The sequence below is a fragment of the Acartia tonsa genome, chromosome 4 (assembly GCF_053477335.1).
Source record: "Acartia tonsa isolate MP-2025a chromosome 4, ASM5347733v1, whole genome shotgun sequence".
NCBI lineage: Eukaryota > Metazoa > Arthropoda > Copepoda > Calanoida > Acartiidae > Acartia > Acartia tonsa.
Window position 1 is genome coordinate 10225166 of NC_137263.1, and position 121896 is coordinate 10347061.

A 121896-nucleotide genomic window follows, 5' to 3' on the forward strand; every position below is an offset into this window, starting at 1 on the left:
GCCTCACTGATTTTAGTGGGGCAAAAGTTTTTTAAGAATTCACCTCTGATTTTTAAAAATAATGGACTCTACGAAGAAGTAAAGCTAATAAATATATTATTTCTAAGTTTGGTGCATTGACCAAAATGTTTCTACCGGAGCTACTCTAGAATTGAAAAAAATAAAAGACATGCTGGAAAGTGACATGTGTGACGTCCTAAAAATACGTCTAAATCCATCTCTATTTTTTAGAGGTTTCCTTTCCCACTTCTCCTCTCATCGATCCTTTTGACGTATTTTAATGACGTCACACATGACACTTTCCTACGCTTCTAAGCAAGCATACTTCATAGCTAATTATAGAGAAAACATATATGAAAGTATATTAATTAATCGCTCAATCTTAGCATTGTATGGAAGGTAATGCTTATAGTGATTCTATGTCACTGATAGGAAGAAAGATAAAGCTGATAAATAAAATGGACAGCTACAGGAGTGGGGGCTTTCACAGGAGTATAGTTTAATAGAGTGGTTAATCTCAGTTGTAACCCAAAACATAATTTATTTGAAAAATATTTCAGCTGATTTTTTCGTGTTTTTTGGGGGGAAACGATTCTTAGTAACGATGAACTTTTTATTTGCTTCACCCTAAGTATTATTTTATATTTATTTTACTTGTTGGCTATACCTTATTCCTGGGTTATGTTACTTTGCTCGACAATGACAAAAAAAACATAATTTTAGGTTAGGTTAGTGTAAATATACCTTAAGTTCGTATGGTTTTGTCGCTGTAGCATTTGTATAATTGCTTTATTGTAATCACAATCTCATTGTATTGTTAAGAAACTGTAATTCAAAGCTGTTTTAATTTCTAGTGATTTTCTTTTCTTAAGATATGATCCATAAAAAATAATAGCTTAAAATGCGCTCTGCACATGCATACTCAATTCAAATTGGTCACTATGGAAGGATGGAAGGATCTAACTGGAAGTTCTACATGAGCACTTGAACAAATTATGCATTCACTCACTCACTAGAAAAAAAGGGAATTGGTGTATTCATGTATTACTTCATATATATACATTATCACGTGGTGGACTACAAAAGGACACATAGCAAGCTTTTACTTTTAAATGGTGTTTAATATTAGGGCTTGATTGCTGAAAAGAGGCAGGCATGGAATATGCTAAGCCGGCCTGCGAAAATAAAAGATATTGGGTAACAAGTGAATTTTCTGTTTAATTTTAACAAAAAGATCCTATTTTAAACCAGTGGCAAAAGAAACACCTTTTGTATTACCTTTTAGGAGAATAGGTTATGTTTGAAAATTAATTTATGCCAGAGAGAAAAAAGTAAAAACTAATAATTTTTGTAACCATCCTACATTAACATTATGCATATATGTTAATTATTGTATACTATATTATATCCCCCACCATGTCTTGAATAGAAATAAGGTGTTTGTTACAATTATTGAGAATTGGGCACATTAACTGTATGTTCTATATTATATAATATAATATCAATTTATACTTTTGGTTGGGGGAATATTGTTTGGAAACAAATAGCTCATTGTTTCGGTGCTTAGTTTTTACATTAATCATATGTTCATTGTACAATACTTATCAATGATTAAATCATCATTATTTCACTTTTAAAAATAATAAATAACAATTTTATGATTTATTAAAGAAGATAAATGAAATAATTATGGTTTTCAATAAAAAAATGAGTTTGAAAAAAATCTATTGCATAGGAATAAAACCTACTCACAAGGAAGTTTTATATAGTTTGGAAACTAACACGCACAATTCATTAATAATGATACTCATTATTTTAATTTATTTAAGTGTAGCTATACGTACAGACAGAAAGAGATTACTTATAGAACAGCTTTGCTACACCATCGTTTGTTGTATTGAGCCACTAAATGAACCCATTATAGAATTACACTTTTCACTTTGTTTTCATGCAACAACAAATTGATTAAGCTAAGAAAAAGAACATTAAACACCCAAGCAGTGGCGTGCTTAGTTTTTTTTTGTCAGGGGAAAGGAGTGTATACTTTAACGGGTTGAGAAAAAAAGAAAGGAGGCCTTCTCAATTTCAATTATAGGGTGGGTGTTAGTACCTCCTTTCCGCACGCTTAAGATTCCAAAAGTATAGCGAAGCTTTTTATATATAAAACTAGCGGCTTCGCTCCTTTCCTCTTGCCCCAAGATTTAATGAAAAAAAAAGAATTAAGTACCTCTGGTGTTGCAAACACTACATTTGAAATTAACTGCCTAAAAAATGGGAGGATATTTTTGTTTTTGGGGGGGTTGTGGGTGTCCCATCTCCCAAGAAAATAGCCTAACACCACCACAGGACCAGTAGGAATATTCCCTGAAGAGTAGAATCCAATTGGTTCAGTGGTTACCGAGATCTAAAGGGACGGACGGACAGACATGAAGCTACTTTGTATTATAGATAATAGAGTGGACAAATAGAAAAATGTCAAAGTAGGGATATAAGGAATAAATTGATAAACACCCCAAAAGATGGTAAACAAAATTAGCCCTTCTGTAAATTAAAATTATTGATTGAAAAGTTTGAACACTGCTAGTTGGAAACAACATAAAATGATTTAATAATAAAGTATTAAGCCACAAAATACTAGAACGTGTTTAAAAACTTTGGGTACTAGTATAATTTACTAAATATTGCCCCTTCTCTTCTTAATATATAATAAGAATCTAATTCTAAAAGAAAATTTTTAGTTCGATTGCAATAGCATTTGCTTAACATGTTTAATGTTTATTGATTTTACTTAATGAAAACATTATAAAAATATTTTGCCTGAATGAGATTAATGAAAGTGTTTGTTTCAGATAAAGCGGAGTAGAGTTGCCTGCAATTTCCCTCCAACTGTTAGTGGACCACGAATATACTTCTCAAACCAATAATTTAAATCTACACAAGGGGTAATTTTGTATATGGTTATTGGTGGTGTACTTTAATTTATTGCCTTTTTTTCAAATCCTTTAGGATTCTTGATTTTTATTGTAAAATAAATTATTTTTCATCTTAAAAATTGAAAATTTAAGGAATGGGGGGGGGGGTATGTGTGGTCTAATAATTTATAGGAGGGATTGTACAGAGTTTCACTATTCTTTACACTCAAATCATTAGTGGGCAAATACACATACCCATGTAAAATGGTCAGTTTTCTTACTTTTTAGTATAAGAGTTGCTATACAATTCCAGTTTTTCCGTCACTTGCGTCAAAGGAGAAACATTATCATCTCGGTTGCTGTTTTTGCTAAAATTTCCAATACTAAGAAGCTTTTAAAAACAACTTTTAATTCGAGAAATTAAAATTTAATAGGATAAATGTAATTTTTACGGCTACATGCAACAACTCACTTTGTCTCTATGTGTACTTGGTTGTAATTTTAACTTCGCTACTTCTTGATGCTGTGATCTTTGTATAAAGAAAATACTAAAGATAAAGAAAAATATGTAAATAGTAGGGTATACACCGACATTTTCCAGCCCATCAAAAGAAATTAATCAAAGACATTAAATCAATTCTTAAGCATTAAAACTTTTAAAACCATCTGTTTGAAAATTAAGATGAATTTTAAAACAATTGTTATCTACCATTTTAGTGCTATGCCCATAGTTTGAGGAGCTTATAGTGATTAATAAAGATCACGTCATAAAATACAAGTGACCACTGATAGGCCAGTATATATTGTAATTGACTAATGGCAAAAAGTTTACTGGCCTAGTCATTTGTATTATATGACGTAATTTTTATTAGGCACTATTATCACATAGTTTGTTTTAGCGATCATCAGAGACGTCCAAGATAGGGGGTAAAGGAGTGATTATCCCTCCCCCCTCCCAAATGAATTTGGAGATACCGTAGGTCCCCCTAAAATTGTTGTAAATTTTAAAGTCCCCCCCCCCCCAAAAAAAAAAAAGCTTGGACGTCCTTGATATTATAGATATATGATTACCTAAAAATAAGAATTACCTTCATTGCAAACATAAGATGAAAAAGAAACGTCTCATTTGTATGATAAATGTTGATAGTTTTCTCTCAAAATCAAGCAAACCCTTTACCAAAATCCCTTTGTTGTTTTGTGGACCACCCAAATCATTTATTTTCATATTTTCAATATAAAACAATTGTTACTTACATCCATACAGACAGACATACGAATTGAGGGTAGCTAAGCATTATAGAATACACTTAGCGTGTTTAAAATGTTTTCTTCTATATATGGTTAGGTTTACTAAGGTCCCGAAAAGCCCTGCAAGTCTAGGATTAAAGGCTCCATCTAAGGACTGCCGCCATGTAATTTCAATAAAAGGTGGAGAGGGGGGGGGGGAGGGATGGTTCACTGGCTGAATAAATTATTTAACGTCTTGTAACACACGATATACAGCACCATATCACTTGCTTGCTATATGATTATGCAGCATTGATCATATATTTATTTATCAAAACATTCATGCTTTTTATGCATAAGTCTAACTAGAAATAATACCTACTGCTGTTATATGTGGTGTGTAATATAAATTACAAGCAATCTTCCTACCTACAAACAAATGACATGCAATCATATATGCAACAGTGAAAGACAAAGGTCAAAATCATCTTCAATTTCTAAGGCTATCAAAGGTTTTTCTTAGTGTTTTATCTATGAGAGACTTAGGAAACCCTAACATCTAGGCTAGTCTAAAAGAAATTACAGTATTTGTCCCAAAAATTATTATCTTTTTAAATATTTAAACAAAGAAAACATTATAAAGGAATTGTTTTAGAGAATGAAAACATTTCCCTGACGGATACTTAACTAAAGTTTTGAAAGATCAGAATTCCTTAAATAGTAGACTGACACGGGTTCATACTTAACATCAGGGTGCGGCAGCCGCATCAAACTTTAATTAATTATAAACCTTTGTCGCTAAAACAGCCGCACGTCTATTGACATAAATTTGCTAAATTTTCTATTAAATTTAATATCTGTTAAAGAAATTTTACTGTTCTTTTTTCTAACAATTCGCAACTTGTCTCCTGTTTAAAGTGCGGTTGTCGATCCCTATCATACAATACATACTCAATTCGTCAAGTTCAAATTTTGTAAACAAAACATTTTCAAGGTAATTAGGGTCTCAGTTTTGCTTTTTTAATATAATTTCAGACATAATTATTTAATTATTGTCTAAGGACATATGAAACATCAATATACCTCGGATAGATTTTATTATGCCGAAATTAAGTATGAAAAGCTTTTAATAAACATGTTTCAAAAATTATACAAATGTTAAGGCAAACCAAATGTAGAAAGAAACGCTTCGCTTTTATTTAAAGTCTCATTTTAACTTCTTAATTGAAACCTACGCCCCTAGAAGCCACTTGGGAACACTTGAGGTGAGGGGCTAAGTTGACGCTCGAATTTTTATTTTATTTTGAAAATAGAAAAGTAAAAAAATGGGGGATTTCAGTTGGGAGGGTAGAGGTACACACACACGTACCCATAGATTTATATAAACGATAGGTCAAATATTTTTTATGAAGAAATAAAGTTAATTGATTACCCTTTTCAACAAAAATTAGTAGTACATTGGGACAAATTTAAAAAAATTAAAATGCTTTGATAAATACCTTATTTTTAAACAAAATTTCAGGAATCTGTCCCAAAGTGAAAATGTCAAAAGAGAAAGAAATTCAGTAAATTGAACAAAGAATTCATCGTGAAATTGTTAAAACTAAAAATAAACAATGTCTAACATGTACAGTGATCTAGATTATGAAGCACATGCCAGTGATAACAGTATTTATGCAAGTGATGGAGGAGGTGACAACTCCTATGATAGTTATGACCTGGAGCTGTCCAGCAACGACACCTGCTTCAACATGTACAGCGTGCTGCTCAATGACAGCTCCGCTAATCAATATGTTTGGACAGATTTTCTCAACTGCAAATCTTGTGAATCTGAAGAGAATAAATGGTATGAGGAGATTAATGACACCAAGTTTTGTCCGCCAAAGTGGGACAGGTAAATTAATCTCTTATTTGATCCTTGTAATCTGCTTGTGGACTGGTAGGGGGGTGGAGGGTGGTTTAATGCTCCATTTGTAATCACAGGTACATCCCCACTTTTAAATTTATCTTTAAAAATACTTAGTTTTCCAATTTCAGTTTAACAGATGCACTATAAGTTTAGAAACACCTTAACCAATAGCATCAAGGGGCTTTTTAAATTATACCTAACTCTTTTAGGAATCATCATGCAAAGTTTAATAGGAAAATTCTAAAATTTATAGACTAACAAAATAGCTGACCGTTACAGACGGTCCGACCCCAATTATATAAAAGTCTCGCTTTCAAAAATTCTAGATTATTTTGATTGGTTTATATTGATACGGTACATTGGCTGCAACTAATATAAAAAGTAAATGATTTTTATATTTGTATATATTATGTATTTATATTGGGTTGATGAGAATCTATCACATGTTAGTATTATAAGGACACTCATCTATTTACATATTAATAATACTTAATTAATTTTGCTTTGACTCCAGACTCGAGGGGTTATTCCTAAATATGGGAGTGGTTGCCGACTTATTTATCATTAAAATCAGGAAGAGATAAGATCTTCTAGGAAAAAAAACTTCTATATAAACTGTTCTCTAAACATACTGAAACCTACCCAGGGCTAATACCAAACATTGTTGGTGCGACTCAAGTATAGCTGATTCTCCGATTCTATCCTTATATAAAAGTTCTCCTTTACAGTGCAGTTCCTTGGAAGGTTTATAACTATTTTTGGGGAGGGTACCTCAAACATTCCAAGAGAAATCGTCTCTGGAACAAATATCCTCCCGATTTTTTTTGTTTACCCATTGCACATAGGGGCAACAAGGGGCAACAATTCACCACCCCCAAATCAAGTTTCAAACATTCTATGAGTATTAGCATACCCAATGTACATCAGATTTCAAAGGAATCGTAAAAATACGCTTTTTAAGTAAATATTCTAATGCATGGAAGTCAAGAAATGCAAAAATTTTCTTACAGAAAAAGGCATACTTTTTGTGTTTCACCAACAATTTTAAAAGTATTATAAAATCTCTTAGAATTAACGTAATTAGACAAAATAACTTCTGATGAGTCATGCATTACATATATTTTGACAGTATAAAAGAAAAAAACACAAATTGAAGAAATTAGTCCTAAATAATTATAGTTGAAGTCAAGATTTTAGTTTATTTTTGTTTGTTTTTTAATCAACATTTTAGAAGACAGTAAGAGGAAACATGTTTTCGCCGGGTGTCGCCGGCTAAAAAAACGATATTTGATTACCCAAAGACATATTTTAATCGCCAGTACTGGTTTCTTTTACCCCCCCGCGCCCCCGTAGGTGTTTTTAGCGCGTTTTCTGAGGCTGGGTGCACGAAAACTTTGTTAGGAAAATCTTTTAAATGCGCTTTTAAAGTCAAAATGAAAGATGTAATACATATAGATAAAAGACGCAAAAACATAGTTATAAGAAATATTTATTTGATTAGACTTTGAATTAAAGTTGATAATGAATATTTTCAAGTTCTATTGCATTAAATGATGGAGACGGGAGGAAGGGGGGGGAAGGCTAAACCTAAATCTAAACCTTTTTATGTTTGATGTTTTAATGTAACTGAATAATCGTTTCTATAGATTATTACAAATATCAGGGATCTAAAGGGATAAGACAAAGGCCAATAAATTGTTGTACATCCCCAATGATAATACACAAAATTACCCCTTGTGTAGATTAAAGTTAGTAGTTAAAACGTTTGAATACACAACTGTAAAACTTTGGGGACTAGTGTTATAAACAGCCCAATGACCCCTACCTCACTGCGGAAACGTAAAGTTAATATGCAAATAACGTGAGGTTCTTATAATCATTCTAAATTGGAATTAGCAAGTAGTCTATCTGTCTGTCTATTGGTAATGCTTTGATTTTAAATTATGTAGTTACATGGTATTCATGTTTAACATCAGCAGTTTTATTTAGAAAGGGAGGGGACTGTTAATTACACTAGTCCCCAAACTTCAAAGTTTTATAATAACGTTTTTATATTCGTTAGCATAAGAACTTCAGGAAATTTAATTGATTTTTTATTGGTTGGTTCATTAAGATGAGTGTCAAAACTTTTCAACCACTAATTCTCATCTACAGACAAATAATTTTGTAATATAATTAATTAAATATGTATTTATTAAATATGTATCAATATTGGGGATGTACATATTAATCGGTTATTGTTTTGTTCCTTAGATCCCTAGGTGTTAATATATAATACAAAGTAGCTTGATGTCTGTTTGTCTGTCCGCCCATCCGTTAAGATCTCGCTAACCACTAAATCGATTGAATTCTACTCTTCAGGGAATATATCTACTGGTCCTGTAGTTGTTTAAAGCTCTTTTTCAAAAATAAAAAACCCCAATTTTTTTTTTATATTTCTATAATTAGGGTCGGTCCGTCCGTACGTCTAGTACAGTTAGATCTTTTACTTAACTTAAACAGGCTAGAATTGTCCTATCGATCTCAAACTTTTCATGCTGATTTCTACAACAGTTGGGTACGACTTAGAAAGCACAGCAACTCTATAATCGTTACCAGAAAGTCCGTACATCCATTTATAACAAGCTGATTTTTACTTTTTTGACAACAAATAATGGTTTTGAATGTTAAAAATATCCTATTCATCTGATTTTTTGAATACTGATTCCTTTTTCAATAAGGTGTAATGTTATAAGCGAAGCATCTCTATAATTTAAACTTCAGTATGTCCTCAAACAGTAACATGTATTTAATCAGTTTTAATTACAATTTTGTATAGACATGCATTAATATTCAGTTCTGACACTTCACAAGTGTTAATGTTCGTTTGTCCTTCCATTTCAGAGCTTCGCTTCTTTCATGGATGTTGTCATCCTTGTTTAATTACCTCTTGGGGCAAATCCCCTAGAGGCTAGGGGCGAAGCCGCTAGTATACATATAAACAGTAAACAAGAATCATAATATCATTATAAATATAGATATTAGTTAATAAAAATTTATGTTAATCATGCCCACATTTATAATGGATTTATTAAACATAAAAATAAAGTGAAACTTGTAGCTTGCTAAAATAAGGATCCCCATCCACCCCCATTTACACCATCCCCTCCCCTCCTACTGAAATGAATTCCATGACCCCAAATTTGACACTTTAAACACTAAAATCGGACTACAATTGACATAGTTACACTTTAAAGGGCCCAAAAAGCTAGTGATAGGGTAGCTGCGCTACTAAAAAATTCTCATATTGCTCTGATAACCAAAACCTCTAATTAGACATTTTAAACACGAAATTCAAGATAGTTGATGGATAGATAGATGGATAGATATTTAGATGAATAGATAGATGATTAGATATATGGATAGATAGATGGACAAGTAAATGGATGATCAGATGGATAGATGGATGGATAGATAGAGGGATAGATTGATGGATGGATAAATTGATAGTTAATGGATAAAGAGATGAATAGTTGATGAATAGATAGATGGATCGATATATAGATGGATAGACAGATGGTTAGATAGATGGATAGATAGATGGATAGATAGATGGATAGATAGATGGATAGATAGATGGATAGATAGATGGATAGATAGATGGATAGATAGATGGATTGATAGATGGATAGATAGATGGATAGATATATGGATAGATAGATGTATAGATCGATGGATAGATAGAAAGGGTAAGGGGGGGCTATTTTCGGGAGGGGATAATCTGGTAATTTTCTATCTACCTTCATAAAATGACCTTTATCTCCATGTTCCTTTCAAATGACAGAAAAAAACATAAAAGCAAATTTGTTTGTTGTTAAATTACCTACAAAAAAGTATGAAATGAAATTTTTGTGAGATGAATTTTAAGGGTACTAAATAATTAAATCCCCTTTTTGGTTGATTTGCCCCAATGTGCATTGTAAAAGTATATTGTAAAGTCCCTATTCATCAAGTGCCCCTTGGAGGCTAATGTTGATATAGCACCTAAGGACTGTCCTTTTTAATAGGTAAGCCAACTGGTGAGCTAGTGAGTTGTGTCCCTGTATAAACACATTAATATTATTTCTAGTAGCGCAGCATCTCAATATTAAAGTACGTCTGTACTATTCGCTCTGTGCACGAATTTTGTTACTTTACGGGAGAAAAACAAGCTGAGAATATACTAAAAGATTAATTTAATCAAATTCGCCTTTTAAAAATATACATTTATGATAATGTTTTATTTTAAAGTTAAATTAGAATTATAAACACATATAAAACAAATACAACTGACAGTTTGCCATTACTACTATTTTATTATAGAGTTCTTTTAAATCTAGAGTATTGTTTGGCTGCGCAATTTAAAGACATGAATATCCTTGTTATTTCTATATTTATCCTTCACAGCTTACAAAAAAAAGCTGAAGAACATTTGTATGTCCTCATTTGTACTTTTACCATACTTGTTACTGATAATTGATTGCTAAGGATATTGTCTCTGATTTAGTCAACATTTTCTACAATTAAGGTTTTCCTATCGGATTTAAGTAAGGTGGGAAAATTAACTGTAAATTACACTGGTACCCAAAGTTTTAATCAATTTTAGCCAGGCGTTAGCTGATCATAATATTCCAACAGAAAGTGAGTGCCCAAAAATTTCATTCAAAAGACGGATTGCGAAGACGAAGAAAGTCGCTCAAAAAATATCTGACGTCATAAAAATGAGCTATGAGGAGAGGAGAAATGGGAAAGAAAACCCCTAAAAAAGAGATGGATAATCCCTCATTTTTATGACGTCACATGCTGATTTTTTTAAGGACTTTCATCGTCTTACGGATTGGAGTTCTGGTAACATGTTTATACATCCAGCTGATTTGTAAAGTTAAATAAGGGTCCATTTCACTAAGGCATTGCATAAAGAAGATCTGTAAATTTATCCTTTTATTTGTTATCTACATTAGTAACTAAGTAATACTACAAATTTTCTTTCCTATCTTCAAGTTGTTTCTAATAATTATATCCTTGTTTTAGAAGCCCAGCTCTCATGAAGAAATAATTCTTTATATGTTTAACTAACGGCTTCGCCCCTAGCCTCTAGGGGCTTTGACCCAAGAGGTGATAAAAAAATTTTTTTTGGCGAAATTCGTAAAAGGACCAAGGAAATCTTAAGCAAAACAAAAATTGGGGGAATTTTTTGTTTTTTTGGGGGGGTTGGGGGTGTCCCACCCCCCAAGAAAATAGCCTAAAACCACCACAGGACCAGTAGGTATATTCCCTGAAGAGTAGAATCCAATCGGTTCAGTGGTTACCGAGATCTTAAGGGACGGACAGACAGACCGACAGACAGACAGACAGACGGACGGACAGACATCATTCTACTTTGTATTATAGATAATAAGCTTTAAGGCTCTTTTGTTTTTACTTTTTCTATTCAATGTAATAGTAACTTGAGTTATATATGTAGTATGTTTAGCAATGCAATGGTATGTCCATAAGACATTAATTCAGAAATAAAGCAAAAGAACGCGATTGTTTAGGTTCCATGGTATTTACACAAATAGACTAAAACCTTACTACTTTATATAAAAGGATTACAAGATGGGGGCGTTACTTATCAACTCTTCCCTCCTACCAATACTTCTCTCTAGGGGCTAAGCCATGCAATGTACAAAAACAAGGATGACAACATCAATAAAAGCAAAGCTCTGAAACGGTAATACAAACGGACATTAACACTTGTAAAGTGTCAGAACTGAATAATCAGAATATAAATGAATAAGAGTCAATGCAAAATTGTGAGTAAATTTGTTGAAAAACTTCTTGATACAGGATAATGTTTATGGAAATACTTACATTTTAGAACTTGATTATAGAGTTAGCTCGCTTATAATATTGTACTCTGTTGTCCCAAGAATCAGTATACCAAAAACTAAATCAAACGGATAATTAGTTCATATAAAAATTTGTTGTTAAAAAAGTGAAAAAATCAACTTGTTGAAAATGGACGTAAGGACATTTTGGTAACGATTATAGAGTTGCTACGCTTTCTAAATCGATAGAACAATTCTAACGTACCTAAATTAACGAAAAATGCTATCCGTCACGGACGTACGGACCGACCCTAATTATAGAAAAGCTTCGCAATTAAAAATGAGGAAAGTGTTTACAATAATGTAAAAACACATTTGTCGATATTAATTTGTACAATAACAAAGTAAATAACATGCAGATATAAAAACACAAATATAGGTTAACTTAATTCTTTGTCTTTAAGCATTAATATATATTTATCGTATGACAAAATAACTAAATTACATTTCCAGTATGGATTCGAAACCGATTAATATCCGATGGATTAGAACCGGTTCTAAGCCATATTAAAAAATCATGTATTATATCGTATTATATCCAGTTTTCTACGAAAATGAAAATGTACAATCATGATATCAAAACCAGTTTTTTTAGCCCGTGCCCTCGGCATTTCAGGACTAACAAAACTGGTTTTGATCTCTTAATTGTACTTTTTTATATCCGCGGAAAGCTGTTAATAACACGATGCGATAAATAACCATTATTGATTTTTGAAGGGGTAATCTGTATTTATATAGATGAGGATAATCTTAATTGGAATGAAGAATGTATTTACCACAAACTAATTATATTATAATAATATATTACACAAATGCACATTATATCTATATATTCTACGTGCATATTTTGAACTGCAATCAAATATGATAGAAGTCTGTTGAGCTTTACTTTTTTGGATGTTGAAAGTCATGTTTTTCTACAAAGTTAATGGGTATCATTGGGCAATTAAAATGTATACTGACCTGCCATTGGTAATTTAGTCTGTGTATTGGCCTATCATTTGTCGTTTTTTATAGGCACTATGAACAGCTTCGGTTTAAGGCAATTCTTGTGCACCAACAGTTTAAAGAGATATTGGCCTTGGAAAAAACTAAAAGTAAAAGTTTTTCACAAAAAATGAAAATTTTAATCATTGAGCAGTTAGTTTCATAAATTTGAAGCTCCTGTCAAAAATATATCTTACACTTTGAAAAACATTTCCCCAAGTCATTCTACAGACGTAAAATCATGGGATACGATTCATAACTGCATTTTTTAGAAGCACAGCTAATTCATAATTTGTGTAAGCCTGCAAATTGAATGTAGCTTGTTTGTTGATGGTCCCCTAATCGTCCTAGGAATCACATTTTAAAAGTCAATGCAATAGAATGTTCAACATGTTCAATTGGACTTTTTAGAGATGTTACCATTCCAAAATTATACCTCAATTTTACTAGAATCCTAATATAAAGTTTAGAAACATGAGGACGACTTTAACAAGCCATAAATTTATATCAAAGCTATTAATTCGGATAAATGGATTCCTGAATATAGACAAGCTTCGCTTATAAAAAAGCGTTCTACTAAATGAGAACTAAATAATTAATCTGCTTCGCACCAGAATATTGGCATTTTTGCACGTGGAGATATGCTTCTACTTTTTATCCCGACATCCATCTCAAACTTTAGCCCAGTATTGTATCAACAAACAATTAGAGTCATAGTGGCATGGAATATGTAGTTGTCTTGTTGCTATAAGATTTAGTTATATATTTTGTTATAAGTAAATCATTAAGCATTTTTATAATGTTAGCTATGAATGGTTTTAAAAATGTAATTATGCTAGGGAGGCAGAGGATATTGGACTAAAAATTATTATGGTACACAAAGCTATTCAAGCACACTGTCTCATTTCCTTGCTTTAAAACTTTGGGTACTTTTGTTAAATTTTGATAGGTCAGTTCAACATATTATTGCACAGAAGTGGTGATTTTGTTCAACTACTAGGACAACACATTAAAATACTGATGAGCTGAATTTGAATTTCCGAATGTGTACACAGTTTCCTCGGTGTTTCCTCATCCTATCTCAATATTTACTACTAGCTAAAAAAATTTAAACTTCCAAAAAAATTAAAATTTGAATGTATAAACGATTTATACATTATACATAATTATTAGTACCAAGTATTTTGATAAGCTGAATTTGAATTTCCGAATGTGTACACAGTTTCTTCGGTGTTTCCTCATCCTATCTCAATATTTACTACTAGCTAAAAATGTTAAACTTCCAAAAAAATCAATATTTGAATGTATAATCGATTTATACACTATACATTCAAAATTTTAATTTTTTTATATTTGGATTTTTTTTGAAGTTTGAAGCTTTTTTAGCTAGTACTAAATATTGAAATAGGGTGAAGAAACACCGAGGAAACTGTGTACACATTCGGAAATTCAAATTCAGATCATCAAAATACTTGGTTCTAATCTTATCTGTCGCAAACCAAGTCCAAACTAAAAATTACTTTTTATCTAAACGAAATTAATTAGGTATACTTTCTAGATTGCTCGATGACTTGGCAAAAGACATTTTAGATTTGCTCATGAAAATTACTAAATTATTCTAAATAAACTAAAGTTCACTTTACTCTTTTTAATTTAATCAATCTGCAAAAAAAATCAAAAGAATCGAATTTTTAATTAGATTCAAGTTATTGTGGTATGCCTTTGCGTCCGCAAATTACTATATCTGCAAATTGTTTCATATTCGCAAAATAATAATAGCATATAAGAACATAGGGAGTTTAATCATGACAATAAAGTACTTATGATGTTCATTTTAGTTTAGCTCATATTAAGTCAGGGTTAGAAGAGCCCCACAATCTGTGAACCCCTTAGAGAAAGGGCTCAGCAGAGTTTCAAACATGCTTTTTTTTCAAAATTGTTATAAGTTGATTGAAGGTTTTCGGTGGTCCTTTTATGGGTTTATTTAAATGAAAGTTCCTGTTTATAAGATATATTTAGCGGAAGTGAGGGTATACCATTATCAAAATCGTTAAATCTGGCTCTGACTAGATTTTGACACTTACACGTCTACTCAATTTAAATATCTATATTTGATTGAAACATAATCATACACAGATAAAAGATTGACACTACACAATGAACACAGAATAAGTTGTCATTTATCATGTAAATTCAATCTTTTGCGGTTTTCCTCAAAGTTCCTAGTCGAGTACAGAACCCCTCTCCCCTTATTTTGAAAAAAAATTGTGCTGTTTGTGTTTACTTTAGGTCATTTTAGGTTAGGTTATATTGGGTACAAGTGAGTCCCGCCGCGTCAGAGCACCACAACCAGCAGGGTTAGGCCCTCTCGCAGGAAGTAGGCAAAAAGATCCCCCTCCCTTTTTATCCTAATTTATTTCAAAATAATTCGTGGGTGTGCTGCTTATGTACTTCGTGGGAAAGTACCAAAATTCTTGAAAAATTGCACGCATGAACTTGAGATGCACTGCTTCCCTATACGTACTTTAATCTGTCAGTCTTAATACTTTTTTATGTGTATAAGCTTATCAATAATTAAGCATAAAAGAGAAATATAAACATAAGGCAAATTCAAATTGCCCCTTTTTTATTTACACACAGACTTAAAAGTTAAAAAATTGATAAAAAATCATTAATTCTATAAAACAAAAAAAATGAATTTATACGGTTTCTTTTTTCCTGATTTTATCAAGCCAATTATCAAATTCATGCCACAAAAGTTGTTTGAGTTTTTAATTAGTGAAACTTGACCAATGGGTAGTAAGAGTGGGGAGCTAGAGGGAAAATCCTTATTATTTTTGGTCGTTTCGATTGGTAATGTCTGCGCACTAGAGGCGACATGTTGTTAAAATGAAACCATGTCAATAATGTCAGCAATGGCAACTTTCATTGAATGCCATAAAGTCGACATAGAAATTGTATTTTATATTATTACTTGGATTTTACTCCAGATTTTTGTGTTCTCTTTTACAGTGAACCACGTAGCGGGCTGAAATAAAAAATCTTCACCCCCTTAACCCCATTCCCTCTTATTGGATTAACGAACTGACCAATAAATGACATGGGATATAGCAACCCAAATTGAAGACAATTTTACACATGTCATAATATCTACGTATAGTCTACATCCATTCATTAAACTTTAGAGCATTTTAAATTATTTTTATAAAATTCAAATGATTATGATTTTAATTTAAGTAATGAAATAAAATTTATATTTAGTATAAATTTTGCAACATTATGTATATTTGTTTCTATGCAGTTGCAGTGACTAACAGGCTGAGCTAAACAAGGCTTCTACATGCACAACAATTGCTCACTCTCTGCTCTTGCTCAAAGAAAGTTGGAAGTGCTACATAAGCAAATTAACTATATTGATATTGTATTTTGGTTTCTTGTATTTCATAAATAAGTTTGTAAATATACGAGCGGCTGTACCCCTAGTTGCATCTAGGGACTCTGTAGTTGTATGGTTGTGAAGTGGGCATAACTGTAGACTAAAACCATAAGAAGACTTATTTTTCAAAAAAGCTCAAAACTGTATCCGGACTAATGTAAGTCTTCCCTAGAAAGGAGAACTCAATCGGTTCTGCATTTCAGGACTTTCATATTTCAATTTGAAAAGGGATGTTATCGAAAGCCGAAAATGGAATATTACTTTGCTTTATTTGAGAAATTTTAACTTTCAACTTATTCACAAGCTGTGTCTGTATCTGTACTGTATTTGAATACAAGATTTACTTGATAATATGCAATTCAATGAGGGGAGGAACAATCTTATTTTAGTTTCTACAATGTGTATCACATTCTTTATACAGGGTGCCTGGCAAATGTTACCCTAATAGATAAAAAAAACATTGATTTTGACTTCTTGAATACTTCAGAAATGCACAAATAACAACTTTAAAAAATTTTTGCTCTTTAAACAATTTATCATATTCTGAATAGAATTAGAAATGGCTAAAAATAATAAAGTTTCAAAATATTTTAGGCTAAGGGGTAAAGATATCCACTTGTTATATTAATCAGAATTAATCAATACTTTAAGGACATCCTGTATAGAATGCATTTACTTTTACAATGCCTATTTTTTGCACAAGGTTGAAATTAAGGAAAAAGTTGCATAAATATTATTCTTACTGCAAGCTTAGTACAACTTCTTGATAACAGATTTAAGTGCAGAGAAATAGGATCATTTTTCTAAGAATTGTTTACCAAAACAAAAATGACATTTTTTTTTACTTTTAACACTTTCTGTTTAGTTTTAAATTTGATGAACGCAACATGATTTTAATGTAATTCAAAAAAATAAAATTATAAAAATAAACAATAAACAATAAGCTTATGAGACTTATTGGCGGCTGAAAGTTTTCGAAACAGCCGCAGAATAATTATAGATTTTTAAAAGTCGATTTTGTTTAATGGCAGCTGCATTTGAATTCATTAGTATCCTCTTACATTAGCTACAATGTTTGCGTCTGCTGCTGAGGGTATAAATTCTGGCAGCTTCAACTCTTGCCTAGCAAGGGAGGATTTAAAGGAAAAATACCCTCAAACCACTCCAAAACCCAAAGGAATCTTTTTTCACTTTATTTATGTTACTACTTTTATTGAAAAAGAATTTTTGTCGGCTTATACATGTTTAAGCCAGGGGGAAGGGGACAATGGGATGTTTATTACACTAGTCCCCATAGTTTTATACTAATGTTTACCTATTCGTTGTCTTGATAACTTTGGGTACTTTTATTGAATTTTGTTTGGTTGGTTTATTACTAATTGTAATCCATAGAAGGGGTAATTTTGTGTATTTGGGGATGTACATCAATTATCAGCCATTATCTTTTCCCTTTAATCCCTGTGTTTTAGCGCTTATTTTTGCTGTAGCATACCGTCCAAACTGGGCTGCAGCTAAAATCTTAAAATGAATTAAAATATTTATTTCAAACTAAATAATTTATTATTCATTTGAATAATTATATGTTTAAGTTGAATAGTTGATTCTAAAAGAGATATGAATTATGTTCTGGTTTTACTTGATTTCAAAGACTAGAGTTGGCTCGATATAATTATCTCCCTATTGGCTAGTTTTCTATATGCATATCTATTTCTCAATAAATCTATTTTCCTCACCCGGCATTACTATCTAAAAGAAAGTAAATATTTAATAATCTAAATGATTTTAAAAAGATTTTTTAAATTATATTTTTTTCTTTACATTACCATCACCAAAGGGTTAATGATGATGATTACAATTTTAGTTTAATATTTGAACACACAAAGTGTCGCCACAATCGAATTCTTTTAAAATAGAGTTTTCTTAAATTTATTATATTATAAATCTAAATTTTATTTTTTATGATTAGAAATTAAATACATTGATATAAGGTAAATAGCAACATGAAATTAAAAAAAGGAATTTATTTTTAATAAAGTAAAATAATGGGTCTTATCGTTCTGGGCAATGAGAGTTTATTATGGATTATTGGAGCACTATGAGTTTTAAACAAATATTCCTTGGAAAACTTGAGCTCGTTTATAGACATTTATTTCCTATATAGATCTGACATGGATCTTGAAGCAATTAAGCAGGCCGTTTTGTACATGTTAAAAATTGGAAGATTTCATTAAATAAAAGTTATCGCAAATATACCTAGTAAATAATATGCCATTCCAAGTTGAATGTATTAAATAAATAGTTACAAATAGCGCATCTACTTATTATCTATGTAGATATATCGTCCGTACTACCGACAGCATTAGACATATATTTGAATAGCCTTAAAACATCCTAGAAACTAAGTTAATCTTTCCTAAGATAGAGAACTTAATCAGTTTAGAGATTAACGAGACTTAAAGCCCTTACCATAAATTATAATATTATGTCAAAGAGGAAAGGTTTTAATGAAATAATGGCCCCACAGAAAAGTGTTGGATTATTACCAAATTTCCCAACAAATGCTCATGTTATCATCTAAAGATATAAAAGAACGGAAAAGGAAAATTTTGTCTAAATAGGAAGAATTTTCCTACTCTTCGATATTTTGCTTTTATTTTTTTATAATTATAATTCGAATAATGAATTTATAATTTTATGAAAAGAAATGTTAAAAATTTATCTTATTATATAAAGTAGTAAGCTTTTTTGTCCTGTGGCGAAGGATCTTTGATGCGATATGGTTCTCCCTTACAGTGAAGCTTCTTACAGGTCCAGGGAATGTTTATAATTATTTTGGGGGAGGGTTTCTCCACTCTCCAAAGAAAAAATAACACATTTTTTTTACTTTATGTTTTTAAAATTCCCCTTTTCCCACCATAGGTATCCCTAGATGCTTCTAGGGAAGTAGTCGCTAGTTAAAAAACTTAGAGTTTATTGTTATTTTTTTTCTTTGGAAAAGATCTGTAAAATCAAATGTTAAACTTATGACAATTTTGAAGCATTTGAAAACAAAAACTACGCAAAACTAAATATTTCTCAACGTCATTTCAGTATTTGCAACTGTCTATATATGAGAATATATCGTTTTTTAATCTTTTCAAAAATTTAGCTAAGAAAAATTTGTCTGAAACTTTGAAGTTTGAGCTTTTAAACCACAAAATGTGACGCAAGAAAAAAGAATTTGTCACTGTGGTTAAAAGTTATAAAACAAGAATGACAACATTCCAAAAGGCGAAGCTCTAAAATCAGACAATAGGAAAAAAATAACACTTGTAAAGTGTCAGTTAAATAATAAGTGTAAGGACAATTGTATATAAATATAATGTAAAATTGTTGCAAAGTTGCTTAAATACTGGACTTACTTATATTTTTAGGCTTTGATTGGATAACATTTATACAAATAGCAAAGCTTCGCTTTTAACAAGAATCAATAATATGTATACTAATAAAGCGAAGCTAGATTTTTCTATATTTCTCACAACTAATAAACAATAGATAACCTATCAAAGACTTCACTATAAAGAGAAGCAGGATCTTAATGGACAGACATAAAAGTAGTAAAAATGTTTTTAAAATAATTGTAATTTTAAATTAATAAAATATATAATATGAGGATAGATTAACATTATTGATAATTAGGTTTCGTGAATATGAGATTATATTATTTCATTATTAGTTTTCATTCTCGTATGGGTTTTCATAAAGTTCAATAATGTAATTTTACCATTAATATTTAAAACTTGCGTGCTAGGATGCGGGAGAGGGGGCATCAAAACCTTATTAGAATAATAAATTGGTAACACTTGCTTGTTTTATTTCTACCCCTTACAGGACCACACCCACTGTAAAAATTCCTGTACACGCCACTACTGTTATCTCTGAAGAAGATAATGTTCATAAGCCACAATATTTATAATCTAATAAAGTTTATAAACCAACGTACTTACGTAACGTAATAACAGAGTAGCTATGCTATCAATAAGACAGCTACCTATACATTTTCAAAATATATTAACATCTTTCCTTTCATTTCTTTTGATGGATAAAAAAAGATGGATATATGAAATATTTGCATGCACAGCTTCCAGTCTAATATATGTATACTAGCGGCTACGCCCCCTAGAAGCCTCTGGGGGCACTTAAGGTAGGAGGGGGAAAAGTCGACCTCATCCGATTTTAAATTTGTGTTCAAAAGAGTAAAAAGATATTATTTTTTTAAGGGGGGGGGTTGAACACACCCTCTCCGAAAATAGTTTAAAACCTTTCCAGGACCTATAAGAAGCTTCCCTGTAAAGGAGAACAATATCGGTTCAGCGGTTAGCGAGATCCTTCGGGACAGACAAAAACCACTTACTAATTTATATAATAGGATTATAGCAGGGGCAATGGAAATATTGGAAATAAATAGAGAGTCTGTATTATAGACTTCTGATTGTATATTTAAGCATTTGCAAAATTACATTTATAACAGTAGTTTAATTGCGTATTTTAAAATACACCTTTCTTTTTAAGTAATAAATTATAATTTAAGGATATATTTAAAATTAACTATTAAAAGTCAAGATTAGATTTATATCCTTATATAAAAAAAAAATAAAAGAGAAAAAAAGTTCTTGAAAACACTTCTTTTTTTCTCTAATAATTTCAATCCTTTTGATATTTTTCCCTTTAAAAAATATGAAGAAAACTTTTGGTGGTAGTTTTTTTATTTTAAATTTATAATTTGTAATTATTTAAAAATGTGTTTAAAAAAAGAATTTTGTTTGGCAGCCCTGATCTTTATTTGAATATTGTTCAAGGAAAATTGAACAAATTTGAAGTGTAAAGCTAAGGGCAAAGACTGAATGCATATAATGCAATGAAATGGAATGCATATCTGTATGTGTGTGTATGTGTAGATGTGTGTGTGTGTATGTGTAGATGTGTGTGTGTATGTGTAGATGTGTGTGTGTGTATGTGTGAAGATGTGTCGGTAAATGTGTACGTGTGTGTTAACATGGTGTATTCAAAACTTGTAAATCATTTTAAAAAAACGAATTTTGCATAAATTTTTGGTCACCTTTTCAAGCAAAATTAGGATTTTATATTTTTAAAATAAAATAGCATCTTTATACTTTTCACGGGCCACCCCGTAGTACAGCATACATACAAGTATATGTGCAGATATTTAGGAATTTCATTTTATATTTTTTGTTTCACCCTGTACAGCAAATATATGTGCAGATATTCTGAATGGTTGGAATATGGATCTTCAGGATAAACTGTAAAACTGGACATGGTTAGGTCAGGTTAGGTCAGTTCAAGTCGTATAACAATAGTTTTCATTCATCACTCTGATGATTTCAATTTGGTGCATGAAAGGAAAGTCCTTTACTTCATACTTTTAACTTTAAACCATTTAAAATCAACAAAACTAATTAAAGCAGTCTAAATCGCCCTAAGGGGCACTCCTTAAAAATTTATTTCATAATTGGCTATATAAAATTAGATCATGATGCACTTAGTTAATGTTATTCTTTCCGAGATGTTACCATTTCTTCAATAGTGACTATATGCTAGTGCATACGCTTCAAGGGGGGGGGGGGGGCGGGGAGATATTGCATTAGGGAGTTAGACGGACCCTCACCCAAAATAGTTATGAACTTTTTGACCTTCACTGCAAATGAGAACCATTTCGGTCCTGTAGCTTGCGATATCTTAAGCTATAGATAGACAGACATCCTGTTAATTTTTCACATGGAATAATAATTAAGATGTTTTCAAAGTAAAGCAATGAAAATGAGCAAATTTTAGTTTAGAACCATTTAAACCAATTTAACAACATAAAACATATTTAACTCATTTTCCCTTAAAGATGCATTGTGTAAGAATTCTTTTTGTTAATCCGTAATTCTTAATCCATAGCATTCACAAATACTTGCAGAAGTTGTAGTAGTAGGTGGTGTGCAATTACTTCCCCATATCTTATAAAATCAAAACAAATATCTTTATATTAAATGAAACAGGATGTCTATCTGTGGCTTAAAATCTTGCTATCCACTGACCTACTTGGTTTTTTTTTGCAGAAAAGCTATTATAGATCAAGGGCAGGTTTATAACTATTTTATGGCAGAGTAACTCCACTCTTCAGAAGAAATCGCCCCTGCAAAAAAATACCTGTCAATAGAAATTTTGTGTTTTTTTTAAATATGAAAATTAAAGCTCTTTTTAAAAACATATCTAATACATGAGACAAACCCATAATATGTACAAAATATGTCCTGTTCAAAATCAAACCCTGTACTAGCCTACCATCGTTTGATTTAGTAATGATATGCGGTTCTGATTTAATGTATATGCGGAAGTGAAAGCACACTGTCACCGTATCTACCGAGAAAAAAGGAGAAATTATCTGCATTATAAATCATTCAATTCATTTTCTTATCAAATAATTGAAGGGGACACAAATAAAGAATTTTTCTTTTAGCTTTTTGCTTTAATTTTTTTATTTTTTTGACGGATTTTTACTAACTATTTTAAAATGCTACAATAATTGTTGATTTAATAGTGCATAATTGTAATAGGGTAAATTTTACTTTTTAACAATTAATTTTACCTTGCTGTCTTTTTCCCTCTTTACTAAAATTTAATTGAAAACTCTAATACCTTTTTTCCGTGAACTTTTGTTGTGGCTGGTTAATATTAGATCCATGTCTGCATTAATAGATGAATACACATTACACAACACAGCACAAGAAAATGAATAAATAGAAGTTGTCCTGTACTCTTTCTATTACAGTATTTGTATTTACTATGCATTTTCTATTTATAAGCGTAGCTTTTCTATAATTAGGATCGGTCCGTCCGTATGTTCGTTACGGATATCTTGGACAGATAAAGGACAGTAATATTTTTTCTTATTTCAAAAAGGCATCAGTTTTTATGAAAACTATTCTTGTTTAAAAGATATTTTATGAAAATATTTTCGTCTCAAAATTTTCCCCGGAAAAATTATAATGTTATCATAAATTTCATGTGAAGATTCTCAAAAGAAATATGCAACTACACCATAATCTGTCTGTTCTTATCCATTAAATTTCAAGAGGGAGGTGGTATTTACCTGGTTGCTATGTGAGATAAAAATATAACAATGAAGATATCTCTAATTATTTATGGACATTGCTATACTTGTTAAGTACAATATTACTTTTCTATTTAGCAATGTATTTGTGATAAATATAGTGTTTTTTCAAACTTTTTCTTTGTTTTTGTATGCCAACGATAAGATAAGTACTTTTGATACTTTAGGCAGCAAAATGGCGGTTAAATTTTGGTTAAATCGAATTGGCAAAAAAAATTTAAAATATCATTTATATCAACCCCCTTAAGTATAAGTTCTTTGAAATGAGCAATTTGTGTAAATATCGAAATTTTTATAAAATCAACACTCTAAGCTAATTCTCATTTGTTTAGAAAAACTAAAAACAATTATTTCTTCTGCCGTACTTTGGGCTCACTGAGTTTTAAATTTACTCCAGGGTTGCTGTGGGTTATTATAAGTAGTAGTGCGCCTATTCTAGAAATAAGGCCTGTCTAACAGCACAACCGTTCAGAAGATTGTTTTCTTGTGTTGTATTTTTAAAATAGAAAATGTAATCTTTTTTTTTTAATTTTTCCATATGTAATATGGCAAGCTGATCGTACTTAGTTTTTGTGATTATTTTACAACCAATTTCTTCTTAGTTTGAATTTTTTGTTCATTTTAGATACTACTTTAAAATAAGTTTCTATATTTCATAAAAGATTTATTGTTATTTGTATAGCTTGTGTTATTTTAAATCTTTGTTTCTTTATAATCATTTTATTTTGATAGAAAAATTAATTAGTATTAAATGATGGTTCATTTAGAATGTAATTTTCACATAAATTACTCTGATGTACCCTATCTAACAAACAATTTATTTTACTTTTCCATTATCTATTTTTTAAAGTAATTTTTCCTAAATTTGTGCTTGCGAAAAATAAGCAAAGAAATATTCCTGTTAAACTTGTGTTTGTTATTATGTCAACATAAGACTGTCATAATGTCATTAAAATTTTATGTCAGCTTGTTTATTTCAATACCACATGGCTGACATAATTATTGATTACTGCAGAGCTCAGCAGCCGCGACTAAGCCTCAAATCTAAACCTGTTTGAATGCCTTGAAAAAAATTTTAATAGATGGTTTACCATGTTTTGGTCAGGTTTAGACTTTTAGTTGATTTCTAAAATTGTTATATTCCCTGTGGAGATGCGATCCTCAATTTTCAAATTCTTTGAACGTACATATGAGACTTTTACAGAAATGCTTCGCATCCACGACTATCTATCTATGCTTGATATAAAGTTAACACTTTATAGATCATATTATGAACCTTTGATTGACACGTGCCCTGCAATTAACTAGTAGCACTCAGGGGCAAGACACAATTACTTTAGCTAGGCCCAAGGCATTATTTGTATCAATTTATGCATTCATAGGCCTATCCTTACCTATATGACACCATATATGGGTAACGCTAGCCTATTCGTGGTAATCTGTATGTGATTTGCTAATAGTATATGTTTATTAAAGATATTATGTTTATAGTTAATGTAATCTTATAAACAACCAGTTCAAATATGTATGCCTACAACCATGCCTGATTTACGTCACATATTAACACACAGATATTTAATTGCACAGACAAACACTAAAATCCTGGTCCAGAGCTAATGTTATAGCATGTACCTCTTGAATTTATTCAGTTATTTACTAACTCTCCTACCATCAACTTCTCTTTCTGGCTTTAAAAGGTAATGACTTAGTTGTTTGGCATGCATTGTAGTTTAAATTTAGGCCCCTTAGTACTTAGCATGAATTGAGCTCAGGCCTTATGTTAGAACTCTAACACTTAGCACAATTCACTGCTTGGGACTTAGGGCACATTTCTGTCCTACTCTACTTATAATTTTAACACTTATCCTGTAAATATTTCCATACTTAACTTATGCACTTGTGATATAAATACACTTTATAAAAACATTTTCCTTCCTTAATACTTAATATACTTATATGATTCTGATCGAATATCAAAACCAACCATTTATTCTTAGGTTAAAGCAACATAATACTTCGCGTGGGTCTTTTGTTGAGCTTCCACCAGCTCAACCAAATTCGTATTATACTTGTGGGAATAGAGGGTTAAGCATTCTAAACAAGCGAACCGACGATGAGAATGTCTATGTGTATTGCATTAAAATTAGGTTTTAGTAGTACTCATAGAAGAGCGGTCTCCATACCTAAATATGGACAAACGCCCCATTCGCACACACAATGGTGCAACTTACCGGTTGTATCTTGGAAAAATTTTACTTCATAAATTTTTTTTCTTTTTTTTCCTTACCATACCCGAACCGCCTAAGGCAGGTATTTTTACCAAAATCGAATAATTGTAGTTATGGCAAAATCGGATTTACCAAAACCTGTGATACTATTTGAGAGCAAGGTTAGGACTATGAGGCGTTTGAAGAGATAGGGACTGAAAGGCACGACACAAATGCAATTGAGAGCCTCGTGTACGAGCAGTTGCACTAGCTGACACTCTAGAGGCCCTAGAGAATGCTAGCATATTTGTGGCCATTGGTCGCCGCCCTATAAGGACACTCGCACTGGTTGACACTCTAGAGGCCCTAGAGAATACCAGCACACCGGCACCTCCATGTCCGCCTCTCTTTAGTAAAACACTTGATTTGGAATAATCTATGATTGAGCTATGTGCAAAATTTTGATTTCTGGACTTAGTCAGAATTTTGAAATTTAGGAGTTGTGCTAGGTGGCGGAGTATATATATATATAAATCTTCGGACTTAGTATGATTTTTACTTATTCGAGAATTCTCTAAGTGTTGAAATACTTGAATCTTTGATACTTAAACCAGAACTTATTAAGAATCAAGCATGGAGTAACTTTTCATTTATAAGCTATCAAAATACTATTTGTAAAGGACCATTTTGAACTGCCTTATTAAATGAAAACTTAGGAGCAAATCCTATAGAACACGGGAAACGCTGTTAGTTGGGATACATATTGTCTTTGGAGCCATGTTTCTGAAACAATATGCCGAAAGCAGTTAGTACTCTTGAGTCGTAGTAAAGGGCCAAAAGATTATTACAAACTTGTAGCATTTATACTCAAGTTAAACTGTACTAATACTTTGGTGCCGTTAGAACCGATTTTCTGAGATTTGCACTTACTTATACATGCCTAGGACTTATATTCTTAATGCAATTCTGATTTATACGCGGATGTATCAAAATAACTATTGCCTCCAAAAATTTTGAGTTAAACAAAATATTTCAAAGTCTCAAAGATATTCTCAACATCGATCGGTTGGAATGATATAAGTGTAGACAAATTGCTGTATGCAATCAGAGAAATAACTCCAGAGACTTCCTGAGACTCTGAGCAAAATATTCCACTTTTGGACTTAGCACCGTTTCTATTTCTTTTGTTACAGAGAGAATCTCGAATTTCTGGACTTATAGTAATTTCTATGAAATTGTGAACTTGGTTGGAAATTTACCAAAATTTGGACTTGTAATAATTACGATTTTTCCAACTAGATTAACAAATTTCACTTTCCACACTTAAAAGAAAATTTTGTCTTAGAGTATTTTTGTCTTAGCCAAAATATTCCAATCATGGACTTAGAGAGATTCTATTTCTTTTGGTGAAGGATAATTCTAACACTCTAATACTTTATAATTTAAAATCCTTAACTTAGCGAGATTTGCATTTAGTCAAAATATTCCAATAGTGGACTTAGAGTGATTCTATTTCTTTTGACTTATAGGCAGTCTCTAAAGTAGCTTTGTGAATGAACTGTTAGGAAATTTCATCTTGGACAAAATATTCCACGTCTGGACTTAGAGTAATTCTATTTCTTTTGTCTCAAGAAAACTTCACTAATTTTGTACTTAGCATAATTTCATTGAAAGGTTTTGGACTTAGTCAAAATTCACTAATTTTGTACTTAGCATAATTTCATTGAAAAATTTTGGACTTAGTCAAAATTCACTAATTTTGTACTTGGTATAATTTCAATAAGAAAATTTTTTTTTGACTTAGTCAAAATTTGCTAATTCTTGTACTTAAGATATTTTTAGATTTTTTTTCCTAAGCCAAAATTTATTGATTTTGTACTTAGAATAATTTCATTAGAAACTTTTTGGACTTAGTCAAAATTTTCCAACTTTGGACTTAGAGTGATTCTATTTTATTTTGACTTAGAAAGTTTTTAATTCAATCTTAACTTAGAAAATTTTTTTGTATGATTCCTTACAAACACGTACATAAATACAATAAACAGTTCACTCAACAATAAGTAGGACATGAAAACTAAATTTTTACTTGCTTTGTTAATGCTAAAATTTCTATTTCATGTGCCGCCAGAATTCAACAGACAACTTGAGAAGAGTTATAAACCATCAATCATTAGTGATAGTGAATATTAGTGATTTAAAAGTATAGTCAACAACCTAAGCCCTATATGTAATTTAAAAGCACACTTATAAGAGACAAAGTTCTAGTAACCAAACGCAGCAAAAGGTTGCAGCAGCCTATCTTGGGAGTCTTGGGACGTCTCTAAAAGAAGTAGCAAGTAATATTGGAAGTACTCTACTGTCTTTATAAAAATCCGGATTAAAACAAAGAAAGAACATTTTCTTTTTATACCATTGAGAAAATTTAATTTTACTTAGGATTATTAGTATAAAATCTATAACCAAGTAAAATAAAGTGTGTACATATAGTTCATAATCGTTATAATCTAAAATTGTTACCTTTTTTAGAAAAAAAAAGTGCACTAATTCAGCTAATTTGATTTTCAATAATATTTGACCAAGCAATAACACCAACCTTGTAGTCTACTTTAAAGAGTTTGATTGACAACTTCCAGCGTATAGATTGATCACCTTGCGTAGGATATCACACTTCAGTAAGACACATAGAATATTGTGTTCTCACTAATTAAGTGGAGCACATCCGGTCTATAATAACCTTGAAAACAAACTGATTATATTCATATATATATAGGACAATCTAAATTGAGTCTCAATAATATAGTTATAAGGATTGAAATCACAAGTGAAGCCCCATAATAATTCGCGAATAATACTTAGTAGGATTGGTAGGCATACCCTAATACAACTATAAGTATTGGGTGCGAGATCTTTGATATTCAGGCAAAACCGTTGCAATACTATTAGAATATAGACGATCCTTTGGGAGTGAACCTTAGTAAGTTATATTCATAAAGCCTTACAGGAATAAGCAGATTGTAAGCTACATATCCTTAGAGTGGAGTAAGAATTCAACAAGGATTATAAATTGCTGTTTTTCTCAACAATAACATTTGCTAGGAAAAGTCGACGCCTAAGCAAATAACAGTTAATTTGTGATAGTATATTAGCATACCCAAATTAACTTCGCTGCAAACCTTAACATTCTATTTAACTTTATAGCTAATTTGTACAGCTAAACAACCCACATTAGCTTTATAGGCAAATATAGAATAAGTCTAAGTAAAAGTGTTTCTACAGTTGAGCTTAATTAAGGATAAGAGTGCATTAGCGCACACTCCAGAATAAGATTCAAAGCTCACACGCAAGCATTCACGACGTAGAAACAACTGTAGGTGAAGTAGACAATACATACTCATCTATATTTAACAACTTTAAAAGAAAAATTTGTTATTGTAAACAATTCTTGATTGTTTTAACGTTAAGCGCATTAAGCAGTTTCTTCTTGTACCTCTGCTATTTAAATCCTAAAATAGTACAACATCTCATAAGCTTCTTTAAAGAACTCATAGAAAGTTTAAAAGCTTTAAGCTAGCTGTAATGCCATTATTTAATAAAAGTAAGAAAGATGACAACGCTGAAAAGGCGAACACTCCACGTCGAGGACGCTCGACGACGCCTGGAAGAAGAACTCCGTCAGCTGATGCAGCTTCTGCAGGAGATGATACACGAAGAGAGGAACCAATGCCCAACCAGGAGGAACCAGAACAGAATGGTGAGAGAACCAAGACGCCAGAACCCGACACGGAATCTGTAAGGTCCATACCCATGCGCGAGGACTCACCAGATGCACTGATCAGAGATCGATATGTTAGAGCAACACTATCAGATCCTCTGGGAAATTTCCTGTTCCCACAATTCCTGGATACAATAAGACTTTGTAACCCCAACCTACGTGTGGACTCAGAAATGATGAGGAACTTCTGTACCAACTACACACAGAGTATGAGGGAATACAAAGAGGAACAAAGACGTGAAGTTGAGTTAGAAGCCCAGCGGGGTACATGGCGTTCCTGCAACTGGCAGAATTACAGCTGGATGTATTTTTGTCAAAATGTAAAAACCTCTGCCAAAAATACAGTCATACTTAAAGTAACCGCCAGAAATACATCTAACACAGGCATTTATACATCCAAAATTGTCAATTTTACATCTATTTCTAGCCAATTTTACATCTAAACTTTTTTATATGTCATAAATACATCCTATACATTTTAATATACATCCATTATAGAAAAATTGCTGCTCAAATTGATTTTACATTGCCTCGCAGGACCACTGAAATTTTAAGAGTCAATAGAGGACAATGAAAGAATTTTATATTTGATATTAAAGTGTACAATGTTTTAATCACTATATCGAAATTTATTTATCTTTTCATGTACTAATTGCTGGAAAATAAATTTACCATTTTAAAAGTCGGGGATAAGATAATGGAAGAAAATTTAAATATAATATTGGAGTGCAAAAGGTTGCAGACAAGGGTTAGGGTTAGGGAAAAGACAATGGAAGAAAAGGGTTAATGATCAGGGATAAAACAATGATTTAATAATTTAAAATTTAAATTTAATAAAATTTAAAGTGTGGGAATATTATTTCTCCAAAAAATATCATTTCATAGATAAAAATTTTATTGTGATATTTATGTAATAAAAATTCTAAGAACCCCTAAATTTATAGTGGCATATAAACCTTAGGAATTTGGGTTGAACGAGTTTCATATAGATTTTTCTAGTAATTGATTACAGAATGGTTACGTCAGTCTGATCAATTAATCTAATTTTCAAATGAATGCTTTTTTTTCTTGAAACTTGTTTTCTTATTTTATAGTTTTCTAAATTTATCAACAACCCCTTTAGAATTTGCTTAAAATTTTTCGGATAAATCTGGATTTTATAGCCTTTCAAGGAAACTCTTAAATTGATTTAATTGCCCATTGTCCCCTCCCTTACTCCCTGAAATAAAACTATCATGATTTTAAGTATATATACATTTACAATTTCACCACCAATAGAGTTTAAACATTTAGCCATAATCTAATATATTAATTATGTATATTCTTGTAGTATAGATATCTACTATACAGTTTACTATTGTTTATTATTGATAAAAATGTACAAGATGTATTTTTGACATATAAAAAAATTTAGATGTGAAATTGGCAAGAAATAGATGTATAATTGACAATTTTGGATGTTTAAATGCCTGTGTTAGATGTATATTTGTCAGGGTACTTACGATATATGGCATATTACTGTCGAATTTACATCCAGACAAACAATTTTGACAAAAATACATCCACTGTATTTCTGCCAGTTGCAGGAACGGCAACGTCCCGCCCAGCGTATTGTACAAGAGGAGAATGACAAACGCACTCAACGACACTTCAGTAACTTCACCAACCAAACTGGAATTAAACCACCAAGCAGCTATGCAAGTAAGAGCACCCTAAGCAACGATCAAAAGCTTAAGTTAGCCAATGGAACCTTCCCTCTCAAGCATTGCTTCAAAGGAGACGGTAAACCACCCTACATTACTGATTACCTATCAGAGATGAACACTGCTCAGGAGTTATGTAACCTCTCAAGAACAGAATTTGAAACCTTTATGCTTAGAAACACAACTGGCGAAGCATATACTACTATCCAGCAGAGTTTCAATCTTGGACTATCTATTGAAAGTGTCTACAATAGCTTACTGCTACAGTATGATATACTCATCAGCCCACAGGAAGCTCAAGCTAAGCTGATAGCCTTTAAGGGAACCAAAGCCATGTCATTCCCTAAGCTTGTCAGTACAATTCAGAATCTTGCCAGCAGAGCCGCTGTTCATTATACAGACAAGAAGGAAAGACAGAATGTATTCAACATAACTGCAGTGGAGGCACTCAAACGTAGCTTACCAACAAATAGCCGCAATATAGCATCTGAAAACCATCACAATCTCACACATGATCTTGGAAGATCCCCTACATATCATGAGTTGACCGCTTCCATGTATCCTAGAACTGAAGACCTAGATCTGGACCTACAGCAGAATGGTGTATCAGCCAGTTACAATGGAGATTTATCGCTTCATAAAAAGACAAACAACACCAACTACTCACATGACAGGGATACAAGAATGAATAGAGACAAACAGCCTGCTAAAGTTGCCGCTACGTCGAGCTATTATAAAAGGCCAACAGTTAGAGAAGTTACTGCTAAACCAGCCTATCCTAAAACCTACAGCAGAGAAAACAGGGATAATAGAGATAGACAACCACAAAAGAACACCAAACAAGATTATCATATCTCCTATGGAACATCCAATAAGCGCTACTGCGGTGCATGTGGTCAAAATTCACACAAAATATCAGATGGATGCAGACTACTGTGCGATGACCAAGGACGACAATATCAAACAGCACTAACATCCGGATACTGCCCAAACTGTCACAAGAAGTATGGCAAAGACCTATACCACGCTCAACACCTATGCCCTGGACGACCAGCAATGATGGAACTGTACCATAGTGGTAAAGTAAGACCTGGTGGTGTGTTTAAACAGGCATATGAAGAATGGGTTGAGGCCAAAGCCAATGGACAATCCAAAGAGCGTGGCAGAACAGGTAGGGTTAACGCTATCACCGTTCGAATGGATCCAAACGACCCCAAGATTTTAGCGGTAGATAGTTCTGCAGCTATCATGGATGAAAATAGGAAAATGTACCTGAACTGTTCCAGCTGTATGTCAAATGGAAACTACGATGTATACATGACAGCTTTATTTGACTCGGCAGCAGACAGAAATATCATGTCAACCAGCTATTTTGGTATGCTATTTGGAGTACAACAAAATGAGGTTAAGAACCATCTGGAAAAGAGTGACATGGTTCTTGTCAGCTATTCTGGACACAAAATCCCAGTAGCTGGAGAAATAACTCTCATGATTCGTCTCACACAATTCTCAGGCATCTATAGACCAGTACCATTTATGATTGTACCTGAGGAACACAAGAATGTCACACCTATGATCATCGGAATGAATGGCATTAGAGATCTCCAATTAGGGTTGACTTTCGTTGCGGATAACCACCCGCCAGCACCATATCTATACTCTATGTTCCATCCTGGGAGAGTACTAGATAGCCTGTTCTGTTCTGATTATGAGTTACAACTCTGCACAGGGACAATAGACAAAATTGACCCTAATGAAACTCAGACTATAGAAATGAACATCAACCATTTCTTCAACTTGGCTCCTGGAACAAAAGTCATTCTCAGCGATGACCACATTGCCAATGATAGAAATGGAGGAATTAAAATTCAACCTGGACAAACGCAACTGACTGTCAACAACCGAGGACAACTTAGTGGAAGAGCAATGATAACAAATGTCACTGAACATACAATCACTAACACTGTTATCACCGGATACTTGGAACCAAGCAACCAATTTGTAGTCAAGGAGATCACCACAGACTTTGATTTTACGCAATCATTCCTACACAATGTATCTGTGACAACTGAGCTAGATGAGATTGTACAAGCCCTGGAGCAACACGCAGAGAAAGCTACGGCTCCAGCCATCAATCAGATCTCACTAGACACCAGAAACAACTCAGTTCAACTCTTATAGCTACCAAAATACAGCGCCATCAATCTGGTAGAACGATCTTTTCCTTTAGCTGATGGATATATACCGAATCCTACAGCTATAAACAATGACACTCCAATACCAGGAGTAGCCTTATCTGATTACCGTTCTAATATTGATGAAATTCTAACTACACCAGATCCTGAAAAGAATAAACTTTTTGAAAATAGTGATGACGTTATTGAACTTGGCTTAAAACATATAGCTGAATCTGATAACCTCATGGACTATGTAACAGAACCTACTGGCTACAGTGTGCCTAAGGACCAGTTTGTTAAACCAGAGGATCTTGTGGTGCTGTCAGACTATCCACCAGAGGTAAGACATTATATAGAAGACATATTCCTAAAATCTTACCCTGATATCATATCTACACATTCTACTGATAGAGGTAACATGAGTAAATATCTGGGCAATTATACAATTAGACTAAAACCTGGTCAAACTTTACCCCAGCATAAGAAATTATATTATTTATCACCCGTAGAGAAAATGCAAATGCAATCTATCTTAGAGTTTCTGTTAAAGAACGGGACCATTGAAAGAGCTAATTTGGATGGGGATTCCTATAACAACTATGCAAGCCCAGCTTATCTGATTCCAAAGTCGGATCAGGGGAGCTGTCCTCGTTTAATTGTAAATTTTCAACAATTGAATCCTTGTCTGCAATCTGAACCTGCACTGCTACCCACAGCAGAAAATTTGATTCAGTCACTAAGGGATAAATTTGTGCATAGTAGTAGTGACATGGCTAACGCCTTTCATAGTATAACGCTAGAACCTTCTTGCAGAGACCTAACATTGTTTGCAACCCCATTAGGAGCTTTTAGACACGCATCCTTACCAACCGGCATTAAGACTTCACCTGAAAGTCTATCACGCTTTATGGAAAAGATATTACACTGGGAATTGGTTTATGATGATAATGGTAATGTTGAAATGGACGGTGATTTAGCCAAGATGGTATACTCACCTATCCCAGAAGTCCAACACATTTACGATGATTTCATTGTCTCAACTGAACTAGCTAAAACTAGATCAGAATCATTGAATATACATTTTAAGATTTTGAAGAAAGTTATGGGGAGAATACACACGCATAAAGGAAAGATTAGTTTAAAGAAATCACAACTTTTTAAAAGTAGGGTAAATTTCTTTGGGTTCTTCATTTCACATAATTATTGCTGTGTAGATCAAAGGCGAGTACAAAAACTTCTAAATATTCCCATGCCTACTGATATTACTATAATGAGATCTTTTATGGGAGTACTACAAAGTATGCATAAACATTTAAGATTTGATATTATGGCTCCTACACATATTCTAACTTCACTTACATCTACTAGAATAGGTAAAACTTTTGTCCCAACTCCAGAACAAAGACAAGCATTCGAAGACATTAAGAAAGCCTTAGCCTCAGGACCAATTTTTAGCAAATTAGTTAACTTATCAGCACCTAAGATTATCTTATCAGACGCAGCCGGCACCTCAACTGGCTCATATTCGGCAGTCTTAGCGCAAATAGTGACACCAGAATTACAGGCTAAAACCCTACCCCCTGGGCTAAACTTCGATGACCCTGTACACCATGTTATTTATGATAATAGGTTACCAATTTTACCCCTACCTTTGCAGAACGAAGGTGAAAACATTAAGGATTATGCTAAGCGTATGTCTGAAGATGGACCACCCGAGTTTGAATATTTGGCTAGTAAAACTTTGGGCTATCCTGAAGACACTGTACACAATAGTCTCGGGATATCTTTACAATTGCTTCTAGAACTAAATAAAGTTCAAACACCTTTGACCACTATCCTGCAAAGAGCATCAAAAATTATACGTTCTACGATGTTGAGACAAAAGTATATTCAATTTGTATTTAATAATGATAGGGATAAATTCTTAGAATTTATTCGCAAACTAGAGCATGGATATGTATATCTAGATCCGCAACAACTCATATTTGAAGCTCTTAGTGTAGCTATGTACCGTCCTGTGATAGTTATCACAAATATAGAGGGTGCCAAACCTGTCACTCAACACTGTTCAGACAAAACAAAACCCCCTTTTGTATTTTTACTATATGGACACAAAGAGCAACACATAGTAAGACCCGCAATGGTCTCATCAACCAATAGCTTTAATTTAAAATCTTTAGCATCTATGTTTGAAATTATCGCATATACCTCAAAGAAAATTACCGTTGCTGAGTCAAGATTACATATCATAAACATTGAAATCCTAGGAATTATTTATGCAGCAAACTCGTTTAGAACTCTAATAGGTCCAAGCTGTGAATGTACTTTGTTAACAGACGCAAAGTGTGCTTACTATCTCTTCAATCCTAAAGCATTAACAGCCGTTAATAAGTTGAAAAGGTGGAATACCACTCTGTTAACTCTAATACCAAAGCTAACAATGTCTTTCTTAAGAGGAGAAGACAATTTGGCAGATTTCTTAACAAGGGCATATAAGGCTACTTTACCAAGCATTAAAAAGGTAGCCCTACCTAAATTTGTTAAATCTGGGTTTGAAGATAACTTACCCCAATATAAAGTTTGGACTATTGAAGAATGGACACAGTTCATTATGGATAACCCCGACTATTTGGGTTATGATGAACAACCCCCACAGCCAAAGCAACAAAAACCCAAAATTACCATAAATTCACTTGCCGCTGAACATAGAGTTATAGGCAAAGTACTAAGACCTTTGGAAATCCTAAAAGAAAGGATTAGCATAGAAAATATAATTGCAAACCAAAAAGAGGAATACTCTAACATTTACACACGTTGTCTAACCTCTAAATCAAACACCTACACTTATAAAAGACAGAACTACGAACTTAAAGACACGATTCTGTTTACAAAAATAAAAGGAGATTTAAAAGTTTATCTCCCAACCAAACTACTACCAGTATTAGTATGCTATACTCATCTTTTGTTAGTACATAGTGGAGAAATTAAAATGCTTTTGAATATGCAAAATTTCTTCCACCCTAACCTTAAGAAATATGTTAGAAATTACACTAGATCTTGTTTAAATTGTCAACTTCAAAATTCATCTACAAAACTAGAACAAGTAGGAACTTATAGTACAATTTCAAGACCTTTTGAATGTGTAAGTATTGACTATATACAATCCTTGCCCCCATATCGTAGTTATAATCATATCCTTACTATAGTCTGCCAACTAACAGGAATGATTCTTGCATATCCCATGAAATCACTCACATCCCGTGAATTTATAAACAAATTCATGTTTTATTTCTATCCTAATTTCTCCCCCAGACAAATATTGTGCGACAATGCAAAATCATTTTTAGAAAAGCAAAATTTGATATTCTTTGCTTCTATTGGCATCCGAGTTTTGTATTCTACTGCGTACTTCTCACCCTCTAAAGGATTGGTGGAAGCTAGCAACAAAGTAATAAAATGGCCAATCATTAAAATTTTGGCGCAAGACTCAAAAACCTCATGGGTATATCTACTACCGTTAATAGTCCGACAATATAATTGCACTAAAATACCAAAAACTGGATTTTCACCCATGGAATTATTATTCGGGACACGTAGCTCCCTGTCTAAATTGTTCTTTGGAGCAATAAAACCGGATGAATATCACCCTGATATAGCTCGCACAGAAGCCTATGTGCAAGACCTCTCGGACGGTATACAAGAAAACTTGGACATTTCAGCAAAAGCTATTGAAAAGGGAAGGGAGGCAAGACTAAAGTATATTAACAAAACCCGCATACACAAACAATTTGATATAGGAGATCTTGTCTTGGTTAGAAATAACACTATTACACCTGGTGTTAACCCCAATCTTAGACCTATCTATCATATTTCACCCTATAGAGTTTTGGATGTAAGCCCTAACAGTTGCAAACTTGAAAGAATTTCAGACAAAAGAACTGAAATATTTAAATACTCTTTCAACGAAATCAAAAAGTTCAAGCCTATGGACGAACATTTTGACACCCTCCCAGAGGAAATAAGGGATATTATCACAAAGCCTTATAATAAACTCACAAATCAAGAGATAGCCACATTAGTTAAAAACGACACACTTCCGCTTATATTTCCGGTTAATTCAAAAGATCCACAACCAGGAATACGCGCACACTCACCCTTAGAAACACGAAAAGAAGCGTCACAAAATAAGAAACCATTAGACTCTGATTCGGACATAGAGGACTCAAGTGCCGACGAGGACATGACACTCGATTCCGTATTTATTACCGGAGGTCGACGACTTAGGAAAATAAATGATAGACATGTCAGATTTCGGAATGGCACAAGTTCACAACCATAATTTACATTTCCATTTACCCTGTAAACTTGTGAACAATATGATAATATGTTATTCTAATCTGATAACTAAGTTATCATATTCATGTAAATTTTCCCACTCAAGGTTATATATCCAGTGGTAAAATATACATCTTTTCTCTTCAGCAGGGGAGACCAACTATATGCAATATACGTCGACTAAAGAGTCGATCCCTTCAAAAACACTTACATAAAAAAAATTTGCATATAGAGAGTTTTGATTCTGTATAGGCAAACAGAGTCAAACGATTGATACAGATTGTACAAAAATACGAATGTTACAAATGTTAAATATGCACCCTGACATATACACAAAAACTATTTAAAACATTTAATACAAGTTGTATAAAGTGTACAAACAATAACAGTACTAATAGGCAACCTATATATATACGCCTTGAATTGTGATGAGTTGATTAGTTATTAGAAACTATAACCACTCTACATACAAAAAATATGTCAAAAACTTTAATTATAACTTCGGACAGGAAACGCCCACTCAGAATTTTAGTAGTAGTAAACAATAACGATAACTTAAATTTTATCCTGAAATTGAGTCAGTTTACTATAACATATCCACAAGTGAGGAAATCACCAACCTTGTGAAGTACTACAGTTATCACATAACACGTAAGTCTTAACAGAATATTTTACAAAAGTTATAAAATGCAAACTAGATTCCGAAAGCCAATGCCTAGATCACAACGAATTCTACATGAGACCTTCGCAAACCTAGTAGAATATTGTTATAACTTGCTTACGATGATTAAAGAAATGTTAGCGTTTAAAATTAGTTGTGGAATCAGCCAACCTAGTCGTATTGTACGATACTTGCATTGTCGTATACTTAGAAACACTTATAGAGACGCATACAACCGTTTGGTTATACGGTATAGACAGCAAGAGTATAGAAACCGACAGACTATAACAGACGAATTACGGGCAGTAGCACGCCAAATAGAGAATCTGAGAGACACAGTCCTTCTTATTTCTGGACATTGTACTCTCCCCACTATCCACGAAGAGTAAACTAGATTACAACTGATTCTTATAATCTGAGTTCTAAACAATGACGTACGGACGTATCCTAACGATATAAAAGTTTTGCATATGATAAAACCTCTTGTACATATGTGTATTGATGTAAAATACTTATATTCTCATATATCTCTATGTAATTATTGAAAACGATAGGAAATTAGTCGCATAAATCATAGTAGAGATATCAAAAAGAACATAACAAGAAATTTTGTTATTTATAAAAATTATCATAAACCAAGTGAATGTAAGCTAGTCTAAGCACCTTGCAAAAATAAACTTTAATTATGTATCTAACTAAATTAAGGAACAGACAATAATATTTATAGAGTAGCTACGTAAACGGGAGTTGTACACAACAAATACTAAATCAGTAAATAACAGTGTATATGCTACTTAAAATCTCTATATTTATTTTAACAAAAGTAAAAATCTTTAGAAAAGGTATAAAATTTTGACAAATATTTTTCATTGGTGAAAACTTAAAATTAAATCAATTCTGAAAACAGAACATAAACTTTTATTTTTACAGTATTTGAAAAACATTATGATAGTAAGAAGTTTTCTGACAATTTAACATCTTAGTTAATATAATTTGGACATAAGCTGTATATTGGCACATAATAAAACTTCGAGATTGCTAATACGATTAATCAAACGCTAAATGTTGAATTTGTGCATATAAAAAGCACATAGCCTAACAACAAGCCAACGTGAGCTAAAAATTTAGCCCTACTTGTTGGAATTAAGACTTAGTTTTAGATCCAAAGGGACATAAGAACATTTTTACCTTGAGACTTTAAGCTTTATGACTATTGTATTAAAATTTAAAAGGGAAACGCTATTTATTCTAAGCCTTACTAATTATATAAAGCTTCCTTAATGAGATCATCCAATCAATGATATTACTTAAATTACTTGAATCACAAACAGTCTTTACATGAGTTTTCTTAAAAATACTTGAATAAGCGTATGTAAATAACTTTGTCTAACGTCAGTCTTTCGGTCTACTTAGATATTGGTTACAAAAAAAAAAAATATATATATGCTATTTACAAGTCCTCTCTATATCACAGCACAATAAAAATTCACGATTAATGCACAGGGATGGATATAAATGAAATTTAGAGAAAAGGTATTGAGGTGCGAGTTCGATTAAATATCTATATATACATGACCCTTACAAGCTAACAAGAATGAATAAACTGCGACATAAGGCTGTAATTACAGTTGTTAATATACTATTGAGAAAGAAAAAGGATTAGTTCGCTTACGAAGAAAGTAATTAAGAATTGAATGAAGTTTTAAATTATGGGCATAAAGAAAATACAACCTTATAATCATTTCCTTACATACTAAATATCCTTACAGACTAAACATATATATACATAATATAATGGCAGAAGTGTAAATTAATGTTTGGCTTTGTACAGTATAAAAAAAAGTCATAATGTCTAATAACAAAAGTCTTTACTTCATAGTGATTACTATTTTGACTAGTTACATAAGAATAGAAAATCTGTAAATTTAGTCACATGTTGTCTAAAACTGGTCATTGTCTTAAAATTTGTATGTCATATTTTCAACCAAGCTAACAGCGCCACTTTACGGCGTACGTCTAGGGAACGTGGGACCCCGACGTCGAGGGACTCCCTCAACGCCGGAATCCTCTGTCCTGTTATTATCTGAGGAATGCGTAGCTGAATTGAAGCTACTCTCCGCTGATGTTATCTCTTCCAAGATGGCAGGAGTTGGAGTACGCATGGAGCGGCGCAAACGTTCTAAACTGAGGACCCGCAGTGGAGTGGGGTACTCGATCTCATCAGTCACCGCATTAAATCTAATGGGCGGGAGATCGGGGTCCTCGATATCGTCAACCAGTGGGACTAAACTGGCCGCATCCTAAAATTAAGAAAAGGGACATTATTAGACAATCATTTTAATAAATGTTCACAAGAGAATGTATCAACGCTAATCCATATATGTTTGTGAGTCAATTTTTTTTTCACTAATACTTTATCTAGAACCTTGCTATTAACTATTAGGAAGGAATTACACCATAGTTAAAGTAAAGTTATTTGTCTAAAAGCATAGCTATCTGAGCTAAACAGCCTAGTCTAAGTTACGTAATTTTTGCAACGAAGAAATATTATAAGAGCTTATCAAACTTACCACAGACAAATCAGCTGCAGATGGAGATTCAATGCGACTTAGGCACATAATAGAGCTCAAGGAAGAGCTGTCGCTGGATCCCTCAGCTGTCCTCTCAGAACTGACCCGATTACACCTCCCCATATTGGTGTAAAACTGCGTCAGGGGGATGGAGTTGGTCGCCTAAAATATAATAGATCTTATTAGTTTAATCGCAATGCCAACAAAGAATCTAGGAAAATCAGGAAATGAGAATGCCTAAAATCCTGTAAAGCTATATGATTAGGTAGCAATTCAACCCACTTTATACTAGAATTAAAATCTTAGATCGGTTCAAAAATGCTTATGCAACCATACATTTTAAGATTAATGTTCTACCAATAAAAGAATTTTAGTTGCAAATACCTCTAGATACGTGTACAAATGTACAGCCTCTTTCTGAAAATTAATAGAAAACCTAAAGCATGGATACTTACATGTAAACGCTCTGTTTGATCAAAGATCAACGGACGGAAGCCAGGACTTCCCGTCGAGGCTTCCAATCCCGCAGGCACATTACTTCCAGTAACTCGATCCTCAGTGGCAGACAGACGGTGTACGGCAAACAGCCCAATTCTGGACCTTACTTCTGCTGGAGTCGATGGACTAGCAGAGGGAGCCTAAAACAAAAGGAAAACATTAAAGTCTTGATCTAACATTTAAAACCCCAATGAGAAACGTGCGGCACGAGCAAACTCTTAACCTTCCCAGAGGGAAATAATATTAGGTTGCTACTTAAGATTTTAGTAAATGTTAACTGGTATCTCAAATTAATTGCGGTAACCGAGCGGATTTCTCTGGCGACATAAAACGACGACAAACGGTGAGCGATATATATGGAAGAGCCGAAAGTCAACGTTGAGGAAGTGAGAATAGGACAGAACAACCCTGCAACAACATGATGCTTTATTAGACAAAACGGGTGGCTAGAAAAAAAATTATACAAAAAAAAAAAAAGAAATATACAACAGAAGAAAACTCACCTGTGTATCTGACAGAATATCATCAATCTCAGAGGACGCGGCTTCATACATGGTGTCCGACGGATCCGCAGTTGGCGACATAGCCCCAGATCTAGTCCTGTTGGTCCTGTTACCGCAGTGAAGAAGCTCAATGGTCCTGACGCCTATGTTTCGGAGGCGCGTACATACATCTCTTATCCAGCGAGCCAGCGACCTGTCTGAGGTGTTGTCAATACGTGTTAGAGTCTCAAGCCCTACAGCGCCGAAGAAGACCACTATGAGAGCACATGAAAACAAGCCTAAACCCAACAACATGTTAATTAAGCCATCCATGTTGAATGTGTCCAGACTCGTCTTCTGGTCTCTCCTCGACTCGGCAGACCCAGAATCACCTCCGGCAACATCGTCACCAATGTCACCGCAGGAGTTCTGCATCACCGAATTGAGGAGAGACCAGATGATTTGTATCGTTCTACTAAGCATCAGTGAGAGATGCTCGTTGCCAAACATCTCCCCTTGATCCCTTTCGGACTCTACAGTATCAAAAGTACTTGTACTCCCATAGTCATCGACATCAGCAAGGCTTGGCATCCCAGACTGGTCGCTGTACACTGAACTCGAGTCGTCTAAGGAGTTTTCAAGAAACGAGGAATTGGCAAGAGTGGCCGCAGCCGCCCTCATTGATTCCTCGAATCTTTCCTTAATATTCTGATGCGCGTCCAGGCTGTCAGGCACATACATTATGAGCGAATGTAAATTTAAAATAGAGGACTAGTGATTCTGAAAGGCAATATAGTAAAGTTAATTTTATGAAAAAGACTGTACACACGAATTTTTTTGTATTCTAAGCAACTATGGTTGAACCTCCTAACCATTGAAACTTTGATTTATCATCTAAAAGTAAAATTCTTTAAGTTAAAGAATATGTAATTAATCTTACATGATTCAACGCTTAAAAATAGCTATCGTTAAGCTATTCAAACATTAAAACTTTGTTTTATTAGATTCAATTAAGTTAAAGAATATGTAATTAATTTTACATGATTCAACGCTTAAAAATAGCTATCGCTGAGCTATCAAAAACATATTCATTATGATGTATCAAGCAATTAAAAACTTATATACTAGCTAAATCTGAATATCTTCAATGATGTTTTAAAAACACTTTCGATAAAGCTAGCTAAATATAATTTTTGTAAGCGATCATTTTTTAATATGGTTGAGTTACTCGTAACATAAATAACCTATCAATTAACGTCATTATACTTGAATTAAGTAAAAAGAAAATCTTATTTTAAAACCTATAGTAAAATTGTTTTAGAAAATTTGAATCAGGACTCAATAAGTTTTGATTATAAAAAGGGAATGCTGTAATCAAAAGTTAAAACGAATAGAATGATGGAACATATCTGTGTCAATATAAGTTTTGTTTACGGCGAACGAATTTAACTTTTGCAGACGGAAAACGTAAACAAAACAAGGTACGTCAATTTACCTGATGACTCAGATATGTCCTATCAAAACTACAAATATTATATAAAATAAAAATTGTCATATATCGAAGATGTACCCATATTGCTTCTAACCCACTTTCGTTTAAAAATACAGTGATAAAGGCCTTATCGACGAAGAAAATAAGATTCTTGAGTCTTAAATAGCGGCTAACGAATGCAATAATGGGCATATCAACAATCTATAACATAAAAACATTCATATAAAACAAACGGGTTACTATATTTTATCACTTTTATATAAACTCTCTTGGAATTTAGCGGTAAAATTAAACACTCGAACGCAAGCTCCGCTCGCAAAGACAATTATTATATAAATGAGCATAATTACTGGGCCGCCAGCTTTTTATAACCTCGCTCAAATCCAACCCCTATCACTTTTGACCGCCCAAACATAAACAAAGGGTTGACAACTTATTGTTACGTAAAATTTAATTACGGACGTCGAACGATATATTTTGTAGATATTAAGTCTAAAAGGTACACTTGATAGCGACGTAATGTAAGATATTAGTCTTTAAAATGATTAAAATTTATTCATGTTAAAAATAACATAAATACAGCTAATGCCAACAATGGTATAAACCATATGTACATATACAAAATATACAAACAAAGGGTTACCAACTATTGTTAGTAAAATCTTATATTTTTACATACATACGAGTAATGTAACCAAAGAAAATAATACGATATGTAAATACTAATTGTACTTATACATTTTATATAAAATATTGTTTATATTCAGGAAACAGTTATATTTAACAGAAATAGAGATAACTAACCAATCCATTATAGGTCTATCTGTAACGAAAGAATTTCTAGAATATCCCAGGGATAAAAGGATTAATAAAAGATTATTAAAACTTCTTTTGTTTAGATTACCATAGCCAGGATACCCCAAGGAACCGGTTGGAGCACGCGCACTAACTCTTTTTAGGATCTACCATGGACCAGCCTGGAGATAACCTAGATGATCATGGAGTATTGGAGCCCTACCACCACCCTACCTTGGACGGATTGCGGTTGTGTTCCTGTCAACACCTTGACACTATAGATGAGAACAACAACATTATCACCACACCAGAGTACGATGGATTCTCAGAGAACCTGTCCATCACCATCAGGAATTTCTTGTTAAATACAGCCCTGAATACCACAGAAGATAGTAGAGTGGAGACCGATAGTGACATTAGCTCCAGCAGCACACTATCCCTCTCTACAAATGACCTCAACCAACTCTACTATGACCTGGAAAATCACTCAATCACCTTGGACGAGAATGGAAACGAGGTAGCACAAGTGGACGCCCTTGGCTACATATCTACCTCACCCCCAACCTCAACCTACACTTCGAACGAGAGCACTTCACCACCTAGTTCATCATCAGAAGAAGCTGAACTATCCAGAACAACCAACGCAAAAACATTTATTGATGTGACAATGTTAGATAAAACTAAACCCCTCAAGAAAAGAATGTATTCTATTTGGGAGGTTTATCATCTTGTATACCCAGCTATGACAATACGCAAAGCATACTTTCTTAATGGAAAGCGTATTTAACTTAGCTTGGAATACATTATAGTTTATTATATATGCCTATATACTGGGACTACTAAACTTTTTCTTTTTCTCTTTTTTCTTTTTTAACAACTTACCCCCATTGGAGATGCGATCCTCAATTTTCAAATTCTTTGAACGTACATATGAGACTTTTACAGAAATGCTTCGCATCCACGACTATCTATCTATGCTTGATATAAAGTTAACACTTTATAGATCATATTATGAACCTTTGATTGACACGTGCCCTGCAATTAACTAGTAGCACTCAGGGGCAAGACACAATTACTTTAGCTAGGCCCAAGGCATTATTTGTATCAATTTATGCATTCATAGGCCTATCCTTACCTATATGACACCATATATGGGTAACGCTAGCCTATTCGTGGTAATCTGTATGTGATTTGCTAATAGTATATGTTTATTAAAGATATTATGTTTATAGTTAATGTAATCTTATAAACAACCAGTTCAAATATGTATGCCTACAACCATGCCTGATTTACGTCACATATTAACACACAGATATTTAATTGCACAGACAAACACTAAAATCCTGGTCCAGAGCTAATGTTATAGCATGTACCTCTTGAATTTATTCAGTTATTTACTAACTCTCCTACCATCAACTTCTCTTTCTGGCTTTAAAAGGTAATGACTTAGTTGTTTGGCATGCATTGTAGTTTAAATTTAGGCCCCTTAGTACTTAGCATGAATTGAGCTCAGGCCTTATGTTAGAACTCTAACACTTAGCACAATTCACTGCTTGGGACTTAGGGCACATTTCTGTCCTACTCTACTTATAATTTTAACACTTATCCTGTAAATATTTCCATACTTAACTTATGCACTTGTGATATAAATACACTTTATAAAAACATTTTCCTTCCTTAATACTTAATATACTTATATGATTCTGATCGAATATCAAAACCAACCATTTATTCTTAGGTTAAAGCAACATAATACTTCGCGTGGGTCTTTTGTTGAGCTTCCACCAGCTCAACCAAATTCGTATTATACTTGTGGGAATAGAGGGTTAAGCATTCTAAACAAGCGAACCGACGATGAGAATGTCTATGTGTATTGCATTAAAATTAGGTTTTAGTAGTACTCATAGAAGAGCGGTCTCCATACCTAAATATGGACAAACGCCCCATTCGCACACACACCTGAGGCTTACAGGTGGCTGACGCGAGGCTGCCGAGCCCTAGATTAATGCCATATTGTCGACATAAACCATTAAATATAGGATATTTAGCATAATTTCGAAAATAAATCCTCAAATATTTTTTTTTCTCTGACTAAAAAATAACATGAACCAGATTGATTACGTCTAAAAGTAGAGTAACTTTAAACAATCTTTTCCTAGTGTTTTACCTTTGGGTAGGTTGTATTTGATGCATGTTTTAGGGTCATCTCAAGGGGTTAGAAGTAAAGAAAAAATTTTCCTTCTATATATATATACTAGCGGCTTCGCCCCTAGCCTCTAGGGGCTTTGCCCAAGAGGTGATAAAAAAAATTATGGCGAAAATCGTAAAGGACCATGGAAATCTCCTTCAAAAAAAAAACAAAAAAAAAACGGGGGGGGGGAGGTTTGGTTTTGGGGGGGATTGGGGGTGTCCGACCCCCCAAGAAAAAAGCTTAAAACCACCACAGGACCAATAGGTAGATACCCTGAAGAGTAGAATCCGATCGGTTCAGTGGTTACCGAGATCTTAAGGGACAGACAGACAGAGGGACAGACAGACATCGTTCTACTTTGTATTATAGATATTAATTTTGTTTTTTAAATAGAGGAGAGGGTGCTGTGCTTCCTAAGCACTTTGAGGGAAAAGCTGAAAGAAGACAACAAAATATGAGAGTATAACTTTTTGTTGTAGATTTGGTTACTTTAAATAATAATGGCTTTATTTAAAGCCATTTTATTATGAACTGAAAACTTAGATATACATTTAACTAGAAAAATAATATAAGAATGATGATAAAACTAAATTCTCAAAATATATGTATTATAATATACAACATTTCCTTGTAAATCGTATTTACAATGTTATACTGTATACCATATTCACAGAATATTGCATCTTTCTAGAAGCATACCTTCCTTATAATTTTAGCCGTATATCTTATAGGGTTAATTAAAAGACTGCAACATATATACAACGGACATATTTTTAAATCTGAAAAAAAAACAATATCATTATAGGAAGTAGTAAGGTTTTTTTGTTGGTAAGTCAATAACTCGCAAACTACTAAACCCAAGGTTCTCTATTTTAGGGAAATTCATTTTTGGCCATCAGACTGTTAGTGGCTATTTCTCTCCTTCCATCGACTCTACGAATATAGAGCTTCTATGGGGGGCGTCTCCGCTATTTAGTAAAAATATATCTTATAAAAAATGTAGAATTTAACCAATTATAACAAAACTTTTCCCCGAATATTTAGTTTAATATTGCTGCGTTACTGATGGACATAATTGATTTTGTTATAATTTACATAAGACTATGAAATTTCAATTTTCCTTAATCTTGTTTATACTGTGGATGCAGAAAATAAATAATCTTTTCTTTTCAACTCTTTCTCTGTGAATATTCCAACAAATTTTATATATTAAGAATATGTGTAACCTTTTATAATAAAATTTGTGTAATTGGACAACGTGTCTCAAAAATCAGCCATGTGACGTCATAAAAATGAGGGAGATAAGAGGAGAAGCGGAAAAGAAAATTTCTAAAAAAGAGAAGATAATCCCTTATTTTCATGACGTCACATGGCTGATTTATGAGGCACTTTGTCCATATACAAATTTGTACCTAACACAATTCTCTAAAGCTTCCATTCATATTATTAGTTGTCACAAAAAATTTGGTATAGGAAGGGAAATTTCTTTTTTCTTTTTTTTAGATAACATATCTTTTTCTGTCTTTTCTTATATCAAATATTTTTTTTTAAAAGAGAAGCTTTTCTATAATTAGGGTCGGTCCGTCCGTACGTCCGCACGTCCTTCCGTAACGGATAGCTTTTTTCGTTAATTTAGACATGTTAGAATTGTCCTATCGATTTCAAATTTTGCATGGTGATTCCTTTAGTAGTTAGGTACGATTTAGAAAGCGTAGCAACTCTATAATCACTACCAAAATGTCCGTTCGTCCATTTTAAACATGTTGATTTTTTTTACTTTTTTTAAATAGCTTTTTTCGTTAATTTAGGCATGTTAGAATTGTCCTATCGATTTCAAATTTTGCATGGTGATTCCTGTAACAGTTAGGTACGAGTTAGAAAGCGTAGCAACTCTATAATCATTACCAGAATGTCCGTACGTCCATTTTAAACATGTTGATTTTTTTTACATTTTTAACAACAAATTTGTATGTGACCTAATTATCCGATTGGTCTGATTTTTGGCATACTGATTCCTGGGACAACAAAGTTCAACATTATAAGCGAAGCAACTCTATAATCAAGTCCTAAAAATGTAAGTATGTCCATAATCATTATCCTGTATCAAGCAGTTTTTTAACAAATTAACTAACAAATTTTCTTTGACTCTTATACATTCGCATTCTGATTATTCAGTTCTGACATTATACAAGTGTTAATGTCCGTTTGTCCTACCGTTTCAGAGCTTCGCTTTTATGGATGTTGTCATCCTTGTTTAATTTAGCATTTTCCCCTTATTTAGATTGGCTTTCTTGTTTTAATTAAATGAATTCAAATCCTAGATTAATGAAAAGATTAATTTAGGGTCATTAAACTTTTTATTGCTACATAAAATTATTAAATTGTGCAGTTGAATCATTTCTGTCTCAAACGTGTTAGATCCGAAAATAGACTAAAACGCATCTAAGTTAAAGTTCAGACAAATTTTCCATTCCCGAGATCTTGTATGAAATCAAAATTACAAGGACAATTTTTTTTTTAAACCAATAGAATTTAATTTTATTGTCATTTCGCATTATTTTTTTGTGGATGGAAATGAAAATGTTGGATTAAGTTGCATAGAAGTGAAGCTATTTGTTACAGGGACAAGGGGATAGCTAATCTGAAAAAAAAAACATTTTATAAATTAGATTTTACCCCTCCTCTCTCTGACAAATTTAGTCATTAGCATCCTGAAAAAAAGTTAAGGAGGAGGAGGGAGTTTTATTACTAACTCATCCAACCACCCCCCTTAAAAAATATTTTCAACATTTTCTTATGCAATATTTTCGTTGCAGTAACGATTTCAACAAGTGTCTATCAGGCATTGACGGCCTTCCCATTCCTCATTTATAAACCTGCGTGGCCTATACCTCCAGTGCTCTAACCCTGTGTAGTTACCCTGTATCCAATATAACCTAACTTACCTGACCTAAAATAATGAATTGACAAAAGAAAAACTACCACTATATTCTATAAGGGGAAGTTCTTGCCCAACTAGCATTTTGTGAGGAAACGTCGAAATTTTTGCACTGTCAAAGATCACGCCAAAAAATGGCGTAAAATATTTTTCTCCAGATGCATTATCTCTTGTTCCTGATTTGTTGTAGTAAAACTAATCCGTCTAATCATGTGATAAAACCTAAATCTCTCTCCCCAGCTCAATATATCTTTCTTCTTCTGCAATTCTACTTACAACAATTTTTATTATGCTGCACAATTCATTTGGAACATTTATTTTTTTAAACTTTTAAAATAATTTGATTCTTTTTTTCTGTCTCATAAAATCGTAAGCTAATTGTGTGTAAACGAATATGCTTTTATGTTCATAAAGATTATTGGACTTAAAGGAACCCAGCAAGAAATGCACCGCTTTAATTGCTGAAAGTCTGCCACGAGTAGACCCCATACTCAAAATTTGAAGCCTCCCAGCTTCAATAACAAAAAAGTTACAGACATTTCAAAATATTTTTTTTAGTACAATGAAAATTTTGAAAGATTTTCATTGCTTATGATAGAAATTTTAACATTAAATAATGTCGTCTAGAAGCAATATTAAAAGCTTTTTTTGTCAGAAACTTAGGCTGCCAGTAACTGATAATATTTTTACAATAAAAACACCCCTTTTCATAGTCAAAATCTCTTTAAAGAATTAGGTTTAAATTACATTTGTAAGTGTAAAATCATAGTGGGGAAAATGAAACTAACAAAAGTATTACAAATGCTCAGCTGTGATTGGTTGTTCAGCGGACTTAGCGCGAACTTTTTTGAATGATTTTGACTATAAAGAAGGGTATTTTTATTGTAAAAATGTTAACAGTTACTGGCATCCTAAGTTTCGGCCAAAAATAAGCTTATAATTTTCTTTCTAGGCGGCGTATTTTAATAATAAAATTTGTATTATTGGCAATGAAAAACTTTCAAAATTTTCATTGTACTAAAAATATCATTTTGAAATGTCTATAACTTCTTTGATATTGAAGCTGGAGGCTTAAAATTTTGGGTATTGGGTCTACTCGTGGCAGTCTTTCAGTAGTTAATGTGGTATATTTCTTGCAGGGTTCCTTTAAGCAGTTTTAAGTCTAATTTGCAACCCACATAAAAAAGATGTTATGGAAAAAGTCAAATTTTAGAGAACTCCCACCATTCCCCCTCTTGTGATTAAAACCCATAAAGGCTAGGGACAAAGCCTTTATAATGAAGCTCTGTACTTAGCAAAATGTAATAATACATTTTTCTGTTGAATTAGTGTATCAAATACCTTGCTGAAGTCAAAGTACAAAATTGTGCATTACTGCATACAAAATTATATGAATGTGTGTGTTCATGGCAGGGAAGGAGGTTAGATCATTCATTGCAAGATATAGGACCATGTAAAATACTCTAATTGCACAAACAAAATTAAAGTTTCATTTAAAATAAAACTTAATGTTTTAGGTTCCAATAGTAAAGTGTCTTAATTAAAAATTTAGAAGAAAATAATTTTGCTTCCTATTCTGATGTTAAAACCATGCTAATAATTGATTTTTTTCCAGAGCTTCGTGTTGGCCAGCTACACCTGCGGGTCAGATTGCATCCATACCATGTATGGCAGAACTTCACGGACAATTATATGATACTTCAAGTAAGATTTATATAAGTTATGGTATTTTCTATAATTATGGTATGTCTGTTGGCTTAAGGTTACGGTTATCTCTTCAATTACTTTAAACATTACGTTGTTGATGTATGGCTATGTTTTGCTTGTGGTCAGAATCTAAAATGGAACACTATTAATATTTCCCATCTATACCCCCTTAGATTAGTGTTTATAGTAAGTTTAAAATCCGCCTGCATAGAGTAAGATTTATATGTATAGAGTATAGGAAGATTGTTGAAAAAAAGAACTACATCAAATTTAGGAAAAGATATTTATCTTAGCCAACCACCTTTATCATAAGTATAAGTCTGTTGCTAATAACTTCACCCTAAACAATTAATCATGTTAAAAAAAAAGTACAAAATATTAACTTTGTTAATATTTCGTTAAAAGTTTGTTGGACACCTTGTCTACTTGAGCCAGATTCCAAGATGAGAAATGTCAACTGCATTGTACATTCTTCTATGTAAACTAAACATTTAGTAGCCTGGTTAGAAATAACGGAATTTTACATTCTTCCATATAAAATAAAATTTAAGTAGGCTGGCTAGAAATAACTGCATTGTACATTCTTCTATGTAAACTAAACATTTAGTAGCCTGGTTAGAAATAACTGAATTGTACATTCTTCTATGTAAACTAAACATTTAGTAGCCTGGTTAGAAATAACTGAATTGTACATTCTTCTATGTAAACTAAACATTTAGTAGCCTGGTTAGAAATAACTGCATTGTACATTCTTCTACATAAAATAAAATTTAAGTAGGCTGGCTAGAAACAACTGCATTGTACATTCTTCTATGTAAACTAAACATTTAGTAGCCTGGTTAGAAATAACTGCATTGTACATTCTTCTATATAAAATAAAATTTAAGTAGGCTGGCTGGAAATAACTGCATTGTACGTTCTTCTATATAAACTAAACATTTAGTAGCCTGGTTAGAAATAACTGCATTGTACATTCTTCTATGTAAACTAAACATTAAGTAGCCTGGTTAGAAATAACTGCATTGTACATTCTTCTATGTAAACTAAACATTAAGTAGCCTGGTTAGAAATAACTGCATTGTACATTCTTCTACATAAAATAGAATTTAAGTATTAAGTAGGCTGGCTAGAAATAACTGCATTGCACATTCTTCTATACAAACTAAACATTTAGTAGCCTGGTTAGAAATAACTGCATTGTACATTCTTCTATATAAAATAAAATTTAAGTAGGCTGGCTAGAAATAACTGCATTGTACATTCTTCTATATAAACTAAACATTTAGTAGCCTGGCTAGAAATAACTGAATTCTACATTCTTCTATATAAACTAAACTTTGGCTAAACATTATAGCCTGACTGAAAATAATATAATTGTAAATTCTTCTACCAATCAAAATTCAGTATGAGTACCCAAAGTTTCTGAGTCAATTAAAAAGATAAAGTGGTTTTAAGACTTTGAGTACCAGCGAAATTCATAATCTAATGTCCCCTCCCTCCCTGGGTAAGCCAAAAATCAAATTCCTTACCGGCGGCGAAAGTAACGCCGGTAAATTTTGGAATTTTAATTTGATGAAACTTATCTGGCCTAAGATGTTATTTTTTTTTGTTCGAAACGTTTTTGATCATTTTGCTATTTAATCAATAATTTAAATTGCTTAAATTGAGACAGTCTTACTTACTCACATACTTAGTATAGAGAAAGATAGGTAGATATAATCCCTACGAGGCATTCTTTAAATTTCTAAATAAATTCTTGGACCTTGTTTAGAGATTTGAGAATTTTGGTGAATGTGGTGCAAATAACTAATCTTATCAACGTAATTTTAAATTTCTAACAATATGACAAAATCAGTGACCTCTAATTGGCCACGTATTCCATTAAATACAACAACAACATAAAGGGTTTGAATGTTTATAGACCGAAAAAATGTGTAGAAAAAGGATGACAACATTCTTAAAAGATATCTAAATTAAGAACGGTAGTATAAACGAAGCTCTGAAATGGAAGGACAAAGGAACATTAACACTTGTTAGAGTGTCAAAAATTTATAAATAGAATACAAATTTATACCACCTGAACAGAATTGTATATATATTTGTTGCAAAATTGCTTGAATACTTCGCTGTTGAACTCATCATTCCATGTTTTCGATCAATAGAACAATGCCTAAGTTAGCTTTCGTTTGAAAATACGGACCTATCCTAATTATAGAAAAGCTTTGATTGTAGAAAAATATTTTCAATTTTTGGTGATCATTTTTGTCTCAAAAAATCATATTTTCATAGGCCCGCAAAAAAATACAAATTCTAAAATTTTTTAACCAGAGAGGGACTTAGATTATATCTAAGCGTTTAGAGCAGGGGTCGAAGCCACTAATTCTAAAGGACGACACACATTAGCGCAACAGGACACAAAATTAAATTAAGCATTAAGAGAGAAAACTTATGGGCTATGTGTGAAAAATAGTTATTTATGATCTTAAACAAAAATCAAGATAAAACCTGTTTAAAGCAAAAAAAAAATTCTAATTTACCTGGTCCAACAATCCAGTAGTTGCAGCTTGTTTTCTTAAACTATATACTTTACATAATTAAATCTAATATGGTTATAAATATTTTTCTCGTATTCATTTGAATCCGGTGGATAGGAACCGGTTCTCATGAATACGAAAAAACTATGTCTAGCAGTGGCGTGCGAACCGAAGGGGGCATTTGGGGCGATCGCCCCCCCCTAGCGACCAAAACGCCCCCCCCTGCCCCCCCCCCTAGCAACCGCCCCCCCTGCCCCCCCCTAAATGTTAAAAAATGCCCCATTTTGCCCCCCCCTGGTCAACAAAAATGCCCCTTTTTGCCCCCTACCCTACAAAAAGCAAAACTATCCCAGTTTCCAAAAAAAAAGATCAAGAAATACTCCAAAAAAAAAATTTTGGCGCTTCGCGCCAAACAGACAGTTACTATTCATTTAACCTTACCAAATTTTTAAATTAGTGTAGAAATTAGGTTATAATCTTTTTTCACTGAACATAACAAACCAGGTTATAGGAAGTATTTTATTTTGTATAATATAAACTTTATACCAAAGAAATTTTGTACATCCCCAATGATGATACACAAAATTACCCCTTATATAGATTACAATTAGTGGATGAAATGTATGGAAACTCGACTTAATTAACCAACCAATCAAAATTCCATTAAAGTCCCCAAAGTTGTTGAGCCAACGAATAAGAAAATTTTATATGAAATATTGGGGACTAGTGTAATAAATAGCCCAAAAACCCCTCCCTCCCTGCATATTTCAAGAAAAAAATTTGCGCTTCGCGCCCTTCCAAATGGTTTCTGCTATGAAATATTGGGGACTAGTGTAATAAATAGCCCAAAAACCCCTCCCTCCCTGCATATTTTAAGAAAAAAATTTGCGCTTCGCGCCCTTCCAAATGGTTTCTGCTATGAAATATTGGGGACTAGTGTAATAAATAGCCCAAAAACCCCTCCCTCCCTGCATATTTCAAGAAAAAAATTTGAGCTTCGCGCCCTTCCAAATGGTTTCTGCTATGAAATATTGGGGACTAGTGTAATAAATAGCCCAAAAACCCCTCCCTCCCTGCATATTTGAAGAAAAAAATTTGGTTAATTTATCTTCTGTACTATTTTTTCGAAGATGCTTTCTAGCTCCCTTCCCTTCGGTCATTGCAGGGTGGGGAGAAGAGATGGGGGGGGGGAAGAGGTGGGGGATATAAATGGGAAATAGGGATGGGGGAAGGGATGGGAAAGAAGGGATAAGGACTAGGAGGCCCATAATCAAATAATCCCACCCCTTAAAACGCCCTTATTTAAAATTAGTATATATAATCAAAATGCCCCCCCCTAAAGCAAAGTGCCCCCCCGGGGCACTTTAATTTAGGGGGGGGCAAAATTTTACAAAATCTTCAAAATGCCCCCCCCTAGACAAAGTGCTTCGCACGCCACTGATGTCTAGCATCGTATTATATCCAGTTTTCTACGAATATAGAAATGTACAATCATAAGATTAAAACTAGTTTTTTTAGCCGGTGCCTTCGGCACCACGGGGCTAAAAAAACTAGTTTTAATCTTATAATTGTACATTCTATATCCGCGGAAAGCCGTTTATAATACGATACGAGAAATAACTATTCCTTTATTGTAGTATTTCTTTAAATTTCTACTTTAAGAACAATTTTCCGTTATTTTCTTATTAGGTTCACTAAACTACAAAGCTTAAGTTAAGTTAACTTAAAAGTTAATATTTCACCCTTTCTTACAAAAAAATATACAAATACACCATCTACCTAAAAGTTGTGTTTTTGGATTTGAATTTAATAGGTTAGCATTTACTTCCGCTTACTGTCATATCTACAAAGTGATTTTTGATCGCAAATAATTAAAATAGAAATGGGGGAGGGGGTGTTTGATTATAAGAGTAAATAGAAGAAAATCGGGCAGTTTTGAGCTGTAATAATATGCGGTCTGATTATTTTATAATGTTAAAAAAATGTGGAAGTGAACACACACAACCAAAAAGTATATGTACATATTTCCATATATGATATCATGAATACAATTTATTCAAATTTTAAATTAGAACTGAAATTTAGCAGTAGGAAGAACCAACATTAAATATGCATTAGGCTTCTATAAATAAATATTAACAAATAACTAGACAAAATGGTATGCCTACAAAGTAAAATGAAGGGGGTATACAATTACCCTCTGCGATAAATACAGCCCAAGATAGACAGCTATCCCACAAAGGGGGATAGGAGTATTGCATCAATCTACTAATTTATCAATATCCTACATTTTAAATACTCCTTAAGAACTAAAAGTACAAGTATAGCACCCTAAAAGAAGGTATTAGAAAGCAAGTAGGCGTCATGACTCGTCAGTGAAAAGATTCCAATCTCGTATCCATGACTCTTTAAATTCTTTAGTCATAAATTGTCTACAACTTCCCACTGCTTTTTAAAGAGAATTGGTACTTAAAAGAAAACTAAAACAAATAAGGTTTTTGATCATGTTGAGTTAAGTATTTTTTGCAGGAAGACTTCTAAGGCATTACCTCTTCATGTTCATAATCTTACCTATTAAAGCAACTTTTTTTTTAATTACTTATTAGAACTGTTCACTGTGAATCAAAAAATTATCCTTGAAAAAATTTTTTGCCTTTTATAAATTTTCTCAAGTTAAACGAAATCAATATTTGTTGACTTCTTAAAAAGTTAAGTTGCCAAGCAGTAATATTTTTTTTTGTTTTAGTGAACGCAACTCTGGAGTGCTACGATGATGCCTCCTGGTCAAACAAATCTGATTACTCCAACTGCAAACCATTGTGAGTATATACCATTTTTAAAACATACGGCAAAGAGCTTGATAAACTAGAAATTATGTAACAAATACAGGGTTAGTACAATGGATGGTAAATCAATCCACCCCTCACAATTATAATACTATTGGTGGGAAATTTCGGTCATTTTTACTTTGTAGAATACATTCCCAAACCAATCTTACTCATTTACAGTCCATTGTACCCCCTCTGTTTCATAATAGTATTTTATAGTTAGTTGTTCAAGCTCTTGAAAGAAAAGGATAAATACTTTATAAATTTTGAATAATCCTGGAATCTTGGATCATTTCTTTCTATCACATTTTTCTAACTATTATATTCATTATTTATGTTGTTATATAGCATTTAAGTAATTACAAATCATCTTTATGAGTAAATGTAATAAGGATTTTCACGAATTTAAAAAGTGGATTGAAGTATAGACTCATAGAGTTTTGGTTTAGACTCACACAAATATTATTATTAATTACATTTACTTTCTTCTCTTATATCATTATCATATCATTGAGAAGTTGAATAATAAATAGATTGGCATGGAATGGACTGTTTGTTACAATGCATTTCAAGACAAACTTAATGCTTACACTACTTTCTATTTTGTTCAACATTTTGAATTTTATTGAATTTCATTAAGGTTTGCTTTAGTAGCCCCAAAAATAGAAGCCAACCTGTTTTAAATTCAGCCTTATTTGTGATAGTAAATATGATTTGGAGTAAACAAATATTTTGTTAATTATTTTTTCCACTTTCGTATTTTTTGACAACTTATGATTTTGGTATTTATGCAAAAAAACATTGTTTTTTTCACACTAATCTTAAAAATGCAATTTTTCAAAATTTGTATAAATGCCAAATTTTTGCTGTAGAAGTACGAACGACCATCTGGTGTGTGGTGGGGATTATCAAAATTGCCAAGAAGAGTAAGTAAAAGCTAAACCATAAATAAATGTAATATAAACATTCGTTTAGTTGTTTTTTTCCTCCATTCAGTTATGGGATATTTATTTAAATTAAATTGTTCTTTTTTAACCCTAAAGATTGTTTGTGTCTTTATTTTAAAGTTTAAATTAATGTATTTTGTGATTAACCTGGGTTAATTAATTATTTTATGAACTTTTAAAATTAGCGGGATTTAAACTAGACTAGCTAGAGATATGGCACCTCAAGAAAAACTGATATTCTAATTCTACCATATTTTTTCGCCAGTCAATTATTACAATTTTTTAAATTCAAGGACGTCCATTCTTTTTTTTGAGGGGGTAAAATGAGGGGTAAACACTCCTTTACCCCCCCCCCCCCTTCCTATGGACGTCTATGGTCTTAATGATAAGATTTTTTTGAAGATTGTATTATTTTTTCTTTTATGGTACCTTTATATTTGTATGGAATTAAATATAGATTTCTTATGTTTGTATATAAATAAAGAATAACCAATTACATGTCCCTTTAAACCTATTAAAATGAAACAAAATTATCGAGAATAAATTGTAAATAGATCCTATAAAATGTTCCCTGATTATGAAGGCCTTAGTCCAGTGAGTGTAACTGCATACAAAAAAATGCTTTACAAATGTAAAATCACCTAGCCTACCTTAAAAAACCTTAAACTTTTTTGTTTCACCTAAAAACTAATAATTGTAATTGTAGTGACTTATAGACAGACCCTAATTATAGAAAAGTTCTTTTTATTTAAAAACTACCAATGATTTAAAGATAATTATTTTTACAAAATGGTAATATTTTTATTAAAATTCAATATTATTTGATGGCATATTATATATTTATAGTTGATTCTTTCTTTACTGCTACTGTTGATTGTTTGTGGTTCCCACTCTCAAGAACTCGAGAGTAAGAGTGTTCAAACAGTATGCGCCATTTTAATTGAAATTGATCAGGTTTTAGGCTATTATTTTGCAATATTTCAAACAGAATAATATATAAAAAAAAACCTCATCTCCTTTAATACAACTAGCGGCTACGCCCTTAGAGGTCTCGACCTTCGACTTTGAATTTGAAATCTAAAACGAAATTACATTAAAAAGAAAATTTCAAAAGTTGGCAGTTATTTTTTCCAGGGGTGATTTCTTTTTTGAGGATGGAGGTAACGTAAAATAGTTTTACTGGACCTGTAATAATCTTCACTGTAAATCAAGATCTAGATGTTAGCGAGATCGTTTGCTCCACACAGACAGACAGTCTTTTACCTCAGAATTCAAACAGTAATTAATTTTACGGGGTGAGCAGGGTGGGGTTGTAGGGTCTATCCCTAACCTGTATCCTGAGCCAAAGTCTGTATAGGATAAGAGTGGAACAACTAGATTGAAGAAAGAATCACTAATGAAGACCCAATATTAATTTTGCATAAGCAAGTTATTTATATTTTTTTGTAAAATATAGTGAGAACAAAAAGCTTTGACTTATCAAAACATAATTATTCTTTCATTTAATTTTTTTAATTATTTTTTTAAATGTAATGTCTATTCACAACAATGGTTGGTTATTTTGTAAAAACCACTGCAATGTAAGTGGTCTTCAAATACCAGAAAAAGAACAAACAAAGCAAACTGAAAACGGCAATTTTGTGCAAAAAAAAGAGGGATACGCTGATAGAAGCAAATAGTATTGAATTTCAAGTCTTCTGTATTTTGCACTGGAGGGGAAAATAGCAAAGTTTTAACAATTTAGATTTAACATTTAGATTAATAGATAATTTCGAGCTTGATTTTGTTTACCCTTGCCTATGGTAAAAAAGCAATTTTAGCATGAATTTAAATTGCAATGTTAACAAAGTTAAATGTCCTCATTCAGGCAGATAAATATTTCATTGGATGACAAGATTTCAATTATAACCAAGAACAAGGGACCAGTATTCTAAAAAACTAAAAAAAAGTGAAAATTTTCCCACAACCCACTTCCTTCTAATCCCCTCCCCAGCTTCTTACCCATTTCCTGTTAGTTATAGCACATAACAAGTTTACAACAAATTTTTAGCAATTTCCAATGGAATTAATTTGCTGAATAACAGCCCCTGATTACAACATTGTTTTGTTAATGATAAGTTTTAAACAGTAAAACTAACCTAACCATTATTTCAAAAATACATCATAAATTCAAATTTTTCTCCAAAACAAATGAATGAATATTTTGGTAGAGAAAAAAGCTTGAAAAGTATATAAATATAAAGATCTGTTTCTATTTAATAAGAAATGCATTTTGAGGAAAAAGAATTCTTCCATAAATCCTTGTTTGTAATGGAGTACATCTATTTTCACGCTTTCAACATGTTATTCTTCTGCCACAATATTTTAGAATTCTTGGAGAAAAACAATTTTATCTTAATATTCATTTGTTATTAATAGAAATTACCAACAGGGATGGTGATATCCTTTTGTATCCATTACACACAAAAATCTAAAGATTTATAATAAGTAGAACGATGTGTGTCTGTCTGATGCTTAAGATCTCGGTAACTGCTCAACCTATTGGGTTCTACTCTTCAGGGAATATACCTACTGGTCCTGTGGTGGTTTTAAGCTATTCTCTTGGGGAATGAGACACTAACATACCCCCCAAATAATATTACCCCTCCCCTTTCTTTTGTAAACAAAAACAAGTAAGAGGGTTTGGGAGCCCCTACTGCACCTAGAGTCTAGGGGCGAAGCCACTAGTACTTTTAATAAAGTAACAGGTTCTGTGTGTGTATGAGTTTGTACCAATTACAATTCCTCTAATAGACGCCTGAGCAGGTTTATAACTATTTTAAGGGAGGGTATCACCCTCTAAAAAGAAATCACCTCTGATAAAGAAATACCACTGTATGACTTAATAGCCGAAACTTTTTCTTTCTAAAACTTCCATTTTAGGAGGAATTTTAACCCTTACCTTCTCCTACCTCAAGGCCCCTAGAGGCCTCTAGAGCGTAGCCGCTAGTATTTTACACAGCATTTACAGCATAAACAAGAGACATACGGACAAAAAATAAGATTATTTTTTTTAATAAAAAGGGTGATCAACCTCCACCCCCCCCCCAAAAAAAAAAAATATATAGATAAACTCAAACAAATTTGAGGTTTTCGCGCCATTGAGGGTAACCAACATTGTTCTTAGCCCTTCGATTTACTTAGAAAGTATAAAGAATGCATAATATATTGTTTTATGCTGTACATGCATTTTAATAAATCCAATTTGCATTTTATTTTATTGTGTAGAGGAGAAAACAAACAATAAATGCAGAGTGTCCAACACAAATTATCTAATTTTTAAAAACTATTGAAAGATGATTTATTCAAATTTTAAAAGTTTCTATGGACTCAAGAACCCTCCTTATCTTTTAGGAGGCATATTTTTTTTAACTTTGATTAGTTTAGACAAGTCTAAATTAGTATGATAACACCTATTACATCAATTCTTTTAGTTTTACAATGGGACCAAATATTTGCGTCACCCTGTATAGTGTATTTATTCCGCATTTACATTTTGTTTAACAACAGATATAATAACAAGGAAAAATATTTCCATAAATGTCCCCAAATGTCAAAACTAGCAATAAAACTAAAATCAGGTCAGACGACCAAAAGACAACATAAATGAAGCTCAGGTTATTATGAATATTAGCATTAGCCAAGAAAGCCAAGAAAATTTAGAATGCTGTATATTTAGATATATAAGTTGGAAAGAATCTTAATGTTAGAGGGAGATTTGAAATCGGCCTAAAATTTTAAGGATTTTTTATAAAATTCGTTTTTTGTATAATTCTTTATCTAAAAGCGAAAATACAATTTAAGTTAATTAATTTTGACATCCCTGATAGGTGGATTGAAAACTACCTGTGCTCTAATTGGTTGGATGTACAACACTTAAGCCTCTCCAATCAGAGCGCAGATAGTTTTCAATCCACCAATCACAGATGTCAAAACTAAGTAACTTAAATTGTATTTCCGCTTTTAGATAAAAATTATACAGGGTCATTCAAGAGAAATGATTTTTTAAAAAACTTAATTATGCATAGAAAATAAAACTATTTTGTAAAATGCTTTATATATTTGGAAAACCTATTATGGGACATTTATGTTTCAAATATTTAAAAATGATTATTTCAACAAATTATGCCCTAAAAACCAGTTTTTCCAAAGGCCTTTTTTTCTCGAAGATTTACTAATTTAAAGGTTGTAAAAAAAATGTGCAACTTTTTTAAATTAAAATTGCGCAGCTTGTGTTAATAGTAGAATAATGTTATGCATATCGTTAGAATCGTCATAAGCTCTAGTTTTTTAATATATAAAAACCATTTATGTGCTACGTATTGTATAAGAGCTACGTGATAAAATGTTCCAATTGATTAAAACTTTCCAACCTTTTTCTCACTTTTTTCAACGTAGCTCCTAAACTACAAAAAGCCCCAAAACGGTAATTATATTTTCAAAAACTAGAGCTTATAATGAATCTAACGGTATGCGCAATATTTTTCTACTATTAACACAAGCTAAGCAGTTTGAATTTTAAAGATCTGTGTATTTTTTGCACACCCTTTAAATCCATAAATATTCGAAAAAAAGGCCTTTGGAAAACCCGGTTTTTAGGGCATAATTTGTTGAAATAATCATTTTTAGATATTTAAAACATAAATGTCTCATAATAGGTTTTCCAAATATATTAAGCATTTTACAAAATAGTTTTATTTTCTATGCATAATTAAGTTTTTAAAAAAATCATTTCTCTTGAATGACCCTGTACAAAAAATTAATTTTATAAAAAATTCTTATAATTTTATGCAGATTTCAAATCTCCCTCTAACACTAAAATTCTTTCCAACTTATATATCTTACTGTATATAGAAATAATTATTCTATTTATAAAAGGCATGAACATGGAAACTAGAAAAAAATACAGCCTTTGCAAACGGGTTAATTCTTTTGGTTCTATAAATGTTAATTAATATTTTCCTTATTGCCATAAAATACATATATGAATTACAGAATTACATGATACTAAGTAATTATACTATTATAAAAGTAGTAAGATTTTTCTTGTTTGAAGCCTAAGTTTTTTATTACTTCTGATCCGATTTAGTTCTCTACCTTAGGGAGGCTTTACATTTGTCCCTGGGTGCTTTTAGGCTAATTTATATATTAGATTGAAGACTCAGGATGGTTTTAAGCCATTTTTTCTACCATCTTCTTAATTACCCTTTTGAATACAGAGCCCATAGATGCTATGGGCGCATCCGCTAGTACATATAAATGTAGAGAATTAATATCTATTTTGTTATCATTTTCCGTACGTATAGAGCTATATTAATAATAATAGTGTTTGCAAATTCAAAGATTTTTGTAAAAAAAAAGGTAATAACAAAATATGTAAAACAGTTTTTGAGTTATTGAAAAAAGATTAATGAAAGAACTGTGTTTAGAGAAAAGTGCATAGTAAACCTAATAACATTGAAATTACTTCCATTAAAAATTATTTTCCCTTCGTGTGTTCAAGAAATTTGATATTTTTTATTCAAGTTTCAAGAAATCAAATCAAAAATTCAAATGAAAAACTAACTTGGGTTATTCACAGAGCCTTATTAGGACATTTTTATTTGTTTGTATGGCTTTATAGATACCTAAAGCAAAGATGCTCTATAGATTTGAGAGGGGTTTGTGCACTTTACAAGTAGGTAGCAGTACTTGTCTCCCTAATTTATTTTTTCAGATGGGTGTCAACACCTCTCATGCACGCCTCTAGCTAATAATAAAGATTTATTTAAAGAAAGGTGTCAAATGTTAAAAATTAGGCTGTGTTGTAGAGTAGCTGTGCTACAACACAATGGCTGTGTAGTAAAGTAGCTATGCTACAACACAAGGACTGTGTGGTAAATTAGCTGTGCTACATCACAAGGACTGTGTGGTAAATTAGCTGTGCTACATCACAAGGACTGTGTGGGAGAGTAGCTGTGCTTCTACACAAGGACTGTGTGGTAGAGTAGCCGTACTACAACACAAGGACTGTGTGGTAGAGTAGCTGTGCTACAACACAAGATCTGTGTGGTAGAGTAGCTGTGCTACAACACAAGGACTGTGTGGTAGAGTAGCCGTACTACAACACAAGAACTGTGTGGTAGAGTAGCTGTGCTACAGCATAAGAACCGTGTGTTAGAGTAGCTGTGCTACAACACAAGGGCTGTGTGGTAGAGTAGCTGTGCTACAACACAAGAGCTGTGTGGTAGAGTAGCTGTGCTACAACACAAGAGCTGTGTGGTAGAGTAGCTGTGCTACAACACAAGGACTGTGTGGTAGAGTAGCTTTGTTACAACACAAGGACTGTGTGGTAGAGTAGCTGTGCTACAACACAAGGACTGTGTGGTAGAGAAGCTGTGTTACAGCACAAGGACTGGGTGGTAGAGTAGCTGTGCTACAACACAAGGACTGTGTTATAGAGTAGCTGTGTTACAACACAAGGACTGTGTGGTAGAGTAGCTGTGCTACAACACAAGAGTTGTGTGATATAGTAGCTGTGCTACAACACAAGGACTGTGTTATAGAGTAGCTGTGTTACAACACAAGGACTGTGTGGTAGAGTAGCTGTGCTACAAAAAAAGGACTGTGTGGTAGAGTAGCTGTGCTGCAACACAAGGACTGTGTGGTAGAGTAGCTGTGTTACTCTACCACACAGTCATTGTGTTACTCTAACACACAACTCTTGTGATATGCTACAACACAAGAGTTGTAAATTAGAGTAGCTGTGCTACAACACAAGGACTGTGTTATAGAGTAGCTGTGTTGCAACACAAGGACTGTGTGGTAGAGTAGCTGTGCTACAACACAAGGACTGTGTGGTAGAGTAGCTGTGCTACAACACAAGGACTGTGTTATAGAAAAGCTGTGTTACAACACAAGGACTGTGTGGTAGAGTAGCTATTCTACAACACGAGAGTTGTGTGTTAGAGTAGCTGTGCTACAACACAAGGACTGTGTTATAGAGTAGCTGTGTTACAACACAAGGACTGTGTGGTAGAGTAGCTGTGCTACAACACAAGAGTTGTGTGTTAGAATAGCTGTGCTACAACACAAGGACTGTGTTATAGAGTAGCTGTGTTACAACACAAGGACTGTGTGGTAGAGTAGCTATTCTACAACATGAGGGCTATATAGTAGAGTAGCTACGTGGTGCACAATTTTGTTAAAAGCTCAACTATTACTTGAGAGATGAAATCATTTGCATAATTTATGGCACTACTAAAAACTTTAAGTCGCTCTCACAAAACCACAGATCAAATACTTGCAATTGATATTCTCTAGAACAGTATTAACAAAAGTACATTAGAAAATGCTGTTTTTGAAGAAAAAACTGTTGTTTTGTTTGATAATAAACTTAAAAAGTGCGTGCATTGTTGACTTTATTTCTTAATTTCATTCTTTGCTGTGCATATTTATATCATTAATATGACTCCATAATTTTTTAGCTCCTACAAGAAAATTTATCATAAATTGTTCAATCCATGCGCAATTTTTAGCTAAAGCAGGGGGCGAGGTTTAGAAGTTATTCCTTTTAAACTGAGAAATCCTTCCTTTTATAGCTGACCCATTTTTTTTTTTTTTTTAAAGGTATCCTTTCAGTGGCTTTCAACACCCTAAATTATTTTCTATATCTAAATAGTCAATTAACATCTGTGTGTGTTAGATGAAATAATTTAGAGAAGACGAATTTTTGTTGAATCATACAACTTGAAGAAAATAAGTAAAATGATCCTAGCTCTCACCTGATTCTTCTTCTCCTAATCTAATATGCATCGCAGATTTTCAAACTTTCTCTACATTTTACAAAAATTTTCAATTGCTTTTGCATTTTTACACTCAATATTACTTTCTTTTATTAGGAATTTGATAATTAACAATTAAATAAGATTTTGGATTAAAATTAGTTTGTTCATGACTAAATTCAGCATATAATCAACATGAAATAAGAAAAAGTAGAAAAAATCTCCAATTAAAATTTCATTATTTTTTGGTAAGGCCTATGCTCTTCACCTTAGAAAATTCGTCCTGACGATTACAAGTATCAAAAGAGAATACTGTTTTACAAGCAGTAATTTATGATGATATTCATGACTTTGTGCATGTCCTGTAACATTTCGTGCATGGGGTGACCGATGGCTCTTTGATATTTACTTAGCAGGCTTTAAGATTTTGTGCGTGAGGATAGGTCAACCCTTCTCCTCCCCCCCCCCCTCAAAAAAAATGTCGAATTTTATTATCTTAATATGAAAATTACTGGGGGAGCCCTATATAGGAAATTCTAGAGGAAACTCCACAAGTTTCTAGTCTTGAAGAAACTGACATAATTATCAGCTGATATCTATAAGATGATTCTGCAGGTCCCCAATTAATAATAATCAAAACATATAGAATAAATTGATTTAAGGAATATTCTAATCAATAAAAATAAAATCTAATTTTCTTAAAAATCCTTTATTTAATATTTATGTTTGGGTTGGATTCAATTAGAAAGTTAGTAATGGGATTTAAAATCATTAACTTTGATTCTAATGGATTTACAAACTTAACCAATAGATAAAAACAAGGATAACAACATCCATAAGTAGCAAAGCACACAAATAAAAAAAAATTATTGAAATATTGCGTAGATTCATTATATTTTTCCAGATGCCAAGTTCAATTTTTTATTTAATTTTCTTTTTGTTATATATCAATAATGTCAGACTTAAGGAATAAGAGGATCTTAACTGCTAAGGAAAACTCCCGCACTAAAATTCAGTCGTCTATCTTAACTTTCAGACAAGACAATTACCAGAAATTACCAGGTTTTACAGAAACATTTCAAACGACATTTAGTTTTATATGATTATAAATGCATGAATATTAAAAAAATACATTTGGGTGTTGGGTTAATAAATCATATTGGGTAAAATAAATACAATAAAAAAAGCATGGGTGTGTAGAAGGGTGATGTTCACGAAATTTGTGAGACAAGCTTACCCTCCAACCTTGAAAAATTCCCATATCTTTGTCAAAGATTTGATTTAGCATATCGCTCAGTAAAAATAGATATGTATTGTTAAATATTTTAGATTAGTTTAAGCTTCTAATCCAAAATTTGATATTTTTCTTTCATTATTCTCCTAGAATGCTTTTTTTCACAACTATCTAAAGCTTGAAATATTAATATTTCAGTACCAATATAAAAGTAACATATACATGCAACATGCAACTAGAATGTTATAAATAATTTTCCCTGTTTGGTTAATTATTTTTTGTTTTATTTTATGATAGGTCGTTATTCTATAATTATCTTTCTTTTTGCTTCATTCATTTTTGCACAAACATCCCTGTCAAATAAAAAGCATAGTAATGACCTAAACAATTAGGCATAAAAAAAAGGTTTATGGTTGGCATATTATGTCCGCCCCTTTTTTAACGACTTTGTGTCTTCTATATTACATACTAGTGGCTGCTCGGGGCTCTCTATACGAAGGAATAAGGAAGAGCAGAAAAATAGCCTAAAACCATACCCAAACTTATTTTTAAAATAAAGCAGCCTCAAATCATCTCCGGACCTATAGAAAGCTTCGCCGTAAAGAAGAACCATATCAGTTTAGTGGTTATCGTGACCCTTTTCATTTTCATGGCTGAAAAATTATCAAACACTGATTTTCCATTCGACAACACAGCATTACAAAAAGTTGTCATTTTATCAGCCATCCGCTTATGTAATGAATGACTATTCATATTGACTATAGTACAATAAATAAATGTGGCCTAATCGATTGGTTAAGACGACAATAAATCATGTGAAAAAAGTAGTCATTAATGACACATTATGAACTTAACGTTATATTATGATATTAACTTCAATTATACCATATTAGACATTTTATCCTATCTGAAAGTTTATCAACTTGCATTAATTCTAATTACATTATTATTATACTAGCGGCTTCGCCCCTAGCCTCAAGGGGCTTTGCCCCAAGAGGTGATAAAAAAAATATTTTTGGCGAAATCATAAAAGGATCAAGGAAATCTTCTACAAAAAAAAACAAAAAAAATGGGTGGGGTATTTTTTGTGTTTAGGGGGGGTTGGGGGTGTCCCACCCTCCAAGAAAATAGCCTAAAACCACCACAGGACCAGTAGGTATATTCCCTGAAGAGTAGAATCTGATCGGTTCAGTGGTTACCGAGATCTCAAGGGACGGACGGACAGACAGACAGACGGACAGACATCGTTCTACTTTGTATTATAGATTACTATATGATATTTTAAAAGGTTGTCATGACTGACATATTATTGACATAAAATTATTCCAATGACAATAGTCTTATATTGAAAAAATATTGACAGGGTAGTTCAGAGTGTGACGTGCATTATTAGAAAATCTAGCAAATAATAAATCAAACTAAACTGACCCACACCGTGAGCGCAAAATTTTTTGCACAGCCTGTCACAAAATCATTTGGTCTATATTTTCAATTTTGCTCATGTACAATTTGCATCAGTTTGCTGGAAATTGCAAACTTTAAATTCGAAATATTTGTGCAAAAATTTTGACACGGCAATTTTTTTCTTTTTGAAATCACTTTGATTATCTTATTCGAACACAGTAATAGTGTCAGACTGATTATGACGTAACAAAAAAAATTAGCCAATGAGAGGCCACTATAAATTTTACCATTGGTCAATAACGGCCTCTCATTGGCTAATTTTTTTTGTTACGTCATAATCAGTCAGACATTATTACTGTGTTCATCTTATTCATATTTTATTTGTTTATCAAATGTTTTGTTTAAGTCTAGCTTACAGTAATATGTGTATTAAATTTTTAACTTAGAGATGCCCAATTAGGCAGGAGTAAGGTATAGCCAATAAGTGAAATATATCTCAAATAATATTTGGGGGTAAATGAAAAGATCGTCCTTACTACGAAGCGTTGCCCCCAAAAATCAACTGAAATTAAAAAATATTTTTTTTAAATAAATTAAGTTGTTGGTTACAGCTGCCAATGATGTTTAAGAAACAAGTTATTTACAGTATAGCCAAATGTTGGGAAACCTTTCCAGGACCTTGCAGTTATTGAGATCTTTCAATAAAAATGCATTCAGACTCACAAACTGACAAATATGTTACTTTTAAATAAGGAAAAATAATAGAAATTTGGGTATGCATATATCATGATAAAATTTTGAATTGCGGTTAGGTAAGCATAGGCGTCCAAGGGGGGGGGTAATGGGGCGATTACCCTCCCTTAACGATTTTGGGGGTGCCGTAGGCAACCCCAAAATTTTTTTCATTTTACTCCCCCCATTTAAAATTTACCCTGGGGGTGCCGTAGGCACCCCCAACTATTTAGGAGGGGGTATTTACCCCCCCCAAACAATTTTGGGGGGGTAAATACCCCCCCCCAAAATAAAAAATCTCTAATAAAAAAAAATTTTGCGCGCTTCGCGCGCATTTTTAATACTATATATTTAATAAAATTTAAATTACCCCCCCCAAAAATTTTACCCCGGGGGTAAATTTTGAGGGGGTAAACTAAATTTACCCCTGCCAACAGGTTTCAGGGGGGGTATTTACCCCCCCCCCCAAGCAAATTTTACCCCCGGGGTAAAAATTTTGGGGGGGGTAAAAAAAATTTGCGGCGCGCTTCGCGCGCCATTTTACCCCCCCCAAAATAAAAAGCTTGGACGCCCCTGTAGGTAGGTATATCTATCAAGTATAATTTGGTATACTTATCTTTCTTATGAAATATGATAAAATTATAATTTAAGGTTTTGGTATTCTTATTATTGATTAAATGAACCCACTGACTTTTTGGCAATAAAATGATATGGAGTTGTATGCTTTCAATAATAGAATAACCAGGCAGTTTAACCAAACCTAAATTTACGGGCAATCATATTATAACAATTATATACCATTAAAGTTTGTCTTAACTCCTTGAAAATGAGCTATCATCAACTTATAAAGATTTGGGAATTTGTGACCAAAGATTCAATTTATTACATCAATTTGATTTATTTTACATTTCTAGATGAAATGGAAAGAAGTGGAATTAGATTAAGGTATTTTTATTGGAGAAATGGTGATCTGGTAATTTCATTTGGATAAACTCATTACTTTCAACGACGTATTTTTGGTATTTTATTTTGCAACTAGCAGTTTCGCCCCTTGCATCTAGGGGCTCTGTTTTCGAAGGAGTAGGGATCGAAGAGAAAAATAGCTTAAACCCCCCCAAAATTAGCTAAATTCTGAAACTTGACCCTGAAAATAAAAAAGCCTAAACTACTATGGGACATATTTGAAGCTTTCTTAAATTGATGCACCAATATACAGACTAAAAAAACCTTACTACTTTATATAAAAGGATGTGAGGCTTTGTCCCAAAAAGGACTGAAAGTTTTTGTAAATAAAACAAAATTTGTGGAGTTGGGTTGAGATAAATAAATTTTTATTTAAAGTTATCATCCACCCTTAAAATATATTTTTAAATGCCTTCCTAGTACCTATTAGACCGTTTTGAAGAACCATAACGGAGATTAGTTAGATCTTAAGAAAATAGACGCACAAACAAGCATTCTGTCATAGCGGGACAAAAAGTCACAAAAATCAAACATGTGACGTCATAAAAATGAGGGAGATGAGAGGAGAAGTGGGAAATAAAACCCCTAAAAAAGAGATGGATAATCCCTCATTTTTATGACGTCACATGGCTGATTTCTGAGACACTTTGTCCCGCTACATTCTGTCTACGTATATTGCTCCTATTGGCATTAATGTTCCCCAATAAAACTTTGCACGAGTTCCCTATTTTTCCATATTAAACATAGTCCAATAAGTTAAATAACCTAACCCAAATTTAGTTTTTTTATTTTGTTATTTGTGCGTTTGAAGGAAAATATAAATTTTACCAAGGACTCTCGATTAATGAAATCTAAATAACTTGTTTGGTTTGGTTTATTATATTATAGTACATTAATAGTTTGTAAAGCATCAATTCTAATCTAATTTGTATAATATGCTACATACTTTTAACAATATATGAAATTTATTGTAAAGGATGTTATTGTTGAAAATTTTCCTATTTCTAGTTTATTTAGATAAATATATATCTATTGACAAGGTTAATTCTTACATAAAATGTAACACAATTCATCTTGCAATATTTAGGAATGCTGATTCTAAAATATTTTAACATTAAAAGCTGAAGTTTTAAATTCTAAAACCTGATTAAATTTTTTTGTGTGTATTTTAAATGTATTTTTTGTTCAGGACGACGACAACAAATTCTCACGCTCTCACAATGATTTACTTCTGTGGGCACACGCTCAGTCTTGTCGCTGTTCTCATTGCATTTTCTATTTGCATCTATTTCAAGTAAGTCATCACTACATAGTTTTAGTTAACAAAGTTTCTTGATGAATATATGTTTATACGTTGCGTCTTACCTTACCTCGTAAGGACGAAATTCCCTTCGATTTCAAAGTTATCATCTAGAGATAATAAGACACATTATAAGTAGCGGAGCTACTTTATATTTTACTTTGTCTGTCTGCCAATCAGGCAGTCAGTATGGGGGAAATGTGATTTTATCCACTGCTATTGAAGATAGACAATTACAACTTTTAGTCTAGTCGAGTCTTTACATTTTTGTCTGCTCTATAATGTACTTTTTCGTTTGTCCATTTGTGCTTCGCTTCTTATGGATGTTATCATCCTTGGTAATATAAATATATATGTCTGCATGTACCGAAATGCATCACTAACTGTTCAAAGTAACCAATGGTATCCTAAAATAGGCTAATTATAAAGCAACCCCAAGACCAAAACTTCTTAAAAGCTGCGACCAGATCCTAATGGATAAACTTTCTCAGATCAGACAATCAAATTTGTTTTACTCTCATGTGGAATATAAATAATTAGTAAAGTTTTGTTCTTATCAGAGGAAATGTTGTAATCTATTCTTACTTTAATGCATCGCATTTTTTCTGATCCATCACCTGTGTTCATACAGAATAACAAGACAGCAACGTTCATAAATGCGTGGATTAAACATATATTTTAATAAATACACATATTATTAATATGGTTATTGCTTATTTTGAATAGCGCAGCTACTGCATAACTTGTAAATGGCCGTTTATTCTTACGTCATAATTTAAAAATACTTTAGTTTACAATGTTTTTTTCCTTTTTCAGTTTATTTAATTCTTCAGTACTATCTAGCTTAATTTTAATCAATTTTCTGGGGGTTTTAAGTAACAGTTACTGTTCTTTTTTCATCGAGTTCTAATGCTGAGCTAAATAGAGTATAATTGTACTTGTTAAATTTCAAAATTAAAAAAAAAACATTTTGAAAAGGGCATTTCATAATTATTTGCATTAACAAGGATGACAAACAACATCCAAAATTATCATACGACAGAACAGTAAAAATATAAAATAACAACGAATTTAATATTCAACATTTTGGCTTTCAAAATCTAGTTTTTTGCAAATTATTTGTTTCAGCATCGTATGAGCACTCGTTGTCCCATCAGTTTTTGCAAAAAAAAAAGTTTGGTTAATGAGGCTAATTTGATTCTAACTTTTAACTACACAACACAAACAAAAAAGGCACAAAAAAAGAGTACGATTATTGAGCTTATTTATTACATTTTTATGCATAAATAGATTTTATGTTATATGAAATGATTTTTGTTATTGAAAAAAAACTAGATTTTTTAATAACCTTTATCCCAAACAAAGAATACAAAAGACAGACGCTATCAATTAGATTTTGGCTGCGAGCTGCATTTTTATGATTTTTAGACAGTTTACAGGCGGCAGAGAGTCAAAAAAACGCATTTGAGCCGCCCTAAATTTAAACTGTTATAGATCCCTGACTTTTTATATTTAAGGATATTTTATAAAAAACTTTTTTAAAAATACATCTTCAAAAAATTTTAAGTCATCACATCTAAATGTCTCCTTTTTTAATAACCTTCACAATTAAAATTTAAGTTTTCCATAAAAAAATTTTTTATTCATTCTAAACGTTAATATTATTTCAGATTCAAATATTTGCCTTTCTAGCTGTTGGCATCCTTGTTTATTTTGCTTGCGGTCTTTACTACTTTCTGTAACAAATATTCTTAAAATTTGTCTGCTCTGGATCATATTACACAAACAAACAGTCAACAAAATTGTTCTAAAGAAGTTGTATCAACTTTTTCACTTTTTATTTAAGATAGCTAGCCGGCTCTTTTAGTAAGTAGTAGATGTAAAATTTTTCATAGAATTCAGATATGCAATCGGTTTTTTTGTAGACCTCTTATTTTTTAAGTAATTTAAGTTTTTAAAAAAAAATAATTAAGTCGGTTTTAAGGTACTAAAACGCAACAAAATAAAAGAAGAAAATGGCCAGTATGAACAAAAATATTAAGATCTTTAATTTGACACCTTACTTTTAAAATTCTGTTAAGTAATTATTGAAAAAATCTATTTTGTTAACCTTGGATTAATCAAAACTTTGAAATTAAAAATATCCTCTCACAAGCATAAAAAGTATGTGTTCATATATACTTTTAGAATGAGAAAAATAATACGAATCCAGTCTAAGCAAAATTGAAAAACTTTTATAAAACTAAAATAAAAAATATAAGTTTATTTTAAGAATCATAATTTTCGGCTTTAAAGGGTTAGCTTGAATAAAACCTGAACAAAACCTAAACAAAAGACAATGCAATGTAGCAGATATTTTTTAAACACAAGAAACAATAATGTATTTTTAACTGCATTGTTTTGAAGTTTATAAACAGACTGATGCATATTTGTTCATAATTTTTCATTCTTTACATGTTCTGTAATATCACTATATTTATTGTGGTATCTATTGTATGAACGTTCTCCTTTTTTTTTGGTAATTCTATTGGTTAACTTTATAGGTTAAGCTTCGCGATTCGTCAATTTTCGCGATTTGTGATTGGCTAGTTTAGTAGTTACAATTCTTAAAATAAACTTTTTATTTTTTTTATTTTTTATTACAATTTTTTAAAACTTTTTCAATTTCGCTTAGAATGGATTCGTAATATTTTTCTGATTCTAAAGGTATATATGAACCCATATTTTTTATGTCTGTTTGATAAAATATTTAGGTTTAAAGTTTTTATTAAACCGAGATTAAAAAAATTGATTTTTTCAATAATTACTCAACAGAATTTTAAAAGTAAGGTGTCAAATTAAAGATCTTACTATTTTTGTTCATACTGGCTATTTTCTTCTTTTATTTTGTTGCGTTTTAGTACCTTAAAACCGACTTAATTATTTTTTTTAAAACTTAAATTACTTAAAAAATAAGAGGTCTACAAAAAAAACGATTGCATATCTGAATTCTATGAAAAATTTTACATCTACTACTTACTAAAAGAGCCGGCTAGCTATCTTAAATAAAAAGTGAAAAAGTTGATACACCTTCTTTGAGAAATATTTCTGTAAACCGCAAAAGTATTAATCATAGCTTAGATTCTTCTAATCTGTGAGTTTTTATTCATGGTAATTCTGAATGATTCTTTTTTTAAAGGGTTTTCAGGTTTTACATTGTAGTTAAAACCTGAATTAAAAGCTAAAATCCTATTCACTTTGCCTTGGCTTCCAAACTTCAGAAAAAGATTTTTTAATTCTTTTTAATCCATATTATTATTGCTTTCTTTTTTATGCACTATTTATGGTAAAAATAGAACTTGTTTTTAAATTAATAATGTTTCTCCATACGTAGCCTTGCTTTAATTATATAATTATACCTAAACAGTACATCTTTACTATAAAGTAGTATGATGATTGTTCGTCTGTCTGTCCGTATGAAGATTAAGATTTCGGTAACCTGGACCGATTATGTCCTGCTCTTTAAAGAACATAATTACTGATCCTTGTGGTGGTTTTAAGCTATTTTGTAATAAAATGTGGGAGGGGGGGGAGGGGTCACTAGTAGACTAATATACACTAATATTTATGTAATTATTCTTTTTAGTCCAGCTTCTAAAATGTAAATATTGTACAAACATAACTGTAAAGGGGAAGAACATATTAAAAATTAAAACAAAAGTTTGACTAGTTGAAACTTTTTCGCACCGCTGTCTGTAAATTTGGCGAAAAAATGTGAAAAGTTAAAATGGAATTATTGTATATTTCAGTAGGGACAATAATATGCTAATTAGTAGAAAGAAGTGACTTAACCTTCCTTGACCTTTGCACATACCTACACATAATAACATTTGTAATATAAATTTTTAAAATTACAAAAATGCGATTTCTATACATATAATTTTTAAAAATTTGTCAGTTTAGTGCTTGGGGACATCTAAGACAGTTTCAGGAACTAACGTGCATACCTAATCTTAGTCAACTGCGCTTCTTTAAAAATTGTAGAATATCCTCTCTAGTATTCTAGTTATCATTTTAATATCCCAACTGTATTTATGGTAAACGTGGTTAAAGATAAAACCTTTTAATTTCCGTTAAACGCTCACACACGTTTACTTTATAATCCTCAGTTTTTACCTCATTTAATTTCGCTTTGATAATTTTAGTTTTACCTAATTTTACTTTTTACATAATTTTGAGGGGCTTCACTCATTTTAACAAAAAAAATTGTTATGATGATGTTAGAAAGTTTTGATGTTTTATCTTTTATTTAAAAAGTAAAATCTTCCACTTTTCATCCCCTTCTTACCCACCCATCTTCAGAAATATGAAAAAAACAAGATATACCCCCAGCTAACTTCCAAAGGTTTCGTGAGTTTTTGTAGAATTGATTGTTACAATAGCTAGGCATGTCAAATATCCAGTGAAATAAGATTAGAAATGCTATGTACTGTTTAAACGAAATTTTGGAACTGAATTTTTACATTATAAGCAATTACCGCATTCGAAAATAATTTTATTTTCTTCAAAGTATCAATCTATTTTGAAATAAATTGAAACTTAGCGGTAGTGGTTTTGATAACGTAAATGTCATTGCTGGTATGGACCTCGCAGGGTTATGGTCCCCTGTAGGGGTTATGTATGGGACCCCCCCCCCTAATTCAATTTAATTCAAATGAGGTGATGGGGTGCAATGCTGTATATGCACTTTTGTATTGTTATTTTTAGAGAGATGCGTTGTCTGCGGAATAAGATCCATGCCAACCTGTTCCTGACCTACATCCTGGCAAACAGCTTCTGGCTGGCCACCTACAGTGCTTCGGAATCAGGGGTAAGCTTTCCTATTAAATTGATAAACATTTCCGATGATAATACACAAAATAACCCTTTTTGAAGATTACAATTATAATTGGACACGTAATAAACTAAAGTTATTAAGCCGACGACCAAGAAAACGTTATTATAAAACTTTTGGAACTTGTGAAATCCTTACCTGAAATCATCTAGTTGGGCCAGCATTGTCCCGAAACCGAAAGCTAGGAACCGTGTTTAAACTAAACTAAAAAATCATGTATCGTGTTATTGAAAACTTTCAACGTAAAGTAAAATAAAAATGATGGATCGTTACTTCCTTTGTTTACTGTTAAAATTATATTTCAGGCTGAAATAGTAACGTGTAGTTTCTTTGTGATTACTAAATATTTTCACATGGCTACTTTCTTCTGGATGTTCGTGGAAGGTAAGAATTTTAGTGACTGGTACCAAGTAATCAGAAAATGTACGATTTACGCAAGTATAAATAACCAACAAAATATTGCTTCTAAAAGCTGAACTAACGTATGCCATTAAAATCTCATTTATTTTTTATTTTTAGAGGGATAAAAACAAATTATGTATTGTACAAAATAGGACCCTGAATTTACCTGTCGTCAGATTTTTATATTTATTCTTAGCACAGCTATTCTATAATTAGGCTTAATTTCTTTGCATCTATGTAAGCCTACGGAATTTTAAAAGATTTGGCACAATATCAATATGGAATTTGTTGTAATTGTTCCCTCACTTGGACGAAGCCCATTTTGTTCCGAATTTGTATCACTTTTGAAAAGTGCGACTCCAGTTACGTCAAATTTTTCTTTCCCGAAAAAGGGAAGGGGGAAAAAAGGGAAGGGGGGAAGAAAAAAGAGATGAGAGAAAAGGGGGTTTTCCCCATCTCTTTTGAAGAGATTTTCTTCCCCCCTTCCCTTTTTCGGGAAAGAAAAATATGACGTAACTGGAGTCGCACTTTTCAAAAGTGATACAAATTCGGAACAAAATGGGCTTCGTCCCTCACTTGCAATACATTGTTTAAGTTTCAACTGAAATAAGGCGAAAAATGTTAAAATTTGATGTATTTAGATTTATAATTAAGTTTAGAATGAATTTAAATTTGTTGCACTTTTAAAGGACACATTACAAACTTTCCCGATTTTGTATTACTTTTGAGGAACATTATTCCAGTTACATCATATTTTTCTTTCCCAAAAAAGGGAAGGGGGGGGGGAGAAAATCTCTTCAAAAGAGATGGGGAAAACCCCCTTTTTTCCCATCTCTTTTTTCTTCCCCCCTTCCCTTTTTTTTCTTTCCCCCTTCCCTTTTTCGGGAAAGAAAAATATGACGTAACTGGAATCATGTTCCTCTAAAGTAATACAAAATCGGGAAAGTTTGTAATTTGTCCTTTTAAAGTATGGTCTTTTATATTTTAGAAAAGATTTTAAGACAAATTATGGATGACAACATCCATAAGTAGCGAAGCTCTTGAATACAGGCGGACGTACATTTGGAATTAAAGAGCAGCTTCATTACTAAGAAAGTTTTTAATTGAGGGAGGGGCCATTCTAATGAATTAACAACCCTTCTTTATGACTAAAGTTTTACTAGAAAGCTCCATTATCATTTATTTTCCTAATCCCTGTTTTAATGTGATAAAATATTTGCAAATTTAGGTTAGTAAATACTCTTAAAAATAAATATTTTCATGTTCTCTATTTCTCTAAAAGTACTTAAAGGAAAGAAATTCTTATCTATAAAATTTTTTTTACGCGCATGTCTTTTGAATAAGGAATATATCCACTTGTTGTCTAATCCGACTTACACCATGCATGGCAAATCAGGTTAATAAATATCAAATCCTCCCTGTAACCTGCCACTGCCATGTCAGATGGTTGATATTGATAATAATAGAATGGTCCATCTTACTCTTTTTATCCTTCCCGTTATCCTTCAAGCAATCTCCATACAGAATTTAAAATAAATAGGGCACACAAACATACCTAAACTTTAATCATAGTTATCAATTAACAATGCGTACGAAAGGTGTTGTAGAATAACTGGCAAACTATAAAATATAGAAAAGCTAAACATCTAAATCTGAGAATTTGCTGAAACTAATCCGTCACGTCAAGGTGAGAGTTATTAAATATTGAGTGAAAAACACTTAATTCATTAAATAGTTTCCACACACACACCTCTCTTCAAACTGTCAAACTCGGGCTAAATCTAATTTCTTCATTTCCTCAAGGTATAACTAGGACCACAATATCCATTAAACAATTTTACAAATCAAAGAATTTGGGGCGGGGTTGGGGAATTGGTCCAGATTTGAATCAAAGGTGCGGGAAATGCACTTGCTTTCAAGCTTGATTAAGTCATTGATATTAGTTGTAGCACTTTTTAAGGACGGAAAGGCAATTGTTACAAGTTCATATATTTTATAAAAGTTGTATTAAAAATATTTTAAAAAGACGGACTTACACTTGGCGTAGAAAACTTCGCTATTATACATGTGGAAGATTTTTAGATTAACTTTTTGCAATATAAAACATTAAAGAGTTTTGCATGTAAAAAGATGAAGAAATCACAAAAAAAAGGAGAATGTTCTTTTTCACCATAACTTGGCCAACAAATGTTCAAAAGGAAAGAAGATGAAATTTTTGGTTTTATTAAGTATGAAGCTGGATATGAGAACCAGTCACGGATAGCGGTATACGGAAATGGACAATAAATCAATATTTCCCTAACAATTATAAATGAAATTCTGCCTTTAGGGGCTGATAAATATTGGCGGGAAGATAGGGATGTAGATTGATTTACCAATCACTGTTCCTTTAACTCCCTGATAAAAGTACAACCTAAAAATGAATGATGATAATGCTGCCGTCAGGGGTTTCATTAAGTCTAATTTTACCCGCAAAAAAATCAAATTTATTTTCTTCTAAAAAAAACATACATTTAAGAAATTTACTTAAAATAATTGTTTATTAGAGTTAAGTGTTGTAAAAAAAAGTCACCTAAAGATTCTTTGGTGTCTATTGAGCACTAGACTCCCCCCCCCCCCTCCCCCTTATTTGAAATAAATTGAAAAAAATGTGTGGATAGGTATTTCCTTAGCCTAAATTTTACTAAGAGGCCTTAACCATATGTGTGGCTTATACCTGCAGTTTCCCTACCCTGCGGGACTGCTCAGTATCCAATATAGCCAATCTAACCTGATCTTAACGGAGGGTTTTCTTGACTAGACACTTTTAAGGAAACCGCCTATTTTTCTTCTCGCATTATGTATATTTACATATAAAATTGTTTTGGACAATATATTTTTGCTTGTTTATAAAATATTTTGGAAGCTGACACAAATTCTTAATGTTAAGATTTAGTCATAAAAAAAATAATTATTAAAAAGCTAAAACAAATTTGTACGTTATTGCATTTTAAATTTATTTTGTTAAACAAAATTGCTTGTCTTATTTTATTAAAGGGGGCCATAGGAGGGGGGAAGTCAACCCCCTATTTTCAATTGATGTTTTAAAAAGAAAAAGTTATAAAAAAGATTTTTTGGGATGGTCATTTTTTTCTCTTGGGAGGGTGGTGTTACTCTCCCTAAAATAGTTTTAAAACTCCTAGGACCTTAAAGATGCTACCCTGGAAAGGAGAACCATATCAGTTCAGTCGTTAGCTCTTCGAGGTACACACATACAGACAGAGACCTTTTACTTTGTTATAAGGATATTGCTTGCCTTATTATTATTTTACTATTTCTACAGTTTTATTTGTAGAAACTATTGAACACACGAATTGCCTTATATTTTTGGCATGATAATTCTTGTTAATATCATCATCTTATAATTTGGTATTTACTGTAATATTACCCTGTCAAACGTTTTGCTGGTATTATATTAACGTAAGATTCATAAAAATGTTTCATTTATTATAAGCGTTCTTTATATACAAGAAAGTCAAGTTACACCAACCCCCCCTTTATTTTGGCATGGTTAAAAGTATTGAGTTTAGCTCAAGGACTAGAAACGATAGCATTATGGGAACTGGTTCTACCCCATACCTTATTCTCTTCAACACTTTTCGTCATGCGTCATGTTGGAAGGGTGACACTAATTTCAGATCCCAGAAAAAAAAATATTTTTATATTATAGCGAATTAAATAATCTTGCAAGCATCGCTTTTATCTTATAGAGAAAAATAGTAAATCAAATAGCAAAAACAGAGATTTGCGTCACACTTCCAATATGACGCGCATGACCGCTACGACCGTAAGACGTGGCATTACTTTGTCCACTATCGGTTAAAAGACTCTAAAAGATAAGTTTATTTCTATATTACTCTCAACATACCTATGATTGTATGAACTCTAGTGTTTTTTGGAAAGATATTGACTAAATGAATCGGTCATACAACCTCATTGTCCTTACTTCCTGAATGGCAACTATGCAAAAATAAAGATAAAGAAACCAAACATTTGTGGGGTATTAGATTATGTAACACCCAAGAGACAATCAACTCTTTGATTGTATGACCTTCGTCTAGAAGCAGGGGTAGCTATTCTAACCAACAACCCTACAAAAAAAATCACGAAACCTTATAAAGTATGTGGTGGTATATTTTGTTTTTGTCATGTAACTGAAGAGGGATAGGACAGAAAGGGAGGAAAAGGGGAAGGGGGTTGTGGGGAAATTTTCCTTTAGAGTTGTTTGTCAGAATATCATTCCCATTTCCCTGGCCTAGAAGTAATAATTGAACATGGTAATGAGTTAACAAACAAAAAATATTGGAATTAGTTAACGAATTTGTATTCGGAACTAACGGACGTACAGTCGTTTTACTTTCTACATAAGCATTATAATAAAGAAAGAATGTTTTTTTTTATACTAATAAGACTATTGCGATACAAAGGTTAATTATTTATTATACTGCCTAACTAGCCTATAAAAACATGGCTTCATCTCTAGACTAATCTTTAATTATATGCATCTACATTGCCAGAATTATTTTTATCTTGCATAATAAAGGTATTTATATAGAGCTGAAAACAATGTGCGTGCACTGATATTTAAAACATTAAGGGGTGAAAAAGGGGAAAGAAGCAATTCCAAAATTAAATTTTAAGGGGGGGTGGGGTGTTGCTGACACACCCCGGCTATTTAACACCAACCTATCGCACGTCACTGGCTGAATATCTAAATCATTTTCTATTGTCTTTTAATTAAACTTATGAAGTTATAAAAGTATATTTTATACATTGAGACTTAATAAATGGATTATAACCAGTTTTGAATCGTGAAGATTTTTTTAATTTGTCCCAAAGATTTTTAACTACAATAAATTGCATATATTCCTTATTATTTGATTTATGGTAGATAAGGTAGGTAACAATGGGATGTATGTTAAACTATGGTTTATTAACTCAGTCTGCTATTTTTCCACGAATAATTTTAATCAACAACATAATGGGTAATTTTGTGTATCACATTTGTTATGTACACCTCTTCATCGTTCAATGTCTTACCCTAGAGACCCCTGAATTTTCTAGACAAAGGGAATCAGACTCTAAATCTGATATATTAATATTTTGGAAGAATACATTGTAGGTAATGTTCTACCATTTATAATTCATTCTTGGGCAGACAATATATATATTATAGGTACATGTGTATGTCTTAATAAATAGATAAACTAAATAAGCAATTCTTTCTATTGAGATATTTCTTTTTATACATTGTTTTAAAATACTAATTTTTGTAATTGATTGTCTCAAAGGGCATCGTATTAGCTTTAAATGGATGAAAACATTCATAAGTTGTGTTGCACTAATTATATTTATGCTAAATTAGGGTAAGACTGAAAAGTAATTTATGGAGAAAAAAAGTTTAAAAGTAAGATAAATCTTCACCTAAAAATTCAGCCGTCTATCTTAAATATTAACCAAGAAAATTATCTAAAGAAATCCAATTCTTTCTAGAGCATTGAGGATAAAACAAAACAAAAGTTATTGGAATTATGCTTAATCGTAAGAGGATTCTTCACAAAAAAAAGTTTCAAACGTCTATAATAATTTCCTTTCCCACATAGCCCTACGAACCCTTTGACAAAGTCATTGCCTAAAATTTAGTTATTATAGAGTAGTTATTTGCGACTGTTTGTATACCAATGCAAAAAAGATTAAGCTACTATTTTTAACATCTTTATTATGCCGGGACTTTCTTTTATAAAATAGCAATAATAACAATTAAAAGTATAAGATTAAAAAATATAATCATTTCACAAAGTTTCTTTAACTAAGTTAATTTAATGTAAACTAAATGCCTTTAAGAGAATGGTTTCTTAATAATGTAAAAATATTTATATTTTTGCTGTTTTTGATGATATGCATGCTTCTAAACGTCAAGGTACACAAACCAGAAACTTTGACAAAACTTATTCTGCACCAGTTTTCCGATTCAGAAAAAAAACAATATCGCTCACAAAACATTTTTTCCTGTTTCCTAAAATTTGGATACATTTTATTGATGCACAAGAGCAGCACATGACTGGAATTCATATAGAAATACAAATATACACAAATAACTTGTATCGAAAATTTAATATGCGCATTGGACATGGTATAATTTTTACAAGGATGAAACAACCAGTAGTAACTAGAGGGAGAATCCAACACCCTCCGAAAAATATCCTTTTGTAACTTTTTATAACAAAAATGGAAGGAGGTTGTTCAACCACATTCCCCTTTTTAGGTTGACCTTTAGGGGCATAACCGCTAGTAATATGTAAAGTACTAAAATAATTTTGATGAGGTCATAATAAAAGGTAGAAATAAATTTTTGAAACTCTGGAAATAATAATTTTGCAAGGAAAACAAGAATGCAAATTACATTCATTATTACAAAGTTGAAAGTGCACAATTTAATAAAGTTTCAAACTAATATCAAGGACAGGAAAACCACTTTTGTATCATCTTAATATTTAATTTGGGGTGATAACCCCCTTCTCTGTTAAGTTGAATAAATATGCTTGAAATTAGCTTTGAATTTCTTTTAATTAGTTAATTATTTTTTCAATAATTTTATGCATCTTTGTGAGGACATACTGTTGTTATGAAAAATGTTACATTTTTACATAAACGGTTGACTTCGGGTTCAAAAATTTGATTGATAGGATTATATGTTACTAGCGGATACGCCCCTAGCTTCTAGAGAGTATATATTTAAAGGGGTAGGGAAGGAAGACAGATAAAACGGCCTAAAACCATCCATGGACCCAAGTGAAGCTTCTATAAAATGGAGAACTCAGACGGTTGAGTAGTTATAGATTTCTTAAGCCACAGACGAAAAACCTTACTACTTTATATAATAGGATACGTAAAGCTTCAGGTTTCTGTAAACAATTTCTGTATTATAATGCATCATATAATTGTCTTATCGATTAAGAGCCGGTAATATTCCGCTTCAAAATAAGTTAATTCCGTAAAAAAAACACTAGGGAAAAAAATATAAATTCAAAGTAAAAAAAGATTATTATTTTTCTATTTTTTAGGTCTGTATCTATTTGTTCAAGTAATAGCAACATTTCTTGTGGAGAACTCAAACATGAAGCTCAGACATTATCTTCTTATTGGATGGGGTGTGTGTTTACTTTATTTATTTCTTAAAAATACAAAAAAAAGTATAAATTGAACAGAAAATAATTTTTAAAGGGTGCATGGTATCTGCCTTGTTATGATAAGATAACTTCGGCTCTTGCTGGTGCGTAATGCTAACTTAGTAACTACTGCAGCTTATAGTGCCTTTCAAGAAATGACGTCATACAATACAAATGACCAATGAAAGGTCAGTATATATTTTACTATTGGTCAATTACAATACATACTGGTCTTTCATTGGTGATTTGATTATGACGAAACTATAAACTGCAGCTGTAAATGTCTCTCCAGCTTAACTTTGATTTTTTGGCTCCTATCGCAATATTTCGCAGCTTAAGATTATCAAAAAGGAATTAGTAATTTCACTTAATGCCATTTTTGGACCACCTAAATCCTTATATATAATAATGGATAGACACCGAGACAACAAACTATTTTGATATATAGGATTACATAGGTTTCATTTCTAATTAATCGTTGCAATCAATTAACAAATTAATTTTCTACTAAATCAATTATTAATTTATAGAACTCTCACTCAACTTTTTCTATTAATCAATTTCATCCTCCCCCCCCCCCCTCCCCCCATCCCCTCCGACTACGCCCAATCCCTTTCTCGTGTCTGTTATCTGTGTCTCGATTCTTTTTTTTTGTTTTCTCTCTTTTTTTCTCCATCTCTCAATTTCGCCCTTTCTCGCCTTTTAATTTGAGACTTATCTAAATTGAACGAGAACAAGTAGGTACTCAAGCAATGCAACGTAGCAACAACAAACAAAATATTTGCGGCATGTTCTTTAAGTGTAATATTAAACTGGCAATTAATTTTGTAAAAAATGTTTTTTATAAAGGAAGGAAAATTATCATTTAAAAAGAGATTTCCTTGGTTTCCATTCCAGGAAAAACTTGAAAGGAAAAACTTGATAAAGATTAACCATTCTCCCAATTCCAATGTGTAATAATCAGATAAACACTTTGTAGAAACCTAACAAAAATATTAAAGTTACGGACGTTAAATCTTACACAGAGTAGCTGCGCGAAACTAAAAATCTATATATATATATTTGCTAATGGAATGGAAATATAAATTATAAAATTTTAAAGTCTGGAAATATTTTGTGTTGTGAATTGTCAGGACTTTAGGAATAGGAAAATTGAATATAGAATATTCACTTTAAAGCAAATTTTCTTTGTCTTAGTAGGGTTTCCATTATTTATTACCCCATCATATTTTTATCTTTTTGTATTTATTATGTTCATATAGGTTAGGTCAGGATAAGTAAGATTTAGGTGAACTTCACAATCCTTGTGGGGACTTGAAAATATATTTTCGTTTTACATGGGGGATTTGTCAATTAAAACTACGAATGAAAGAATCTTAAATTTACATAACAACCTTAAATGCGGTTAAAAGCGGTAGGAAGTCTCACCCTTGTATCCACACACCCCTTCTTCTCCTCTGTAAAACCTGTGCACTCACTTGTGTATATATTAGCAAATGTTTGTTAGGTTCGCACCAAGAACCGCGGGTCTGCCGTCGCTTCTTTATTCACACCGACAGAGCTGCGGCGGAGTGTGGCTAGAGAAGACTGCGGCTGGTAGCGGCTTTGACATGGTGTTGTTGAGAGTTACTACGGCTTAAAGTGGTCTAGACTTCCTTCAAGACTCCCAAATTTCTAGAATTCGCTTGTTTTTTTTGCAGCTGGAACCGCAGCTTTGCTTAAGCCACATGAATGAGTCCGGCTCGGCTACAGCGTCTAAAAAGTCTAAAACTTATTTTTTACTTGGAAATCCTTGCGGCTGGTAATGCAGCTTTTTAGGTGGCTCATTAGGCTGAGCGACTGATAGGTGGCTGAATGAAAAAAAGACGCTCAGCTGATTGTGATGCTATAGTAAAATACGTAGCTTTATATATCTGTGGCTGCATAGCCCTGTCAAGAACTATTTTTCAATTCTTGACATATATTCAATTCAATTTTCTCAGTTTAAAAGTTTTGTATATCAAACCATGGTATAAAAATATCAGATTCAACATAAACCAACAAAAAAAACATCAATATTTCTATTTTGTTATTTAAGTTTAGAATTTTTACAATTTAGAGGAAAGTTTGTGGAAAATAAATATCAAATGTTAAGTTGTTATTAATGATATTAATACTAGCTGAAAGTACATAAAAATATGTATATGGTATACCTTAATCTGTATGATACTGACTTAGTAGATATGTTTATGTGATTTATGTTTATTAAATTATTTGTTTTAGGCATCCCACTGATAATTGTTGGAATTTGGGCATTTCTCACAATAAAACAACAGGTTAGTAATAAATCTTCCTAAAAAAAGAAGCTTCGGAAAGTGTCATGTGTGACGTCATAAAATACATCTAAATCCATTATTTAGGGATTTCCTTTCCCACTTCTTCTTTCATCCCTCTGTTTAGGCGTATTTTTTTGACGTCACACATGACACTTTCCATTCCCTCCCTTTAAAAGAGGAAAGAAAAGTAGTAGCTGAGAAAAGCTATACATTAAATAACAGTATTGGAAACAGAAATTTTAAATGTCGAAAATATTATTGACCCAAACGCAAATGAGTGTCGAAATTGAACAATTTATTTTAAAATCACTAGGTTGAGGAAACAGAAATTAATTTTGAATTATTTAGGTTGATGGTTGCCCGTTTATGCACGAAGGAAACACCACCCTGGACTGGATCTACATAGCCCCGGTGCTGATCCTGCTGGCCACCAACACTTTCTTCCTTCTCTCAATTTTCTATGTTGTCATCACCAAGCTCAGATCCACAGGTAACCCATTTGATAACACGCATAACATGTTCTGTAAAGCTTACCTTAATCTGTTTATATGAAAAGTTTTTGTAGTTTTTAGGTTTCTGCAGATTTTTATTAGAGATTGATTTTAATTTTAAGAATCTTTAAGGTACATTTATAAATTTTTATCCATTTTCATTCGTTAAAGAGTTTAGCCTAAATTAAAATGGTCTTACCAAGATCAATGAATAAACCCAGTCCATTTGACATTCTTTTAGAATTGGCATTTTCATAAAAACAAATTCGTAAATTCTAAAGACTATAGATATATTATTAAAGTTTTTAAACAATATTTCTCTTAAAACGTGCATAAAAATGCAAGAGATGGGTTTCCCTCTAATTCAGTCAGATTATTCTAAGTATTATTGGAAAAAAATGACTGGCGAAAATGAAAATGTTCTCAAAATTAGGATTAATTTTCAGTCAGAATAGTTTTAAGAAATTTAAAACGTACTATTCGCATTCGGGTTTAAAAGAATATTTTCCAACATTTTAAATTGCTTTGGTTGGTTTAAACTTGTTGTTTTTTTAATTGAAATCTGCAAGTACAGATTGGTTATATTTTCATTAGTTATCTTAAACTTTTCACTTGTAATTAACTTATTTTACCTACAACTTTAACAAAATTTGAGATTTGCTGATTAAAAAGAAAATTTTAGGTTTTATGGTTAAAATTTTAATACTTTAAAAACAGAATAAAACAAAATTTTCTATAAGAATTATTTCATTTGATAAATATGTTGCAGGATTAAATATGATTCCCCTTCTTACCTGAGTGAGGCGGGCTAACATGCTGGCAAATGTCTGGCCAACCAACATCCTGCCATCTGTTTCTCTTACTTTACAAACTTTACAAAACAAGAATCAGTTTATTTTCAAACTTTGATGCCAACTTATTCAAAGAACAGTGGGGCAAATAAAAACATTTTTGTTCGCTTAACAAACGCGGAGGTTTTTCTCATATCGCATATTGACCCAAAATCTTAGGTTAACATAAAAATACATATAACATAACATATAATGACTATGGATCTGTCTACTTTGCTAGAAAAAATAAGGCAAGTAAGGAGGGGCTTCCGGTGGTCTTTAGCATCTAAAAAACTAAAACCAATATCATGGCTTTCAGTAATCTGAAAAGCTTTAATGCTGTCAAAATTGGGAATTTATCCTAATACTAAAGTAACAGGATGTCTGTGTGTTTGTGTGTTTGTACCGAAGGATCTCACTTACCGCTGAACCGATCGGGTTCTCCCGAACAGGGTAGCTTCTCATAAGTCCCGGGAAGGTTTATAACTATTTTGGGGGAGGATACCACCACCCTATCAGGAGAAATCGCCCCTTGAAAAAATTACCACTCCCGAAAAAGAGACTCCAACGAAACATAAACCAATTATTTCTGTAATTAGATATTTAAAAAAAAAAAAAACATTCAAAGTGCCACTAGAGGCCTCAAGAAAAAGAACTAAAAGTTTTATATGTTAGTTTTAATAGACGTAACAGGATGTTTTTAAGTGAAGCTTCTCTTATATCCTTGGAAGGCTTAATTATTTTTAGGCTTCTCTCTCTAGGGGGTTAGGTGCCAGTTGAAAAATTTAAGCCAAAACCTAAAACCACCAAATTATATCATATTAAATAATTGTATTGTAATATAAATGTACACAATTCATTTAAAGTTAGGGAAAATTTTCAATGATAATTGTTTTTAAAAAGAGATAAAAGACGTAGAGAGATACTTAATTTTTTATCAATTGAAACAATGAATAAAGACAAATAATTTAGGCTAAATGGGTTTATTATATCATATCTTCCTTATTCTATTTCGAAATTGATAACCCCATCCCCACCCACCCCCCCAAAAAAAATTCGTTTAGTTCGGCTTGGTTGGATTAATGAAAGTGCCTGCTTGGGTTTTAAAGTAAAATTTAAGTCAGTTACAAATGAAGCTATTTAAAATATTAATTGTCAATCTTTAATATTAGATTTATTGTTTCACCAGATATTAGAACAGCTTTGAAGTTTGGTAATTACACATACTTCATTTAATAGAATTCAACATGAATTTCACTATGTGTACTCATCTAATATGTAGAAATTATATGCTAACAAATTAATAATTTCAACCATTCAATAAATTTATATTGAAACTTTGTAACTTTCCAAATAATTTGAATTTGTTATATAATTAGTTTGTGGGTTTATATGGTTGTTATTAGTTTATGCTTTTCAGAGAACTCTCATATACCTTCCATAATGGTTATAGGTTTTTTTCTTGCCCGTTTTAAAAGGTCTATAGGTGCTAGTGGCGCAACCAATAGTAAAAAAAACTGTTTAAGGCATAATTTCTTATTTCAAATCCTTTTCTTGTAAAAGAAATGTTATCTGGGATTATATTTTGCCTTCGGGGTATTCCTGGTATGCTCTGTCAAACCAGGATGTGAGCATTATGTCGAAACATATGTCTTGCCAATAAAGTCAACTATATGGTATGTTCATAGCTGACAAAAAATCGACTTACAAATATCCCTAATGTTCAATATATAATATCAAAAAAAGGTCATGGCTATCATTTTATCAATATGAAGTTAATCTATTGGCATTGTGACTTAAGTTTCTTTTAAAGATATTATACCAGTAAAAGTTTTGACAAGGATTACAATGTACTGTAGAAAACTAATGCTTTAATTAATCGAATTATTTAAACATTTATTGGACATTTAAAAGTAAGGTATAATATAATTCTAGATAATTTATTGCTTCTAACGTTTGCCTTTTAGTATTTTAAATTTTTATGTTTTGTACGGTCTCGTTGCATGGATTCACAGCAAGATTTTTAAAACCTGTAACCCGTGGTCCGTGGATTAGCTTAAATGATAATGTGACTCCTGTAGGTGAAGTCTCGGGTTCCCATTATACTGGAGACGTTAAATGTTACCTACTGCTGCTATGTCTAACGCGTGACAATATGAGTAAGAGTAGAGGGGAACGCCTTGGTCCGTTAAAAAAAAAGGTGCAACTAGATAATTACCATGCACAGTTATGACTTCATATGTTATATAATGGACATTAGAGTATTGCATCCCACCACAAATGGATTTCTAAATCTCTAGATAATGTCTTGAAATCAAAGGGAACCTCTCCCCTCAACGATCGATATGTTGAATATCATACATACATTGTAATATTAATTTAAACAAACTGTTCAAATAATTCCCTAGTGTAATATGTTTTTAAGTAGCGAAGCTACTCGATATTTTACTTTGTCTGTCCGTCCGTCCGTTCCAATGTAAGTGATGTAATTTTTTCTCGTCTACTTTTTAAGATAAACGCTTTACAATTTGGGTTTGATTCCCTTTACCTATACACACCCAGTATGTAATTTAATTGGTCCGTATGTCTGTTAATCATGCTTTAAAAGAAAAACATATTTTTAAAATATTTGTGATTTCTGAACATCTGCTCTATAACTAACTTTGTCTGTTTGTTCATCCAAAATTAAGTTTTCTTCGCAACTTGAGGATGTTGTCATCCTTGTTTTTGTAGAGAGGCTCACCCGTTCTTACCAACTCTAAATCTTGCAACTTCGCCTAATCCTTCTCCACGATAAATCATTCATTTTTGGCAAACTTTTGCTTTATATTTCATACTAGCTTTTCAAGTTAATAAACAAAGACATTTTTTCCATAAATAGCATTAGCAGTTTGTTCCAAAAAAAAACAGCGACCTAATTACATATGTAAAAGACTGTATTTAATTTTCTAATTTTCTTAAATGTTAGATCTTATTTGCTTGACTTCGCTTCGCTACCTACTGAAAACAACCGTCCTTGTGTCTTGTGTTTCAAATCAGCATGATTAGAATTAAAATAATGAGAAAGATATAAAACTAAATCTAATGATGGTTACGTACAGGTTACTTATCTAATGATAGGAAATGTTTGATTAATATTTGTGTTCAGGTGGCCAAGCGGACCACCAGAACTGGAAGGCAGCCAAAGCTCTGCTGGTGATCATACCTCTACTTGGCATCACTTACCTCATTACTATTGAAGGTATCTTTTTAAATGCAAAAAAGACAAAAGTTAGAAGTCAATATTATTGTCAGTTTGAACTTAGTATAGTGTTTGATCGTAATTTTAATGTTAAATATGTTCATATTTTGTATAATATGCCAGGAGGGAGGGGACATTGATGTTTAAATTACCATGGTACCCAAATTCTTCATCAGGTTGGCCAAAAAACTTTGAGTACTTATAATAAATTTTGATTGGTTGGTTCTAAAACTAATAGTGTATAAACTTTAATACCGTTATTTCGATTTTACTAAGGGTTATCTTCTTAAGGGATGTGTATCAATTTATCGTCTGTTGACTCATTCCTGATTACTAAGCAACGCAGTAAACCCTTGTTTTATATGCCAGAAAGGATAGAGGAAGTAAAACGATCAAACTCAAGAAAAAAAAATATGACTTAAAATATGTTTTTTGTATATAATCTGAAAGAAAGTTGAATCTGTACATTGTGTATAAAGGATAAAATTGTATGGTTTGAGAAATAAATGTTCTGCCACTTCCGGAAAAGGGATATCACAGGATTTATGTGTTTATACAAGGGCCCGGTACCTGATCTATTTTTGGGAGGTCAGTCGCATGTATTATTAGACGATTAAAAAAATAACGTGCTGTTAGAAATTATAGTTGCTAATTAGCAATAAAGAGAGAGCATTATGGCAACTACTTCCATAATAATTTAAATCTGACACATGGAAATTGGATAGAGAAAACATATTTTTGTCTTTTAAATATCCAAGTATCCCTGGTAGCACACAAAGACGTCGGATTTTGACGGCTTATTAGTAAAATAGTGCACCTGTTTGTATGCAGCAGAATTTGATAATAGTTATTTCTCGCATCGTATTATAAACGGCTTTCCGCGGATATAGAAAGTACAATTATGAGATTAAAACTAGTTTTTTTAGCCCCGAGGTGCCGAAGGCACCGGCTAAAAAACTGGTTTTATTCTTATGATTGTACATTTTTATATTCGTAGAAAGCTGGATATAATACGATGCTAGACATAGTTTATTCGTATGGATGAGAACCGGTTCCTATTCACCGGATTCGAATGAATACGAGAAAAATAATTCGACTTACTACACCTGTAACTGCAATTGCCTAATACCAGCGAGGCTGCTGTCTATGAAACTCTTAACTTTAGATCAAACAAGCCAAAATAAGGAAAGCCAAATCTCTCCTTTTTTGTCCAAAGAACCGGGGTATCAGATTAAGTAACACCCATCAGACAACCAACTCTTTGATTGAATGACCTTTGTTCTAACTGTGCATGGTAATAAGTTGCGCCTGTTTTGGAATAAGCCGCGGTCGCGGTTAACCTGAAACTGCAACTGCAACAGCCGACAACTGATTTGTTTTCCTTTTTTTTATAACATGTAATCTTCAATACTTTACCTTGATTTTCTCAGAGTCATCCTTATACTAAAGTAGAAAGATGTTTGTTTGTCTGTGTGTCTGTGTATCTGTGTGTCTGTGTTTCTGTGTGTCTGTACCGAAGGATCTCGCTAACCGCTGAACCGATTGGGTTCGCCTTAACAGGGTAGCTTCTCATAGGTCCCGGGAAGGTTTATAACTATTTTTTGGGGGGGTGGGACACCCTCAACCCCCCCTCAAAAAATGAAAAATCTCCCCCCAAAAAAAACACAATTTTTTTTTACTTTTTTCTTTTAAAATTTAAAATAAGAAATTGGGTTATTAAATTTGACTCTCTCCTCCTCAAGTGCCCCTAGAGGCCTCTAGGGTCGTAGCCGCTAGTCTAAAAATAAAGTAGGGAGGGAATAAACATTTGAATGTAAATTTGCATTGGTTCAACCATGTAATCTTATTCGTTAGCCCAAATATGGTACATTTATCATTGGGGATGTATATAAAGTGATCTCCATTCTCATATCCCTTGAGATCAAGGGATCTTAAAGGATAAGACAATGGCCAATGATGATACACAAAATTACCCCTTGTGTGGATTACAAATAGCGGTTGAAACGTTTGAACACTCAATTAAATTTACCAGCTAATCAAAAATTTATATTAAGCCAACGAATAAGAAACGTTATTATAAAACTTTGGAGACTAGTGATATCTAAAGCCCAATGTTCCCTTTCTCTCTGCTTGAGATCCCTTAGTACTGCCAATCAAGGGGAAGATTATTCTAAGTATCCTACAACCTTTATATATCTGAATTATTTTATCTATCAATATAAATTTTTCAATTTTAACGCTAAGATTCTAATTTCAATGTTGCTATATTTTTAATTATTTTTAGGACCTGACCGAAATACATTAGCTCATGTTATTTTTGAGCATGTCAGAGCAGTTCTTCTCTCTACACAAGGTACTTCATTTATTAATTGATTGATTGCTGGGGCAGACATACGATTTTAAAATCATTCTATAAAGTTGGTTACCCCCTCCCAAGTCCCTGAAAAAGTTTTTCAGAGTATGGTCTAGGAAGGGGTGAGGCGACAAAATATAGATTCCCATCCTTCAGATATTTATCTTAGAGAAATGCCTTGGAATAAAGGGGGGATCTCCCTTTAATGTAATTGAAATAAAGCATTTTTTTACACTTTAAACATTAAGATATATAAGTTTTCCGGAATTTTAAAGTTAGGGGGAGATTTGAAATCTGCATCAAATTTTGAGGATTTTTTATAAAATTCGTTTTTTCTATAATTCTTATCTAAAAGCGGAAATGCAATTTAAGTTAATTAATTTTGGCATCTGTGATTGGTGGATTTAAAAATCTGCGCTCTGATTGGATGGCGTACATCATTCAACCAATTAGAGCGCAGGTAGTTTAAAATCCCCCAATCCTATTGGTCAAAATTAATTAACTTAAAATGCATTTCCGCTTTTAGATAAAGAATTATACAAAAAACGAATTTTATAAAAAAAAATCCTTAAAATTTGATGCAGATTTCAAATCTCCCCCTAACATTAAAATTCCGGAAAACTTATATATCTTAATAAACATACCTAGTAGGCCTATATACATTAGATAGGCACTGCGGGCATTTTAAACTCCACTTTTGAGCATTTTTATCCAATATTCTTTTTCCTCGTACTCATTCTGTTATTACATAAAACTCGACGATTTTGAGTATTTAAGGTGTCCCAGAAACACCTGTTAAAGTCTTGTTTTCTAAAAAAATAAACTATCATCATATTTGTAATTATTTGTGGTATTAAAAGGATGCAAATCTTGCAGAAAACTTTCCCCAAACTATAAATATGAAATAGAATAGCCTAAACCCATCCTGGAACTTGAATAAAGCTCAATCAATTCATTAATGAGCGGTATCTTAAAGAAGAAACAAAAAATCCTACTACTTTATAAAATAGGACGTATCAAAATTTTTACAACCGTAGGGACTTTTTAAGTAATGAGGAAATTTAAGCTCACACAAATGAATCAAAACTTATTAAACTATTTAAAGAATGATTATGGAAATACTCTGCTGAAATATGAAACTATTAGCCTTTAAAGTAAGGTGTGCCATATTGCACCACTAAACTAGCTCAGTACTAAAGAATTGCCAGAAATTGGTTGCTAGATTGCTGGGGTCATCTAATTGAAAAAGTTTGGCCCTGTGTGAAGCCTCTGCCTGCATTAAATAAATGCTTTTTTCCTTGTCTATTTATTAAACTTATCTACTTTGTCCATCTTTATGCTCCTATAACTTTATACTAAACAAAATATAAATTATATAGATTGCAAAATTATGTTTTTTTTTAAATAGTTGTAGTTAGGATCAGTTATTTATCGTACAGCTTTCCTCTAATAAAAACCAGTTTTGTTTGGCCCAAGGGGCCGAAGGCCCGGGCTAGGAAAACTGACATTAATTTTATGATTTGTATATTAATTTTCATTTAAAATTGTCTTTAATACTGTGCTAAACGTTTTTTTAGTGGGGCTGAGAATAGGTTCTAATCCAGTGGATATTAAATAATTAATGGTTTATATAGAAGCCATACAAATTTAATTTAATTAAATGTTTAAAACACAGTGTTATAAGTATTAACATTGTTTTTGTAAAAGTAATTTATATTTCTAATTTTACTTAGGCAATGAATAAGTTTTGTTGTGAAGCTTTTCTAAATGTTAAATGTTTTTCTATTTGTTCCAAAAGGTTTTGTAAAAATACCGCATTTTCAAACGCTCTGCCAAGAATATAGAAATATTTCCACTCTTCATATTTTTAAATATTTTTAAACATAGGTTTTCTCTTATGTAAGAAACAAGGCTAACTATGTCATACGCAACAAAACAATATCATTCTCCTAATTTTTAAAGGCGAAGCCTTTCAATAATTAGGGTTGGTCCGTCCGTCCGTCCGAGACGGATAGCTTTTTTCGATAATTTAGACATGTTAGAATTGTCCTATCGATTATTAACTTTGCATGGTGAACAGTTAGGTACGATTTAGAAAGCGTAGCAACTCTATAATCATTACCAGAATGTCCGTACGTCCATTTTAAATATATTGATTTTTTACTTTTTAACAACAAAGTACAATATTATAAGCAAAGCAACTCTATAATCAAGATCAAAAAATGTTAGTATGTCCATAAACATTATCTTGTATCAGGAAGTTTTTCAACAAATTTACTCACAATGTTGCTTTGACTATTATTCATTTTTATTCTGATTATTCAGTTCTGACACTATATAAGTCCATTTGTCCTATCGTTTCAGAGCTTCGCTTTTATGGATGTTGTCATCCTTGTTTTAATGTTATCAAAACAGTACAAGTAGAAATTTTTTTTTTAACTTTGAGAATTTTTTTTTTTTAAGACCAAAATTTAGTTACCGTTTTTTCAGTTATTGAAGAGAAGCTTTGCTACCGAGCAAAAAATGCATTTTTAAATCCTTCTCCATTATAAAAATGTATGTACAAGATAATGAAATTCTATTCACAGGCTCCTAAACTTGTGACGAAATAGCAATTTGTATGTTGCTGCTCCACTTTACCTTGTTTCTAGTTATGTAAGGTGATTGGTTCGAGCCTCAACCTTACTCGAGTTATAACCGAAGATTTATGCTTTCTGATCCCATGTTCCTGAGTTCCTAATACGTCTATGTATATAAGACGTATGCAAATTAAATAATACAGGCGTAATTCAAAAGAAATGCATTTATATAGATTAACCAGTGCCCTTTGTTCCCCTACAAACTTTAGTCGAAAAGGACCCCATTGCTATTAAGTTAGATAGTTGTTTAAAAATTATTACTAAAATCTGTCTGAAGGTTTTAAAAAAACATTATTACATAGAAATAATTAAAAATTAGAATTAATTTTAAAAATAAAAAAAAATCTGACATTAAATTGGTGTAATGTTATTTTTATAGCCAGTAATAAATGTGTTGTGTGCAATACCTGACTATTCCGCTGGGAGGAATTAACATCATTATAATACAAATTAACATGAACAATATATACCAGAAACATGTACAGGGTGACCAATAAATATTTCTGTAGAGAAAAAATATTTGTTGGTGTTCTATAATTGATTGATTTAATTTATACCATACATACACAGTGCGTATGAAGGTGCTTTGACTTTTGTGTCAGAACCTAAATTGGGACATAGTGCATTTCATTACCCTAGGTTAGGTAACTTTTCAACAAAGTCTAAACTGCAGCCGTTTCTGAGAAAATTTTAAGTTCAATTTTCATCCACTAGGATTTACCGCATAATCATGACAAGAAAAGCAAATATTATTTATTCAAAATTTTGACCAACTTTGCTTTTATAAAGTCTGTCATAAAATCTCTCTATATATGATTTATTTAAGGCTGAATTTCCGTGACTTTAGCAAAGCAACTGATAAAATGGCCATGAATTAACTCACTTAAGGAGTGGTTTTATGAATAACTTTATAAAAGCAAACTTGTTCAAAATTTTAAATAGATAATCTTTGCTCTTCTTGTCATTATTATGCGGTAACTCCTAGTGGATGAAAATTTTCAAATTTAATTTTTTTTAAAACGGCTGCATTTTCGATTTTATTGAAAAGTGAAATGAAGTTACCTAACCTAGGGTAATGAAATGCACTATGTCCCAATTTAGGTTCTGACACAAAAGTCAAAGCACCTTCAAACGCACTGTGCATAGATATACTGTATTACAGTTTGGTCAGCCTGTAGATATACTTTAAATATACTGTAGTACAATTTCGTCACCCTGTTGAACCATAAATATATTGTAGAACAGTATGGTCACCCTGTTGAACCATAAATATATTGAAGCAGAATTGTATCGGACGTATGTATTTGTACTTGTGTAGTGCATACACAGTACATTTATAGGGTGCCCAGGAAAAATAAATTCTTACGAAATTACAAAACTTTCATATCTTGATACTTGATACCCAGTAGTCCGAGAATGAACACAAGTTTAATAAGTACAGGGGAAATTACAACAAAATTACTGCTTCTTGTAGTTGAATATATATTTGGTTATGAAAATCATTTTGTTTTGAACAATTTAGTTTGTAATTATGTTTAGAAACTATACTGTACAAAATTGGAACTTTGTCTGACGTCCATGCAATATCCTATCAATCCTGAAAAAAAGTTATGCCTAAACTCTTTGTATTTTTAGTGCATAAGATATATTCCATAAAAAATATATACATTGTAATTTCCTAGATTATTTAAATTATATCATTTCTTTTTATAAAGCGGACACGCTTTAAATTTGTACTTAAATGGTCTTCAAATTATTCAATACCCATATAATAGTTTAGCCAAATGTGCTAAACTTACTTCAATCTTCTAAAATTCAAACTTAGATTTAATCTTTTCAGTAAGTGTACTATGGCAGGAATAGACCAATAAGCAAAATAATAAGATGGATATTTGTGGGCAGATAAAAAGATCATTATTATTACTAGTAAGATAGACCCCCAAAATCACGAAACTTTTCCAAGATTTTTTTAAAATTAATCAGTTGTTGGTTACAGGTTGTATTATGGAGATTAAAACCACCATTGCAAGTCTTGCAACTATGCACTAAAATAGTTTGTTGTGTTTAAGTCTACAATAATATGGAAAGAACTAAACTCTAAATAGCTCAAAAATACTTTTCTTTCAATTTTCCTTTGTTTATTCTGTAACAAAAATTTTAACATGATAGAATCCATTTCCCCAATGAAAAGTGAATTTAGATAGTCTAGGAGCGTTAAATAAATGGATATAGAATATAAGTGGATATTTTGACAGTGTAAAAATTGTGGTCAATTTAGGTTGCTAACTTGGACATCACTTGTTTGTCAGCTTGTAATCCTTTGGGAGGGGATTAAATGGGTAAAGGGAATAAATGGGGGATCGTTAGTTTAGGCAGCTACAAGTTTCACTCTATTAGAGTATATGATAATCCAAGTAATTATAAATCCATTGTTAATTATTAGACATTGAAAATTTCTTGAAAATAGAAGAGGAAGCAAAATAGTATTTTAAAGTTTACTTCCCCTTGGGTAACAAATTTCTTAATTTTCTTTGATTGCTGGAAAATTTATTTTCTCAAATTTCAAAACATATTGCTAAATTTTTTATTAGAGTAAAATCTTAATTTCAATTCTTCATATGTGACGTAAAAAAAACACGTCTATTATACATCTCTTTTTTTTAGTTTCCTTTTCCACTTCTCCTCTCATCCTTTATAAGTATTTTTATTACGTCACAAAACACTTTCCAGCACTTCTTCAGATTTTAATCTTCCAGTAAACCGGCGTTATGAAAAAGACAATCTAAAATTAAAAATAGCGTGTTTTTTGTGTGCAGATCATTGAACAAATGTTAGTACGAAATCTTCTTGCTTTATTTCATTTAGTTTTGGTTTGGTCAGGGTGGGCCTGATGGGATAATACTGGCTTTATAAATATCAAAACATTCTTGTGCTAAAAACGTTTATCAGTCACTTTAGAAAAGATGTAAAGAGGGGGATTTTATTTTCTGACATTTTTTGATCCCTTGGTTTGGTCGTTAATAGAATATAGGCTTTTTCAAAGAGTTTCTTTAGCTGTTCAACTGTCTTAAAAGAAATTTCCACTTTAGGCTTTACACTATAAAAAGTGTTTTACCTAAGAAAAACTTCCAATACATTTAGTATTTTTTATAAAGATTTCTCCAAAAATTACAAAAATATGTTAAAGCTTGATACATTAATCATTATAGTGATCCTATTATATAAAGTAGTATTATGATAATTGTCTGTAGCGAATTATCTCTCTAACCGCTGAACTGATAGGGTTCCCCATTACAGTAATCCTTGTTACAGGTACATGACTATTTGGGGGAGAATATCTCCACCCATAGACGTCCAAAAGGGGGGGGGTAAAGTGGGGATTACCCCCCCCCCCCCTAAAATTTACCCCTTCCCTGGGGGTGCCATAGGCACCCCGAATCATTTAGGAGGGGGTATTTACCCCCCCCCCAAATAAATTTTACCCCGGGGTAAAAATTTTGTGGGGGGGTAAAAAAATTTACTCCTGCCAACAGATTTCAGGGGGGGTAATTACCCCCCCCCCCCCCCCCCCAAGCAAATTTTAACCCCAGGGTAAAAATTTTGGGAGGGTAAAAAAAATTTGCCCACTTTTTTTTTTACCCACCCCCCAAAAAAAAGCTTGGTTGCCCCTGTCTCCACCCTCCCACAATAAGTGCCCTTTTAGATGAACTGAATTTAGTTTCCGAAAGTGTGCGTAGCTTCCACGTCCTATCTCAATATTTGCTACTAGCTAAAAAAGCTTCAAACGTCAAAAAAAATCAAAATTTGAAAAATTAAAATTTTTGAATGTATAATGTATAAATCGTTTATACATTAAATCGCTTTTCCATTTGACCGGAGTCGCTGAAAATAGGGTCTGCAATAATTGGGTTATCTGCTGTACACTTTAGGAAACTAGGACTCGAATAGGAAATTTATTTCAGCTGATCCCCTTTTAGGCTTCTAAGGGCGTAGCCACTAGTACCCAATATTTGATTTAAATAACAATTCCTAAAAGTTCCATGAATATTTTTAAGAGTGTAGTTTTACAATACAGACAATTGATGATTCAGATATAAATCTCTGAGGATTCAATACTCCTGTAAAAAGAATAATCAAAAATCTTTTTTTTATTCTTTCTTTTCTTTACACTTCTATAAATAAATGATATTGGTTTTTAGTAATATCTAACATCATATATAGGCATAAATAAAAACAATAAAACACAATCCAAAATAATCTCAAAATATCAAGAGAAAAAAATCAACATATCTCAACTAAAAATTTATTTATTATTACTTTGATCGTACACCAGATTTAGATTTTTTAATAAAGTGAACTCTGTAGCGGGCTAAAATGACGACCCCCCCCCCCTCCCCCTCCTTTACCTCATCCCCTCCCCTCCTACTGGATGAAAATCCTGTTCTATAAATGCGAAGGGATATTGCATCCTAAATTGAAGACAATTTTTTCTCTTGTCATAATATCCACGTATATTTTATGTCCATTCAACTAAACCTTTCTTTGCGAAAGAATCTAAGATTCTTAAATTCTACACGATAAAGTAAATATTTGCCCCCGACGCCTATTTTGAATATCTAATGCATTTATTTAAATGTAAGAGAATTACAATTTCTAAATATTCCCTGAAATAGCTGGCATTATCTTAATATTGTCTGGGGAATTCAATTTTGCTTGTTTAGTTGTACTGCATGTAATATGTATGTGTCTAGAAAATGGATTAAAGCTAATATGGATACCTGATTAAATCCTCTGGGGAAACTTGATAACAATGTAATTGGCCTGACCCTTGTCTGGAAGTTCTAACTATGCATAATAATAAATTACTCCTGATCAAAGACATTCCTCCGTCTCTTCCTATTAATGTCTAGCACCTGACAAAGTTTCAGAAGGTGCAACTTTTAACGTCTTTAGTTATGACCCCGCGCCGTTTGTGTTACGTTAAAGTCGCGGGTTAGCAGATCATTAGTAATTTTTATTCTCGTAAACAATTGTAAATTTAAAGGTGTATACATTTTTAAATAAAGCAAGACAGTGCAAAGGCATATAATACTTAATTATCCATGTTATTTGTTTGCAAAAATTTCGCAATTTGAAATCGTGGAAAACCATAAGAATTTGGTGCAAACCTGGTTTTAGATTACATGCAAATAAAGGGGGTTAAAAGAGAAGAAAAAAATATCATTAAAATAGCAAAATAGCTATTTATGTCTTAAATGCTATTTTAATGAGATAAGTATACCTACATACATTTTTATTTGAATCCCGCCAATGCTCGTTATATATATTCATCCTTTTTTTATTAATCTAATACTAAAGTTTTGCATGCCAGAAAGAAATTTAATTTTTGAGTTATGAATAACCACAGTACAGTTCAGTGGTATTATAAAGGATGTAGTATGTACGTGGATATTATGGCAGTGTAAAATTTGTCGTCAATTTATCTTCCTAAGATAGAACTTGTTTATTGGTCAGTTCGTACATCCAATAGTGAGGAGGGGAAGGGGTAAAGGGGGTGGAAGGACTAATTGTCATTTTAGCCCGCTGTAAGTTTAACTTTATAAGAGAACATGAAAATATGGGTAAGATCCGAGTAATAATATATCCATTGGTATTATAGTCTTTTTCTTTTAATTTTATTCTGAAGAAAACAGAATTTTATATTTAGTAATAGAATTTCTATGAACCATTCTTTTTAAAATACAGCAAGGTAATTGTGTCTTAAGATCTCACAAACCAATAAATTCCATTTAGGGAACCGTCATAAAGCTACCGGGATAGTTTAAGGTTATTATATTTCTAAATTGATATTTTGGTATGGTTTTTTGGCTATGTTTTCCCCTTTCCCTCTATACAAAGTCCGTAATTGTTTTGGACGAATTCACCGATTATATTTATGGGATTTGACAATGGCTTTGAAATTCTGCATAATATAGCTGGTAAAATATGATTGGGTTGTAAATTTTACCATGTTGTACTTTCCTTCCTACAGGGTGTTTCAATAGAAACGTTTTTCTTCAAATCTTAATTATGCATAGAAAATATAACAATTATATAAAATGCTTTATATATTTGGAAAACCTATTTTAGGACATTTATGTTTCAAATATTTGAAAATAATTTTTTCAATAAATCATGCCTTAAAACCGGTTTTTCCAAGGGCCTTATTTTTGAAGATTTAGGGATTTCAGGTTGTGGAAAAAATGTTCACATTTTTAAAATTCAAATTGCGCAGCTTGTATTAATAGTAGAAAAACGCCATGCATATCGTTAGAATTGTCATAAACTCTATTTTTTGGAAATATAATTGCCATTTTTGTGCTATTTGTAGTTTAGGAGCTACGTTGAAAATTGTGAGAAAGGTTGAAATATTTTAAGTAAGTTGGAACATTTTATCACGTAGCTCATAAACTACAAATAGCACAAAAATGGCACTTATATTTCCAAAAAATAGAGTTTATGACAATTCCAACAATATGCATAACGTTTTTCTACTATTAATACAAGCCGCGCAATTTGAATTTTAAAAATGTGAACATTTTTTCCACAATCTTTAAATCTGTAAATCTTCAAAAATAAGGTCTTTGGAAAAACCGGTTTTTAAGGCATAGTTTGTTGAAAAAATAATTTTTAAATTTTTGAAACATAAATGTCCTAAAATAGGTTTTCCAAATATATAACGCATTTTATATAATGTTTTTACTTTCTATGCATAATTAAGATTAAAAAAAAACGTTTCTATTGAAACACCCTGTACATAAAGACGTAGAAGTGTAATCGTCGTATTTATAGAAAGGCTTTGAATGTACACTACCTATCTTGTTGTAGAATTTTCATAATAAGTAAATCTATGTAAATACTTGATTACTATTTTATCCTTGGGATAATCATGACAGGATTAGGTATACAACCTTATTTCTTATCCAGGTTTTCATAAAATATTTCCAACACGGTCCTTGTACAGCTTAGAAATCTATTTACTCAGCTTTACATACAATTGCAATAGACTTATTTTGGTCAATCGGTATGTCGGTTATGCATCAATAGACATTTTCATGAAGATTATGTGTTATCTAAATTTTATCGAATATGCTCTCTCTTTCTTTATCTTTTTTTATGGCAAATGAACATCTGATCTACATTGGATCATTTGTCCGACCAAGATGTTACCTGGCCTCGTTAGATAATAACTAATATATACATTTTAGGATTCACAGTGACGTTGCCGTACTGTTTTCTCAATACAGAAGTCAAGACAATTGTCAGAAACAACTGGGTCAGATGGAGAGCTAACAGGTAAAACTATTTTTAAGGACGTACACTACACAATATTTAAAGTATAGAGTATCTATGTTGACGGCAATGTAAATATAGCTAACAATTGGTCAAAACAAACAATTGAATATTTTATAAAGTTTTAAAAATTGGGTTTTCCACGTTTCACAATTTAGGACGATCATTTATACAATATAAAAGTCATTTCAACACAAAAAAAATCTTTTTTATAAGTAAAAAAAGTTTTATTATAAAGAATTTTTTATTTTTATCAGATTTATTTGTAAAAAAACATGAAAAGTTGAATGCAATTACAGAAATGAATAATATTTTTGACCATTGCATTTCCCATTTCCGATATCAAAGGCAGATAACAAGGACAACAAACCACTCAACGACCAAGGACATAAAATACGAAAGTTAAGCTTCTTCTCTTGTATGAACCAAGAATTTGGTTGTGCTTTTGTAGAAGCTTTGCACTTGTCTGTGAGGTGTTTCAGCGATTCCTCTTGTTGCATGGAAATTGTATGTACAAGGACATTAGAAAGATAAAATAGTAACGACAAAAAATAATATAATATCATTCAAAACGAGGCAAAGTAAAAGTTACGAATTTTAAGTCCCAAAATTATTGAAAGAACACAAAGCGTTTGTTTAATTTGATAGAAAAGTAAATTTTGTAAAAGATCCCTTAATGTCCAAATAGCCTAATTGTCCAACCACTATTAATTTAGACGATTTTTCATATCAACTTTTTATAATGTCAGAACCATTATTTATGATAACAAAACCAATTTTGATTTTATACTGCTATAGGCTAGAGAAATGGATGTAGAATATTTACATTTGGATATTAGACAGGGGAAAAATTATATTTCTATTACTTATTTATTGGTCAGGTCGTTCACCCCATTGCATTGGAGGGGAGGGAATGGGGTAAAGGGGATGGAAGAGGGGAATCTGATTCTGGAGTAAGATCCAAATAATGATATGTCCACGTAATTAAATTCCATATTTATATTGCCATCATAGCTCTGAAGTTTGCAATACAATTTGGATGTGCAAACTACGTTAAATGGCGTTGAGGTGGGTTAAGTACATGGTCCAAATGATTATACCAAATATTTTTCACTGTTCACTTAGAAAATTTACTCAGCAAGCAATTTTATACTTTTACATCAGTTCTCATCTTCAATCAATAGAAAAGAGAAGTTTTATTCCATTTCAGATATTTTCTCCTTGGAGAAATTGGATAGAAAAACTTTTAAATCAAATTAAAAACTAAACTTGTTAAATCAAGTTGATATAGATTACAATGATTAATTTAATGCCATTCTTAGTTAATCAATAAAATTTTTAAGGTTTAGTTTCGAATAGTTTTCATAGTATGAAGTTTGTAAAACCATTTTATTTTTTGGAAAGAAAATGTTTTCCAGTATCGCTTCGAAACCAGGGATAAGGGATGGGAAACGTAAGAAAATATTATTCCAGGCCTATTTTCCAACTAGGCCTAAAAAACTAGTTTCGGGATGACGCAGTAGTTAGATTTGAAAACTATGAACAATGATGAAATAGCTATTATATGAATGCAAAGAAAAAAAGTATAGAATAGAATTCAGGTAGTTGATTCCACAAAATATAATAAAAACTTTTCAAAGAACCAATTTGTTAGTGGCTTTAAGTAGAATCCCGTTAAGATGGTCATTATTTCGCCACCCCCCCCCCCCCCATTTAAAAAAAAGTTTTTTTTGAGATGGTTAAATCTGATTTATTTTCAAACATTTTAAGGAGGGATCTACTTCACCCCAAAATTTGTATTTAGAAATGAACACCGCTTTAGCCCCCCAGCTTTAATAAATAAATTAAGTAGATTTGAATAAGTACATGGGTAACATTCTATCAACAAATTGTTCCATAGCATACATATAAATTAAGAATTTTTAAAAAAATTAATTTTACGTTAAATATTAACAGAAAAGTTCAATTAAGTGTGCATTAATTTTTACCAAAATTAATGAAAAAATTTTTTTAACAAAACACAGTACACTTTTATTTACATATTGAACTAGTTTTGTATTTGTAATCATTTAGGTGGGTTATCAATTCCACATGAAATGTAACTTTTAAATTGTCTAAAGACAATGAGTTTTTCACATTGTTCTAAAGTATAAAATGTTGAATCCTACTCAGTCTTCAAAAAACGATCTCTCAATTTATGTTTTGCTATATGGACATTTATTAATGTGTAGGTTTAATAAAAAGTTGATGTGATTGAACGTCATATATATTGTTGTCCTTCTGATAGCAGAAACTTTCCATTGTTGTCTTTCTAATAGCAGAAATTTATGTTTGCTTGAATTAATTTAGCCAATAATGAACTGGGGGACGCGTTTGTTATTAATAATTGGTTAATGCTAAAAGCAAGTTTCAGGTTATTGGATATTGGCCTACAGCCAATGAGGAACTGGCGAAAATGAGTTGATTTTATAGGCAAAAAAGAAAAGTTGCCCCATCACTTTTAAAAGGAGGCTGAGACCTAATTTTCGGCCAGGTTTCCCATCCCTTATCCCTGTTCGAAACCGATTAATTTCGCTGGATTAGAACAGGTTCTCAGCCATACTGAAAAATTGTATATAGCATCGTATGAGAAACAATTTTCCACGAATATTAAAATGATAAATAACTATTATATTTCAAAATTAACACATTTGATTTTTAAAACCTAACTTAAATTTTTTTCATGAAAAAAAATTTATTGTGATAAAAATTTTTTGCAAAAATAATAGAACTATATTGAAACTGCATTTTCAATAGTTTAATCCTAGAATTACCCAGAACTCTTTCTACATTGTGAAGCAATAAAAAACTATAGCACGTTATTGTTGAATAAAACAGCAGTTTTGACTAATTAATAAATTCTATAAGTTGTGCTGAGAGCTCAGTTGTGCTGAGAGCTTCAGAATGAAAACATCTCATTCCCACACAACTCACTGTATTTGTGAAAGGTAAGCAATTTAACACTAACTATGTTACTAATACAAAAAAACACTTACACTGACTTTAAAAAAATAAGAAAAGGTTACTACACAAATAAAATCCTAACACACTAAAAAAAATAAAAAAAAGGTAACTACACAAAATAAAAACCTAACACACTCTAGTATGGAGCGCAAATTTAAAAAACTTAAAAACTACTTAATACTAGAGTTAAAATTCATACTTTTAAGAAGAAAAAAAAATCTGCTGACTTAATTCTTAGAAATATTCATTGATTCGTCAAAAATAAAATTAAAACTGCTAATTGCTGAGTTTTAAGTTATAAAATTACAATCTGATTCATGAACAGTTAATATATTAATTAAATATAAACAAGTACTTAAAAGGACACTCCTAATTACTAAAAATCAAAAATCAATTTCTTTATTTTAGATCAACAGCTCGCTTGGAATAACTCTGACACACAGCTCATAACGCAGACAGAGAAAACTCAAACACTCAGTGACAGAAAAACAAAACAAAACCACCAATAAAAACACAAACATATACAAACCTGAAAACTCACCACCAAAAAAAAAAATTTTAAAAAGTACTATGAAATTACAACAAGAGCAAAAAATATACAAAGACAAAGAATAATAAAATGAAACTACTGTGACATGACATAAAATGACAAAATAACCCAACTGACAATGTATGTGATTTAACCATTTACAGCTAGTTTGCAAAGTAAACATAAAACAAAAATAAACAACTACTGTATTAAATAACAAAAAAATTTGTAACAATATGAAACATAAACCTGCTTACCGGAAGTTTTTTTTCTTTCATAAGTATCCATATATGTAATAATATATGTTATAATGTAATCATTTTCAGGGCGAAGGGGGATAGGCAGGAATGAAGGCTACTAAATTTAAAAAATATAACACATTTAAACATGACTTTTAGCCTTTCAGCCTGTCTTGTCCTTCTGCCGCCTTCACCCAATCCCCAACCTGAAAAACAGAACCAAGTCGTGGGTAAATCTACAACGTACCAAGATACAGTGTAGTGCCATGAATCTTCCTAGTTATATTTTAATATATAATACTGTATATGTTAATTGTAATTCATTATTAAATCCTACTGTGCTTTATTATTATATTATATGTAACTAGTGGAATAATAAATCTATCTATCTATCTATAAAGACAGGCAAAGTTAGCCAAGCAAAGAATTACAGCAATTGGTGCCACTCTAACAATCTTAAATATTTGGACTGGTAGGATAATATGATTGACTATAGATTTTCTGAAATAGATTTTTTGAATGGACATAAGATAATATCTAGAACTTAAAATTGACTTTGAAACACAAGCTTGCAATCATTGTATGATGTTAGATTAGTAGAAAAAAATGTATCGGCAGCCGTGAGCATCGGCCGCTGATTAGGTTGGAACATGGAACACATGCAACTGTTTCTTTTAGGTTAAATGGCCTACAGGTGACTGCCGGGCTCTACAAAAAATGTTACATAGACGATTATGTCACAGAGTAGCTAAGCTAAACAAAGACATTACTTGTAATCGAAGGAGTGGAAAAAAATAACACAACCAAGCCAAAAAATGCGCCAGGCTGCGTAAAAATTACGACAAAAAAATAATATTTTAGAAAAAGTAAATGATTTAGCACTCTACAAAAAATTTATTTTAAAAACATATTTTCGATCAAAATGCTCATTTAAAAAGCATATTCTGTGCATAAAACAAACAATAGTTTTCGTATAAAAATATTAAATTAAATTTTGAATAAGTTTGAACGTAGTCCTATTATATAAATGTTCCTTTCGAACTTTTAGGGATTGTATTTACATTTAAAATACTTATAAGGAACTTGTTTGAAAAAGTAGATTTTATAAAAGGATTGTTTGGGGCTTATTTTAAGTTATGTTAGGATAGAAAAGTTCCGCATGGATAGTACCCAGTATGGATTTAGTCTTGCTGTACTAGAGCTCCCCGAAGGGGATTGAATATGTTTTACAACAAAACAAAAACAAGGGGGTGTTCTCTGATCAAAAATCTGAATGAGTGAACGCTCCAATATTAATTTTAGTAACACATAATATTCTTTAGATTAACCAACAATTTATTTTTAAGTTTTACAACTTGATACAGCTTTGAATGATGTATGTATAATATCATTGTAAAGGATATATTTCACTTTATTATGGAAAAAACTGCAGTGGCTTTAGAGAAATCGAATAAAGAAAAACAAATAAAAAGAATAGTCCTAATATGCGTATCTTCTCAATAATTGCCTTCTAATATCTCTACGTCCTTATATGTAACTTTTAAGCTAATCTTCAGTTTTTTTATCCACATATATTAAAACACAAAATCTTAAATTGCTATTTTATATGTGAATGAGCAGCAAATATCTAATTTACATGGGCCGTTGGTCTGTTGGTTATGCTACAAAGTACATTTAAATATAAAGTTTTCGCTATTTTCTATTTATTATTATCACTTTCTTTCTTTTTATTGACCACTTGAAATAAATATTCCATGCTTTTTTGGTACTTTTTTCTACTTATAGATGTTGTCATCAATATTTATTTATTATTTTTTAATGTTGATATTTACAGTTTATTGGATTTATCAATTTATAACTTCCTATGACGTAAACACTTTTGATGTATGTTGTTCGATATTGGTTGCAGGAGAGGTTTCTTTAACAGTACAAATGTCTTTCTTTTGAATTGTCTTCATTATAGAAAAGTCCATCGGACCAAAGCCAAGATTCCCTGAAAATCAATGAGGATAAGAAATGTCCTGATTTACCCTCTTAAATTACTAGTGTTACGTACCTAACATAGTAGTATGTTTTCTCGTATTCATTCGAATCCGGTGGATAGGAACCGGTTCTCATCCATACGAAAAAACTATGTCTAGCATCGTATTATATCCAGCTTTCTACGAATATAGAAATGTACAATCATAAGATTAAAACTAGTTTTTTAGCCGGTGACTTCGTCACTTCGGGGCTAAAAAAACTAGTTTTAATCTCATAATTGTACATTCTATATCCACGGAAAGCCGTTTATAATACGATGCGAGAAATAACTATTATTGTTTTGAAATGTCTAATGTTGTTTTCAGACTTTGCCACAAAAAGGCTAATTCCCTAACGCACAGTATTTTTTCTTTACCTCTCGGAAAAGCTTTTTCATGTAACGGTGACAATAGAATATTTTGTAAATTTTGTTGTAGCTATACTCAGGGAAGAGGGAGGAGACATTGGGGTGTTTGTTACACTAGTCCCCAAAGTTCTAGATTAATGTTTTTTTATTCGTTGGCATAACAACTTTGGGGACTTTGAATTTTGATTGGTAGGTTCATTAAGTTTAGTGTTGAAACGTTACAACCACTAATTATTACCTACAGAAGAGATAATTTTGTGTATCTTTATTTGGGATGTACATTAATTTATCGGCCATTGTCTTATCCCTCTTAATTGCTGAGCTATAGTATGTAAAGATTGTGTAATATGGATTAAACAAGATTAGTTGTCAACAAAATCTTGCACCTTTGCAGACAGAGGCAACACAATAAAGTAGAAAATATTGGGATTGTTATTCCTTAGATACCAGAGATTTTAAGAGATAAAGCAATAGCCTATAAATTTATGTACATTGTACATCCCTAATTATGATACAAAATTCACAATAAATTCCATAGATTACAATTAGTGGATAAAACGTTTGGACACTCAACTTAATGAAACAATTAATCAAAATTTAATTTAAGTCCCCAAAGAAAAGAAAATAAAAATTTAGGAAAATAGTGTAAATAAAAGCCAAAAGTCCCCACCCTTCGTGCTTAGATACACTATTTCTTATGATTGTTCTGATCAGGGCCCGGCAGATGCCATCATCAGTGGCTGTGGCTTTATATTGGCCAATTACAGTAAACATCCGTTTGTCTCTACATTAAGACAAAGATGACAACATATACTTAAAAGAGAAGATTAAAAAGTAAATATTATCAGACAAACTATCATTAAACGGACAGACAAAACTAAATATAGAAAAGCTTTGATTAAAAAATAAAAATTTTCAGTTGTCTTTAAAATTGAAAAAAAAATATAACTCATTTGAAAGATCGAGTGAAGAGCATAACTTTTTACTCTCCAAACAGATTCTATAAAATCTGTAGGTTGGCCAACTCAATAAAGATGTAATTTAACCAGTAAGTGCGAAATTTATAGAAGTAGTGTAGATCTGGCGTTCAGATTTTTAGTGAAAATAGTTACATAATTTATCATATAAAAACTTGATTTAGGGTAAAATTAAAGATATCTTGCTCAATCTATAACTTTTTCGTCTTTTGCTGAAGTTTTGCGTAATCTGTATGCATCTTTTAATTATGCTGGAAATGGTTTAGCTCAGTCTATATCTAATTTGTCTGTTGGTAAAATGAGAAAGTGTGAAGATAATGTTTCATGAGACTTAATATGTTTAAATCTAGAAAATATAGAACCTAGTGCTGAATCTGTTAAACTTTTGTGCTGTTATTGTATCAAAATAAGACTGTAGTTATATATGCAATCCATTGAACAGCAGTTTGGCATTATGGGGCCATAGGGTTACCTTTATATGGAAAACTTTTCTACGAGGTTATCATCAAAGATGGAAAAGACATTGGGCTGTTTATTACACTAGTACCCAAAGTTTTATAATTACGTTTCCTATTCGTTGGCTTAACAACTTTTGGGATCTTAATGAATTTTGATTCGTTGGTTAATTAAGTTGAACATCGAAACATTTCAACCACTAGTTTATCATCATTCTTAGTGTATCATCATTGAGGATGTAATTATGCATCACATTAGATCCCTGGGTTATGAGGTTCCCCCCCATCCAAGCACCATTTCATTTTTTGTAGAGTATTATTACTGTGAAACGAAAAGAAAATAGAGTTTACCACTAGTAGATAAACAAGGATGACAACATCCATAAGTAGCGAAGCACAAACAATTAAATAAGAATTTAGATATTAGTTGTCAAAAGCATGTATATTAGGAAAAAATCACGAAACCTTTCAACATTTGTTTTTAATTTCTTAATGTTTATATTTCAGTACTATGACTTACAGACTGACGGTCAAAGTAAATTCATACTGGATGCTCAAAAGAACGGGAAATTTTGATATGTTTAACTACAAAAATTTTAAAAAACGGACCATAAACACCAAAGATATTAGGAAAAATGTGAAAAATATAAAAAATGGCCAAAAAACCTGCAAAAAGGCAGTCTGACCGCCATTGATGTTTTCTTGAAACGACAGGAAATTTAATTTTGATATCTATAACTGAAAAACTTCGGAAATCGGACCATAAACACCAAAGGTATGGAGGAGAATTTGAAAAATTCAAAAATAGCCTAAAACCTAATTAAAGGCAGCCTGACCGTCATAGTTGTTTTATTGAAACGACAGGAAATTTAATTTTGATACAATAACTGAAAAAATTTTGGAAATCGGACCATAAATTCCAAAGATATGGAGAAATATGTGAAAAATACAGAAATAGCCTAAAACCTGCTAAAAAGCGGTCCTACCGCCATTGATGTTTTATAGTTAATTGTGCTCCTTAATAATGGGAATGTTGTCAAAAAATTTCAGCCTTTTATCTTTTATACGAGCTGAGAAAATCACGTTTCCCCCAAACTAAGACGGACATACGGACATACGGACATCTGACATTTCAAATTATAGAGTAGCTTCGCTACTAAAAATAATTTATCTAACCATAATATTACAATAATTTACCCTTTTCTGTGTATTTTTTTTTAATTCAAGAAAATCTTAACAACTTAGAAAGCTTTAACCAAAAAAGAAAATCTGTTTTATGTATTTTTCTTTTAAAAGTTGACAAATCTGATTTACATGCCTTTTAAGTTTTCAAAGTTTTGCGTAAAGTCTGGCGCAAGTTATTTTTTCTTAGAAAAGGATATATTAGGGCTTGGCAGTCGCTTCTGTAAAAAAAAAAAACAGCCGGAGAATGTCAATTCGCACTCTTATCTATTAGTTATATCAAAGCTCATCTACTGCCAACCTATTTTTTTAAATCTTAAGCCGTCTGATATTGATCACGGCATAAAAAAACATCAATATTTTACACAATATATATCCATAGCTGAAAGTTCATAGAAACTTGCAATTTTGTCAAAAAGCCTCTTTGATTATAAAACATTTTAAATTTATTCGCGGCTGCAAAACCCTAGGGTATACAAAAGTTAATATGGGAAACCAGATGGTGGTTTATTGACAAAAAAAGGTTAAGTTTTTCATTTTGTGCTGTACGGTTATAAATATAAATCATATGAGATCTTTTTAGGTCATTATACTTCATATTTTGTATTGTTATCGTAAAGTTTTGTTTTAAGTGATTTAGACTTTAAACATACCAATTTCTTTAATGTCAAAAAATTACATTACTGATAAATAGTTGCTTTAAATCGTGAAGTTTAGTGCTCTGTACAATTACATCATCTAACAAAGAATCTGCAATCAAAGGGTGTGTTCACAATAAACAATTTAAAGAATAGAAACAGCAAAAGTTAATATTTTTGTTGGATCTGATAAGCGCCAACTTTATAGTTATGATAAATTTAATAAAAAGCAAAGGTTTCGTGAATAAACTTTTAAAGGATAATATTCATGGTGTATTTATATATTTTCCGAAACCCTCTAAAAATTCTAAATAAATTTAGTTCAGTATTGATAAAAATCTTACTACTTTATATAATACAAGTGGCTTTGCCCCAAGACGTGAATGGAAGTCCCCCATTATTTCCTTTTTTTGAGGGGGAGGGGAATAATTTGTTTCATCAGGGGTTATAACACTATAACAGAAATGTTCTATATAAAAAACTAGCGGATTCGCCCCTAGCCTCTAGGGGCTTTGTCCCAAGAGGTTTGATCAAACCAATTTTCGTATTTAGATTTAAAATAAAAAGAAAAAGAAAACAAAATTTTTTTTTGGGGGGGGGGGGGTTAGTCGACCCCACTATTTTATTTTTAGTTTTAAAAAGAATTTTTTTTTTTTTTGGGGGGGGGGAAGGGGTATTTTTTGTTTTTGTGGGGGTTGAGGGGGTGTCCCACCACCCAAGAAAATAGTTATAAACCTTCCCGGGAACTATGAGAAGCTACCCTGTAAAGGAGAACCCGATCGGTTCAGCGGTTAGCGAGATCCTTCGCTACAAACAAACACACAAACAAACAGACAGACATCGTTCTACTTTGTATTATATTTAGATATATCTCCATTTTGTAAACTTGTTTTCTGTTTTAGGTATATTGGAAGCCGAGGTCGAAACGCGTCTGCTCGCAACTCAATATCTATGGTTGGATTCTACGGGTGTGACTCCAATATGACCAATATTTGTAACAGCAGAAGAAACTCATTTCTCAGGTGAGCTTATAGTAAAGGAGAAATATTTCATTACCATCAGATTGGAAATTTAAGGTCCTTTGATTTTTCACAGATAATTTTTATTGTATTCTCCTTAGAAATTAGAAGCAGCTTATAGTGCCTGTAATGAAATGACGTCATACTATACAAATGTCAAATTATAGGCCATTATACATTGAAATTGACAAATCGTAAAATGTGTACTGGCCTATCATTGGTCATTTGTTTTGTATGGCGTCATTTTTTCATAGGCACTATAATCTACTTATAGAAATTAACTAATTAGGAAAGACCTTATAAAGAAGACTGAGTCAAATTAATTATACTAATTTTATAGATATGCAAAATATTTGAGTGGGACACCTGCTCCCAGTGAAACCATGTACCTGACAAATACTTGCCATCATCCTGGTGGAGGCCACCATACAGACAACCAGCTGGTCACCACTACAGCTCTCATGGCCAACAGAATCTCTCCACTTCCCAGGGTAAATATTCTCATTTATTTTTATATTAACATGGATGATCACATCTAACAGTAGCCAGGCTTTTTGAAGAAAAATAAAGTTTTAAAAAGTTTTAATACAAAGCTCAAGGATTTTTGAGTAATGGGGTGATTACAACAAATAACCCCCTCCCCCCCCCCCCCAAAAAAAAAAAGTTGAATTATCCCCATGTCCTGTTTTTATAGCCCCACAAAAAAATTAAAAGCTTTGACATCCTTGGCAACGCATTTGGCAATAGGTATATGTAAACTTATTGCATTTAATTAATAAAAATGTAATATAGGTATTTGTTTTTAATTTTCAAATGGTAAAAGTTTAGTCTGCAGAAGTAAAAAGTTGTTGTTTAACCAATCAAATGAAAGTTTCAAAAGAATTCTTCCGTAGGTATCACATTAGCTACAGAGCACACACCTAACTTGAAATTAATTAAGTAAAAATATGGTCAAAGATCTATTCTAAATTTTTCTGCAGCAAACTTGCTTAGAACTAAAAATTACAAAATTATTATAATTTTGTGTCAGCGAATTAAAGATTTCAATTCTTAAGAACCAATTAAATATTTAATTTAACATAAATAACATATTATGTTACTTAAGATAAGGCTCTCCTTATAGCTATGTTAGTTCTATTAGGGTCACTTAGCTTTATTTTGATTCATTTTAAGATAAATGTGGATTTGTTTTACCGTTGTGCTTAAAAAAAATAAAAAAATAAACTTACAGAAAAAAATTCTTTTTAAAAAATACTAAAATGTTGCATAGTTTGTCATTGAATAAGGGGTAGGTGCTTCTTAAATAAACCTTCAAAACTTTCCGCATCCAAATAATTAAAGGCTACCAAAGTCAAATTTTATTCAATTGAAGGGAAGATTGTCTTATCCCTGAAATCTTGTAAGTGTATAGTTTGACTGTAGCTGCATTTTCAAAGTTTTCTCCATACACAAAACTATGTTTGCTTACAAGATTAAAGCTAAGGATTCTTTCTCAAAGTAAATAACTTTATTCTTTCTATTTCATTTTTATTTGTTGTAGTTGTTAACAAGTCCAATAGTAGCGAAGCCTTTAAATCCTAGCTAATGACTTTTTTGTAGAAGATTGAGAAGTTGTATTTCAAAAATAGATTTAAACTTTCCATAGACCTAAAAGATCTCAATCGGTCCAGCGATTGGCGAGATCTTTCGCTAAAAATAGACATCCTACTTCTGAAACATGACGGAAGGACAGACAGCCCAAGGAAATTATATACTGGATGCTCTTGCTCATTAGTACAGGGAATCATTCCCCAAAATTTCAACCGTCTGTCTTAAATAGCAGACAAGAAAATCACAATTCGGACGGATGACAGACAGAGAGACCCAATGAATTATTGAGTAGCTTTTCTACTAATGATATAACGACTTACTTTTTATGTTATGTATGAAAGTATAGGATAGTAATGCATGTGTATATTGTATATGATTAGGTATAAAAGATAAATCATAAATGATACATATCTACATATATATTTGGCCTTTGCTTTTTATATAAACAAGGATAATTCTACCCATAAGTAGCACAGTAGCAAAAGCCAAAACAGATGCTTGGATTTGGAATAATCACAAAAGGGCGACAAATCAGCATTCTAAAAGCCAAAGGTTTATTCTTAAAAGTTCTAAACTAGATTTAATACATAAAAATCACTCTTCAAAATAGTTAAGACGCACATAGAAACAAATCCTACAAATGTAGAAGCATCACTTTTTTGGGGGTAGTTTTTTTTAAAGTTATTATAAGTTATAGCAGTTCTATTATTGAACAATTCATTGCCAATGTTTCCAAGAGGCATAATAGTTATTTCTCGCATCGTATTATAAACGGCTTTCCGCGGATATAAAATGTACAATTATAAGATTAAAACCAGTTTTTTAGCCCCGAGATGCCGTAGGCACTGGCTAAAAAAACTGGTTTTAATCTTATGATTGTACATCTTTATATTCGTAGAAAACTGGTTATAATACGGTGCTAGACATAGTTTTTTCGTATTGATGAGAACCGGTTTCTATCCACCGGATTCGAATGAATACGAGAAAAAGTATTTTTAACTAATTCATTTTGTGCCACATTTTATTTATTTATACAAATCTGTTTTTAACAACAAGAAGGAAACAAATAACAATTTTATTCTTCTTAATTTACAACAATAATGTTTACAAATATTTTTCTCTTCAAAATAAATTTATCTAAACAAGAAGTACTTTTAAACAGGGAAGTTTACAGAGCAAAATAACAGTTTATTAGTATTATTAGCGGGTTCCCCATTAAAGGCCTTTAGGGGCACTTGAGGTAAGGGGAGTTTGTTTAGACAACCCATTTTTTTTTATTTTAGTAAGAATTTTTTTTTTCATTTTCCTGTGGGAGGGTAAATTTTGTCTAGGGACAATTTCTCTCGGGTGGTGGTACCCTCCCCAAAAATAGTTATAAACCTTCCCACGAGCATATAAAGCATATAAAGCTACCTGTAAAGGAGAACAAGATCGATTCAGCGGTAAGCTATATCCTTCGGTCCACACACACACACAAAGATCTTATTACTTTATTATAAGGATTATGATTAAAACAGCATTATGAGATGAAAAAAAAGAAAATTAGACTTAAAATTAGTAATATAAGAAATCAATAATAAATATGAAATTCAAAGTATGGGGAAAAGTATGAGAAAAGCGTCAATTAATAAATGATTTACAAGTGGACGGACGGACATAAAATTTGTAGTTTAATTGCTCTTCTAAAAAGTTGAAACTACTTTTATAATCTTAAAACGTTGCAAGGAAAAAGAAAAACTTTTAAAATTTTATTTATTTTACCTGGCCTTAATTAAATTTTTAAAGAAAATACAATATTTTTATTCTAAGTTGACTTGTATGCAGATAAAACAGTTTGGTGGTTGAAATATTTTCCTTTCTTAATATAACATATTCGCATATGTTGGCAACTTCAATTTCTTTTAAATATTGACAATCAATAATGTTATTATTGGATCTTTAATTGTTTCCAGATATTTTGGAAACCTATTTCTATACTATGAAACAAATTCTTTCATCGTAAAAGGACGCAGCAGAAATCACAAACCATTACAAAGAATTCAGTTTTAATTTTCAGGGTCATTAGCTAGTAAATTCTGTTTGCCAAAATTCATGGATTTTAATAATACCAGTTCTCAAGAGGGAGAAAAAAGAGATGTGAAATGTTTGTTCCTCCCAATTTGCTAAGGAAAATGCAAATAAGTTTTGTGTAAAACTATATCATATTAAACTATAGGAAACAAAAATGTAGATATGCAGGTGTCCATATAGAACCACAAAAATAAATATTAACCAATAACAATTAGATCTTAATTCTATTTAATGACAGGACAGCGGAAAGTGTCATGTGTGACGTCATAAAAATACGTTTTAAAGGGAGTGATGAGAGGAGAAGTAGGAAAGGATGGAAATGAATAATAGACGTATTTTTATGACACTTTCCGCTGTCCCTTTAATTACGGATAATAATAAAATCATAGTCGTGCAGAAGAGGGATGTATCAACACCCCTGACGAGGTAAGGGGGGTTGAAATATACCACCCTAGTTGTCCAGTCCCCTACATAGTCATACACCCCCCTATATAAAGGTCTATATCTTCTGATACAATCCCCAAAAATAACCAAGGTTGGTGTCATGTAAAAAGTAAAACTTAACATAAATTAAGAGTGAAAAGAATAAAACCTGTGCATGCCACTGAATATAATTGTCAACAACAGACAAAGGACAAATAATATTGTTTCAGAAAAATGTAATATTGTTTCATAATTACCCAAGAATTCTATTATCTTTTCCTAATATCTTAACTTCATCTTGCAATTTTGCAAGCTAAAGTTATTTTTAGCACGAAGCCAGGATTTGCAGACAACTTTGCACACACAGTAAAGTTAAAGTCACACACTTGCTTCAACATGAAGTAGTATAATAGTTATTTCTCTCATTGTATTATAAACAGTTATCCGCGGATATAAAATGTACAAGTTTTTTATATAGCCCCGAGATGCCAAGAAGCTGGTTTTAGTCTTATGATTGTACATTTTTTAATCGTAGAAAACTGGATATAATACGAAGCTACACGTAGTTTTTTTTCGTATGGATGGTAGGCATAAATCATGCATAGGCCGACCTAAAATTTCCATAGTAGACTTTAAATTTCTATAGTTGGACTGGTGGCTTTTGTGAACAATTCTTGTGGTTAATATATTTAACCTAAATGAACTTCTTGCAAAGTGTTCAAATCAAATCAAACATAGTGAGTAACTACGTGCAAATACGTGAGATATTAAACATAGAATTAGCAATGGCATGCGAGGATTATGCGCTTCCGTTAAAATTGATACCCCCCTTAAACAAGAATTGCGGGGGGGGGTAGGGGGGTGTGAGCAATAAGGGGGTGTATTACAGACAGTAAGAGAGGTGTAAATTTATGGTCAGAAGGGAGGACTTGATGTAATTTTTTTTAAATATGTCTTTTGGTTAGTGGAATATACACAAAAAATTATGAACATCGTCTGATATACTCAAAGATATAGTGATTTATACAGACAGACATCTAGTTGTGGGGGAAAAATTTATAAATATAAAAATTTTCTGAAATGGGGGTTAAATTGGCGCTTAAAGTGCGCAATTTTCAAGAGATGTGTAACTTTTTTTCTTCACGCCTGTGATGTATTTATATCAGTTCTAATAAATATTTTTTTTTGTAACGTACAGTACATGTTAAACCTAAAGAAAGTTGAAGCCACGTGTGTAAAAGTGGTATACGTGTAGTAAGATATTAAAAGTGAAATTGGAAAAGTTTTGGCCACATCAACTTTATCTTTTCATTTGGATATCGTTTAAAAGCACCCACAACTTGTAAACTTTTTTTTGTTATTTTGCAACTTTTTTATTCAAAAGAAGTTGTATCAACTTTTTTTTTTTATAGCTAGCCGGTCCTTTTAGTAAGTAGTAGATGTAAAATTTTTCATAGAATTCAGATATGCAATCGGTTTTTTTGTAGACCTCTTATTTTTTAAGTAATTTAAGTTTTAAAAAAAAAATTAAGTCGATTTTAAGGTACTAAAATGCAACAAAAAAAAGAAAGAAAATGGCCATTATGAACAAAAATAGTAAGATCTTTAATTTGACACCTTACTTTTTCAATTCTGTCAGGTAATTATTGAAAAAATCGATTTTTTTAAACCCACGAGAATAAAAACTTTGAACTCAATTTTATCATTTCACAAGTAAAAAAATATGGGTTCATATATACCTTTAGAATCAGAAAAATATTAGGAATCCATTGTAAGCAAAATTGAAAAAAAAGTTTACAATATAGTATATAAACTACAATAAAAGGAATTATATGAAAATATCATATTATATTGTACAGGCAACGTCTTAACTTTTGAATTGGGTATAAAAATGGGAAGGGGGTATAGAAGGGGTAAAGAGGGGGTAAAAAAGGGAAGACAATAGTGTTGCCAGAACAAAAAATACAATTAGCCATTTTTATATTTTTTTATTTTTTTACTTTTTTTCAATTTTGCTTACAATGGATTCGTAATATTTTTCTGATTCTAAAGGTATATATGAACCCATGTTTTTTATGTCTGTTTGAGAAAATATTTAGGTCTAAAGTTTTTATTAAACCGAGGTTAAAAAAATAGATTTTTTCAATAATTACTCAACAGAATTTTAAAAGTAAGGTGTCAAATTAAAGATCTTACTATTTTTGTTCTTACTGGCCATTTTCTTCTTTTATTTTGTTGCGTTTTAGTACCTTAAAACCGACTTAATTATTTTTTAAAAAACTTAAATTACTTAAAAAATAAGAGGTCTACAAAAAAACCGATTGCATATCTGAATTCTATGAAAAATTTTACATCTACTACTTACTAAAAGAACCGGCTAGCCATAAAAAAAAAGTTGATACACCTTCTTTGGAAAATTGTATAAGATGCGTACTTTGGTCTTATAACAACTACACCTCCAGTGGGATCTAGGGATACTTGAAGGAAGGGTGGGGGGGGGGGGAGTCGACCCTAAACTTTTAATATTAGTTTCATAAAGAAATAGAGGGAGGGCTGTATTTTTATTGGTTATTTTTACCCTCCCCCAAAATAGTTATAAACCTTTCTTTGGCTTATAAGAAGCTATACTGTATAGGAGGTTCATATCGGTTCAGGTTAGCGAGATCCTTCGCTACACAGATATAGACAGACAACACACACATATTGTTGCTTGTATATAAGTATTGCTATAAAAGTTGGATTGTAAAATTGTAAAATGTGTGCGTTACTCAAGATATCTCGAATTATATCCTTAAATTATTTTCTAAACTTTTTAAAAGTGTATTTATGAACCAGTCTGTACATGTGTGTGTGTGTGTGTGTAAAAGGTTTCCCTCGTTATTGACGTTTAAAAAGGCCCGACGTGGTTGAAGATTGATCAAATGAAAATTTGGGCCCTAGGACAAACGAAGGAATCCCAAACGCAGGAGTTGAAACTTAACCTTACCTAATCTATTTTAGACTATCTTTTAAGTTTTTTCAATGCCTAACCCCTGCGGGGGGCTTTTTTGTACATTCGTATCTTAAGTTCTTAACATAACCTAATCTGTATAGAGTACTTAATTTAATTAATATTTTAACACTCCTGCGTTTGGGACTCCTGCCATGGAACCAAAATTTAGACATACAGACAGGAATAATGACTTACCCTAACGTTAGAGTAGCAACGGTTTTACAAGTTAGAATATTCTGAAAATTTAAATGATTAAATTTTTTTTTGATTTCAGGAAGAAATAGACCTGCGATTAATTGGGCACATAACTCAGATCTCCATAACCCCCGCTACCCCAATCACCAGCAGTCCCTCCAAAATGGAATTTCCACAAAACGGCTATGCCACCACCGTCGACAAGGATGAGGAAACGGTGGCGGCAGATGCGTCCGGCCGTGGTCAAGACCTGAATGGATTGCAAAGAAAGGAGGACAGTATTCAAAATGTTGAGTTGACCGCTTGTGGTCAGCCAGCAACAAACAACCACCATCCTGTACAGGTCAGTCAGATTACATGATTATAAAACGGCCACTTGTCTTTATCTTGCTGGACAGACTTGACAGTGAGAGTAGAGATCTTTAGAAAAATTTATAGGAAAAAAATTATGTTCAAAGAATTCTATTATGTCGATAATGTTTAAATTTTTTTCTTTTCCATTATATTTTATCTGAGCTGGATCATTAAATCATTTAGTGCTACCCACTGCCAATGCCGATGCAACTGCCATTGCCATTGCCAGTGCTGCCAATAAAACATGGATCTTTAAATCAAGTAATCTGGAAAACACTATGAAAACACCCTGCACCGGCTCAGTGGCAGTATTCATATATTGCGATGTCAGTGAGCCGGTTGGTTTTTCCAAAATGCTTCACGTATATCACCAATGATATTTTGATTTAAAGATCGCTATTAGTGAACCGCTTTCCAAATTGATTTAAAGATCCAGCTTTGGAATCGTACTTTATTTAGGTTGACTGTCCCTCAGTCGCCGCCAGCAAAGTACCTGACACCAACCACACCCGCGGTGGAGTGGCCCAGCCGTTCAGCAATGGCGGCCAGGAGATTGTGAAAGAGAACAATAACATTGAGATGGAAAATGAAATGTCTGAGCATCCTAGAATATCAGCTGATTGTCCTCTACTACAGAAAGAGGAGGAACAAATTGAAATAGTTTCTTCTTGTTGAATAAAAAAAAGTAAATATATGAAAAGGAATAGTTTTGTGTTTTAGTTAGTAAAGCAGTTTTATAAAAGGGTTGAAGTAACCTTTTTTATCTGAAAATAATATTCTATTATAAAAATAAAAATAATATTCTTTTAAAACAAAACATTTATTTTTAAGGAAGAAAACATTTATTTCAAATGCTTATCACCTAGCCCAAAGATCTTAATATATCAAATTAGCAGAGCTCGGCAGCTGCGCATCAACCGCCTCTAAGCCTCAGGGAAACCAACCTTTACAATTTTAAAAATCAGCGAAATAAAAGTCTAAACCTGACCCAAATATTGCAATTCCTCTTTAAAAATAAATCTAAGTATCCAAACAAATTTAAATTTGAGGCTACGTCGATTCTGAGGCGTGGCTGCCGAGCCCTGCTAATTAGAGTTTGATTGTTACTTCTTTAATATTTTTAAAATTTTATATTGATTTTCATAATTACCTGTTATTACGATGAAAAGTTTGCCTTTAAACAATATTTTTTAACTTTAAAGTATTGAAATAATTGTTCAATATTATATTTTTAGATATTTAAAATATGTATATTGCATAAAATTTAATTGCTTGTCCTAGTTATCATAATGTGTACTATTGAAAATTTTGAATATTTTTAAAAATCTTTTAGACTGCTAACGGCAAAATGTCTAGAACATGGGGGT

General features: G+C 31.9%; 1 protein-coding gene and 1 long non-coding RNA gene across 3 annotated transcripts; both read left to right on the forward strand.

The window, feature by feature from the left end:
* The first annotated feature begins 5664 nt into the window (after nt 1-5664).
* Nucleotides 5665-121532, forward strand: LOC145316003 (diuretic hormone receptor-like). 2 transcript variants are annotated; one of them, XM_080156263.1, is made up of 17 exons: nt 5665-6033; nt 50955-51043; nt 56327-56399; nt 57281-57334; nt 70680-70784; nt 75537-75639; nt 75969-76047; nt 83169-83255; nt 85536-85588; nt 85937-86078; nt 90058-90150; nt 92435-92503; nt 102390-102477; nt 112789-112908; nt 113246-113396; nt 120255-120518; nt 120989-121532. In XM_080156263.1, the coding sequence occupies exons 1-17, from the start codon at nt 5756-5758 to the stop codon at nt 121202-121204; spliced, it is 2064 nt and encodes a 687-aa protein (XP_080012389.1). In that variant the 5' UTR covers nt 5665-5755; the 3' UTR covers nt 121205-121532. The 2 variants fall into 2 exon arrangements, with proteins under 2 accessions (XP_080012389.1, XP_080012390.1); XM_080156264.1 differs by lacking the exon at nt 57281-57334.
* LOC145318219 (uncharacterized) lies at nt 105386-106645 on the forward strand. The gene is made up of 2 exons (XR_013879257.1): nt 105386-105461; nt 105886-106645. It is a non-coding gene; the product is annotated as an uncharacterized LOC145318219 (long non-coding RNA).
* Nucleotides 121533-121896: the final 364 nt, after the last annotated feature.

Bases quoted from the DNA above. Each gene is read 5' to 3' on its own strand.
- LOC145316003 (XM_080156263.1), top strand. From the start codon at position 5,756: ATGTCTAACATGTACAGTGATCTAGATTATGAAGCACATGCCAGTGAT. The intron at 6,034-50,954 runs GTAAATTAATCT...ATTTTTTTCCAG, and splicing joins TGTCCGCCAAAGTGGGACAG to AGCTTCGTGTTGGCCAGCTA. The intron at 76,048-83,168 runs GTAAGAATTTTA...TCTATTTTTTAG, and splicing joins CTTCTGGATGTTCGTGGAAG to GTCTGTATCTATTTGTTCAA.